Below are 142,251 nucleotides of genomic sequence, written 5' to 3'. Positions count from 1 at the left end.
TGTTGGCAATTTGATCTCTGGTTCCTCTACCTTTTCTAAAACCAGCTTGAACATTTGGAAGTTCACGGTTCATGTATTGCTGAAGCCTGGCTTGGAGAATTTTGAGCATGACTTTACTAGCGTGTGAGATGAGTGCAATTGTGTGGTAGTTTGAGCATTCTTTGGCATTGCCTTTGTTTTCCCACTGGAGTCAGCCTATTTTTGCTATTTGCATTTTAATACATAATATAGAGGACAACCTTAGTATTCTTTAAAAAAAAATTCACCAAATCATAACTGCACCCTCCAGGTCTAAAAAGGTAGAGTGCAGATTCCAAAAATGAGCTGGTTTTAAGTCACTGGAGACAAGATGTCATTTTCTGTTAACAGGGTAAATCGAGCCTGGCTAAACTGGGTGTTTTTATGTACCACTCCAGAACAGGCCAACACTTGTCTGTATACTTTTCCAGAGAACACAGAGCTTTCTGAATAGTCTCATCAACCCTCATACCCTCAAAAGAGAAAATGAGTCCCAATTTTTTCAGGTAAAATTATCAATAGATAATGATATGGGTAGAAGTCACAGGGGTAAAGGGATCTTTACATAGTCTCAGAGTGTTTCCCCACTAGATATTTATTAATTTCACAAGGAAATACAGCCACTGGATGGTGGAAAAACCAGGCAGACAGCACCCCGACCAAGTGATGGGCCTGAACACCACCAGCAGCCGCAGAGACCAATGTCTAGTGCCTTCCGATCAGATGCATAGAAAAGGGATATCACCACTTCCGATGCCCTAATCTGAATCTAGTCCTAAGGAAACAGCAGAAGAAACAAACTGAGAGGCATGTTTAGAAATAATTTACTCGGGACTTCCCTGATGGTCCAGTGGTTAAGAATCAATCTGCCTGCAGGGGACGCGTGTTCGATCCCTGGTCCAGGAAGATTCTACTCGCTGCCGGACAACGAAGCCCATGCATCACAACTACTGAGCCCACACACACAACAGGAGAAGCCCCTGCAATGGGAAGGCTGTGCACCACAACTGGAGTGTAGCCCCCACTCGCTGCAACTAGAGAAAGCCAGGGCACAGCAGCAAGAAGACCCCATGCATCACTACGAAGACCCGGGGCAGCCAAAAATAATGATAATAATCATAACCCTTTCCAGAGTTTGCACGTACAGCAGGCCAGACATGCAAGGGAGTTAACACTCAACCAATGGCTGATGGGAGCCGGTGGATAAACACCCTCAGCTCCCTTCTGCCTCAGGCTCTTCTTCTAGGAGAGCCAAACGAAGATGGAGTGAATCTGGGAGTATGCTGTGAAGCAAAGGACTCCGAGCTGAGTGAAGGCTGGAGCTGAAGCAGATGTCGCCAGTGGATGCCCTGCACACAGGGTGGGCAGTGACGGGGAGCAAGGGCACAAGGGCTCTTTTCTAAGAGCCTTTCAAGGGTCAGCCTGGGCTGAGGGGGAGACCGGGGTCAAAGAATCAGAGGGAAGGGCAAAGAAGCGTGAGGGTTCCGGACAGGCAAAGCCTTGTGTCCTGGGGTCTCCAGCCCAAGGTGAGCGTGGCCACTAACACACAGCACAGTTATTAAACCTTGGTGTGTGGGTTCTAAGTCGCATCGGTGTTCAGTTTCTGATTGTGATGCATGCACTTTGGCTACCCAGGAGAGCATCTTAGCAGAAGCCTGGGGGAGAAACTAATTATAGCTATTAAACTAAGCCATCAGAGTCTGCTCCACCACCTATTATGGATAGTTTTGTGGCCTGTTTGGCAGACAGAGGTTTGATCCTTGCAGGCTCTGGTATTTGTAACCCTCATAAGGTCTAAGATACTGGCACACAAATTTGTTTATCCAACAGATGCTGAACTAGACCTGGATTTTCCAGCCTCCGTGCCAAGCTGGGAATGCAGAGACAAGTCCAGGTTCAGGCTCTCAGAGTGTCTGTTCTGGAGGGAGACGCTGAAAGGTAGCCTCAAGGGACCAGCAAAGGGAAGGTGCTGATTGGTAAAATGAGAGGAACAAAATGAATTCTAAGGAAGGAGAAGAAGAAAGACAGAAATAGCAGGAAGAAGTAGCAAAATCGAAAGGCCCTGTTCAAATTACTTTTATGTGTTTTTTGTGAGATGAGCTTGGGCTCGTAAAAGTGCAAAGACAAAAAGTAATGTGTGCAAGGTCTATGAGGGGGACCGTCTTATCTAACCGCAAAGACCTGAGTCATATGGCTAAGCATATCACAACCGTGCGTCAGGACACCATGCAGCCACCAAAGAGACTGATCTCATCTCTGCAAGTCACCATTGTGGTTACTGGGGAGGGGAGCAAGGGGCCTCCTGGGAGCTGGGCCTGCTCTCATCATGAGGGACTGGTGATGCTACTGATGTGAACGTTGGCAAAAAATCAGGCCCACACTTAAGATTCGGGTTGTCCAGCAGCTGTAATACGCTATAGCTCAATTTTTTTTAAAACTTGAAAAATATTCTTTTGGGGAACTTCCTTGGAGGTCCTCTGGTTAAGACTGCCTCCTACTGCAGGGGGTGTGGGTTCAATCCCTGGTCGGTGAGCTAAGATCCCACATGCCTCAGGGGCCAAAAAACCAAAACATAATAAACAGAAGCAATAGTGTAATGAATTTAATAAAGAGGTTAAAAATGGCCCACATTAAAACAAAATCTTTTAAAACCGTAAAAAAAAATTCTCTTTTATTGATCAGTAATTATCTCCAGAGTGTATTGCTCAATGGAAAATGCATACAGAACAAGGAATATTGAATGCACTCTTTTGTTGGGGGAGAGGTCTCAATTTAGGAAATACATACTCACGTCAGGAGAAGGAAGGAGAAACTGGTAAGCTGTGGTATCCAGGAGAAGAGACAATCGGGTGGCCGTGGGCCTGCGGTGGGGGCTGAGGAAGAAGTTAATCCATCTTCTAAAGTGAAGGGAAACATGGAGAAGGAAGAGGGCTTCTGTTGACACTTCAACCCCACAGATAACATTTGTTTGTGGTTTAAGTCGCTGGAAGTTCATAGTATGAGGGAAGAGGCAAATATAGACGTGTGAAGGCTGGTCAAGGGGTCTGAACTGGGAGCAGCTTTAAAACTGTGTTTCAGGGAGCCCAGCCTGGTGCTCTGTGATGACTTAGAGGGGTGTAATGCAGGGAGGGGAGAGAAGCTCAAGAAGGAAGTGATATATATATATATATATATATTTCTGTCTTTCTTCTAAGCAGATTCCTCTCTTTCCTTCGAATTCATTTTGTTCCTCTCCTTCTACCAATCAGTACCCTCCCTTTGCTCATCCCTTTGCCCTTCAGCGTCTCCCTCCGGAACAGACACTCTGAGAGCCTGAACTTGGATTCATCTCTGCATTCCCAGCTTGGCATGGAGGCTGGAAAATCCAGCTCTAGTTCAGCATCTGTTGGATATATATATATAATTATGATTGATTTGCATTGTTGTTTGGTAGAAACCAACACCGATGTTGTAAATTGTAAAGCAATTTTCCACCAATTAAAAAATAAATTAAAAACACTTTTTCTCAATAAACTAAACATAACTGAGTCCCATGTCAGATCCTATAGCTCTGCTTTGCCACAGATTTTAAACTCAAGTAAGTCCCCTTTAATTTGTTAAAACTGGGTGGGCATTTACCTGCACATTTACACAGCACTCACTGCCGGAGGGCTGAAAAGGCCCATTTTGCAAAAGAAAACCACGTGAAATCACTATTTAATTTTTGGCACGACAAGCCCCTCCCCTTGGTCCTTGGCCTCCATCTCTCAGTAGAATACTGCCACCTGGCGCCCCCTCAACAAATGGACACCAAGCACATTCCCAGAAGTATGAATTCAGAAGTAATGGAACAAATAAGGTTGAGGACGAGCCACTTTATTACAATTGAAAAATATATTAGAAACCAGCCCATGCAGATGCAGAAATGCGTATGCATGTACTAAATTCCTCTGGAGATACAAGTGAGTGTCAACTGTGGTTGCCTCCAGGAACGGAAACAGCATGTCTCAAAACACTATCACTGTATGTTTTATTTTGTATGTTTTCAATGTTGCGACATCACAATGTATTGCTAATTGAAAACATTAAGTAAAAAGATCAAAAAGAAAAAATATGTTTATTAAATTTTGGTATGTTGGGACTTGCATGGTGGTCCAGTAGCTAAGACTGTGGGACCCCAAAGCAGGGGCCTGGCTTCCTTCCCTGGCTGGGGAACATGCCACGACTAAGAGTGCACATGCCCGAACTAAAGATCCCATGACCGCAACGAGAGCCTGTTCAGTCAAATCAGTTTTTTTTAAAAGACTGAAAATTGAGATAATTAATCAGAAAGACAAAAAACAGAATACACCACAAAAAGTAGACAGAAAGAAATAAGCTGAAATTTAAAAATATAAAACAAAGAGTCATGATCTGATGAGGGCTGGCTTCTCTCTGAAATCTCACTTGGCAGAAGGGGTGATAGATCGCCTCCAAAGTCTCTTTTAGGAGGGCACTCATGCCATCCACCTTCCAGAGGCCTCCCCTCCTGACACCATCATTTCGAGGCTAGGATTTGAATGTATGAACTTGGGGAGATGCACACATTCAGACCATTCAGTTCAGTTCAGACACTCAGTTGTGTCCCTGTCCATCACCAACTGCCAGAGTTTACTCAGACTCATTTCCACCGAGTTGGTGATGCCATCCAACCATCTCATCCTTTGTCATCCCCTTCTCCTCCTGCCTTCAATCTTTCCCAGCAGCAGGGTCTTTTCAAATGAGTCAGTTCTTCACATCGGGTGGCCAAAGTATTGGAGTTTCAGTTTCAGCATCAGTCCTTCCGATGAATATTCAGGACTGATTTCCTTTAGGATGGACTAGTTGGATCTCCTTGCTGTCCAAGGGACTCTCAAGAGTCTTCTCCAACACCACAGTTCAAAAGCATCAATTCTTTGGTGCTCAGCATTCACACCATAGCCTTTTACTAAGGAAAGACCTGGGAGAAGAGCTTTCCAAGAAGTAAACAACATATGCAAAGCCCATGTCAGTAAAACAGATTAATGCTAGAAATCCTATGAAACATGGTGAAAAGTTTGTGAGTTCGACAGAAGCAGGGCCATCACAGTTCCACGATCAACAATTTCAAAATATTAAAATAAATGTAAATTAAAACTGTATGGATGGACTGCCCTGGTGGTGCAGTGGATAAGAATCTGCCCTCCAATGCAGGGGACACCAGTTGGATCCCTGGTCTGAGAAGATTTTACACACCCTGGGGCAACTAGGCCTGAGAGCCACAACTACTGAAGCCCGAGCGCCTAGAGCCCGTGCTCTGGAACAAGAGAAACCATTGCTATGGGAAACCCGAGACCCACAGCAAAGAGCAGCCCCCGCTGACCGCAACTAGAGAAAGCCCACGCACAGCAAAGACCCAGCACAGCCAAAAACACATAAATAATATATATACCTTTAATGCTTTTTAAAAAACTGCATGGCTGTGAAAGTGAAGGTCACTCAGTTGTCCCCGACTCTTTGCAACCCCATGGACTATACAGTCCATGGAATTCTCCAGGCCAGAATACTGGAATGGGCAGCCTTTCCCTTCTCTAGGGGATCTTCCCAACCCAGGGATTGAACCCAGGTCTCCCTCATTGCAGGCAGATTTGTATGGTTGTATGTGAGAAAGAATGGTGTACAACTGGACTGCAAAGATCCAAAGGTTTGAAAGAACTCCAGTAGTGAAAAGACAGGGAAACCCATGCTCCCATATACTACTGTGGGCAGGCCAATTAGTACAATGTGTAATGAGTAATTCAGACATGTGTCAGTGCTAAGTCCCTTCAGTCGTGTCCGACTCTCTGAGACCCTATGGACCATAGCCCGCCAGGCTCCTCTGTTTATGAGATTCTCCAGGCAAGAATACTGGAGTGGGTTGCCGTGCCGTCCTCCAGGGGATCTTCCCGACCCAGGGAGTGAACCCATATCTCTTAGTCTCCTACATTGGCAAGCAGGTTCTTTACCACTAGCACCACCTGGGAAGTTCAATTTAGCCATATGGATCCAATATTTAAAAGAAAAAAAGGCAAAAGACACATCCTCTACCATTGTAATTTCTCTTCTGGGCATTTCCCCCACAGATATACCCACACATATGCACAGAAATAGTCGTTGGGATCCTGTAGCATTAATCACGACAGCAAACGCGTGGAACAAGGGACAGTGCTGGTTAAGTGTTGCCTGAACGACCAGATCTCCTGGCTTGGCCTGTGTTGGGTGGCTGAAACAGTGAATATTATTTTCTGACCTGAGAAGGAACCATGAGACTGAAAGAGAAAGCAGCATGTTTATAGAGCAATGACGAAGTTTATTGTGGGTGACATACACAGGCATTCGAAGCTGCACTCTTTGCTGTCAAATGGGTACAGAGGAACTGAAAGGGACCAAAGCTAAAAACAGAATCTGACTGTGGGGAGAAGCAGTGTTACTGATTGCAACCAGAGGTTCCTTCTCCCCTGGGGAAGAGGGTCTCAGTGACCTTTAACCATCTACACAAAAGGCGCTCTTCTAGTGTTCACAGCAGTTGAAGACCTGGCAAAACGTTGATGGGAACTTATCTGGCTGGCGTTCATTCCTTGTGAGTGGGCTAAAGTTCAGTCACCCAGAACAGGGAAGCGGTAGCACTGTGAGCCCAAGGTGGAGCTGATCAAACAGAGGCGGTGTTCAGCCACACAACCTGGTAAATGAGGCCAGTGTCCCACCAGGGGCTGGCAGTGAGGAAACGCGGCCCCTTGCCCAGGCCTGGCCTTAGAACTTCTGTCCCTACATCCCACCTGTCAGTACCCACTCACTCTCAACTGCCCATGTCTCAACAACAAACTCAGGAAGATTCCGGGATTCAGGAACCACCAAGGTTCTCCCAGGGCCAGGTCTGCAAGGGGCGCACTGACACCCATTGGCCCGGTGCCGTCTCTCTCCAGTAAGAGATGCTGGAAGGCCAGCCGAACTGTGGCCAGGAGAGGAGGCTGGCCGAGGGGACATGTTCGCAGCCCTGCCAGCAGGACCCTGAGGAAACAGGGCAGCATGAACGACTGCCCTGCCCAGGAGCAGGGAACCCGGGCCGCTTCCAGGAAGAGACAAGAACATGGGGTTCAGGAATAGGAGAGCCTTGGTGGCACTGCTTGGTCTGTCGTGGTGACATTTTCTACTGTGAATTACCTTAAGGGAAAAGAGGGGCTTTAGACGTCGGGGGGGGGGGAATCCCGAGAAAAATCAAAACTTCCACAGCTAGTCAAGGTTGTGAGACTGCAGAGCAGACTCCAGCCAAGCACGACACAGGCCTGCTCCGCCATACCGCGGAGGAAAGCCAGCAGCTGGAGTCATACAACCGAGACCCCACAATCCAGGACTATATCGGCCCTGACCATGGCGCCTGCGCACTGAGGCGCCCCGCCCCCCGCCGCCCCGCTGCGCCTGCGCACTGGGCCGCCCCGCCCCCCGTCGCCACCCTGCGCCTGCGCACTGGGCTGACACGGGGCACACGTGGGCGGGGCCGAGGCTCCCGGGTCCACTACCCGCGGACCCGGGGGGTGGAGGCCACGCTGACACCGAAGGGGCAGGACCGCGGGGAAGCGGCTTCGGAAGCCTGCGAGCTCCCCGGGGACCGGCACTCCGCTCCGCGGGTGGGGCGCAGGGCGCTGAAGGGTAAGCGGCGGGTCCCGCTGCCCCCGGGGTGCGGATGCACGTGCGCCGCCCACCCCGGGCACTGTGCGCTTCGCCCCGGGGGACGGGGCCGATCTGGGGGCCCCGGGGCGCAGACCCGGCCCCCGGCAACTCCCATAGCCTGGAGGTGGCCCCAGGGTCGCTGGCACCCCGGGCTTCGCTGATGTCTGGGGGGCGCAGTCTGTGTTCTGGCACGGAGGTGGACAAGACCGCCCGGGTGTCTACCCCGGGGAGCCCGGAGCCTGCCGCCTCATTCATTAAGCCGGCGTCGCAGACGCGCTCCCAGCCCGGGCGCAGAAGACCCGACAGGGGCCTGATCAGCAAGGGAGGAAAGCCCGTTGACACCTACTAGGAGGATTCGTGTTTGGTTATGCGCTTTAATTTTTGGATAGGTTTTCAGTGTCTGCGGCAGTCGTTTGCGCGCACGATCCTTTGGGGGACTTTACCCTTGAAGAAACTGGCCTACAGATCTAAATCGGATAGAGCTCGTATTTTGCGAGCCGACCTGCCCGTCCCCAGCTCCTAGAAAGCTTGCCTGGGGGATGGTGTGAGACATCACTGTTGCTGCTCCACACCGAAACTCTCCTCTCTGACCCAGGACAGGGGAACGCAGCCCCACCCCACTCCCGTAGCCAACTGGGAACCAGGTTAACTCAGCCAAACCTCTGTTTGCCTTTGTGCAACTAGATCCTGCCGCACCACCAGCCGAGTCCTCATTCCCCACTGCCTTGCCTTAACAGCGTTGTTCTAGACTCTCCTTTAAAGAGCAAAACTGAACGAAAATTGTTTTCTTTGGTGATCCTCTGAGGTGTTGGTAGTGTCACCGAAATGTGACCCGCCCCTTCTGCAGCTGTCCTAGCTCTGGACAAGCCCCTTACCCCAAGGAATGAAACTAGCTTTTAGGCTTGGGCCTCAGGGACATGGATGTTTCTGGCTCGGGCCCCCACAGAGTTATGTTCTGTTTGACCTCTGTTTATGCCACCCTGAACTTGGTATGTAACTTGAATGATTGTGCTCAGTCATGTCTGACCCTTTGCGACCCCATGGCCTGCAGCCCACCAGGCACCTCTGTCCATGTGTTTTTTCCAGGCAAAAACACTGGAGTAGGTTGCCATTTCCTCCTCCAGAGGATCTTCCCCCCCAGAGATCATCAAACCCCCATCTCCTGCATTGGTGGGTGGATTCTTTACCACTGAGCCACTTGGGAGGCCCCCTGTAATTTTAATGATTATGTGTATGTAATTTCACATGTTTTCTGGTCATCTGAAGTAGTCTTGTATTCACAGGGACAGGGAAGTGATGAATGAAGCACATTTGATTTGGATTCAGAAGCCTGAAACTCCTCGGCCTTGCCGTGTGCCAACTGTGTGATCCCAGGCAAGTCCGTTTACAGACATTCCTGGACATTGGTCCTGTTGTATGGAAGTCAGTCATCGTGTGGTATATAGGTGCCCACACTGTGGGCTCTGGTGACAGGATATATTTATAGAGTGTTTAAAGTGGTGTTTTTTTAATGGGTAGACAAATTTAATTAAGAGCAGCCTTTGCCTCAAAATGTAATATTCTACCTGTTAACCTGATTATGTGTATTATGGCTCTCAGACTAACATAGGACATGATGAAATTTGCTCGTAAACATAAAACAGTAAAATTTGCTCATAAACAATAAAACAGTGAGCTCAGTAAGTTAATTATCCCTAGGACATGCTCTCTGCACACAGAGAAAAGCAATTTCTGGACCTAGCCTGACCGCGTAGGGACAAGAAAGCTCCCCTGCCCAACCTGAAGGAGGAACTGGTGATGGAAGCATCATATCTACTCAAGAAAGACCAGGAAGTTCTCCACCTTCCCACTTTTCCTTTGATTAGAAAACTGTAGCCCAGTAAGTTCTCAGGGCATGGCATTTCTCGCCCACCCGCTTATAAGCTTCACAAGTTGCATTCTAATAAATCCCTTCTTATCTTTAAAAAAAAAACTGATTAAGGATTCTATAAAACACTTTCAGAGTTGTAAGATGTTAGTTTTGCTTTTGTGTCCTTGCTAACTGTCCTTGGAAATAGCTGCTTTAGAGCTTTCTCTATAAGTACTTTTTTTCAGAGATCACTTAGCCATAGGAAACTTTGGGTTACTGTAACCTAAAAACAGGAAGCCTCTGGAAGGGCCTGTTCCTGGGTGGAGCTGGCTGCCCGGGGATGGCTGCTCAAGCACTAACCCCAAACCTGGCATCTCTCACAAGGCTCAGTTCTGTGTCCAACTGAAGCCCTGCCATCATTTCAAACTCCACATGTGGAAAACCTGGTAACTGCCATCTCCTGCCCAAACATTCCCATCCTAGATGGCCATCACCTGGGTCCTGAAGCATCCTCCATGCTTCCCGGTGAATTGCTGCATCATCAGCTAGCCTTCTTCACCTGCAGGTGTTGGCTGAGCTGCTGCTGGTTTCTGGCCTTGTGTCGTGGTCGGGAAATCAGGATGAGTGGGCTGGTCCCTGCTTGCAGAGAGGCCCCTTAAGTCACCAGAGGGCAGGGAGGCACAAAGGAACCGCAACTTGCTTGAGAGGGAGGGGAGAGTACCAAGGAGCCTGGAACCCAGCTGCAGAAGCTCAGGGAGGGGCTGTGCTGTTTCTCCATCACCAGGCCTCCAGGCAGCCCCTGCCCCCTGCAGGGGCACAGGGGCCCCTAAGGTTTGGGCCGTGCTCCAGGGGCTGCGGGCATCCAGGTGTGGCTGAAGGACGAGATCCCCTACTGTTCTGTCTGTCCTCCCCCAGACAGCCTGGGGGTGTCATGAGTCCACCCAAAACTGCCCCCTGCTGTCAAGGCCTGGCCTCCACTCCCCTTCCCTGGCAAGTGCAGTCACGCTGTTCTCCAGCCCTCCTCCCCCACAGTCTTTTGTGTCCCGAGCACCGAGCCCCACTACTTACAGGTGAGACCAGCTTCCCCACCAGGGGCTTGCCAACAGGCACACATCCTGCTTCCCACCCAGCCAGCACTGCTGTCTTCCCTCCCCTGGGGTGTCCACTCCACCTCCCACAACTGACAGTGAAGGTGGACAAATGGTGGACGTCCCTGAGGACAGGGGGAGCCCAGACAACCAGGCGCCTCCCTTCTCTGAGGCTCTGGTTCCCGCCTGGTGCCTCCAGTGAGCAAAGGCCTCCATTTTGAGGTGCGCTGAACCAAAAATAGTGGGGCCAAATCAATTTATTTTGTCAGGGGCTTTGAAAGTACATGGGCGTGATTTCCTTCTCGGCAGGAACGTGCAGGTGAATGAAAGGGGGTATCTGCTATGAAATTCCCAGAACGAGCTGTTTATCTGATCTTGTATGGCTCTGCAGTCCCCAAGGGACCAGAGTTTAAACCTTTGGAAAGTAAATTACCAACGTGGGAGGAAAAGTGAAACTGGGGGGCATAAACTGGGTACATGTCTGTTCCCTATATGAAAGGTCCAGGGACACCATGTACACTTGGCTTTTAAAATAGAACCAAGTCTAGAGCCGTCTGCCTGGACCAGCCCCTGGAGGGCACCATGGGGCTGGAGGCTGTGGCCCTGGTCAGCACCAGCAGGAGCAACGGTCTTGGACAGGTTGTCTAGTCTCTACAAATCTCAGTTCCTCTTCTGTTCCATGGGGATTCCACCTTCCAGAATCATTCTGAGAAGCAAATGAAGCTTCTGATTCCACAGGAAAAATGCAGATCTGTGGGGCGGGGGGGGGGGGGGTTGGGGGGATTAATATTTATTATAATTTATTTGGCTGCACCAGGTCTTGGTTGTGGCATGTGGGATCTAGTCCCCTGACCAGGGATCGAACCTGGGCCCCCCACATTGGGAGGGCAGTCTTAGCCACTGGACCATGAGGGAAGTCCCTGTGGAAGGAATTGTGGTTGAACAGATTTTGTCCCTGAACACAGGAATTTCTCACTGGCCCTGGAACTTCACAGCCTAATGTGTTTTTCCTGCCCCTCTTCCTCCCACCAGCTGCTCTAGTACCATCTTCCGCACACGAGGAAATGAGAAAAATACCAAACAATGGGAACCTGAGGATGACGAAGGTGGTGTACCCGCTGGGGCTGTTTGTGTGCCTGTTCATCTACATCGCCTACATCAAGTGGCACTGGGCCTCCGCCACCCAAGCCTTTCTTGGCATCCCGGAGGCGGCCACGGGGGCCCGGAGGGGCCAGCAGGCCCACAGTCCCCCAGGGCCGGCCGCCCATGAACCTGAGGTCTCCTACGGCATCATGTTTGACGCGGGCAGCACCGGCACCCGTGTGCACGTCTTCCAGTTCAGCCGGCATCCTGGAGGTACTGAACAGAAAGCCCTGACCACACCCCCTGCACTCCATCTCACAGCAGAGCATGGGCCCTTGGGGTGGACAGGACCTCCTGCCTGGGACTCCCTGGGAAGCTTGTCGACGGGGCTGGTTCTCAGGAGTCCCCGATGTCCTTGCTCACGCTGGTGTCTGGTGACCAGCTAAGGGCAGCTGAGATCTCAGAGGGTGTGGGGTGTCCTGTCCCCTCCCAGCATCTCCGGTGGGTTGGGTGGCTGGGACCATGACTTAGGCCAGAAGTCACATGGGATGAGTTCAAGGCAGCTGTTAGCTCCAGGTTCAGGCCAGTGGGAGCCACGAGTTCAGGAAAGTCAGGTACATGAGCAAAGACACGGAGCTGCCCACTGGGGCTAGGCAGCGACAGGGTGCCCGATGGCCATAGCCTCAGTGAAAGCGGAACTGTGGCCATCGCCCATGGGCCTGCTTCCCAGGTGGGGCTGGGGAGGGATGAGAGTGGAGCTGGGCGTCTTCACCCCTTGGCTTCTCCCATGGGGAGACCCCCAGTGTTGCCCAGTTCCGCCCCCCACCCCTTGGGGAGTCAGTTCCCATATCTGGGGTCCATCTTCTCTGCTTCGGTGCTGACCCTTCTGCGTGTTTAGCTGAGCTGGAGGTACTGGGCGCCTTCAGGAGGCCCCTCCAAGGCTCTTGTGGCACATTTTCCCACTTTTCGTCTGCTTTATTTTTAAACTTGTTAACAGTAGTTAAATGTTTATATGCTGGACTTTGCCTACCTCCAGAACTGACTTGAAGCTAAGTTTAAGGCAACACGTGTCAGCGGATAACCCTTTAGTAGCCATGTGCCGGTGTGGTTTCTTTGGAGAGATGTCCTTACAAAAAGTTTGTCCCTGACCTTCCTTGTGTCTGTATTTTGACAACATTGCTCTGCCTCGGCATGCCTGGGAATACTCTCCCCTGGTGTAAGCACGTGAGCCCAGGCCCCGAATAATTTAAGACACTGAATTTTTAAAAAAGAAGAATGAAATATTCTTTAGAACCTGTAATGTGTCCATGCTAGAATCAAGAAAATTATTTTACATTTCTAGTTTAAAATCCTTTGCCCTGCTCCTCTGCTTGTTGAATCAACAAGAATATACTGTGTTAAACTTTAACCACTTTAAATGGATAGGTTTTTTGTATGTAAATTATACCTCGGAAAAGTTGACTTGGGGGGTTCCGTGGCAGTCCAGTGGTTGAGCATGCATTGGACTCCATGCTTTCAATTCAGGGGACAGGGGTTCAATCCCTGGTTGGGAACTCAGATCCCACATGCCTCATAGTGTGGCCTAAGTGAGTAAATAAGGTTCATTTTTTTTTAAGAGGAAAAGTTCTAGCTGAAACATTAAGTATAATATTCCTCATTTAGCCAGACTAAAGAGGCAATGTTTAGACAAGAAACAGTCAAGGTCTGTTTTCAGATGTCTGCCTTAAAAGTGTGGCTCATCATAGTTGTAGAGATTCCTGTATTTGTGTTTATAGTCACACTTGTACCTTGTATAAAATATGATTTTCCCTTAGAAACTCCCACCTTGACCCATGAAACCTTCAAAGCACTGAAGCCAGGTCTTTCTGCTTATGCTGATGACGTTGAAAAGGTAACAGTTTTCTCTCATGTCTCTTTGCTCATCGAGTTTGTCTTCTGTGGCCTTATTCAAGTGACTCCCTTCCTCTTGGGTGCAGTGTGGTCCTCCCAGGGCAGCATCTCTGCTGTGCTGACCTGGGATGCCCCACAGCATAGGGGGTCTATGGAGGACACTGGTACCCACGGGAGGCCCTCCCATATATACGCCACACCATATACACTGCACATGTGTATACAACCACATACATATCACACACACACACACCATATACACACACCACACATGTGTACATACATGCACACAGCGACACCACACATACATCACACCATATATACAGCCACACCCACCATACATATATACACATACACACAACCACACACCACCCCACACGTGTATATACACAGACATATACACACATACACACACATACACAACCACACACTACCCCACACGCGTATATACACAGACACACACACAACCACACACCACCCCACATGTGTATATACACAGACATATACACACATACACACACATATACACAACCACACTACTCCACACATGTATGCACACACCACACATTTTTACATACACGCACACAGCACCATACATACATCACACCATGTATACAGCCACACATATCATACATATACACACAACCACACACCACCCCACACGTGTATACATATAGTATATACACACACCACACATGTATACATACATGCATACAACACCATACATATACCACATCATATATACAGCCACACACACCATACATATACACACATACACACCACCACACACCACCACACACGTGTATGTACACAGACACACACACACACACAACGGTTCCTGGTCCAGTCACATACACACACACACACACACGGGCCCTGGTCCAGTCACGCATGCACACGCACACACACACACGGGCCCTGGTCCAGTGTGTGGCACTCAGCAGGTGCAGGCGAATCTTTGGTGTCGTTCTGTGGGTTTTAGGGCCTTAAGGGACCCTAGAATTCTCTCATGGTGTGCCGAGGCCCTGCAGCTCACCTGACATTGCCCGAGGTGCCTGGGCTGGGCATGTAGAACCCCAGTCCACTCCACTGCCACAGGTCCACCCCATGCCCCTGCCAGCACCAGTTGAGTCACTGTTCCTGCCAATTTGTAAAATCAGGAAAAAAATACATTTACAGATGTATAAAACCTAAAGGGTGGGGAGCAACGGTGACCACACTGTGGGTGGACCAACCCTGCTTTACCTACCACGTCCACAGAGCACCCTGGGGATCCAGGAGCTACTGGACGTGGCCAAACAGGACATCCCCTTTGACTTCTGGAAGGCCACCCCCTTGGTCCTCAAGGCCACAGCTGGTCTGCGCCTCTTGCCAGGAGAAAAGGCTCAGAAGTTGCTGCGGAAGGTGAGTGCCTCCATTTCCCCTAAGGGTTGGCTGATGATAACTGAGACCGTGGTGTATCCGTCCACGTCCGGGGAGGCCCCTGGAGAAGGTCTCACAGGAAGGAAACATGTCAACATGTTCGCTGTGTCACCTTAGGTGGAGGGCTTGTGGATGAATGATGCTTTCTTCCTCAAGATGTTTAAAGCCATTCATGTTTTCTAGAATGAACCTGTTTTATAAAAAGAACAAATTTGTGTGAAAAATAATATGTTTGAAGGGCTCCCTTCCATCCAAAGACTTGCTGTGTGTCTGAGGCAGTGGGACCTGAATTCTTAACATTTCGGCTCAAGCTGGTCACCCTCACAGGAAGCACAGGTCCCTCTCTTGGTCTGACACTCAGACGGGACAGCTCAGGAGGCCGTTGGCCTGTGCTCAGGCGCTACACCTCCTGAAGGTGGCCCTGGAGCCTGTCTTTGACAGGTGCTTGTAGGAGTCTTAACCATCAGGAATCAGGGAAAGTGTTCTCAGCAAAATGGTCCTGCTTCGAGCTGTTTCTGCACCTGTCAGCTGCTAAATGACGTTGTTGCAGGCCTGTCAAGGTCCCTTTATAGAAACTAGCTTCATGCGCTCAGGTCAGATTGTGGGACACAGGTGCAGACATACTGATGTTTCTGTGTATCTTATTATGGCTAAAACATGAAGAAGGAGCCACAGCCAAATGCAGCTGCTCCTGGCCTCTGCCTCCCCTGTGCTAGGCCATCCCCTGGGCACGTGCCCACCAGTCTGCATGGGGGCCCAGGGCTGGGATCTGCCCCATGGGGCTTCCCGCCCCTCCTGTCCTGTCCTAACGCGGGGCAGTGACTGGGGACTAGGAGCTTATATTCTTAAGGTTAAAGATGCATCTCTCTTTACATTTAGGTGAAAGATGTGTTTGAGGCGTCGCCGTTCCTCGTGGGGGACGACTGTGTTTCCATCATGAACGGGACTGACGAAGGTAATTACCGAAAGTGCCGCGAGGCCATCCCTCAAAGCAGGCTGCATGCAGCACTGCCGTCAGCATCTCACTGGAGCCTTCCCTGGCCAGAGGCACAGACACCGAAGTGACAGCCCTGCCCCACCCACCGTCCACAGTCTGACCGTCTCAGAGCCTCCTTCTTGGGGCCAGTGTTAGATTCTCCTCGTGACTGGCTGCCAGCCTGGCACAGATCACAGTCCTGAAAACAAATCCTCTCTTCTAAGAAATTTAGAGAGAATCCCTAGTTGCTGTGTGAGTATATTGCTGTTGCCTTAATTCCAAAAGCATCGCTTAATAAGGTTCCTTACCAGACCCGACTCTAAATGTGACCTTAAGAGTTTGTGTGGGTGGAAGGAAAGAGAACATTTGGTTCTCATCCCTCCTCTTCTGAAAAGAGGCAGTCGATAAAGAGTGGGAGCGCAGAATGGGACATTTGGCCAAGCATTCCGGCTTTTAGTGTGGTGTCTTCTAGAGCAGTCTGCCAGAAGTTGCTGTTGGCTCTGAGTGACACTCGTTCTCGTAGCCGATCCAGAGGCTGAGAGTAGTGGGGAAGTGGTCCCCTCATGCCCCTGAAATCCGAAAGTCGCCATGAGCCCCCGGTGATTCAGATGCCCTTTGTGACCCTGTCCTGCAGGTGTTTCCGCGTGGATCACTGTGAACTTCTTAACAGGTGGGTTCCCTTCATCACAGAGCCCACTGTTCACAGACCCTGGTCTTGAGAGCAGGAACCTCATTTCTGCTCTTTAAAATAACCCCCCAGGGTTTTGTAGTGTTACTGACCCCAGCATGGGGCGGGCCCCGAGTTTGTGGATGCAGGTACTGGGGGTGGTTGTGGGCCTGCGGCAGCACCATCCCCATTCCTGAGAGAAGCCCTGAGTCACCCCAGTCAATGTCGAACGTGAGGCAAGTGCCGATCGCCTTATAATTGAAGTCCTGCTGGAGGAAGACCAGGGACCAAGAACATAGGTCCTTGGAAACAGGAGTCATTTTTCTCAGATGACTCTCCGGATGTGGGTTTTTGTCCCTCTGTTGTAATTATGGACAAGCCCAGCATGTCTGACACTGGACGAGACAGAAGTTGCCTGTAGGCTCTGCCACCCAGGAGTGGAGAGCTGTGCCGTGGGGAGGTCCAGAGCCCAGGTGAAAGCTCAGATGAAGGCCCCGCCAGGCAGCTGCCCTTCGTGCTCTCCCCCAAACATATGGAGATTTTTAAGTGGCTGCAGCCTCTGTTGTCTTGTTCTTCTTTCCATGGAAGGGCCTAGCTTCTGACCCCCCCCCCGCCTTTTTTTTCTGTTCTGTTTATTAACTGTCATTGCCATATGGATTTTACTTCCGGTGCTACAGGCAGCCTGAAGACCCCCGGGAGGGGCAGCGTGGGCATGCTGGACCTAGGCGGGGGGTCGACCCAGATCACCTTCCTCCCAAGACTCGAGGTAACCAGCCCCCACCCCCAAGGCCGCCTGTCCTGTAGGGGAGCCGCAGCCCCCGGAGGCCCATGAGCTCAGCTTCCCTCCTGAGGATCATCACACACAGTGAATCCTGCTTAGTTTGATTTTAACTCTGCCTAGAAAAAAAACCTAGGGATTTGCTCTTTGCTGGGGTGATAAACTATCAGCAGATGCTACCTGGAACGCTTTGGGCAGAGAGCATGGGGTGGGTTCCTCCCTGCCCCCCAAGGGCTTCCAGGGAGGGGCCATCAGTCTGACTCACATGGGACAGGGTCACAGTCCTTTTAAGGATGGACACTTCTCCAGTTAAGATTGCATGGTGTTTTTAAAAAGTACTTTCCTCATCCACCACTTTTTAATTTTTTTTTTTTTTTAGTTTTAATGGAAGAGCCTTAAGTATACTCAAAACTGTTCTGGTTGGACCATACTTCTCAGAATGGATAAATATTACTCAAAAAGAGGGGAGACATGGGACTTCCCTAGCAGTCCAGTGGTTAAGACTCCACGCTTCCACTGCAGGGGATTAGGGTTCCATCCCTGGTCAGGGAGCTGAGATCCCACGTACCATGCAGCGCACCCCTGCCCCCCAACCCCCCCCCAAAAAAAGGAAAAATCCAAGTGCTTCATTGCTTGGTCTAAGCTATTTCTTGGCTTGTGATTTGATGAAAAGCTAATTGAATACATCTGTGCGTATCCCTGCTCTTTCAAATGAATCGAGGGAGGTGGGGGACGGTTTTCTAGAAAGGCCAGCAAGAAAGGAGCATTCATCCTGTGTTCTTCCCAGGGCACCCTTCAAACCTCGCCACCCAGCTTCCTCACATCCCTCCAGGTGTTTAACAGGACCTACAGGCTCTACTCCTACAGGTGCGTCCTCAGGACTGAGGGTGGACAGGGGCTCAGCTCACTACTGCAGGTCTCCCCTGGGGAGCAGCCAGAGTGCTGTCCACGGACTCAGTCCCCAGACCCTGCCGTGGACCCCCCTGCGGCCTCCCCCACCCCCTGCCCTCCCCTCCCCCTGTGGCCTCCCCCTCCCCCTGCCCTCCCCCTCCTCCTGCGCTCCCCTCCCCCTGCCCTGCCCTCCCCGCCCCCTGTGCTCCCCCTCCCCCTGCGCTCCCCTCCCCCTGCACTCCCCTCCCCGTGCCCTCCCCTCCCCCTGCTGCCTCCCCTTCCCCCCCTCCTCCCTGTTCCTCCTTTTAAAATTCACCTGCACTATTTCTTCTTTTGTATGTATTCTGTTCTGCTTCGGAAGAGGCTTTTGGGGAAGTGGGGAAGAGCCTGTGGATTGTTCAGGGGTTTTCTGGGTCATCTTCTTGCCACTGGCACCTTGAGTAGCTTCTTTCCATGAGGCCTGTCGGCACCATGAAGGTGGAGGCCTTCCTGTCACTCTCCACAGTGTCCACAGCTCCTGGTTGAGCTCCGCCAAGGAAGGGTCTTGGCTTGTTGAGCCGAGGAGCTCCTGGGAGAAGCAGGAGGCTGCTGCCCCGCCCAGCCCCGGCCCCCCCGCCCCCTTGGGTCCAGTGGACACGCCCACTGGAGGTGTACAAGGTGGCACCTGGGCCTCCGGGCGGCCTCTCCTCACCAGGGCATTCTCTCCACAGCTACCTGGGGCTTGGCTTGATGTCAGCAAGACTGGCGGTCCTGGGAGGTGAGGAGGGGAAGCCTGGTGAGTGGGGTGCAGTGTCCAGAGCCCTTCTGGCCAGCAGGATTTGAGAGCCTCGGAGAGTGTGCCCGTAGACCTTGTTGGGGGCCCATGAGGACCTCCCCAGTTACTTTTTAAAGAAAGATGGCTAGTGAAGTGGTTTCTGAATCACTAAGGGAGAGCGTCTTAGGATCCTAAGAAACAGGCTCCATCAGCACCAGCTTGTTTATAAGGATTTACCGTGGGGCGGCTCCCGAGAACATGCCCTGCGTTCTCCCGCACTGGAGGGAACTTGGAATGGACTTGACCTTCCTCAAGGTGTGGCGTTTGGGGACAAAGCCTTTGTCTGCTCCCAGGCCCTCTCCATGTCGTCCCATCCTGATGCCCTTGGCTCAGACAAGCCAGCAGGCGCTTGAGCTCCTGGGATATTCAGGGAACCGTGTACCCAAGGTGGACCAGGGCCCTGCCCTGAGGCCACCTCATCCTGTTCCCCCAGAGGCTTTGGTCAGACGTGCACAAGCCCACGCGTGTTCCCTTGGAATCCTCTTCCACACACGTCCCGCTTCAGCTCCTTTATTTCAGATCCTGCCGTTTAAACTTCTGTGTCCCCTTTGCTGCAAACCAAAACCGTGTCCATGTCTCATAAACACCTGCAGCCTCATTCTGGTCTAGAAAACATCCGTTAGTCAGCGGAGGACGGCAGGCACCCGCTCTCCCGTCTGCACGAGCCTCAGGGTCCTGTCCCTCCTGCACCACCCACCTTCAGAGCAGCAGGGGAGCCATGTTTCTCCCCAGAGTGTGATGGCAGCTCCTGCCTCGTGAGCTGTCGTCACTCAGCAGACCACACACCAGACTGAGCAGTTGCAGACAACAGTCTTTTTTATCTCCTGCCTTCACAGGCAGTGGCACCCCTGCTGGGGTCCCTGGGGTCCCATGGGAGCTGTTCCGCTGGTTCGGGAGGACCCAAACCAGAATCAGCCAAGGACGGGGGCGTGCTCAGTGGGAGGCCAGCAGGTGTGTCCCTGAGGGCTGGGGCCCTGGAGGCCAGCCACCACCCTTCCTCTGCCGGTTGTGGGCCCAGTGGCACAGGTTCCTGGTGAGCAGGCACCCGCCATGGGTCCTGGCCCCACCCCCCACTCCATCACCTGGAACCTCGAAGCCTCTCCTTGGTGGTGAGCTGGGAGTGGCTCTGCTGGGGTTTCTGCCCCACTGCCACTGACCTGGGGCGCTCCCAGAGGTCCAGCCTCACAGCAGGAAGGAAGCGTGTTCCCTTGACCCTCTGAGGCCCTCAGTGCCGTGGGCCACCCTCCGTGGGACTTGTCTTGGCTCCGCCACGGCCAGTGCTCTTCACCTCCTCTCTTCTTTCAGCTGAGGATGGACAGGAGCTGGTCAGCCCTTGTCTGTCTGCTGGTTTCAGAGGAGAGTGGGCGCATGCTGAAGTGACGTACAGGATTGCAGGACAGGAGGCAGGTATGGCATGGAGGCGGGCAGCTCGGGAGGATTGACGGCAGCCCCTTAGCCCCGAGCACCTGAGAGAAGCAGGGGGCCTGTCCAGCCTCCTTCACAGACTGGCCTGTACTTGCCCGTGAGATAAGACTCAGCTCTGGAGCTCCTGCCTCCTGCAGGCTCCCTGCATGGGCCTCCCTGCCTGCCGCCAGATGCTCCTCCAGAGGCCAGGTTTCCTAGCAGGCCTCCAGTGAGAAAGGGCCTGGACGTGCCCCGGCCTCAGGCTGACAGCCAGGCCCAGCTGTGGACCATGCCACCCCGGCCCGTGCTCCAGCAAGGATGGGAGAGGTCAAGGAGTCCCCGACCTGTCTCACCCACAGCGCCCCATTGCTCTGTGCTCTGAGTTTCTTCTGAAAGGGTTACTGAGATACCGTGTCCAACCTGGACATGCCACTGATGGAACTGTTTCCACAGACAGCACTTCTGACCTCAAATGTGGGATATTCCCCTCACCATCCAGCTTTCTGCCACCAGTGCGTATCCTGCAATTCAGCTCAGTTCTGACACTGACTTACAGAGTCAGGGCAGACCCCTCAGGTTGAGCCCCCCTCCTCAGACACCCCTTGCAAGTGCTGGGCCCCCGTTCCTCTGACCGACCTGTTACAAATCAGGGGTTCCCACAACCTGTCCTCAAATCCAGTAATTTGCTGGGAGGGATCACAGAACTCTGGGAAACACGTTCCTGTCGCTGCTGCTACTGCTAAGTCACATCAGTCATGTCCGACTCTGTGCGACCCCATAGATGGCAGCCCAGCAGGCTCCCCCGTCCCTGGGATTCTCCAGGCAAGAACACTGGAGTGGGTTGCCATTTCCTTCTCCATTCCTGTCGCTGGTTCCTTCTAAAGGACACAAATGGGAGAGAGGCACAAGGCAGGCATGTGGGGAGGGTGCCTGGAGCCCCCCGCCTAAGGGTACTCCCACACACACACACACACGTCTCCAACCCAGAAGTTCTCTGAGCCCCTTCATGAAGGCATGTTATGAGGATTCTTGCAGAGGGACTGATCAACTCAGTGGTGGGTGGTGACTGACTCAGTCCCCAGCCCTCTGCCTATGCCCTCCAGAGGGCGCTGAACATCCCAGTCCTCTAACCACCAGCCCCCATCCTGAAGCCCTCAAGTGGTCCCACTGGGAGTCACCTCATTCGCACAAAATTAGGGCTTATTGAGAATAACAGGACACCCCTCTCACCCTCACCACTCAGGGCCTTACAAGTCTTTACAAGCTCTGTGTCAGGGACCAAGGACAGAGAGCAAATTCCTATTTTTTCTTATCCGGCAATAAACAGGAGACTGGGAAGCGGGGTCATGGTTTAAGGGCAAGCAGGGAAGGCCTCATGGCACGAAGAGACAAGATGTGACAAGCTGGGCAATGAGCTCCAAGCTGAGGGGGCAGCTCACCAAAGGTCCTGAGCTGGCTGCTGCATTAAGGATCAAGGAGGAGGCAGTGCGAGGGTCAGAGCAGGGAGAAGGCAGGGGGATAAGAGGAGGAGGAGATGTGAGGGTCAGAGCAGGGAGAGGGCAGGGAAATAAGATCCAAAGGGTGAGGGGAAGGCTTCAGGGGCCATGGGGAAGCCGGACGCAGCTGCCGTCAGACGTGGAGCAGGGCTGGGACAAGATCAGAAATGGGTCTGGGCATGGGCTGTGGGCCATCCACGTCCACTAACTCAGTATGTGTTTGTCACACTTCTGAGAGAGTGTCACGACCAGTCTCCTGAGCTTGGCAAGCTGCCTCTGAGCCTCAGCCCCCTCCTCTGTGACAGGAGGGGGTGCAGGCCCCACCCAGGTGGCTGGTGAGATGGGTGCGACGCTGCACACTCGAGCTGGGCCCCAGGCAGGCGGGGCGAGCATTGGGACCCACTGGGCTGCGTCAGGGCAGCACCAGGAGCCCAGCCTGAGGCTGCTGGCCTTCAGGACCAGGGCCACCCTCCGGCCACCTTTGTGCTCGCGGTTTCTCCCCTTGACCTGGCCGCAGCGCATGGCCCCTGAAAGGTTGCTGGTGAGCACCCCCAGGTCGTGGCCACCTCGGGCCGCGTGGTCAGGCGCCCAGAGCCCCCTGACTGCTGAGTCTGCTTTCCCTTCGCCCCAGCGGGGAGCCTCTACCAGCTGTGCGCCCGCCGAGTGTCCGAGATCCTCCGAAACAAAGTGCACAGGACGGCGGAAGTGAAGGATGTGGAGTTCTATGCCTTTTCCTACTATTACGACCTTGCCGCAAACGTGGGCCTCATAGGTGAGGGTGGGGCCGGGTTGCTATGTGGGGGCCTGGGCTGCGGGACCTCGGGCAGGGGGCCCGCCAGTCATATCAGGGTGGTGGGAGGGCAGAGACTTGTCGTGAGTGGAGAGTACCAGGCCCCTCTTTTATAAATAATCCAGTTCTCTGAGCCGCTTCGCGCAGGAAGGCTTCCTGGCTATTGGTTCATTCTCCTCTCACCTGTTGTAATTCTCAAACCCTCAGCTGCTGGCACCCACTCCTCAGACCACCCTCAGGAGCTTATGTGTGTCACCCTGACCCCTTCCTGACCCACGAGTGCCATCAGGGCAGAAGACGGCATTTGGAGTCTGGGACCGGTGCTTGTCAGACCCGCTAGAAAGTCTCGAGAGGGTCATGAGGTCACTTCACTGGGTCAGGACTGGAAATGTCTTTTGATGAGATAGATTAAGGGTGTCAGAACATTGTCCATGGCGAGGATGAAGCATTAGTGTGCATAGAAAATCTCCCTGGAGAGACAGAGGCCATCAGGTTGTCTATGCTGTCGGGTCTTACGTGGACAATAGCCAGCAGGACGAGGCTGGGATAGGGGAAGGTAAACCCTCACCTGGGCCCAGGTCCCTCTGGGGCATCCTAGCAGCTGCCCTGCCTGCAGGCTCCCCTCAGCTGGAGCCAGGGCACTTCGTCCTTATTCTCTGATGCCTAGACATGCAGCCGTCCACCTCTGGACCTCTCCCCCAGGATGTGTGGGCCCCAGAGCCTCAGTGCCATCTCTGCTCTGCAGCTCTGGTGCCATTGGGGTGCTTGGTGTCATCCACAGATGCAGAGAAGGGAGGCAGCCTTGTCGTTGAGGACTTTGAGATAGCGGCCAAGTATGGTGAGTGGCCTGGAGGCAGGATGCCATCCCAGGCTTGAGGCAGGCCCTGTTCCCGGAATCTCTCTTCAGCTCCTGCCTGTCGCCCAGACAAGCCTTCAGGGGTGTAAGCGTGTGAGGGGCCACCAAGCTGGACCCCAGCCCGCCACACCCTGTGTGGCCTGAGCGGTGGGGGTGAGGGTTTTAGTCCTGGGGTGAGGTGTGGACTCCTCTGATTTCACTTATTCTGACTCTTGTTTGGCTAGGGTAACCTCAAGCCCCCAAAGTGTCCCACCAGATTCACAGTTGCCAGGACCCCTGCACAGCAGAGCCCAGAGAGGGGGACCAAGACCTGTTCCCCTGGGGTGTGGCCGGGGCAGGTTGCCCACCCTTTCCTCCTCACTCCTCTCCAGCAGGCATGCAAGCCGCTTGTAGCAGTTCCACCCTGAGCTCCTTTGCCAGTTGCAGGTCCAAGGAGTTAAACTCTGTATTTCTCCATTGAAAGACCTCCTTCCCCTCCTCCTGCCCCCAGAAAGGCTTCTATTCCATCGTTCTCACTTCTGGGTTTGTCTCCTGGACACCAGCGGGAGAAGGCTCTGAGCAGAGGCTGTGGGTAGTTTGTCTGTCCTCCTCGTGAAGAGGGGTGGGTTCCTCTCTCTCACCAGCTTTGAGGGCATTTCCAGTCCTCAGGAGGCTGGGTTCCCCACACAGGAGAGGTGGCTGGGGTCACCGGGAGGAGACACAGCCAGAGTGGGTGGTGGACCCTGGGTTGACCTCAAGTCCCTGCCAGTGCTGGGCTCTGACCAGCAGGGAGGCCCTGGGCAGCACAGGGCCTTGGGGGTGGTGCCCTGCGTGGGTGGAGCTGGGTGCCCTGGGCCTGTGCCCCCAACCAGGAGCCGTGTCCCCCACAGTGTGCCGGACAGCGGAAACCCGGCCGCCCCCCAGCCCCTTCCTGTGCCTGGACCTCACCTACGTCAGCTTGCTGCTCCAGGAGCTCGGCTTCCCGGGGGACAAAGTGCTGAAGGTAGGGACCCTGTGGTGCCCTCTCCCTGCCCCTCAGGAGCACGTGCCCACCTTCCCCACACACGTGCTCCTCTCCCCACTTGTCTCTTCAAGCTGACCCGGAAGATCGACAACGTGGAGACCAGCTGGGCTCTGGGTGCCACTTTTCATTACATCGACTCCCTGAGCAGACACAAGAGCCCCGCCTTGTAGCCACTGAGTTGCCGGCCATCCCCGCGGAAGTGCAGGCTCTGCAAGAGCAGGCCCCTTTGGGACCCCCAACTTGTGGGATGGGGGCCACGGCGCTAGCCGGGACCCTCCTCCCCACGGCCGCACACACCAGCCCCTGGGTGCGCTGGAACGCAGCCCAGGTTTTGGCTCCAGGTGGACAGTGTCCAGACAGAGCAGGGGGTGCAGGCTGAGGCCAGGGCAGCCCTGCTGCCATCCACACTGTCCCATCTCAGGCCTGGGTTGACTGTGATATGCATCCTATGACAGGAGTCTTGTTCTGTGCTGCTCTCCAGCGGGTGCCCCCCAGGCCAGTGGGCCTGGCATCCCCGAGGGTGTGGACTGTGACGTCATCCAGAAGCCACGGCCTCAGGGGACTCAGGCTCAGCTGCCAGGTTGGCACTGAGCATGGGGAGGGGGCTGGAGGGGATGCCTCTCCATGGCCCACATGCCCGGGCTCCTCGAGGGGTCTGAATGTGAATGTGCGCTGCTGTGAAGAGTGTGTGTGTGTCTCTTTGTGATGTCTGTGTGGTGCCAAGTGCTCACACAGAAGCTGTGTCCTGAGCCGTGTGTGTGTATGTGTGTGTGTGAATGTGAGTGTGCGCTGCTGTGAAGAGTCCGTGTGCGTCTGTGTGGTGCCAAGTGCTCACACAGAAGCTGTGTCCTGAGCCCACTGGATGTATCGCTGCCTGAGCCGTTGGCCACCAAGCAGTGTCCACCCGGCCACAGCCCCAGATCCACCCTCTGGTGGCCCAGCCCCCACGGACTCACGGGGTGCTGGCCGAGCTGGGTGCAGGGCTCTGTGGGCCCCAGGCCCACAGCTGCTCCTGTGGTGAATGTACAGTTCTCAAAATAAGCTGAACCTCATGTGTTCCAGTTAAAATAAATTGTTTTCCAGGGTTTCTGCTCCTCTGATTCCTCTTGGTGAGCATCAGCACTGTTCCTCCACCCCAGCACCCACAATGGGCACCTGATGTTCCCGTTGCCTGAAGTTGAAACAAAAATCTGCCCCCGTGGGTGATGCATGATGGTAGGATTAAAGTCCTGTCAGTGCCTCTTGGGGAGACAGCAGCAGCAGGACACACAGAGGGCCCGCTGGGCACTCCTGGTGTCCCCTGTCCGGGGTGGGCCTGTGGAGGTCCAGGCTTTTCTGGGGTCCAGCAGAGCAGAGCCCCCTCTGGACTGTGACATCTGTGGGCTCATCATCTTCAGGGCCGAGTGGTCTGGAGCAGGCACTGACCTCCAGCTGCAATGTGTCTTGTGAGGATCTGGTTTTAATCAAGGACCAGCAGAAAGGGGGTCACAGCCCAGACAAAGACCAGTCAGACCCCTCCGAGGGCTGCAGGGATCCAGAGTGGCGTGACTGCTGCATCAGCCACGTGTCAGGCCTGCAGGGAAGGGTCCCTGACCTCTGAGTGGGCGGGAGCAGGAGAGACAGGTGTGAAACCTGAGAAGACCTGAGCCTGCAGGACAGACACGGGGAGTCTGCACCCTCCCCCGGGGGCCTGACTAGGCGGGGGGGTCACCACATCCCCAACTCCAGAGGGCTGGGGGCAGGCCATCAGGACACAGACGCTGAAGGCCGGAGCCAACTGCCCTCTGCCCAGTGGGTTCCCTGAAGTGTCAACCTTGAGGTGGGGGACAGAGGTCTGCATATGGACACGGCAGGAAAAGACATCGGGGAGATGCTCTCCCCAGACAAAAGCCACCTCAGGACTGAAGCCTGAGGATCTGCTTGACAAGGAAATGAAAACCGGCTCCCCTGATCCTGCATCCCCACCTTGGCGGGCCTCCCAGCCCCTTCCTTCCACGATAGCTAGCAGCTTAACTACTGTGCAGACTCCGGAGGCCAGGGATCAAAAATGCATGAAGGCCAAAGTGAAAATTGATTTGGTCCATTTATAGGTTGGTGATCTCACGTCTGAAAAAGTAAACAACTGGACATCTCCCAAGAGAGTCCCAAATAAGTCATGGAACATTTTTGAGCTGAGCAGACTATGCAAGTCATTCACCGTCTTTGTGATAAAAAAGCAGGCTCTTGTTTTTTCAAAAATAGCCACACAATGCACATACCAGCACGTCGTGGGTGATGCACACAGGTAAGAGGTTCCCACCCACATGTCCTGCCCCATGGGTCCCATACCCACCTTCCCGCGCTCACTCAGAGTACCACCCCGTCTGCATGACAGGACCCCGTGGCATCCGACTTGCACTCCCACACACGTGCGTGAACCAGCCTGACATTGCAGACCCAATGGCAGCAACATGCAAATGTGCTTTGTTTTAGGGTGCTTCTCAGAAGCGTATTTTAATAAGGAGTTTAAAATCTTAAGTTGCTCCTTAAATTGAATGGTGGTGGAGAAGCTTGGATTGACAGAAATTAGAAAAAAATGGAATTAAGCTGAATCTTTCTCCCTAACATGAAATGTACCCTCTAAATACTCAGAATCATTCAACTTACTTCCCCTTCATCCTCACAGGGTTAAACATCAAGAAAATAGGAAATATGCCTTGAGCTCTGTGGTCTTAGGTGGCTCACTGAGGGGTTGACCTCTGGGGTCGGGTTCTGAGAGGCTGTTGTGTGGAGTTAGGAATCTATCTTCCTCACCCTCCTGAAGAGCCAGGATGAGTCTTGAGAGAGAGAAACAGAGTGGTTGAAGGGCAGCCTTGCCAATCCAGAGAACTCAAGTGACAAGCACCTGTGAAGATCAGGGCCCTGTTGGGAGCCAAGCCTTTTGAGAAGCTACACTTTCTCCAGAAGACAGTTCTGAGAACCCCTAGAAGGGCTCTGGGAAGGACTTCACTCAAAATGCTCCCAAGGGCTTCCCTACTGCTCTTTCCCCACCTCACGTAGGAACGGGTTCCCCAGCCAAGACAGTTTTGAACTGTTCTTTTCCTAATTGATGTTCAGTTGACGTATAACTGGATTAGCTTCCCTCTGCGACATAATGTATATGTCATGGGATGATCATAGTAAGTCTAGTTAACATACATAACATACATAAGTCTAGTTAACATAACAGTCACCATACACAGTTACAGAATACTTTTTCTTGTGATACCTACCCCCTTCAGTTCAGTCGCTCAGTCGTGTCCAACTCTGCGACCCCATGAATGGCAGCACATCAGGCCTCCCTGTCCATCACCAACTCCCAGAAGTTCACCCAAACTCACGTCCATCGAGTCGGTGATGCCATCCAGCCATCTCATTCTCTGTCATCCCCTTCTCCTCCTGCCCCCAATTCCTCCCATTATCAGGGTCTTTTCCAGTGAGTCAACTCTTCGTATGAGGTTGCCAAAGTATTGGAATTTCAGCCTCAGCATCAGTCCTTCCAATGAACACCCAGGACTAGTCTCCTTTAGGATAGATTGGTTGGATCTCCTTGTAGTCCAAGGGACTCTCAAGAGTCTTCTCCAGCACCACAGTTCAAAAGCATCAATTCTTCGGCACTCAGCTTTCTTAGCAGCTTTCAAACAAGCAATGCAGAATTGTTAACTATGGTCACCATTCTGTATACTACATCCCCAGGACTTTTATAACTGGAAATCTACCTTCTGATCTGTTTCATGCCCCCCACCACTCCCCACCTCTGGAAACCAGCAGTCTGATGTCTGTTTTGATGACTTCTGTTTTTTAGATTCCACGTGTGTGGATACCTCAGTTGGTAAAGAATCTGCCTGTAATGCAAGAGACCCCGGTTCGATTCCTGGGTCAGGAATATCCCTGGAGAAGGGATAGGCTACGCACTCCAGTATTCTTGGGCTTCCTTTGGGGCTCAGCTGGTAAACAATTGGCCTGTAATGCGGGAGACCTGGATTTGATCCCTGTGTTGGGAAGATCCCCTGGAGAAGGGAAAGGCTACCCACTCCAGTATTCTGGCCTGAAGAATTCTATGGACTGTATAGTCCATGGGGTCGCAAAGAGTCAGACACAGCTGAGCGACCTTCATTTTGTGTGATCATACAGTACTTGTCTTTCTCTGTCTGACTTATTTCACTTATCATAATGTCCTTTAGGTTCATCCATGTTGAAAATGGCAAGATTTAATTCTTTCTTATGGCTGAGTCATATTCCATTACATACATAAACCACATCTTTATCCATTCATCTGTTGATGGACATCGGGTTGCTTTCATATCTTGAATATTGTAAATAATGCTGCTGTGAATGTCAGGGTGCATGTATCTTTTCTAATTAATGATTTCATTTCCTTTGGATATAGTCCCCGAAGTGGAATTGCTGCATCATATGGTAGTTCTATTTTTCTTAAAAGGAAACTCCATGTTATTTTCCATGGTGAATGCACCAATTTATATTCCCACCCACAGGGCCCAGAAGTTTCCCTTGTCCACATCCTCGCCAATACTTAACTCTTGGCTTTTGATGATAGCCTTTCTGACAAGTGTGAGATGATATCTCATTGTAGTTTTTATTTGCATTTTCCTGATGGTGAGTGATATTGAGCATCTTTTTCTATGTCTTTTAGCTGTCTGTATCTCTTCTTTGGCAAAATGTCTATTCAGATCCTCTGCCCATTTTAATCAGATTGCTTGGGTTTTTGCTATTGAGCTATATGAATTCTTTATATAATTTGGATATTAGCCCTTTATCAGATATATGATTTGTAAATACTTCCTTCCCTTCAGTAGGCTGCCATTTTGTTTTGTGGATGGTTTGCTTTGCTCTGTAGGGCAAGAACATTTTAAACTGTGACTATTTTGCCAAATTTCCCAACACTGGCAGTCAGGTGCCAGCTTCCTGAGCCCTCACCAACACAGCTCTGGCCAGGCTGTTTGCTCTGCCGTTGTGGCAGGTAAAAATGATAACTGATGATTTTCCGTTCCGTTCAGTCGCTCAGTCGTGTCTGACTCTTTGCGACCCCGTGGACTATAGCCTACCAGGCTTCTCCGTGCATGGGATTCTCCAGGCAAGAATACTGAAGTGGGTTACCATTTCTTTCTCCAGGGGATCTTCCCGACCCAGGGATCGAACCCGGGTCTCCCACATTGGAGGCAGACGCTTTAACCTCTGAGCCACCAGGGAAGCCTGATTTTACTAGGCACCAATCTAATTCATCTTGTATTGAAAGAATGGGTTAGCATAAGAACGGCCATCTTAGAGGCCGGAAAAACCATTTTTACTGAGTACGTGACTTGAGGGAAGAAGAACTAGATAAAACCTGGGAGACAAGTTAATCTTAAGTACCAGGAAGACAAGTTAATCTTAAGTACCAAGAATGTGGGCGGCTGCAACACTGAAAATTAGGTAAACGGGTCTGATAAGTTTATCTCGTTAAGATACCAGGATAGAGATATGCACAGCTCTGTGTGTGTGTGTGTGTGTGAAAAATTACTGTGAGTTAGGTAATTTAGAAATATCATGATTTGAAAATGCTATATAACCCCTTGGCTCTGAGTGCTCGGGGTCCTTGTTGAAACCCGCTGCATTGGGCAGACACTTGGACCCCAGCTAGCTGGAAATAAACCTCGCTGTGTGTCTTGCATTATCATGAGTGTCCTCTGTTCCTTTGAGGGAAGGGCGACTCCGGACCCTAACAGTATGTGTATGTCTAGGAGTATTTCCTTTTCTGTGAAACATTTCTTCATGTCCCTTGGCAATTTTTCTCTAAGATTATGGTCATTTTCTTGCTGATTGTTAGGAAACTTTTATATATCAAGGAAATTAGCTATTGTGACAGAATATATTGCAGATTCCCCCCATTTTATCGGTATTACTACATCTTTACAGTATTTTGCAATACACAATTTTACTAGCTTAGTGTATTCAGATGAATCCTTTCTCTCTCTTTGTGGCCATACTGCACAGCTTGTAGGGCCTTGGTTCCTTGACCAGGGATTGAACCCAGGCCCTGGCAGTGAAAGCACCAAGTCAACCACTGGACCGCCAGGGAATTCCCTCAATTTGTCTAATTTATGACAGTTTTTGTACAATTTATCTTACTTGTTGAATTCTGGGTTTTGTGTCATCATTAGAAAGGGTCCCCCACTGAGAGAGTTTTAAAAGTTAACAGAACAGTTTTTTTAAGATATAGTTTTCATTTTTACATTACTTTTGTAAAAAGTAATGCACATGCGTTTGAATCAAGGAAAACAAATCACTGTTTTGGGGTGGATTTGATTTTTAGAACAATTTCATAATCATTGGAAAGCAAATGGATAATACCATTTTGGGGATAAAATCAAGGGTGGCAATAAAGTCATGAGGAGATTCCCTAAAGGAATTTTCAAAAAGTGTCCAGAATCATCACAGGTCAGTAACATAAACACCGCATCTCCCAAGGTAAGCACTGTGAGAAGCCACACTTGGGTGTGCAATTTCTGCTAAAGCTGTTTTTAAATGCCTTGTTTGGAGACCATGAACTGTGAAGAGGGTTCATCCTCATAGAGGAAACTGTTTTCTACCACTCCACTCGCCCCTCGATCTGTTGTCAGCGCCTCACACTGAAACCAGACGTGTGGGATTTTTTCCACCAGGCAGTTCTCTGAGCCCAGCTGGGTGTCCTGCAATTCAACTCCATCTGACACCATCCACCCGGAGACGGCACCAGACCCCACAGGTAAGGGCTCAGTCCTACATGACCGCCCACCCTTCAGAGGCCCTTCTCGAGTCCAGGTACTTGGGATCGGACCTGTGCTTCCAATCGACCAGCTCTAAGTCAGAGGTCCCGGCAATGCCCTGCCTCAGATTCTGTAACTCGCTAGATAGGCTTACAGAATTCAGGAGAACAGTTTACTTCTTATTGCCAGTTCATCACATAGGATACAAACTAACAGGCAGATGGAAGGGACAGGAGGGGAGGGCGTGGGGCAGGGTGTGGAGCACCCACACTCCCCGGGCACACCACCCTCCTGGCACCTCATCACCCTGGGAGCTCTCCGAACCCTGTACTCTGCAGACTTTTATGGAGGCCTCATTATATAGGTTTGGTTGACTAAGTCACTGATTTCCAGCCCTCATCCCCACCCCAGAGGTTGGGCCTAAAAGAGGCAGACTCCTTGAGCACTCTAATCACTTGGTTGGTTGCCCCAGCAACCAGCCACCACCCCAGTGGTTACCTGGAGGCTTGCCAAAAATCACCTCATTAACCCAAGTTGAAGTATGATTGAAGGGGCTAACAGGACTGAGGATAAGAGACCAAATACAACAGAAGATGCTCCCGCTGCTCTTAGGCTTATGAATTCCCCAGAGTTTGGGTACCTGTAAGCCAGGAACAGGACGAAGACCAAACATATATTTTGTTGTATAAATCATGACATCACAGTCCTGGAAAGAGGGACTTAGATGGGAGGGGTCCAACAGCCCTGTCTTCAATACTGTAAGGGTTGGGACTTCCCTGGTGGTTCAGTGGTTAGGACTCCATGCTTTCATTGCCCAGGGCGCAAGTTCAATACCTGGGCAGGGAACTAGCAGCTGGCAAGCCAAATGGCACAGTCTAAAAAAAGTAAATAAAACAACCTGAAAGGTTTATCAGAGCTTGGCCCCGCCTGCATGGCTCCATAGGCCAGAATTCAGACTTGCAGAGAAGCTTGTAATGGGGAAAGATGTCCTGAAAGAAGATAGCTCTTGATTCAAGGGTCAGCATTCAAGGGTACCCGAACAGGGCTCCCTGCTGGGGGGTGAGGGTCAGCATCGGTTGCCTCCCTGGCTGCTTCATACTTCCCACTTCCTTGGATTCACCTTGAAAATTATGTTGGCCAGATAAGCAAACCACATGCTGCATCCCTCAGTTCTGAGTTACAATAACAACCATGGCCTGTGTTGATAAAGGGCTTACTGGGTGTCAGGCATGGAGCCAACAGTCCATCATGCAGCTCAGAGGCTGGGATGTCAGTGACAGGAGATGAAGGGGGTCCCTTGCACCCAAGTCTGCAGGCTTCCAAACCCCCAACTGGTGTGCCTCCCAAGTTAAGAGTGTCTCCAGGTGAATTTTTCATCACATCAGGCCTTGCATGTAGCTATTTATCAAAAGTGGGTTTCCCTGCTGGAGAATCAATCATTATGATACTCATGGGCATGGAATATTTAGAAAAAGAAAGAAGAGAAATTTTTAAAAATTAGCTCCAGGACTTCCTTGGTGGCCCAGTGGTTAAGAATCCACCTGCCAATGCAAGGGACTCAGGTTCAATCCCTGGCCTGGGAAGATTCCACATGCAGTGGAGCAACTAAGCATGTGAGCCACAACTGCTGAGCCCTCGCTCTGCAACTACCAGGTCTGCGTCACAACGAGAGGAGCCACGGCAGTAAGAGGCCCATACGCCACAGGTGGAGATTGGCCCCCCGCTCCACAGTTAGAGAAAGCCCGCACACAGCAGTGACGACCCAGGTCTGCCAAATAAAAAAAATTTTTAAAGAATCACATTAAAAAAAAAAAAAAAAGAATAAAACCAGCTCCAGGCTTGACTGCCTCTGTCACTTTGATAGTCCAGACGTCTTGCTTTGCCTCATTATTGACTAGTGGATACAAGCTTCTCTTGAAGAGCCTGAGTGCAGCCTGTAAACCTTAGTGTCTGCCTCAGGTGGATGTGGCTAAGAAGCAGACATCTCCAGTACGGCGCCCTCTCCGGAAGCCTCTCTGAAGGTCAGGAGGGCGCCAGAGTGGTGCAATTGTGGCACAGAACACAGGCAGTGTAATAGCTCCAAACATACCTTCCAGGGCATGAGGCGATCAACATATGCAGCTAGCTGATGGTTCTCCAGACCCACTGGAAAGCAGCTCCAGATTGAACGGGTTTGCACAGGAAAATGCTGGAGTTCAGGGCCTGCATATCCTTGTTCTAAAGCAACAAGGGGAGAGGGGAATATAAACCAGGGTTTTCAGCTTTCTCTTCCCTTTAGAGAAGAGATTTCAAAGAATTTTTTAAAATGACTCTCCATGCATTTGGAATATTATTTGGCAGTAAAAATGGCATAATCTATAATATGGATGAACCTTGAAAACATGAGGCCAAGTGAAAGAAACTAGACACAAGAGATCACATATTGCATGATTCTGTTTACACAAAACGTCCAGAATAAGAAAATCCACAGAGAGAGCAAGCAGACTGGGGGCTGCCTAGGGCTCTGGGTGGAGGTGGGGGGAGAACTGGGAGTAGCTCCTAACTGGGGGGATACAGGGTTCTGTGGGGTTGATGAGAAGGTTCTAAATTTAGATTATGGTGATGGTTGCATGACTCTAAAATATTAAATGCTGTTAAACACTACTGAATCAGGCTCTTTAAGGGGGTAACTTATAGAATATAATTATAAAATGGTATTTAATATAACATATATAAAATCTCAATAGTTCAGCGTGCTGAGTGCCCAGTTGCTCAGTCATGTACAACTCTTTGTGACCCCATGGACTATAGCCCACCAGGCTCCTCTGTCCATGGAATTTTCCAGGCAAGAATACTGGAGTGAGTTGCCATTTCCTTCTCCAGGGGATCTTCCTGACCCAGGGATAGAATTTTAGTCTCTCACGTCTCTTGCATTGGCAGGAGGGTTCTTTACCACTGCGCCAAAATAAAGCAGTTTGAAAAATGAAGACTGGAACTCTGGGAAGGCAGCTATCTAGAACAGCACATTTCCCCTAGAAAGTTCCCTTTGTGCTTAACCACATCTTATCATTTTGTTCCAGTCTGAAAGCACAAGGTCCTTTCTTCCTTTTTCAGCTCCTAGGCATTTTAAAAAAATTGATTTTTTTAAGTTTACTTACTTTTAATTTAATAGACATATAACACCGTATTAGTTCAGTGTGTACAATGTGGGTTTCCCTAGTGGCTCAGATGGTAAAGAATCTGCCTACAGTGCAGAGGGCTGGGTTTGATCCCTGAGTCAGGAAGACCCACTGGAAAAGGAAATGGCAACCCACTCCAGTATTCTTGCCCAGAGAATCCCATGGACAGAGAAGTCTGACAGACTACAGACCACATAGAGTCGGACACAACTAAGTGACTAAACAGCAGTAGAACAGCAGTACAAAGTAATGACTCAATACCTGAATATATTGCAAAATGATCACCACATCTCTAGTTACCATCCACCACCTCACATAGTTACAAGATTTTACCCTGGGGTTTCCCTGGTAGCCCAGTGGTTAAGAACCTGCCTTGTAATTCAGGGGACATGGGTTCAGTCCCTGGGCCAGGAAGATCCCACATGCCCCAGAGCAACTAAGCTGGTGAGCTGCAACTACTGAAGCCTGCAAGCCTGTGTTCAGCAACAAGAGAAGCCACCACAAGAAGCCCCCACATGACAACCAAGAGTAGCCGTGGTCTCTGCAGCTAGAGAAAGCCCTCCACAAAGACAAAGACCCACACAGTCAAAAGATAAATAAATCTTTTAAAAAATTCATCCTTTATTTTTTCTCTTGTGATGACAACTTTAAGATCTACTCTCTTGCGTGGGTGCATGCTCAGTTACTCAGCAACTCTTTGCAACCCTATGGATGGTAGCCCACCAGGCTCCTCTGTCCGTGGGATTCCCCAGGCGAAAATACTGGAGTGGGTTGCCATGCCCTCCTCCAGGGGATCTTTCCGACAGGGATGGAACCTGAATCTCTGCATCTCCTATACTGGCAGGCAGATTCTTTACCACTGAGCTACTTGAGGGAGAAGGGAATGGCAACCCACTCCAGTATTCTTGCCTGGAGAATCCTAAGGACAGAGGAACCTGGCGGCCCACAGTCCATGGGGTCACAGAGAGTTGGATGCAACTATAGTGACTTTGCACACATGCACGCACCTGGGAAGAGCCAAGATGTACTGTCTTAGCCACTTTCAAATATGCAATGCAACATTAGTAGCTATAGTCCTACTGTATGTTACATTCTCAGGACTTTTTTTTAAAATTTCTTTATTTATGGCTGTATCGGGTCTTCATTGCAGCCTGCGGGCTTCTCTCTAGTTGAGACTTGTGGGTTTGGTTGCCTTGCAGCCTGTGGGAGCTTGTGCAGCCCCGCAGAATTGAAAGGTAGACTCTTAACCACCAGGGAAGTCCAGAAGGTTGCACCTCTTCACCCATCTCACCCACCCTCAATCCCCTACCTCTGGCAGCCACCAAATCTGTGTCTATAAGATTGGTTTTTTTTGTTAGTTTGCTTTGTTGTTTAGATTTCACATGTGAGTGAATTCATGCAGTACTTACCGTACTCTGAGTTTTTCATTTAGCATAACATCCTCTAGGTCCATCCATGTGGTCGCAAGTGGTAAGAAGATCCTTCTTTTCTCTGGCTGAGTAGTATTCCATCGTATACATATACCACATCTTTATCCATTCATCCATCAGTGGACACTTAGGCCGTTTCCATATCTTGGTTATTGTGAATAATGCTGCAATAAACATAGAGTTGCATATATCTTTGAATTAGTGTTTTTGTTTTTCTGGATAAATACTCAGGAGTGGAATTGCTGGCTCAAACAGTAGTTCTATTTTTATTTTTTTAAGGAAACTCCATACTGTTTCCCATAGTGACTGCACATTCCCAGCAACAGTACTCAGGTTTTCCCTTTCTCCACATCCTCACCAACACTTTTCTTTTCCTGTGCTTGGCCATCTTCATGTCTTCCTTCGGAATCGTCTATTCAGATTCTCTGCCCATTTTTTAATCAAGTTGTTTGCTTCATTTTTGTTTCTGTTTTTGCTTTGCTATTGAGTCATATGAGTTCTTTATATATTTCTAATATTATCATATTAAATATATATTATTATATATATATTAAATATATATTAATATATTATCATATATTATTATATGAGTTGCAAGTATTTTCTTCCATTCAGTAGGTTGCATTTTGTTGTTGATGGTTTCCTTTGCTGTGCGGAAGCTTTTCAAAATCTTGTACACTGGAAATTGTAAGACATTGATGAAAAAAATTGAAGAAGACACAAGTAAATGGAAAGGTATTTCATGTTTATGGATTGAAAGAGTTAATATTGTTAAAATGTTCATACTACCCAAAGCAATCTAAAGATTCACTGCAATCCCTATCAAAATTCCAATGGTATTTTTCACAGAAATATGCTGGAGAAGACTCTTGAGAGTCCCTTGTACCGCAAGGAGATCCAACCAGTCCATTCTAAAGGAGATCAATCCTGGGTGTTCATTGGAAGGACTGATGCTAAAGCTGAAACTCCAATACTTTGGCCACCTCATGCGACGAGTTGACTCACTGGAAAAGAGTCTGATGCTGGGAGGGATTGGGGGTGGGAGGAGACGGGGATGACAATGAGATGGCTGGATAGCATCACCGACTCTGTGGACATGAGTTTGAGTGAACTCCGGGAGTTGGTGATGGACAGGGAGGCCTGGCGTGCTGTGATTCATGGGGTTGCAAAGAGTCGGACACGACTGAGCGACTGAACTGAACTGAAACTTTGTATGGAGACACAAAAGACTCTGAATAGCCAAAGCAATCTTGAGAAAAAAGAACAAAGCTGGAGGTATCGTGAGCTATAATAACAATAATATAATAATCAAAATGTGTGGGATGGGCATAAAAACAGATACATAGATCAATGGACCAGAATAACAAGTCCAAAAATAAACACATGCATATGTGGCCAATTAATTTACAACTAAGGAGTCAAGAATATACAATGGAAAATGGACAGTCCTTTCAATAAATGATACTGGAAAAACTGGAGAGCCAAAAAATAAAGAATGAAACTGAACCACAATCTTACACTACACACAAAAATTAACTCAAACTGGATTAAAGACTTGAACTTGAGACCTGAAACCGTAAAACTCCTAGAAGAAAACATAGGTAGAAACTCACTGATGTCAGTCTTGGCAATGATTTTTTTTTTAATCTGACTCCAAAAGCAAAGGTCGTAATAGCAAAAATAAACACTAAACAGGAAAAAGCTTCTGCACAGCAAAGGGAACTGGCAATTATCTGAAAAGGTGACCCCTAGACTTTTTTCAGTCTCCTCATGGTCTCCCCTTAGGCTTGAGAAGATCGCCTCCCATTTGGGGTGAGAGGTCAGGTCAGCTCCTTCCTGGTGAAGCCCTGGGTCCTGCAGGGGCTGGACTCATGGGGAGGGGCACTCAGCTGCCCTTCTAAGTCATAAAAGATTGCCTAAAAGAAAGCAAGAGAATTGAAAATCCAGAGAAGAGAGACACTGACCTTACCTCCACTCCCCTCAAATTTCCTTGTGGAACCAAGGATTCTCTTGTTTTCCCAGTGAGAGTGCCTGGTAGGGCTCCACCCAAAGCAAACAGCAGGGCAAAAGGGTTAGCAAAGCAAATAAAGTTTCAGCAAGAAACCTTCCTTTGCTTCCCTGTTGGGTGGACTCTTCCCACTCAGAACCTCAGCTGGAATTTCTCTGCACTGAATGAATCTCAGAAGAAACTCAGTGTCACTTCCTAGAGGCCTGGATTTTCAAAAGCTTCCTGTGTGACAGTGCCTGTTTTAGGGACTTAAGCTCTTTCTAGCTTTTACTGCTGACCTAGGGAATTTGTTTTTTTTTTTAAAGAATATCTTTATTGAGGTATTTTCCTGTAGTAAAATGTAACGGTCTTAAGTATAGAGTTGAAACAATTTTTACAAGTACAACCTGTAGCCTACCTTAATCTGTCACCCCAGAAAGTCCCCAGACAATCCCCCCTACCCTTGGCCCCTGGGGGACTGTTCTGAATTCCATCCCAACATATTCCTTTTGCCAATTCTGGAACTTCATGTAAATGAAATGGTACAGTTTGTGCTCTTTTGTGTCTGGCCTTCTGTTTGGCATCATGTTTGTAAGATTCACTGGTGTCGATTCATTCCTTTTTACGGCTGAGTTAATATTTCGCTATGTCAATATCCTACACATTATTTCTTCACTTTCCTGTTGATAGTGACACAGGCTATTTCCACTTTGGGGTAGTAGTGATAAGGCTCCTGTGAACTTCCCTTCATTTTTTGTAGACATACATTTTTTATTTCTCTTGGATGAATACCTAAAAGTGGAATGGTCGGGTCACATGCTAAGTGTCTATGTGACGATTTTATAAGAACCTGCCACACCGTTTCCAGTGTGGCTCTAAAGGTCACTCTCCCTTGAGCCGCATGCTTGTCTCTCCATGCTGTTGGTAACTTTCATGTTGAGCATTGTAACAGGTGAGTCTGGGGCCTGCTGGGGTTTTTATGTGTGTCTCCCTGACGTCACCTAGTGAATTTTAAAGAGGCTTCAAGAATCCTGCCCAGGCCAGCCACCTCTCCCGCTCAGTGCACCCTTGCCTTGCATGCAGCAGGTAGAACCACAGGGATTTGCTCTATTTGGAGTATAATCATGGAGCCTAGTGTGGGAGGCCATGCTGGGGACATGAGGCCCTCTAAGAGGAGCACACATTCTAGGCTAGGGGCAGCACCCTCTGTAAAGGGCAGATTCAAGGCCCACAGCTGACATCAGTCACGATGCTCAGCTCTGTCGTGGACATGTGAAAGCAGCCTAGACAAAATGCAGAGGAATGAGTGTCACTTTGTTTGTAGACAGTGAAGTTTGGATTTCATGTAATTGTCATATGTCATGAAAATTATCCTTCTTTTGATTCATTTCAATCATTTAAAAATGTAGAAAATACACAATGGAGTATTACTCAGCCATTAAAAAGAATGCATTTGAATCAGTTCTAATGAGGTGGATGAAACTGGAGCCTATTATACAGAGTGAAGTAAGCCAGAAAGAAAAACACCAATACAGTATACTAATGCATATCTATGGAATTTAGAAAGATGGAAATGATAACCCTGTATACGAGACAGCAAAAGAGACACAGATGTATAGAACAGTCTTCGGAACTCTGTGGGAGAGGGTGAGGGTGGGACGATTTGGGAGAATGGCATTGAAACGTATATTATCATATGTGAAACGAATCGCCAGCTCAGGGTCAATGCATGCTACAGGATACTCGGTGCTGGTGTGCGGGGATGACCCAGAGGGAGGATAAGGAGAGGAGGGAGGTGGGTTCAGAAAGGGGAACTCATACACCCGGGGCGGATTCATGTCAATGTATGGCAAAACCAACCGATACAATGTTATAAAATAATTAGCCGCCAATAAAAAAAATTTTTTTTAATGTAGAAAGTGTTCCTAACTTGAGGGCCATACCAAAACATGTGGTGGGCCAGCCCAGGCTGAGGGTAGGCAGAGGCAGCGCCCTGAGATGCAGCTTGAGGCCAGGCCGGCAGCGTTCACAGCAAATCTGCCCAGCCAGGAAGAGGCTCCCCAAGGGCGAGGGCTGTGGAGGGCGAGAACCTGATCACAGAGGCCTGTGGATGTCAGCTGTGTGTCCTACACCGCCTCTCACAGCCCCACAGGCAGCCCCCAAGCTCCACCATTCGGGCACTGCTTCTCTCTCTCCAGCCCCAGCTCTCTCACTGACCCTGGGTCTGACCACTTCCCCTTTGGCCTGGTCACCTCAGAATGCCTGCCCATTAGCTACAGGGGGGCCTGCCCTCCCCTGCCATCTCGACTCCCCCAGGTCAGCCTGGACCTGCTAGGGAGGGACTAAGACTGGTTTAGCAAGCTCACCTGGCCAGGGCCATGGTTTGCAGAAGCTGTGCGGAGCTCAACCTTCTGCTGAGGGACTGGCCAGTCTGCCTTGTGGGGGGAATAGTTCTGGGGAGTGTCTGGGAGGCAGGGGAGCCCATGAGGAAACTACCATGGGGATCCTGGCAAGAGGACCCAAAGGAGTAGCTGAGGATGGATAAAGAGACTAGAAACACTGGGAACAAATGGTTAGAGGCACCAGACTTCCTTTTGGAGGACCAGCTCTAGAGAGAGAGAGTCCTCGAGAGCTTGGGAGAGAAGGTGAGTCCACCAGGCCTGATGTTATCAGCACCTGATTTGGGAACAGGCAGAAAGGAAGGCACTGGCCTACAGAAGGATCTGGAGCCCTGTTGGGTGTGCAGGGAGGGCAAGGAAATAGGATGAGGTGTAGAGAAAGATGGTGGAAGGCCCTGAGCTGCATACGTGACCACCCCGGCCCTGCCCCAGGACTACATCACTATACCCACATCGGGTGACTCCTATGTGTGCCATAATGAGATCGCACACCACGTGTGATCAAGAGCTTTCCAGAGGCCATGAAGACACCGCGCCCCCCGCCCCCGCCCCCCCCACTCCCGCCAAGGCTCAGCACCAGCCTTAGGTCTGCAGGCCCAGAGACTGGCCAGTCCTATACCCTCATGTGAGTGGAATCCTGAAGTGCTGCCTTCTCTCACGCAGCATTGTTCCTCTGTGCTGCTGGATGTGGGCCATCGTTCTCACGGCTCTGGGCTATGCAACCATGGGAATATGCCACAATTTATTTAGCAGCCCAGCACTGGTGGACATTTGCGTGGTTTCCAGTTTGGGACTGTTTCAAATATTTGAATGTTACGGGCATTTCTGTACATGCCTTTTGGTCGCCCTAAGCATTCATTTCTGTTGGGTATTTTCTTTGGAGTAGTATTGCTGGGTCAGAGGTAAGTGTTTGTTTTGCTTCAGTGAATGCTACCAGCTTTTCCACGTTCCACCTACCTGTCAGTCTCTCGTTGATGCAGAAATCACAGAGGCTAAGATAGGATCAAAGAGGAGCTGCGGGAGCAAGACTGAAGCCAGGGACCGGAAGATGGCCCTGGGGGATAGCAGTGGTTAGTGCTCGTGAGAGTGAGTGAGGGGGTCCCAGCCCAGGATCTGCAGGTAAGAAATAGCTGAAAGGCTTTCGAGAGGGTGCGGAGCAGAAGGAGACGCCGTCTCGGGGGCGTGGACAGGAGAGAGATGCTGGCAGGAAATGGGCCACAAGCCCAGGACCTCACGCTCAGCATTGCGCGTGGAGAAACTCAACAGTACTCCTTCACTCAGGCGTAAGTACTCCGCCCCTTCTGCGGCCCCGCCCACCACCAGGCCCCGCCCCTGCGGCCCGGCCCCTCCACCAGGCCCCGCCCCCTGCGGCCCGGCCCCTCCAGCAGGCCCCGCCCCGCCCGCGGCCCCGGCGCTGCGCGCAGTCGCGCCCGCGGCCCCTCCCCTCCTCGCCGCCGCGGCGCACTGCGCAGGCGCAGCCTGACAGCTGGTGAAACCGCAGCATCCCTGAGGCAGGCGTGTCCCAGCTGCTCGCCTCGTCCTCCTCCTCCTCGTCGTCCTCCTCCTCCTCGTCCTCGTCCTCCCGGGCTGCCGGCGCGATGGCAAAGCCGCTGACGGACGGCGAGAGGCGGAAGCAGATCAGCGTGCGCGGGCTGGCGGGGCTGGGCGACGTGGCAGAGGTGCGGAAGAGCTTCAACCGGCACCTGCACTTCACGCTCGTCAAGGACCGCAATGTCGCCACGCGCCGCGACTACTACCTGGCGCTGGCGCACACCGTGCGGGACCACCTGGTGGGCCGCTGGATCCGCACGCAGCAGCGCTACTACGAGCGCGACCCCAAGGTGAGGCGCGCCGGGGAAGAGGGCGCCCGGGGGGAGACGGCTGCCCGGTGGCTCAGCCGGGGAAGCGTCCGCCTGCAATGCGGGAGACGCGGGCTCGGTCCCAGGGTGGGGAGGACCCTCTGGAGGAGGGCTCGGCAACCCAGTCCAATGTTCCTGCCTGGAGAATCCCATGGACACACGAGCCTGGCGGGCTGCGGTCCGCGGGGTCGCAGAGTCGGGCATGACTGAGCGAATCTCTGTCTTTGTGTCTGTCCCGGGTGGAGAGAGACCTCGGTGAGGAGGGACCTCCGGGGTAGGGAGAGACCCCCAGGTGAGGAGAGACCCTTGGGTAAGGAGAGATCCCTGGGGTGGTGAGAGACTCACAGGGTGGAGAAGGACCTCTGGTGAGAAGAGACCCCCCCGGGTGAGGAGAGACCCCAGTGAGGAGGAATCAACCACCCTTGAGATGGGGGGAGACCACCCCCAACCCTTGCCCCGGGTAAGAGGGGACCCCTGGGTGAGCAGAGATCCCTGGTGAGAAGAGACTCTGGGTAAGGAGGGACCGCTGGGGTGAAGACACACACACACACACTGGTGAGGCAGCCCTGCACACACACACACCCGGGTGAGGGGGCCCTGCACACACACACACACACACACGGGTGAGGCGGTCCTGCACACGCACACACACACACACCCCGGGTGAGGTGGCCCTGCACACACACACACCCCTGGGTGAGGCGGCCCTGCACACACACACACACACACACACACACACCCTGGCTGAGGTGGTCCTGCACACATACACACACGCACGAGTGAGGTGGCCTTGCATACACACACACACACACACACACACCCCTGGGTGAGGTGGCCCTGCACACACACGGGCATGGGTGAGGCGGCCCTGCACACACACACACACAAACACCTGGGTGAGGTGGCCCTGCGCACACACACGGGCATGGGTGAGGCGGCCCTGCACTCATATACACACAAACACCTAGGTTAGGTAGCCCTGCACTGAGTGCGCGCGCACACACACACACACACACCCAGGTGAGGTGGCCCTGCAAATGCACACACACACACACACACACAGGTGAGACGGCCCTGCACACAGCTTCGTCTACACCTGCACACAACACGCTGAGCGCCTGAAGCCGAGCAGGGTCCTGCTGTCCTGTGGTGGAGCTGGAGTCACCAGGAAGCCTCTGAGACTGAGGCCCTCAGGGATGGGCCCTGCCTTCTGGGAGCGCACACCTGCTCTGGAGAACTTCGCTTAGCTGAAGGTTGGCAGACAGTAAGGAACTGTTGATTCTTCTTACATTTTATACAAGCATAGGTTTAGACGAGTGCAAGGTGCGCAAGAGAGAACTTGGTCATCACATCCATTACTGTGTTAAGAATCCAGGTGTATGTCTTTCTGTATCCTCTCCTGTTCTTGAATATATATGCACACCTTTCAAAAGCATATTGAGTGTACAGTTTTGTGGCTCCTCTGTTTCATTCATCAGCATTTGTAACACTTGTAGCTTTTTCAACAGCTTTCCAAGTAAATATGATTCTTCAGTATCATTGATAGTTTTCAGTGTGATGCATATGTCATAGGCTTGGCCAGGCCCCTGCTGCCCCTTTTGTTTGATTGGTTTTTTGTTTTTGTTTCTTGCCTCTTGACCATGGAGCGTTTTACCCTTTCTTTTATACTAATGTAGAGTGAAAACTGATGAGGGAAGGACACACCTGTAGACCTAACACCAGTTTGCAAAGTTTGATTTGCAGTGGACATATGGGCACTGGGCCGTTGCTTTGTTGGTAGTATTTTTGTAGGGTGTTAAGAAACGTTTAATAATTGCTAAGTCTGAGATCGCTTTTCCAAGCTTTTTCTGGGGCACTCCTTTTTCTAAAAGAGTAGTGGTAAAAAAAGACAGATTTGTTAGAATACTAACCAGCCTCTTGGTGTTTAGTATGCAAGACAGTGAAGTCACACCAAATGGCTAAAACAGGTTATTTCAACAAGGGCTTGGGTCGACTTTGCCAGGGAATCTGGCCAAGAGGCAGGGCTCCCCCAGAATTCCCTACTGGTGGCAGAACTCCACTTTGCAGTATCATTGTTATTCATACAGCAGGTGACAAGCTACATCTCTGCCTGCACACTCAAGGGCATTTCCCTGCAGCTGAACCAGAATGTACCACAGCACCCAAGGGACCCATTGGAGTCTTTATTCTGTTTAGATCCGAAAAAGACTGGTGATGGGCTCAGGAATTGTGGAAATAACCTTTCCTGAACAGGATTAAATTCCTCTAGCAAAACAGGTTTGCTGATCCTCACTGATGGCTAGGGTGGCCATAGGCATAAACATTCCTCTTTTAAGGAAATCACACAGCCTGTAAATGGAAGGTTGTTTGCCTCTCCTGGATAGGAAGGTCCTTTGAAAGTGGAAATTTTGAATTTAACTGCTTCAGTCTGTCTGATCCATGTTGAAAATAGACTCATCATCTCCTTTTCCTGCAAAAGTTACATGTTTGCTTATAAAGAAGGGGTCCCCAACCTTTTAGGGACCAGGACCCGGTTTCATGGAAGACAGTTTTTCCACGGCCTCTGGTGGGGTGGGAGGGGATGGTTTCTGGATGATTCAAGCACGTTACATTTATTGTGCACTTTGTTTCTATTATTATTACATTAGCTCCACCTCAGACCGTCAGGCATTAGATCTCGGAGGTTAGGGAACCCTGTTGGAAAGGACAAGAAACCCTGTTTTGTTAGAGGAATTTAATCCTGTTCAGGAAAGGTTATTTCCGCAATCCCTGAGCCCATCACCAGTCTTTTATGGATCTAAACATAGAATAAAGACTCTAACGGGTCCCTTGGGTGCTGTGGTACATTCTGGTTCAGCTGCAGGGAAATGCCCTTGAGTGTGCAGGCAGAGATTTTAGCTTGTCACTGCTACACCTCTGATCCCGGGAGGATCAGAGCATGAGGGAAGGTGGGAGGGCTCCCAGTAATAATCCTGCAGAGCCACACCCCCACCCTAAGGTTGGCCTCAAGGATCTGTACCATTACTTCAGACTTTAGCAGCCTGATGATCTAAACAATAATCAGACTGCTTTTATTTAATATTTTTATTTACTTAAAAACAGTTATGCAGGTCCTTGTGATTATTGGAGACAAAAATTCGAAAACACAGATAAGCCAAAAGGATACATTTAACTGTAATCTCACCACCAAGTGATAACAATGTAAATGCTACAGACATCTTGTGTTCCACATCTCTTTTTCTGGGCAGGTAGAGACACTTGTTTTTATTACACAAAATAGTGCAGTGCCATGCTGCACCTATTGTTTCGTAACTCTTTCAAGCATTCTATTTTTGGTAATAGTAGAAACAATTGAAGCTCAGTGCTCAGAGGAAGAGTTTTCAAGTAAGCTGCCTGGCAAAGCAGCAAGTCAAAATATCTGGCTAAAATTAAGAGGCCTGCATTTGGCAGGACTCAGCGCTTAATTCTAAAGAGGCTCCAGGAGACTGAGGAGATAGGGAGGTCAGGACTCCACTCCAGACTCGGGGACGGAAAGGAGCTGGGTGGTAAGGGATGGCTCACACAGATCCAAGCTCCTCAAGGCCTGGCTTTACCACTCAGATTGTTCCACCTTGGGCTGGGGTAGGTTTCATTCTTGGTCTCAGTTTTTTCATCTTTAAAATGAGGAAGGTCAAGCTAGGTAATCCATTTCTGAGTCCCTTTCCTTTCTAAAACATCATAGTTTTGTGTTTGCTGGTAAAATGTTTCCATTTTACATTGACATTCCATCCAAAAAGAATTTGAGAATGCTTGAGCAAGACATGACACAGGGGCTTCCCTGGCAGTACAGTGATTAAAAATTTGCCTGCCAGTGCAAGGGACACAGATTTGATCCCTGGTCTAGGAAGATCCCACATGCCTCTGAGCAGCTAAGCCTGTGTACCACAACTACTGAGCTCGTGTGCAGCAACTGCGGAAGCCCAAGGCCCTTTCTAAAGCCTGTGCTCTACAAGAGAAGCCACTGCAATGAGAAGCCTGAGCACTGCAACAAAAAAGACCCAGCACAGCCAAAAATAACAAATAATTTTTTTCAAAAAGATACAATACAAAAGGCTCAACTTCATAGACCTCAAAGAGAAAGTTGGGGCAAAAGACAGTAAGGGTAGGAAAGTGGATTAAGTTCAGGTGTAAAGTCAGGACACAAAATGCCAACCTAAGTTCTGGCAACCAGAGCACATGTCAGGTCATGTCCAGTTATGGGAGCCCTCAGTCTCCACTAGAGATTCTAGAATGGGCAGCTGGGAGGTTTCTTCCATGGATCTCTAGAGCACATGTTGTCAAACAAGGTGGACAGCTGGCCCGATGGCACCCCTGCAGTGGATGGACTGGTCAGTTTATCATGGCTCTTCCCCATGAGCTCTTGGCATAACCATCATGGTAGACTAAGAAAAGAAGCTCTACCACTGGGCCCAAGCTCCTATCTTAAATATTTCTAGTAAGATAATCATAAATAATACAGTTAATCTTATGGTTTTATTGGATTTGGGAATTGAAGGAAGATAATCTGGAGCAGTGTTTTATACCTTTGGCTGCCCACAACCGCCACTTCTGAACTTCTGTTCTAATACGGCAGGAGTGGGACCAGCCCTGGGATCTTTTTGACCCAGGCGGCGGTTCTGATGTGTTTGCTGTGTTTTCACTTTGTGGTTCTGGTTGTGGCTGTGGTGTTCTGATGTGTTTCCACTCATCTGTGTGAACTTGATCTTGTATCCCGTGGACAAGCCTCCCTGATAGCAGAGCTCAGAGTTACTTTCTGTGGCCAGAAGCTGGGGAGGGGCAGACGGTTCGTGTTGCTGATTACCCTGACAGCTTGCAGAGTAGAAGGTCAGGTGAAGCCATTATCTATGAGATGGGGAAACTCTGCATGTGTGCCACGATTTCTCGTAGAAGACAGCCTAACCTCTGCTCCTTCAGGCTGTGATGGTTCATTTTCTGTGTCAGTTTGGCTGGGCTATGGAGCCCAGATATTTGGTCCGATATTAATGTGGATGTTTGTTTGAAGGTGTTTTCTGACTAAATGTGAGAGTAACGTTTAGTCAGTGGATTTTGAGGAAAGTAGTATCTTCTTTAATGTAGATGGGTCTCTATTCAGTTGAAGGCCTGAACAGAGCGAAGACTGACAGCCCATTTGGAGTCCAAATGCCACTTCTCCATGCCTCACCTCACCAGATTTCGGTCTTGGACCTCTGTGATTATGTGACCCAGCTCCTTAAACAAATCTCTGTGTGTGTGTCCTATAGATTCTGTTTTTCTGGGGAACCCTGACTTATCCAAGCTGCTGTGGATGGCAGGCCTTTTATATCTTTATGAAATGTTGTAACCCATCTCATTTCTGCATCCCAGCCCTTTTTAGATGATTTTTTTTAATTTATTTTTTTTTACTGCATCACATGACATATGGGATGTTAGACCCCCCACCAGGGATCGAACATTTGTGCCCTACATTGGGAAGGTAGAGTCTTCATCACTGGACAGCCAGAGAAATCCTTGATGATTTTTAAATGTTTATTTTACATGATTTCAGACTTTGAAAAGTTGCAAGAGTGATGTAAGAATTCCCATATGCTCTTTATCCGAATTCCCCAGTTTTAACTTGTTTGTTATATCCTTCTCTCTTTATAAATACATTTTTTTTTCTGTGAACCATTTGAAAGTAAGTTTTAGGCTTGATAACCAACAGTTTACCTCTAAAAACTCAAATATGTGATTGGAAAAAAATCAGGGAAACTGGCTTATAACAGAGCACTTAAAAAAAGCTTGGGGTGTTCACACCATCACAGTGTTGTCACCTGCAGACCTCACTCGGCTTTGTTGGTTGTCCCACTGATAAGAAATACAAGTAAGAAGACTGAGAGGACTTTATACATCTTTTCAGATATACCTCCTTCCCCACCCTGCCCCCACCCCCTCAGTAAGCAGAGCAGGCTCTAACCCATATGGGATCCCATACATTTTAAGACACGAAGCAGGTGAACACAGGCAATAGATGGTTAGCTCTTTCTACCTTGTAGAGAAGGGGGTTCTTAGAATATGGCGAAAGGGCAGGAGAAATGAATACAGAAATTTCGAAAGGTGATTGGATGACAGAAAGATTTCGCTAGATCTTCTGGAGTGGGATTACATATAATTTCAGTTTTAGTTTAGTATCTTTTCTCAGCCTTGAAATGTCACTTCAAGGTGAAAGTAGCTCTGTTTACCGGGCTTCCCAGGTGTCGCTAGTGGTAAAGAACCTGCCTGCCAATGCGGGAGACATAAGAGACATGGGTTTGATTCCTGGGTTAGGAAGATTCCCTGGAGGAGGGCATTTCAACCCACTCCAGTATTCATGCCTGGAGAATCCTATGGACAGAGAAGCCATAGGGTCGCACGACTGAAGCGACTTAGCAGGCACGCACAGCTCTGTTCACAACACTGAGTTATAATGCTGAGTCACAGGTGGAGCTTGACGTGGTCCAGATCACTTAATATAAATTGATCAGGCTCTGGCTATCAGTCAGTGACAAGGAGGCCTCCGCGACTGTCTGGCTCTGGGATGGGCCGGGTGGACTTCGTAGGTAGGGCTTAGCAGCATGTGAGGTAGACGGCCCAGGACTAAACTGACGTCATGGAGCGCAAAGTGAATCTGTTCCCTGCAGAACTAAATGATCTCTAAGATCCCTGCAGGTTCTCAAATCCTGTAATTTTATCCCATTTTACATTTCCCAGATTTACTTTGAGCAAACAGACCTATGTTCTAATCGTAGGTAACAGTACCTAAAGTTTAAAAAAAAAAAGTTTGTGGTCTCAATTGAGACACAGCCTGCCAGTTAGGGGAAACCAAGATTCCTTGGGATTTCACTCCAAGGGTGCGTGCTGAGTGTGACTTTGTAGGTTGGGCCCTAAGATGTGTGGTAGATACCACCCTTCCTCTTCATACGAGCAGAGTTGTGATTTTATATAGAAAGCCGTTTCCTCCAGAAAGCTCCTCGGATGCAATGGCGTGGATGTGGAGACGTGTTCAGGACAGGAGTAAGCCTCAGCTCTCTGGCCAGTGAGGGGGCCACCCGCCCCCCTCCACAGCAGCTCTCCTCTTGCAGTGGGATAACAGACACAAGGGGGCCTCTGAGGCTTTGGAGAGGCTGGTAGGGGCGGTCCCACTGGAGCTGACCTCTGTGTTGGGTCAGTGATCAGTGTCCCTGTGTCATGTCAGGGCCAGTTTTGTCTGGCAGGAGCCTCTCTGTGCTGAGAGAGGGCAACTGGTGAGTTAAGATGACAGGAGGCTGTGCGGCTGCATGTCCCTGGCACAGATAGAATTGGGTTCTTGGTGGCGGGGGGTGGATTGCCCCAGTCTGCACCCGGCTTCATTGCCATAAGTGTTGAGAAAATTCTTTGTTTCCTCTTCCTGCAGAGCATTCAGACCCTGCCGTTAAACAAGGGCTCTAAACACACTTTTAGGAGAGGGGGAGGAAATTGGAGATCTCAGAAAGCCCAGTTCTGTTATTATTAATCTCAGTTCTATAGAGAGCAAAATGAGGCTATACCTATTTATATCAAACTCCATGTTCGTAGAGTTCACTAACTCCTAAGACTCTTGGTGAAGTCACTCCATCGTGTCTGACTCTTTGCGACCCCATGGACTGTAGCCTACCAGGCTACTCCATCCATGGAATTTTCCAGACAAGAGTACTGAAATGGGTTGCCATTTCCTTCTCCAAGGGATCTTCCCAACCTGGGGATCGAACCTGGATCTCCCGCATTACAGGCAGATGCTTTACTATCTGAGCCACCAGGGAAGCCCCTTAAGACCCTTTAGGAGATTAATATGCTGTATAATATTTGCATTGATTATGTTTTCATCTGTTTTTGTCGAAGGGTGGGCTGCATGCAATAAATAAACCCAATTGATAAAAATCAAGGCTGCCTCTAAGCCATATAACACTTGTTACAACCGTATTGCAAAGAAGGAACCCAGCCAAAAGGTTCAGTGACCTAGTTCAGCCCTGGACATGGCTCCCCAGAGGTGTGTTTCAAGGTTAAGGGGTCCCTGCTGTTCTCAGGCTCCAGGAGATGAGTGTCCGGTTTTCAGTCAGAACCCCTGAGCCAGGAGGCTCTGTCCAGGGTTGCAAAGATAGTGCCGGGACACTGGGCTGGGCCTAGAGGGCTGTGGGCCCACAGCAGCAGAATTTGAGGCCAGCAAGTATTGGCTCTTTGCAGGTGAGCCCCTGGCTTTTTCTTGGACCAAGCCTGTGCCCTCAGCTATTTTTGTTTGTTTTTTCCAGAATTACCACCCTGTTCTACAGGTTCCACACCCCTCCCTGAAAATCTGGCCTGGTGAGGGGCCCAGCATTGCTGAGTCCAGGGTGGACATGGTGCTTTCAGGGACATAAAGGGACCATGTCACCCCATCTGCCGGGGAAGGAACCAGGACGGGACCCAGTCTGTATGGTTCAAATGTCATTGGCCAGCTTCTCAAGAACCTTCGGTTCTGATGGTTTCACACCAAACTGTCTTAAGGAAACTGGGGAAAGCAAAATCAACATGTGTGGTGAAGTTATAAAAGTACTCCTCACACCGGCAAAAACAGCAGCAGGAAACAAGGCACAGACCTTGAGACCAGAGCTCCGGCCAGGCGGGGCCTACAGAGGTGCCTAGCCCAGGGCTGACCCTGGTCGGTCCCTTTTGAGTGGGGACAGTGCTTGAGGGACCCCAGTGCCATGGTTGTCCCTGCTGTCCTCTTGTGCAGGGAGCCATAGGAGACTCTCCAGGGCCTGTTTGCAGAACTAAGTACACTGCTGAACCCTGGACACCTGTGTTCAACTTGGGAGGAAAGTGAAACAGATTCAAAGATTTTAAGGCTGATTGCAACATTTTATGCCTCAGCACCCATCTCTTAGGAAAAGAGATAATCACGCTATTTTCCTAGTGCTAGTGTGCTAGTTAAAAGTTGGAAAGATCAAACTACAACTTTTATAATACATATTTGTATGAATAGTTACAGGCAAAATGAAAACATCTCAACCATATCCCTGACCTGCCAACTTCTTATAAAATCTCTCAGGAGAACCCTGGAAGGAGGCCGGTGGGGGAAAATGCCCCTTGTTTGTGCCTGGGAGAAAGGAATGTTCACAAGATGTTCACTCGCTCAGACAGCTAGGCACTGTCATCTCGGTGTGTTTGCTCGTTGGTTACCAAGCCCTGTGGGAACCCCATATACTAATAAATCAGCTCAAGTGTAGGGTAAATACCGTCCAGGACGATGAAAGGTCAGGAAGAAGCAATGGGCCGTGAGCAGCAGTGACAGCCATGGTGGGTAGAGAGAAGCATGTTACACTGTGATGAGTCTGTGACTTAAAGGACACTGGAACGTGGATGGGAATTTTGAAGCCAGGCATTCATATGATCAAAAAACGTGGAAGAAAGGCTGTCTGAGACTGAAATCTGTATTTTTTTTGTATGCATGCATGTTCTTTCGATTTGTAGATTTGATACGTATGGAAAGTTTTCTTAAATTATATTTTTAAAAAATACATATCTTTATTTAGCTCCACTGGGTCTTAATTGTGGCATTCAGGATCTTTCTAGTTGTGACCTGTGGGATCTGGTTCCCTAACCAGGGATCAAACCTGCTTTGGGAGCATGGAGCCTTAACTGCTGGACCAACAGGGAAGTCCCCCCAAGGCCTTACTCTGGATGACTGGAAGCAGCATGGAGGTCCCGTGTAGGAGCAGGACTCTGTGGGCTGGATCTCAACTCTGCCACTGCCTTTTGTGCCCGTGGCCCATCGGGTGGTCACAGGGGCAGACAGCCCCAGGCGAGGGAAGCATTGGAATCCTGCATGATCCCCAGCAAGTGTCAGTGCTTGTCTCTTCTTTTATACAGAAGTTTATCTCTCAGTCCCCCAAAGTCAGCAAATAGGCAGCAGATGGAAATAGGCAGACATGTCCATCCGTCTCTCCCATTGTGTTGACCGTGCTGTTGGCACTGAGTGCCCAGTGCAGGTGTCAGGAGCTGTTCACCCTGCAGGGCTGGCTCACCCCTGCCAAGCACAGACAGGGCTCCGCCTGCCCTGGGGGTCAGTTCCCCACCACCTCCCTGCCCCGCCTCCCTGTCCTCAGGGGAGGTTCCTTTTTGTCCACTTAGTGACTCCAGAAGGGCAGTGCACAGAATCTGCTTTTGAAGGACCTTCCCTTGGGGGAAGCCCCTGGAAAGGTGACATTGGCCAAAGCTGAAGGGAGGGAGCCCATTTTAGGGGTGCGGGTAAGTGCAGTGTTGGCTGGGTGCAGCCTCTCAGAAGGTCCGCTCTGCACTGGGATCTTCTACATGGGGTGGAACCAGCTGTCTCAGATGCCTTCTCTTGCTCCCTCAGCGCATCTACTATCTGTCCCTGGAATTCTACATGGGCCGCACCCTGCAGAACACGATGGTGAACCTGGGCCTCCAGAATGCCTGCGATGAAGCCATCTATCAGGTGTGGTCCTTGGGGCCGGGCTGCTGGGGTGGCCTCCTGTGGGCACCGAGCCTTAATCCAGGCCCTGCGGAGGCGGGTACTGCCATCTGGGACCAGACGCAGGGGTGTTGAGGGGATGGGTGGTGAACGATGCACCTTCTCAAGGAGAGAAAGTGAGGACTGGATGGGAGCTAATGCCCAGAGGGCAGGGACGGGGGCAGGTTTTGATGTCGAAGCTCGAAGCTTCTCAACCATTGTGCGTCACATGCCCAGCCCACATGGCAGAAATGCCTGATATCTTTCCATTTCTCTTTACTGAGCTGGTGGCCCACCTCCAGCTCCCCTCTTCCACCGTAAAGACACTTGTCCTGCACCTGCTTGTAAAATTGCCCTTCTCTCCTACTCGGAATTGTTGTCGTTCAGTTGCTAAGTCATTAATGACTCTTTGAGACCCCGTGGGCTGTAGCACGCCAGGCTTCCCTGTCCATCACCAACTCCTGGAGCTCACTCAAACTCATGTCCCTCAAATTGGTGATGGCATCCAATCATCTCATCCTCTGTCGTCCCCTTTCCTTCTGCGCTCAATCTTTCCCAGCATCAGGGTCTTTTCCAGTGAGTTGACTCTCTGCATCAGTATTAGAGCTTCTATGGACAGAGGGGCCTGGTGGGCTATAGTCTATGGAGTTGGAAAGAATGGGACACGACTGAGTGACTAATACAAGCAGTGGAAAGTACAGGGAGGCATGCATCTTTTCAGACATTGTACATTTTTTTCCCCTAAAATGCTGTTTCACTTGCTGTTTAGCTTTTAGTTAAGCTTGCGTTGGGAAGTTTCCGTGTGATGGAACTTGAGAATCTCAGACACATGTTGGCAGTGCCTGCCTTTCAGGCAGGACATGGGTACTAGAGGCTGTGAACTGGACTGTCGATGGTGCAGCGCTGGACGGCCTCCTCCCCAGGTCCCCAAGTTACAATGCAGTGTGAAAATAAAACACGGGAGACTTCCCTGGTGGTCCACAGGTTAAGACTTGACCTTCCAAAACAGGAGGTACCGGGAGCTAAGATCCCACATGCCTCACAGCCAAAAAAGCATAAAACAGAAGCAATATTGTAACACATTCAATAAAGACTTTTAAAAAAATGTTTTAAAAAAGAAAAAAACATCCCACCGCTGCATCACCCCAGGCTCCAGTTTCAGAGCAGGTTCCGCTAAAAACTAGAAATTCAGAAGAAGCCACTCTCTCCTGAGTGTGCCATCAAGGACACACAAAATTATAGGAAGGTTTAAATATACATGGAAATTGACTGTGTGATGAACGTCTTCACACACCATCATCACCTGGTTTCCCCAGTCTTCAAGCCCAAGTCATGGCCGGTCTGATTTCCCGTATACCCCCACCACTCCCAAGTTATTTAAGAGCCAATATCAAATGATGTAATAGTTCACATGTAAATATGTCATTAAATATTTCTTTTCTTTTTCTTTGGCCAAGCTGCACAGCTTGCCAGACTCCTCTGTCCTTCACTGTCTCCTAGAGTTTGCACAAACTCATGTCCATTAAATTGGTGATGCCATCCAACCATCTCATCCTCTGTCGTCCCCTTTCTCCTCCTGCCTTCAGGTTTTCCCAGCATCAGGGTCTTTTCCAGTGAGTCAGCTCTTTGCATCAAGTGGCCAAAGTTCCTATTTTATAAATAAGTTTATTTGTACTATATTTTGGTTCCCACATATAAGCATTATCACATAGTAGCTGTCTTTGTCTGGCTTATTTTGTTTGGTATGATAATCTCTAGTTACATCCATGTTGCTGCAAATGGCACTATTTCGTTCTTTTTTATGGGTGAGTGATATTCCACAGATATATACCACATCTTCTTTATCCATTCATCTTTCCATGGACATTTGGGTTGTTGTTTCTATGTCTTGGCTGTTGTGAAAAGTGCTGCAACAAACATCGGTGCACATGTCTTTTCCAGTTAGGTTTTCTTTTCACTGATACATGCCTAGGAGTAGGATTGCAGCATCATATGGTAGTTCTTTTTTTAATTTTTTGAGAAACCTCCATACTACTCTCCCAGTGGCTGTACCAATTTACATTCCCACCAGCAGTGTAGGAGCATTCCCTTCTCCCCACATCCTAACACCAAATTTTAATGTTGGATTCTCAAGTCTATAAGCAGACTCTAACCTCTGAGAAGGCAATGGCAACCCACTCCACTATTCTTGCCTGGAGAATCCCAGGGACGGAGGAGCCTAATGGGCTGCCGTCTATGGGGTCGCACAGAGTCAGACACGACTGAAGCGACTTAGCAGCAACCTCTGATTACTACAATCTCACAGAGTTTAAATATCTTTCCACCTATTACTTGAGGGAAAATATGAAGTACTATTAAAATGTTAACCTCTGTTTCTGTTCACAGTTGGGGCTGGACTTGGAAGAACTGGAGGAGATAGAAGAGGACGCTGGCCTGGGGAACGGAGGCTTGGGGAGGTTGGCAGGTAACCTTGGCCCCCGTGCAGGACAGGCCTTTCCTGACATGGCGCTTGGTCAGTGTGCTCACTCGCACACAGCAAGGCCAAGGTCAGCCGTGCTCCCAGCGCTGGCCTGTCGGGGCACATTTGTCCCTCAGAGTGGATGGGACAGTGTGTCCTCCAGGTCAGAATCTTTGCCACCGGTAGGAAGAAAAAATCAACTTATACTGTTCTCTTTCATACATGGGGCACTTCATAATTATGGAGAGCAGACTTGCCAGTCCTGGGGACCTGGTGCAGAGAGAGGTTTCCAACACACCTACCACCCTCGTGATTGGGAGGGAGACAGGGATAGAATCACACACACATATACAAACATAGCCCAACTTAAAGCACCTGCTCCTGCCTTACAGCAGTGAGCTGACTGTCCCGAAGAGGCAGAGCTGTTCCTCTCGGAACTGTCGCTCCCCTCTTACCCAGTTTGAGAGTAGCCTCAGTTTGGTGTTTTTTTAGTTTGGGGTATTTTTCCCTCTCCTGTTTTAATTATTTTTGCCGGCCTTTATGGGGCAAAGGAACTGGGTTAAGAACTCGGAAGTGGAAGCAGCAGTCCCAGTGAGACGGATTGCACTGTGTCCTGCTGGGCTCTTGGGCCTGGAGCTTCTGGAGCAGAGAGGATCGATTCTGTGCCACCCTGGAGTGTGCAGGGCCCCAGAGTTTACAGTACCATGCAGCGGCCCCACCTGCCCCTTCTGAGAGGCATCCTCCTGTGAAAGGAGCAAATACCCTAACGTTGTGTGTGTGTGTTTATGTTTTCAGAATTCAAGTTAAATTCTGCAGACATTATAAGTGCAGCATATGTTTCTGGCAGATGAAACATCCCACAGATCTTCACCCCTGGCTGGGTCTGCCCCACATCGGGGGAAAGGCCCTGTGCACCCCGCTTGATGGGGGGACGGTGTGTGGAGATGGGCCGAGTTTGGCCATGTCCTTTGTGTTCATCCTCCTTCCCACGCCTCCAAGTAGTCCCCACGTTGGTGCTGTCTTGGCCCTAGGCTCTCAGGCCAAAGGGCCTCAGAGGTGGGGTCCATTTTCCTTTTCATGAGACCTGAGGCCAACAGGTCCCCACGGTGGCCACTGCCTGCCACCCTGGGGGCTGCCCCCCCAACACGGGTTGTCTGCTTGCCTCGGTGTCCGGGCCTGGGCTCAGAGGCCTCGGATCTGCTGACTGTCCCTGTGTTTGGACTTCCAGCCTGCTTCCTTGACTCGATGGCCACCCTGGGCCTGGCGGCGTACGGCTACGGGATCCGCTATGAGTTTGGGATTTTCAACCAGAAGATTGTCAATGGCTGGCAGGTGGGTGTGGTTTTCTTCCTTCTCTCACTTGCGGCCCTTGGGCGCACAAGAAAGTCTCCAGGCACTGTCGGATCTGCTTCTGGACTTTCTGCTCCTCCAGGGAGACTGCGTTCCGGCCCTGGGCAGAGCGGAGCGGGCAGGGGGGCTGGTGCTGAGGGCCCCGGGTGCTCCGTGCTCTGCGTGCCATCCCCTCGGCCAGCAGGGCCTGTTGCCCGTGCGTTCTCATTGCACGTGGCTTCTGTGTGGCTACAGGACGTCTGGCGGGCTCAGGCCACAGCCCAGCTGGGTCTCTTGTATTTGGAAAGATGCTGCTTCTGCAGACAGCTCATGATCCTGCTCTGCACAGGGGACCAGGCTCTGACGTTGGAACCTCACTGATGTACAGGGAAGGAACACCTTCCTGCCACCAGGAAGTCAAAGGCAGGACCAGTTCTGTGATGAGTGTCTGCCTGCTCCAGGCAGAAGGGTCTTGCCTTCTGTGGAGTCCTGAGGGAGGGACTCGGGAAGCAGTAACCTCAGCCACGTTACTGTCCCCAAACCACGACCCAAATGCTCCTTCTTGGGACTTGCCTCCTTTCTGTCTCTGTGACTTGGTTGTCCTGGACATGTGGTGTAGACAGAGCCGTCTTTCTTTTTCCTGACCTGACTGTCCTGGGCACGTTATGTAGATGGAGTCACGCAGTGCGTGGACTCCGAGTAACATCTCGAGGTTTGTCAGTGTGCCTCAGGACTTCTCCCTTTTACTGCTAAATTCAAACCATTCTTAATGGCTTTTTATTTTGATCTATTCTTCTGCATTTTATGTGAATTTTTTTAATAGTCCAAAAGTGAAAGTGAATGTTACTTAGTTGTGTCCGACTCTTTGCAACCCCATGGACTATACAGTCCATAGAATTCTCCAGACCAGAATACTGGAGTGGGTAGCCTTTCCCTTCTCCAGGGGATCTTCCCAACTCAGGGATCAAACCCCGGTCTCCCGCATTTCGGGAAGATTCTTTACCAGCTGAGCCACAAGGGAAGCCCAAGAATACTGGAGTGGGTAGCCTATCTCTTCTCCAGTGGATCTTCCCGACCCAGGGATCAAACTGGAGTCTCCTGCATTGCAGGCTGATTCTTTACCAGCTGAGCTACCAGGGAAGCCCTAATAGTCCAAAGCGTTCACTTTTAAATCGAGAGCCTTGACCAGAATTGGGAATCTTTACCTTGTAAATCAACTACAGTTGTGTTTCCATGCTGGGGCTCATCATCTGGCTGGCATGGTGGTGCGGGTGGAGGGTGGGGCCCACCGATGCCCAGGACTGCCTCCCCCCGTCACCTGCTGCCCCCTGCCCTCACCTGCCGCCTTCCCTCACCTGCTGCCCCTCATCCTCACCTGCCGCCCCCCCACCTGCTGCCCCTCCTGATCTGCTGCCCCTTCAGGTGGAGGAGGCTGATGACTGGCTGCGCTATGGGAACCCCTGGGAGAAGGCGCGGCCGGAGTACATGCTGCCCGTGCACTTCTACGGGCGTGTGGAGCACAGCCCCGAAGGCGTGCGCTGGCTGGACACGCAGGTACCACGGGCGCTTGCCAGGGCGGGGAGCTGAGCACAGGGACCCTCAATTTGCCTCGTGTCAGGGGCTTCCCTTGGGGCTTCCCTGTGGGAGCTGCCTCCCCAAACACTTGGTCAGGATGGTTCAGACCCCAACCGTGAAGCTACCACTGTAGTTTAACAGGAGCTGTGTCTCAGGGTGTTTTGTGGCAAGCAGGTTGGTGCCGGGAGGGGCAGGGCACTGGGGGCAGCTGGTGAGAACAGCTCTGCATCCCGGGGGCCGGTGCTCACTCAACGTGTAGCCCTGGCTCTCAGTAGGGCCTCCCGGTGTGGCTCACCAATCATTTGGAGCCATCAGTGCCCTGGGCAGGGAGCCCTGGGCGGATGTCGCAGAGCGGAGCATTCCCACCCAGCTGGGCCCTGGTAAGGGGACCGGGGCAGAAACATCAGGTACTGGAAAAGCATGGTGCTTGCCCCGGCGGGCACACACACAGAGTCCCCCCAGCTCAGAGATGGCAGGAGGGTCAGAGGAGGGCTTTGTAGGGGGCGGGGCGGGGGGTATAGTTTGCAGTGAGTAAGAAAGAGTCTTCTGTCCAGTGATCTGGGCAGATGAGCAAAAACAGGGCAAGCCCATGAGCCACAGGTATTTTTGTGGGCCGTCCAGATTCAAGTCTGAACTGGGACTCAGGCCAGGCAGGCTGGCAGCCCAAGATGCAAGAATAAGTTGTATTTAATTTTAAAAAGTGGGGAAGGGGTCTGGTCTTCTAGGTGTGTGTGCCTGTAGAAGACAAGTGAACGAAGGCCTGGAGACCCCAGCGGGATGCGATGAGGGCGTTCCTGTGGGGCCGGGCCATGGAGAGGGTCGGAGCGGTTTGGAGATGCTACACAGGGCCGGTCAGGGACAGGGTTGCAGGGAGATGGAAGGGAAGGATGAGGCTGGGGTATAGCCCCCTACCCAGTCCTTTGTGGCTCTGGGAGCTGCCTTCACACCCTAAAGCCTCCTTTGGAAATGGACCTGAGTGTGAGCAGCCCCACAGGAGGGCCCGAGGGTGGCAGGCACCCGAGGCAGGGGCGCCTCTGTCAGCTAGAGCGCACTGGTGCTTCCAGGACACAGGGACGGGGAGTGGGGATCACGCAGGCCGCTTTGGTTTGCTGCAGTTCAAGGTCAAGGCCACAGGAGGAGCCTCCACAGACATGGGACATGGTCAGAAATAGCAGCTGTGTGTGGGGCCAGGCCCAGCGAGTCCCGGAATGGAAGTTGCCCACGCAGAGTTGAGGGAGGAGAGGGCAGGCATGGAGGGTGGGGGCTGAGGACACAGGAGGAGGGGCTGCCCAAGGCCAGGTGACCGTGGACACTGGCATGGAAGGTAGGAGCTGGAGGAGGCCGGAGAGAGGTCGGTGTTATTCAGGACAGGAGGAGAGAAGCCAGAGGAGGGTGGGTGGCAGCCACTAGCGGGAGGCTGCTTCTATGAGGGAGCCACCCCAGCCTCGGGGGGCACAGCCCAGGTTGGGGACCACGCTTTCCCTTGGCAGGTGGTGCTGGCCATGCCGTACGACACCCCAGTGCCGGGCTACAAGAACGACACTGTCAACACCATGAGGCTGTGGTCCGCCAAGGCACCCAACGACTTCAAGCTCCACGACTGTGCGTCCCCTCCTGTCCCCACTGGGGCCTGATCCCAGACCGACCCCAGCTGCACTCACAGCCCACGAGGCTCCCCAGCACGGGAGGGCTGAGGGTGGGTTCCCCGTGAGCCTTAGGCTTCCCAGGGACCCCACCTCCTCCAGAAAGAGCCAGGGCCTGGGGCTGGGAGGGGCCGGGCAGCAGAGCAACTGTGGGGCGCCTTCTGCTCGGGAGTGCTTACCCTCAGACCCATCAGGGTGCTTGGGAGCCTGATAGGCTCACGGGTCCTGACCCCGCTCTCTGCCCTCAGTCAACGTGGGTGGCTACATCGAGGCGGTCCTGGACCGGAACCTGGCCGAGAACATCTCCAGAGTCCTGTATCCCAACGACAATGTGAGCAGCTGCTGCAGTACCAGGGGGAAAGGGGGCTCCCATCTGTGCTGCCTCTCAATACAGGAAGCTGGGCTCCATCAGGGCCCCATGCACCTCACACTGGTCTCAGCTGACCTCCTGATAGTGAGGGCAGACACGGCATCCCTGAGGGGGCCCAGGAGCCCACAGCCTCACACCTCCAGTCCTCCCCGTAAAGACAGGGCCGCAGAGCCCTCAGACTTCACCTGCCGCTGAAGTCTGCTCTTCAGTACCTGGTGGGGCTCCCTAAGAATCGGGGGATGCACTTATCGGGCGGGGCCGGCAGTGCCTGTCCTGCAGTGACGCCTTGAGACCCACACGGTCGTGGTTTGAAAATCTCTTTGTAGGCATTTCCTCACATGCCAGATGGGGGTCTCAGCCACATGCTCCACGGCCCCCAGATTCTTAGCGGACGAGCCCTTAGGGTTTGTCCAGCTCTGTGGGTGTGGTTTCTGTTTTACCAGTGAAATATGTGTACACAGCAGCACAAGGCCCTGGGCTGAAGGGCTCACAGGAAAATGCCCCCCCACTCCCCATCCCACCCCCCAAGATTGCAAGTAGAGGCTCCTGCTTCAGGCATGAGGCCTCTAGACACCTGCACCCCGGAGGTTGTGTTCCTGGCCTTGGCCCCTCACAGGGCGCTGTGACCCACTTCTGGCTGCCCGTTTACTCCTTCCCTGTGTGAGGGTCACCTGACCTTGGCCCCAGATCTGGGCTGAGCCCCAGCCTGGCCCCGCCCTGGGTTGGGGGCCCCAGGGCCCGAGGCCGAGGCTGAGCCCAGACATGTCCTCTGGGCATGTCCGCAGTTCTTCGAGGGGAAGGAGCTGCGGCTGAAGCAGGAGTACTTTGTGGTGGCTGCCACCCTGCAGGACATCATACGGCGCTTCAAGTCATCCAAGTTCGGCTGCCGCGACCCTGTGAGGACCTCCTTTGAGACATTTCCAGACAAGGTGTGCTTGCAGAGGGGCTGAGCGGGGAGCCAAAGCCGGGCCGTTTCTGGGCAGGGCCTCCTCCTTCTGACCATGGTGGGCTGGGTGGGCCAGGCCAGGCCAGGCGGGCAGTGGCTCCATAGCCTGGGTCTCCATGTCCCCAGGGACTGGGCCTGGGATGCTGTGAAGGGCCCCGTTGGGCAGAGCAGCTAGGTTGCAGGCTCAGTGGAGAGGTCAGCCACCTGTGTCCACCAGGCGGGAGCATCGTTCCGAGGTGACCTGCTCCCTGCTCCTCGGCTGGGTTCCACGCTGGGACCCGGAGCCTGTGCCATGCCATCCACTGTCTGCAGCCGGCCCCGTGACCAGGCTCCACGGGTGGGCAGCTGGGGACCCCAGTTCTGCACGAGTGGTCGAGAGGACTGAAGTGGTCGCCCCATGTCAACGCAGGTGGCCATCCAGCTGAACGACACCCACCCAGCCCTCGCCATCCCCGAGCTCGTGCGGATCCTGGTGGATGTGGAGAAGGTGGACTGGGACAAGGTGAGCACCGAGCCTGAGGCCTGGCGCGGGGTGAGCTCCACACCCCGCCCCGACGGCGGGGCTGAGGGCTGGGCTGGTCCTGGGACATGGAGTGGGGCCTCCCTGGGGGCCTCAGGAGAAGAGAGGGACGCTGTCCCTGGGAAGACAGGGCCGGGGGTAGGAGGACGTACAGGAGCGGGTCTGGGGTTTCTCCCGAGGGCAGAATGCTGAATACAGGCAGCAGGGCAAAGGCCAGAGAAGAGCGGTTTTCTGGACAAGAAAATGATTCTGACACTTCTCGGAGCTTCTCACGTATGCTTCGTCATCTTAGAACTGTGGCCAAAGACCCAGAGGTGTTCAGCTTACAGAAGTACATCGTTTATTTATGGGCTTGTTCTCCTTACCTCACTTATTTTGGTCCTATACTCTTCAGTGGGATTTTCTTGATGTCACTAAATTTAATCAACACATATAGCCATTGTACCCCCTTTTAGTGCCAGAGCCCCTTTCTGGTTCGGGCTGCACCTGGGGTGGGGCTGAACCATGCAGTTCACCTCTGGCCAGCAGAGGGCGCGGCCGCACACTTCACCCCCTGTCCCTGGACCACGGGTATGAAGTCAGTTTGGTGGAAATAAAGCTGCCTGGAGCTCTGTCGGGTTTGCAGAGGAAACTGGGGCCATTCCCAGGTAGCGAAGAGGTGCTTGGTTCCGTGTATGTCCTGGGTCATGTCAGGAGAGTGAATCGATTCGGTGTGTGTGCTGGGTCACATCAGGAGAGCGACGGGCAAAGCACTCACCACAGGTCTGGGAAGCTCCAGGCCCTAGAGCAGAGACGTGCGGCTGGCAGGGCCCTTCCTGGTGGCATCTGAGCACCTGCCTCTGACCCTACACATGCCCCTTGGCTTGGCATCCGGCCGCCTGTCTTCTCTCTTCACTGTGGGGTTTCCGGAATTTTGGGAGCTGGTCTGCTCTGTTCATTGTGGGGTTTCTGGAGTGTTGTGAGCTGGTCTTCTCTGAACACTGTGGGTTTTCTGGAGTGTTAGGAACTGGTCTTCTCTGAACGTTGTGGGGTTTCTGGACTGTCACAGGCCTGGGAAATCACCAAGAAGACGTGTGCGTACACCAACCACACGGTGCTGCCTGAGGCCTTGGAGCGCTGGCCGGTGTCCATGTTTGAGAAGCTGCTGCCGCGGCACCTGGACATCATCTACGCCATCAATCAGAGGCATCTGGACGTGAGCACAGCAGGGCGGCGGGGGTACACCTGCAGGGCCCGCCTGTCCTGCCGTGATGTGGGGAGGAGGGCCACGCCTGCTCCCCTGGGCCTTCCTTTTCACTCCATATCAGACTGTCAGGTCTGGAACAGGTGCTTCTTGAACAGAATAGCCTCTGCTCACAGAGGGCCTGGGGCCTGGGGGCTGGCCTTTGGCAGAGATGTTGGCTGGTCCCCACACTGGGAGCCCTGCTTTCGGGGTTGGGGGGAGCCCTTTTTCCCATATCGGAGGAGGTTCAGATGTAAGTGTCTGTTCCTGGCATGCCAGAGGCCTTTGTCCTGAGACATCACTGCAGCGTTTGGGTGATGGGGAAAGTCACCCCTGAGACATCACAGCAGTGTTTGGGTGATGGGGGAAGGTCACCTGTGTCTTTTCTCTGTCACGCATAGAGAGGATGCTATGTGGTTATATCCTGCCTGGGCCACTGGGCGCAGCATCTTCATCTCTTCCTGTGGGTCACACAGCACCTGCTCAGCTCTGAAGCCTGGGCTGCGGCCGGCCTGGGGGCACAGCCCCTCCCCCCACTCAACACTTTGTCCTTGCAGCACGTGGCCGCCCTGTTCCCTGGGGACGTGGACCGCCTGCGGAGGATGTCGGTGATCGAGGAAGGGGACTGCAAGCGGATCAACATGGCGCACCTGTGTGTCATCGGGTCCCACGCCGTGAACGGCGTGGCAAGGATCCACTCGGAGATCGTGAGGCAGTCAGTGTGAGTGGGGAGCACCCTTCGGCTCCCACCCCATCCCTGCCACCTGCAGTACAGTGGCTGAGGCCGATAACCGCCCAGAACTCGGTGGTGGGAGGGTGAGCCTCTGGCTTGATGGGCGATGCTGGGGGTGAGCCCTCTTGTCACCAGGAGCCCCTCCGGCTGTCGGTGTTCTCCATCTCTCCAGGTGGAAGATCTGCTCCTGGAGCCCCTGCTTAGGGATGAGGGGCCCGGGCCAGATGGGGGGAGGTCAGGGCTGAGGTCAGGGCAGAGGTCAGGGCTGGGGCTCATCCCCGAGAGGAAGGAGGGATTCCGAGGGCAGGTTCCCTGCTCCAGCCTCTCCATGGGACAGGATCTGAGAATTCTGTCTTTCAGTCCTCCTCCCAGTCCTCGAGTGGGACACCTGCCATGAGCGCCCTGTGGCCTGTGTCCTCAGGGCTGGCCTGAGGCTTTGTGTGATGCACCGGTTCATCCCCACTGTCTGTCCGTGGCCTGCTGTCAGGACCACTGGGAGGAGGCCAGGCTCCAGCCACCTGCCGAGGTGGTCGGGCTCCTGGGGAGACAGAACAACTAGGCTGGGTCCGGGGCTCCTCCAGAGGGCCCTGTGCTCTTTGCCTGCCTTGTTCCAACCAGCGTTTGCCGAATCACCTGTGGTCTGTGTTTAGCTTTAAGGACTTTTATGAGCTGGAGCCGGAGAAGTTCCAGAATAAGACGAACGGCATCACGCCCCGCCGCTGGCTGCTCCTGTGTAACCCAGGGCTAGCAGAGACCATCGTGGAGGTGAGGCCGGTGCCCCCGGGCCCGCCTGGGGCTGTGTGGGTACGACCCACCCCCTTGCGTGTGGAGGGTGGGGGCTCCTGGACGAGGGGCTGGGCACTGCCACCCACAGGTGTGACCAGCCTGGCGGTTGGTCAGCAGCCCTGGTGGTCCATGCAGGAGTTCAGAGGGGGTCCTGGGCTTCAGGTCCAGCTTGAGTCCTGACGAGATGTGTGAACTGGGAATGCAGTCGTTGTTGAGCTGTTCCCGTGTTCTCGAGCGGCCCCCGGTGTACAGGATCTCCTGGGAGGGGGTGTGGTGGAGAGGAGCGGCCAAAGGGGACGCAGAGCACGGAAGCCCTGTCTCCCTCACGGCTCTGCAGAGAATCGGGGAGGGTTTCCTGACAGACCTGAGCCAACTGAAGAAGCTGCTGCCACTGGTCGGGGACGAGGCGCTCATCAGGGATGTGGCCCAGGTCAAGCAGGTAGGCCTGATATGGGGCCAGGAGCCCAGCCCCCACTCAGCCCTGCGGAGGAGCCCTGGGTCCTCTGGGAGAGCTTATCTGGGGGGGAAGCGCGTGGGAATCGACGCAGGCCCCGCATCTCCACTCGAGGTGCTGTCTGCGCCCCCAGGCCCCCCACAGCCGCCTCACGGCCAGGCAGGCCGGCTCTCTGGACAGCCTCTGAAAACTGAGACTGACCCTCTGCTACGCCACTTGCCTGGCCCTGGGGGCCCAGAAAGAAGCGTTTTCTTCCGGGTCTCCGTCCTGCCTTCTCGTCTCCTTTTTCTGCTTTTCTCACCCTCGCTTCTCCCCCAGGGTGTGCTTGTTGGCCTGGTTTCTCGCTCAGCTCTGATCAGTGTGGATCCACTCTCAGGGTCGCGCTTCCCCGCTTCTGCCCACGTGGCCCCCGTCCCTGGGGCGCCCCTCCCTGCCACGTCTCTGACGGGCTCACAGGCTCAGCCCTGTGGACAGCCCACCGTCCTTACCTCTGTTCTCCCAGGAAAACAAGGTCAAGTTCTCCGCCTTCCTGGAGAAGCAGTACGGGGTGAAGGTCAACCCCTTGTCCATGTTCGACGTGCACGTGAAGAGGATCCATGAGTACAAGCGGCAGCTGCTCAACTGCCTGCACGTGGTCACCTTGTACAACCGTGAGTGCCCTGCCCACACCCACCGTGGGCCAGGCCTGTTTCTCACGCGCTCGCTCTGACGTGACACGCTCGTGCTAAGCAGCGGTTTCTGGTTTTCTGTGTTCAGGGCAGAGCAGCTGCAAGGAGTGAGATGTGAACTCAGAGGTTGGGGAGCTTGGGGCCCAGGGGACACCCTGCCTCTGGGGTGGGGCCCTGGGGGCCCTGAAGGCTAGGTTGTAGGCTCGGTGTAGCCTTTCTTTCCCATTTAGTTATTATTGTTATTGGACTTGTTTAAAGTTACCTGGAGACACTACTCAGCAAGGGAGGCCTTTGAAGTGCACTTTTGGAAGATGAGATAGTATGTTACATCTGTACACCTGAAACTAGCAGGTTTAAATGGCGTTTAATTTTGAAGCACAGGTGAATTGAAGACCCCCCCAAACCACAAAGTTGCTATCAACGTTTTCTAGTTCTATAAATGAGGTAATAAAGACTGAAGGAAACCCACATGGTTTTTAAAATTTTGTAAGTAGTAATAGTAACATAGTAGCAGCAGAAGTAACATAGTAATATTAATAGTAAAATAGTAAAGTGAATCCTAATTTTGAAAACAAAAGAACCACAAATACAGCTCTTCTGGAGAATGTCAGCGCCCCAGTTCGCAGGAGGGAGACTTGGTCCCAGGGGCCCCACCCAGTCACTCATGAGACAGTTCAGATGCCGGTTTCCGTTCAGCGACTCTGACCCAACGCTCAGAAAAGACCCAGGGGAGCGCCCTGCCTTGCGTGTGACCCAGGCGTCTCCTGGGTCAGAGACGGCAGTTCCTAGAGACCTTGTTTTGTGCTGTGGTTTGCTTTCACAGTTGTGATTTTCTGCATTTCCTTTGTCGTTGCCCCAGTGGTGCCCCCGAGTCCCCTGCTCCTGAGCAGCGGGGCAGGTTTCCTGGAGGCCTGCCCTCCCTCCCCGCCCCCTCTGGTGGCCAGGGCTGCCTACTGCCCCTGCGCAGCCTCTGCTTGGGGCCGTGGCAGCATTCAGATGGGGCTGGCAGGGTGTGCGCCTCCCACCCACTCTTCCGCTGGTGTGTGTGTGTGTGCACAGGGGTTGTGTGTGGTCTCCCATGGGCAGCTCCCCTCGCTGTGCCCTGACTTGGGTCCCAGTCTGCTGTGAGGGCCGTCCAGTCGCCCTCCTGCTTGGTTCCTGTGACCCGAGGTCTTCCGTGTCCGCGGCGTCAGTGGCCTTTCCCAGGAAGGGTGGCTGGGCTGAGGCGATGTCCTCGGCCTCCCTCTCTCCTCGGGCAGCGCGATCAGGAGGGTGGCCTTGCGGGGCAACTCTCTCGGCCGGCGCTCGGCCGGCTCAGCTGTGTCAGCCACTGGCCATCCGGTCAGTTCTCTCCATGCTCGAGGCCCTCTGAGCGTGTTGGTTGGTGTCTTCTATCCCGTCTAAGAAGTTCCCTGAAATCCATGGAAACCTGGATTCGGCTTTCTCCTCCCGGGGCTCCAGTGAGGTGTGTGGTTGGTGTTTTCTCCCACCTCCTTTTGCCGGCGATGGCTCGCTGTCTCCTTTTCTGCTCCGTGCTGTGTCTGCTCTGAGTCTCTGCCTGTTTCTTCTCCCTGTGGTTTCTGTGATCGGGTTGCACCTCATGGGGCTGTTCTGCCTTGTGTCCCGTGCTTCCCCCACCTTGGTGCTGCACTTTGGGCCATGGTCTCCTGTCTGCGTTGACCATCCTCATAGGCTGGAGACTTACGGGGGGCGGCTTCCACTTCCCTCATTTGTGGTGAAGCTGTGTGTTGGGGTCAGAGGAGCTGCATCAAGATCCTGGCCAGAGCCTTGTGAGCTCAGGGCAGCTGCACGCCTCCCAGCTCTAGACGCCTCTCCGAGGCCGTGTCCCTCTCCGAGGCCACGTCCCTCTCTGAGGCTGTGTCCCTGCTCAGTGATTCCAAGTCCAGGCTGGCTCAGGAGGCGCCATGGCCTGTGGGCCTCTGCCCACCAGGATGTCCAGGCCCCTCTCCGAGGTCTCCCTGTGGGAGAGGGGCTGACATAGTCCACCCACCCAGCCCTCAGGGGCTCTTCGCCTGCCTCCTCCTCTCCCTCCCCAGGAGGCTGGGATTCCTGAAACCCTGCACTCACAGCCCTGTCTCCTACCCATCTCGTGACCCGGTAGGACTTGCTCAGTGATCTGGAGTTCGCATATTTTTCTTCTTTACAATGTAGCTTGTGGATTTGGGGCTTTTTTTTTTTCTTCTTGTTCTCTAGGTCACTCTGTCCGCTATCTGGAAGTGGGAAGGTTCAAAACTCAGGGACTACAGGAACCTGAGGTCAGAGGTTAAAGATCAGGCACACCCCTTAGCGGTTCCTGTAGATCTCCTGGCCAATTTCCGACCCTGGTGAATACTGCTCAGGACAGCCCCGCACCTCTGTAGACACCACCACCCCGCTGAAATCTGAAAACCCAGTGGCCTGGCGAGGACACCTCATTCTGCTGGGGCTGGAGGTGAACTGTCTGCTCCTGTGCAGGAAAACTCCGGGGGGCTTCTCACCCTCTGTCCCAGCAGGGAGGGGGCTTGGGGTCTCACTGACACCCCACGAAGGCTGAAGGTTGATCACTACCATCCCAAGGTCAACGCATTTTCAAGTGCCCATCACATGCAAGGGCCTTCAGTCCTGGTCACCAGACCCAAGGATCTCCTGTCTTGGGCTGTTCTGGACACAAAGGTGCAGCTTTTCCACTGAAGCTTCTGGAAGAATCTGCTTCTGGTTAGCCTTTGGCACCAACCTGGATGCAGTGCAGAGTTCTGTAATTGGAAGCTCCTGCAGTGCACTGCTTGCATCGGGCTGGTCTCTGAGGACGCTGGTCACTGAGGCAAGTGCAAGGCTCAGGCATGTCTGGCTCCAGTTGCCTCACTTGACTGTCTTCTGTTTGTCTTGCAGGAATAAAGAAGGACCCAACCCAGGCCTTTGTGCCCAGGACTGTCATGATCGGGGGCAAGGTGAGGTGACGGCCTCTTTGCTCTTGCTTGGCGTTGGCCGGGAACATACAAACCATGATGCTTTTCTGCAGTGTCCCTGTATCTGGGGTGGACACTGTGTATGGCTGGGCACAGATCTGCACACAAAGCCTGGAGGTCCCAGCTGTGCCTCTGGGCCAGGACGTTCATGAATCTCATCAGCTTGGCCACAGGAAGGGAGCTGGATGGGGCCCCTGCCTGCCCAGGGCAGTGGGGTCCCCAGGGCCAGCCTCCAATGGGGGAGCACCGTTCCTCAGTGTGACTGCCAGCATTCCACACGTCCCCTGCACTTTTGTGCTGAGTGGACATCAGTCACTGGATGCTTCATCAGCTAGACGTGGGCCTGCTCTCAGCCTGGCCTCACGCGTTTTATTTACCGTGGCATGTGCTTCAGGACACATGATCGCGGAGTCCCACTGTGTCGCCAGGGGGTATTGGCGGGTCTCACCACAGGTCTCTGGACTCTAGGCCCCGTGTCCCTACCCTCTGCCACTTTTCCAAGGAGCCTGGGCACGGCTGCCTCATGGGGGCTGCAAGCAGGCCCAGGTTTGTTCTCTGCTCTGACTTGAGCAGCTCCACAGGTGGAGGCACCCTGTGGGCTCCCCCAGCTCAGACAGCAGTTCACACCCACCTTGTTCTGTCTCAGCCACCCCCCGACCCCCGACTCCTGCTGTTCCTGAAACAGATTCTGGACAGTACTTTGTTTCATTTGTCAGTATTTCCGTACGCATTTCTCAGAGATGGGGACTGTCAAAAAGTTTTAAAATGTTTTTTAGAAATGAAAATCTAGAGAAAAAAAGAATCATAGAACATCCACAAACCTGTTGCCTGACTAGTAGAACACAAACACTGTAACATTTCACCCCTAAGAACTTCTTCAGTTGTCTTCCCAATGCCGTTTTCCTGCAAAACCACACAACGCCACCATCACACTTAGAACACTTGACAAGAATTCCTCCATGTCATTAAATATCCAGCCAGGGCCACATGCCTGGCTGGCTGTCTTATTAGAAATCTTGAGTTTGTTTGAGTCAGGATCCAGTGAGGTTCTCACGCGGCGCTGGGCAGCTGTGTCTCATCCCATAGGTTTTCGTCCACTTTCCCCCTTTTTTTCCTCTGCGGTTTCTTACAGAAATCGGGTTGTGTCTCCCCCAGACCGTGTCCCTCTGGCATCTCCTAGAACCTTCGTGGGTTCCCCGTGTTTCCTGTAGGTTGGTAGTCAGTTCTCAGGGGTCCTTTTTCCCTGTCTCCATTTCTGAAAAACAAACTAGAATCAGGAAACCAAGCTTGAGGCTGACAGATCTGTGCGTGTGGGTAAGGGGCTGTCACAAGAGGCACTTGGTCGTCACCAAGGGAGCGGCTGGGGTGCTGCGCCCTGTGGGCCCGTCTGTCAGGTTGAAGGACACACAAGGATGCTGTGGCCTCAGCCCCCGTGGGGCCCCCTCCCACAAGCTGAGCCACTCAGCTGGACACATCGAAGCTGGGCTCCAGCAACCCTGCCCAGAGTACAGGGTGTGTGCTCTGTGCCCCTTTCCCCGTTGCAGGCAGCGCCCGGCTACCACATGGCTAAGAAGATCATCAAGCTGGTCACGTCCATTGGCGACATCGTCAACCATGATCCAGTTGTGGGCGACAGGCTTAAAGTGATCTTTCTGGAAAACTACCGGGTGTCCTTGGCCGAGAAAGGTGAGCCTGTCCTGCCTGGATGCAGCAGGTGATCCTTGCTGGTCAGGGCCTGTCTTGCCTTCAGAGAGATTAATGGCCCTGACACCACATTCCCCAGCCAGAGGGGCCCCGGTCTGGTAGCCAAGGCCCTGGTTTCTGTACTTCCTGCCCTCCCCTCCTCGTGCCTCTGCCCCTTAGCTTGGCCTTCCTGCCCCTGGGCTTGCTGTTGGTGGCCCATGCCCCCCGCCCTCCCCCCGCCCCAAGGATGCTTCTGCTTGTCCTCACCTGTTCACTCTGGCCTGCATCTGCTCTGGGGGCATCTAGCTAGGACCTCTCCACTGTGGGAGTCCTGGGTATGTGTTGCCACCCAGAGAAGGGCCTGTGGCAACATGTGCCTCAGAGCAGGGTTCTCCTGAGCTGGACCAGCCTTTCTAAGGCAGCCACTTCCAGAGACCTGGCAGGAAGTGCTAGGAAACCTGAGCCTGTGGCCCGAGTCACAGCCCCTCTGGTCCAGGGGACTGTATGCTGCCCTCCAGGCATCCAGTGGAGGGCAGGCTCCCACACTCCCTCCCCCTCCAGTGCGGCCAGGTCATCAGCACCATCCCTGTGGTCCCGCTACTGCCCTGGAGCATCTGTGGCTCCGGGGTTGGGTTGTGGTTCGTGCTTCACTGAGCTTCTCACACTTCTCAGGCCCTTTGCCTCCTGGAACGCCCAGGCCAGCTCCTGCACTTCCTAGAACTGACCTCGGGGACAGCCTGGGGTCAGGCCTCAAGGTCCCCAGCTCTTGGACTTGCTGTGGTCACATATCCACCATCCCGTCTGCCCATGTCCCTCTGCCTGAGGGACCAGGGGTGCCTGTGTCTCCATCCTGGCACCCGGGCCTGACCATGAAGACGGGGCCGGATTCTGGACTTGGCTGACCCCAAGTGCCCACTGGCCGGGTCGGGGAAGCAGCATCCATCAGCCCTGAGGACCGGCTGAGGATGCGGGAGCAGGGACACCGAGGGGAGCAGGGACACCGAGGCAAGCAGGACGGAAGCCGCGCTCCTGCTGCCATGGCGAGACAGTCACAGGAACCCATGTGTGGGAGAAGCCGCCCGGCTGCTGGGGGGTTGTGACTCAGCTGCTATGCCCGGTCTGTGCAGAGGGACTCCCGGGCATGAGGCCACGGGAGACTGTCCCCGATCCTCTGCTTCTGTGAGAGTCAATTCCTTTCAAAGTCGTTTAAGGAGCCTACGGGCTGATGGACTAAGACAGCAGTGATGTCAGGATACAAGGGAAATACCCCACCTGGTTTTGGTACAGCCCTGGTTCGCAGGTTCTAGAACAGAGGTCCTCTGCCACTGCAGGGCTTCTCGGTGACTCCACGTGGACCCGCTGCCTCGGGCTGCGCTTGGTCGGGAAGGGGAGCTGTGTGGGGTAGTGGGCAGCGCATGGTGTCCCCTTGCCGTTCCTGTTGCTCTTGTGCCTCCTGACTGACGGGTCTTGCCCATGCCCCACTTCCCGCAGTCATCCCCGCCGCCGACCTGTCGCAGCAGATCTCCACCGCGGGCACCGAGGCCTCAGGCACGGGCAACATGAAGTTCATGCTCAACGGGGCCCTCACCATCGGCACCATGGATGGGGCCAATGTGGAGATGGCCGAGGAGGCTGGGGCCGAGAACCTCTTCATCTTTGGCCTGCGGGTGGAGGACGTGGAGGCCCTGGACCGGAAAGGGTGGGTCCCTCTCGAGGCTTCCATCTCCTCTAAGTGTCCCCACACCTGTGGATACCTTGAGGGGGTCCTGGCTCGGCCTAGTTGACTGAAATCCCTTAGGGGACCTGGGGAGGCCTCAGGCACCAGGGGCTGAACCCAAATGGTGGGAACCTTGTCAGCCTGCAAGCACTGCCCCCTTTCGGCCCTGCTCCGTGTCTGCCACACACCTCCCTCTCCCCGGATTCCCTGATGGCTCTCAAGTTCGACTTAACGTTATTTTCTTCTGCAAGGTCCTGGCGTGGACTGGGGGGTGGGGGCTCTGCGGGAACCTTTGAGCAGCCCCTCCTGGAGGACCATCTCAGCCACCATGTGTCTGTACCAGGAGGAGGAGGTGGGGGTGATGTGCCCTCAGCGGCCAGCCCGGCCTGGTTACCTGCTCACGAGTCCACCGTCTCCTGCAGGTACAACGCCCACGAGTACTACAACCACCTGCCCGAGCTGCGGCAGGCCGTGGACCAGATCAGAAGCGGCTTCTTCTCCCCCAGGGAGCCCGACTGTTTTAAGGACGTTGTTGACATGCTGCTGAACCATGACAGGTGGGATAGGACCCTCGTCCCTCCCCACCGCTGGCTCAGGCAGCGGGTGCCCAAGATTGCACATCATTTGGGGCAAAGCCTGGGCTGCAGTGAAGCTCACTGCCACCTCAGCCCACGGCCAGAGGCTCGGCCACATCCAGGCACTCGGGCTTGTGGGGCCTCTGACTGTACTTGGCGAGTCTTGGAGCCTGGTAATGGGATTGCATGACAAGCAGGAGGTGATGTCACCTCTGTGGGTGGATGGAGGTGATGTGCCTGGGGTACAGGGAACCTGGGTGTTAACCACTCCAGGAGTGGTTCAGGTGGGATGAACTTGTGAGGCTACAAGTCTCCACGTGGTTGGTGTTTTATGACAAGGCCACTGACCAGGTGACGCTCCTCTGGGCACAGCCTTGCTCACTCGTCATAGGCTGACAGTGCCATCTGCCTTGACCAGAAGCCTCTGCTCCACCCTGGTACAAGGCGGGTCTGCTGAAGGCCGAGAATCGACCTTTATTCATTCCACTTTCGGTCCCTGTGGGTTAGTCTGTCGTGTTCCAATGAACGTCGTCTGCTGGCTTCTGTCAGACCCGATCGTCATTCCACGCGTGTCTGGGGCTGGTGTTCAGCCCTGCTGATTCTGGGATCTAGGAGGGACTTTACAGGGTTCTATGAATTGTGATCCCGATTCAGTTGTAAACAAAACACATTTATGTGTCATAAATCCTGCACCACCAGTTGTCAACTCGTGAGACCTGAGAACAGGTGGTGGTGGAGCCCGTGTCCCCAGGGCCCCCTGGAGGTGGAGGGGGACCTTAATCTGTTCTTCTAGTCCACGGGCACAGTTTCTTTCAACAGCATGGGGCTATAATAAGGTTTTTCTAGAGTAGTGTCTCCAGGACAGCAGTGTTGCTCAGAGGGCAGCCACTGTGGCCACCCCTGTCACATGGAGCACGAGGACACAGTCAGCCAAATCTGGGGGCCCTTTTCCTGACCTCCTATTTGCCACCCACCCAGCCCAGCTTCCTGTCTCCCATTTCAGGTTCAAGGTGTTTGCAGATTATGAAGCATACGTGGCGTGCCAGGCCCGGGTGGACCAGCTGTACCGGGTGAGGTTCTTGGGCCCTGGCAGGAAGTCACAGGGTGGGACCGTGTCCTGTTGTCTCAGGCCACTCCTGGGAGCTTACAGCTGACCGAGTGGCCCAGAGCAGGTTGGGCTTCTTCCTCTTGCTCAGGGACTGCCTCAGCTGGGCAAGTCTTCCCGGGCTACCGCCTGGGACCCTTGGGGCCAGGCTGCTGTCCACACCAGCACGCGTGCCCCTGCAGCCTGGGCACTGCCACAGAACTGGCGGACGGGGCAGGACTTCCCTCCCAGAGGCGCTGCCACGCCATGCCCCGGCCCACGGTCTGATTGCCTGTGCGCGGGGCATGAGGCCCAAGGCAGGAGACGGGGCTCGTGGCAGCGAAGACCTTTGTGTTTAAAGGGGAAGTGAACGGTTTCTTGGGCAGTGGACGCATCGCCAGTGAGCAGAGTGAGGACCTGCAGCTCTAGGGTGGGCATGCTGGAGCTGGCTTTCCACTCCCGGCCCCGGGTCCCACCTCTGCGTGACCCGCAGGGAGTGGGCACAGCCAGAGGGGCCTCCCAGGAAGACTTGGCTGTTGAGCCTGGGGAGGTGATGGGGTGTCGTAGCTCATGCATCTGGCCAGGGATGGCCGCAGGAGGGGACACAAGCGACGGGGGCGTGGCAGTGTAGTCACTGCCCAGATCGTTGAAGCAGGTTCTTGGACACGGCCCAAGGGGTTTGTATCTCACTGTCCCCCTCAACTCAAGAAACAACTCCTGAAGTCCCTTCCTGAGACAAGACAGGAGGGGGCCTGGGAGGCCAGGTGACCCCAGGCTCAAGGAGGTACCCTGGCTTCCCTTCCAGGAGTGCCCTCCTGGCGCTGGCTGCAGTCTGGGGGTGAATCCCCTCCTGGCAGGGTGTCTGCATCGTGTGCACTCTACCCTGGCGGGACCCCTCAGGCTCCAAACCCCGTCTGCTCACCTGGAAGCTTTCCTGGTGGGGGAGGCCCCCTTCCCAGTGAGCTCTGAGCTTTGAGGGCCTGCCCTCCGTCAGGCTGCCCAGGGCTGAGCGCATCTGGGAAGAGGCCGAGGTCACTGAGTGCCCGCCTCCCTCTTCAGAACCCCAAGGAGTGGACCAAGAAGGTCATCAGGAACATCGCCTGCTCGGGCAAGTTCTCCAGTGACCGGACCATCACGGAGTACGCCCGCGACATCTGGGGCGCGGAGCCCCCTGCCCTGCAGACCCCACCGCCCAGCCTCCCCAGGGACTAGGCCCAAGACTCAGGACCAGCTTTCGTCCCCTTGCTGACTCTGCCTGTTGTTCCCAAGCATTTTACTGGCGCCCTGCTTCTTTCAGTGCTGCTTCCAGGAGGGCTGGGAGGAATCGTGGTGGTGGCTTTGAGGGGCTGGGGTGTGGAGATGCCCCCTCATTGCCTGCCAGAGAGCAGGTCCCGAGCACTGACAGGGCTTGCTCCCCACACACCCCCACCCCCCAAGATGCCCACTCAGCTTCCCCACGGTCTCGTACAAATCTTTGTGAGCTCATATTCAGTTTTGAGCCTCTGCATTCTGGGGTCCAATCAGGTAGCCGTGACAAAGCTTGGGCAAGTGTGTGTTTCTGCAGCACGCGGGCTGGCCATCCAGTCTCTCCCGGCCCAGCTCTGCCTCCTGGCCATGCTGGGAGGGTCCAGTGTGCCAGGCCGTGTCCTTGTAGCTGCCGTGTGGGCACCCGACCCGGAGTTTCCAGGTTGAGCAGAGAGCAGGGCCCCAGGGCAACCGAGGGCGACACTGGGGAGGACACCTGTGTGCAGCACCAGGGACTTCGGGTAGGATAAGGCTGGCCGGTGCAGAATTGATTTTGCTTTTTCGAAAGATTTTTCACAAGAAGTGAAACTAGCTGAGGTCGTTCCTTGTTTTAGCAACAAAAAATAGCACTTTTGAAGTTTATGCCTGGGAAGGCGATGCTGGGGTGTTTTCACTTGAGGTCTCCACCGAGCTGGGTGAGGCTGAACGCCCAGCCCTGTGTCAGGCCTGCACCCTCCCTGTGCCTGTCAGGAAAGAGGCAACAGGACAACCTGATCTGGAAAAGGACTGGTGGGTCCAGAGGGGAGCCCACCTTCCATTCTACTCAGATGGCAGGCTGACACCGGGGATGACGGCTGAGCGGTGGGAAGGATGAAACCAGGGAGCAGGTGGGAGCTGGGGGTGGAAGCTTCTGGAGGCTCTGTACCCTCACATGCTGGACCTGGGTGGCTCGGGGCTCTGCCCTCACCCCACCAGAGCTGGGGGGTCTGCGGTCGCACCCCCAGCAGCCATTGTTGCCCGCCCTTTAGGCCAAGTGTGGCCGTCACTGTGCCCCTCGCTGTCACTGCCTTATGTGAGAAAGCGATTAAACCTGCTTGTGCTCAGATGCTCTAGCCTCTGCGTGTCTCTGCACCCAGGGAGTGTCCCAGCTGGGGTACACCGTGGCCCACCACTCCGGGACTGGGGACAGGACGTTCTCTCACCCAGCTGCTGTGGGACTCGGAGCCCCGTGAGCCTGAGTCATCAAACCCAGCACTGGGAAAACGTCAGCTGGGTGTTGGCGTTTTGGGTGTGAATTGTACTGTTCCTTTGCACCTGTCTTTTGCCACCCACTCCTGGTCCTGGGAAGTGGAAACTCCCGGGGACCAAATCATTCCCCTCCCCAAACTGTATGGCTGCAGGTTAACTAAAAAACCCAGCAGGATGTGAGCTCAGGGCTCAGTGTTACCCAGAGAACCCAAGTGTTGGGGGAGGGGCACCTGGTCTCGGGTCTGGGGCGGCTCCCAGGACACTCGCTTCCACAGGCTGTGACCACAGATCAACAGTGGGCATCTCGAGTCGTTCCTGATCACAGACTGACTTTGTGACTCAACAAAGGGTCAGTCCTACTCCACAGTTCAAGCTGAGCTGCTTGGATTGAGGTAAGAAGCGGAGACACCCCCAAGCAGAGACATGTAGACCTAATAACCTGAAAGGTGCTGAGGGCGGGAGCTACCTGCTCAGCAACTTTGTTATGCTTTATCTTCAGGCTGTCAGACACCTGTAAAAACACTAACAGCTTGTATTTTTACTTTATTTCCTACTTTATCCTCCCCACCCCCCACTGTAAAATCTGAAGCAACTTACACAGACAAAATTTAAAGAAAAACAGGATGAAGACTTGAGCCCAGGCAGAGCGGGCGAAGTGTAGACGATCTCAGATGGCCTTGCTGGTCAGGACGAGCCGGGGACGTGGCTCTGGGCTGTGGGGCTGCCAGGAGCCCCAGTGACAAAACCTGAGAAGCCCCAGGGGGCCTCCCTGGCCACACGGGCTTTGTGCTTTAGTTACATGAAGGCAGTGTCAGGTCAGGATGGGCGTCCCAGAAATCCAAGGGGACGTGAAGCTGAGGGCCAGGTGGCTGAGAATTGACATGGGCAGCTCTAAGGTGTTTCGAAGAGGGTGTAATCTGTTTCTGGGCCTCCAGCCAGTTCACAGCTGCTCACAGGCCAAGGGCAGTCGGGGAGAGAAGGCAAACAGGCTCCTCCCCACACCAGGGAATTTCTGCAGTGACTGGAAAGTGTCAGAGCCTAAAGATCTAGGGGAGGAGGGCCTGCCTTTAGGAGAAGGTGAAAGTTAACTCAGTCGTATCCGACTCTTTGCGACCCCATGGAATTCTCCAGGCCAGAATACTGGAATGGGTAGCCTTTCCCTTCTCCAGGGGATCTTCCCAACAAACCAACAAGGTCTCCTGCATTGCAGGCAGATTCTCTACCAGCTGAGCCACAAGGGAAGCCCAAGAATACTGGAGTGGGTAGCCTATCCCTTCTCCAGTGAATCTTCCTGACCCAAGAATCAAACTAGGGTCTCCTGTATTGCAGGCAGATTCTTTACTGACTGAGCTACCAGGGAAGCCCAAGGAGAGAGTTGGGTAAACTGAAGTCCTTCACCCTGAGACCAGCCTGTACTGTACGGCGTGCAGCCCCCTTGGAAAGCCTTACACCATCCCCCTCTGGGGGTGAGAGGGGGGCGGTGAGTGGGCACTGGTGTTGTGTGTGGAAGGCGGGCTTGGCCAAACGCCACAACCAGAGAGTGAACGAGCCGACACTCCCAGGGCAGAACGGGAGTCCCTGGACTCCAGCAGCCTGAGTTCTTTCACGACTGACCAGGGGCTCCTCCCGGGTCTCTGAGTGAAACCCCACCACCCATCCATCAACACAGCAACATTCAATGAGCTTGTTAACTGCAAGGTTGAAAGGCTCACCCACAAAGACCTGGTTTTAAGAAAATGCCATCTGCCCCAGCGGAGAAGACAAACTCTCCGTGAACACGCCTCCTCCGACACAACACCCCTCCCCGCCTGACCCTGGTGTCTGTAGGAGTAGGAAGAAAGCCCACAATCCTTGGCCTTACAGAGCCACCCCCTCCTCATTTACGGCCGGGTTCTGAGAGTGGCCTGGGAGCCTGGACACCGCTGGAGGCGGCACTAAGAAAACAGACAAACCACCACCACGATTTTATTCTTAAATAAATGCTCAGTCTACGGCCTGGTTAGGCAGACAAGTGGGTGGACACTGGAGGAAGGCAGATCGCTGGCCCCTCCCCGGTGGGGAGCAGCAGGGCGGCCCAGGGAGGCAGGGACACCGAGGAAGGCAAGCAGGGCGGGCAGGGCAGGAAGGGCTGGGGGAGCCACGAGCGTCCATTCTGGGGGGAACAGAAAGAACCCACGTTCGCCCACATTCTCAAGGGTGGTGCCAGAAAGCTCAGCATGGTCCCAAGACCCCTCACCTCCTGCCCCAGGCTCCCCGTGCCTGGCTCAGGAGGTATGGGATCGACTAGCCGATGGCCAGAAAGTCCTGTCACCGTCTTCCCAACAAGGCCTCGGGCTGAGGGGCAGCACGAGGTGGAGAAGGCCACATGCCGCCTCCGTGTGGTCCACAGAGACCCCTGCTCCCCACCACCCAGGGTGGTGCCAGAGGTCTGCCAGGGCCTCCCCGGCATCCGTGTTCCCTCTCCAGGCGCATCTCCGGGGGGCCGGGCTGGCAGGAGGAAAGGGGGATGAGGGCAGAGGCCTTCATGCTCCCGGGCGGCGAACAGCTCAGTGTTGGCGTCCCGGTTCCAACTTCCCCAGGAACTCCCTGGAGCAGAGGAGGACAGCTGTCAGCCAAACCCCTCCAGGCCAGATCAGAGACCCAGCCTCCCACAGTCCTCCCACAGCCCACCCAGGAGGCTGCAAAGGAGCCCTGAGGACCACACTCTGCCTTGAACACCCTGCGAGGCAAACGGACAGGGCACCAAGGGCAGCGCCAAGTCAAGTCCTGATAGGGAGTGCGGATAGGTCACTGCACCCTAATACTGGAGGGGTTCTCTGGTCTACATTTTCTGTGATGTGTGCCTTTTACAGGGAAAAACCACAGTCCCAGAGCTCTTACCATCCCCTCTCAGCAACATACCTTCCGTGCGCCAAGAAACGTCAAAAACACAGAGCTCTGCCCCTGGGACTTCGAGGGCCTCACATACCAAGTGGAGTTCCCCAGCATACATTTCTGTGAGGGCTAATTCCAGCAGCCCAGGCTCAACAGAGGCCCCGCAGTCGGGACGTGGGCTGGCCTGCACCCCCAAGTGGGAGGCAGGGAGTATCTGGTCCATCCAAACCCTTCCCTCTGCAACCCTGGCATCCTCATTCCCAGGCTTGGGACAGGTGGCCAGGTTGCAGCCCAAGTGCCGGCCCAGGAGTCTGGCCAGCACAGTGCAGCCAGGGGCACGGCCTCCCTCCTTGAGGCAGCTGGGGACCAACAGGCATTGGGGGAGCTGGCCCAGACCTGCATCACCCCTATCACACACACCCTGTGCAAGGGCAGTGACCTGACGGGCCTGTGGGAGGGGACAGGGGGGCCTGAGCACAGCAACTATGGTGTCCTCACTGCCCGACTGCACACAGGGGACCGCAGCCCGGCAGGCCACACGTGCTGACACGGGATCCCCATGACCAGCCCAGCACGGCTGTCCCAGCTGCGGCCGCAGGGGCTCACCCAGCTCCCGCACACCATCCTGCGTGGCGGGTGAGGGTAGCGCCTCACCTCAGGATCCGCGGGAGCTCAGGGCTTTTGTAGATGTACTTGTGCCTGTAGCCGAGGTCTGAGTGGAAGGGGATGAACTGAACCTTGAAGTCCCGGAAGCTGCGTGACGGTGCGGCAATGTTGTAGAGCTAGGGGAGGGAGAAGGAGGGTTGGCCCCCGGGGCCTGGGGTGACCCGCCTCAGCCACAGGACCCTCGGGCCACCCCTCAAGACCCTCTCTGTCCTCACCCCGTCTCAAGACCAGCCTTCCTCAGGGGCCCTTAGCACCCTCAGGCCACCTGCCCCGGGATGCAGCGGTAGCCTGAGTGCCCAGGGCAGCCTGACAGCTCTGTCCCCAGGCTGGGTGGGCTGTATGCCTAGATCAAGCCCCATCTACAAGCTGGCTCAGGGTCTGTGGCACCTCAGCCCCTCCTTCCAGCCCAGGATGGCCAGGTCCTAGGCCCAGACCTGTTCGGAGGCGGCCTGGGCCCCCTGCCCTCTAGCCTGCCCCTGCCCCTCACCACCGCCACAGTCAGAGTCAACTCCCACCCTGCTCCCACCCTACTCCCACCTACAGATCTAATCCTGCTGCCTGGCAGCAAAGGCAGATGCAGCAAAAGAAGATGCAGAGGCCCCACAATGAGAGGACGTCCTCAGACATCAGCCCCACCCCAGGGGCAAGAGAATACGTGAGAGTGTGAACCGCCAGCCTCCCCTGCCTTCTCCCTCACAAGGGGCCCAGCCAGCAGCGGGACTCTCTTCCACACCTGCCTGGCCTGAACACAAGTCTGCCCGACGCCCACCTTTCTGCCGAGCTGGAAGGGCACAACCGGGTCGTCCTCGGCGTGCAGGATGAGCAGGGAGCAGGAGATGTGCTTCACACTGCGGGAGTGGGGAGGGAGAAAGGCACTGGATGGCCAGGACGGGCTGGGCCTCCCAGGCTCCCGGACTGCCGGCAGCAGGGGCCAGTGAGGGAGCACTTCACCACAGCGTGGAATGGCTCAAACTGCCAGGTGCTTTTAATACAGAGCTAGCAGCTGATTTCTTAGATGTTTCCATCAGTATCTGTTCTAGGTGACAAGTGTCAATCAAATCTAGAGATCAATTCATTCACCAAATCGGGCCCCTGAATATTTCCTGGAAATTTAAAAACAAAACAAAAAAACTTTGCCAGTACACTATTCTTAAAAAGTTACAAAACGATATTTACAAACTGAGTAACAGGTGGGCCAGGAAACTTACTGCAAATGAACATTACCGGACATCGGCTGGCAAAAGAGCCACCCTCTAATTTCTCTTTTGTGTATATGACATTCAATTCCTGAATGTTTCAAATAAATGAACATTCTCAAGATGGTCACTGAATCCAAACCCCTCAGCAAACCACCTACCGAAGGACAGCCTGTAGGACTGGTGGGCCCTGGACGCTCCTAGCTGCCCCTCACTGAGGCCTCACAGGGAGCTGGTGGACACAGCAGACACCTGCTAGTGGCAATCTCATGCTGATCTGGGGCTTCGCGTGGGCAGCCCCAGGGCAAGCCTGGCACCGGGCAGGACCAGGCCACGGTGTGCACCCAGCCATCTGGCAGGCTGCGCTGCTGCTAGTGGCACACAGATCACCTGCTCACCACATTTTACTCCCAGGGCGAAGTGCCTGCTGGTGTGCAAGACACACTTTGACATTCGACATCTTTTCATCACTTCCACCCACCAAGCTGGTCCTTCTCTTCTCCAACTCTTGAGGCCTAGCTCACATGCTGTCACCTTGGCAAGTATTTGGGAACAGACCTGCCCACCAAGCAGGGGCTCCTGACTTCCAGGGGGTGAGGGACGACCAGCCCCTCAACACTCACACTGGCTCAGCTGGGCGGCAGCCACAGGGTGACTTTCTCACTGTCATCATTTTTAGAGGAAATCCAGCTTATTCAGGTAATTCTTCTTTTAAAAATGTAGATTTTTAAATGCTAACTGAATATTCAGATAAAATTTTTCTTTTTAGAATAAATTAAAGTCCATGAAATAAAGATATCACAGACAATGTTAATTGAACTTGAACGTTGTTCAAAGAGAGTCCTTAAATAGAATATTTAACTTCTGATTTACCTAATAGAAATATTTTTAATATTAACCTTCAGAACATCTTTCTATAACCAAACACAAATCAAATGGCTAAGGCAAAGTCATTTTCTGAACAACGGTTACTCTTGCTGCTTTAACACCTGTTCAGGAGTTCTGGTTTTGACAAATAATTTTCAAGTAAAACAGCTCTATGGACCAAAAGATAAGCTGTTTTCTTATTTCTTTAACTCTACAGTCTTCCCGCCTTCCTTCTTCCCTTTCTCTACCTGATGTTCCCTTTATAGAGATGTGTTGCTTAGAAAAGACCCCTACACGCCCAGAATCCCACTCTCCTTGGTTAACATGACTCAAGATGCTTATTCTGAGGGTTCCTGGGGTTCTTCTAAATTCTCTCCCACAGTACTCACTTTTCATCATTTGCAAACTGAATTCCACTGCTTGTGATGGGATCAAGGAAGAACCAGTCAAACCCAGGGAAGTATCGATAGATCTGGAGGTAACATGTACAACAAGGAGAGAATCAATTACTACACCCTCGTGGGGGCCGGGGTCACCCCTGCTTCCAATCAGGCTGACTGGTGGGCCCAGAGCTGGAGGGGATGGGTGGTAGCCAGGGTCACCCCTTCTTCCAATCAGGTGGCCCCAGAGCTGGGGGGGATGGGCAGTAACATACCTCCACAGGGGCCAGGGTCACCCCTGCTTCCAATCAGGCTGACTGGTGGCCCCAGAGCTGGGGGGATGGGCAGAACTATACCGCTGTAGGGCCAGGGTCACCCCTGCTTCCAATCAGGCTGACTGGTGAGCCCACAGCTGGTGGGGGGTGGGGAGCGGCGGTGGGCCTGCTATCCCTCCCCCACCCTCAGACTCCCAGCTCAAGAGGCCCCAGACTGGCTGCAGGGGATGGCCCACAAACAGGACTCCCACACCCAAGATTCAGAGAACACGCTTCCCACACAGAACAGGCCATAACCCCCAAGAAATTGGAGGACCGTGTGATTCGGGAGAAGAGCAATATCAAAGAACACCCAACGAAGGACTCTTCTGTCTGTAGCAGGCAGCATGAGGTCAGGCGGGCCGACACGGCACCCCTGGACACATAGAAGCAGTGGGAGGAGGAGGAGGAGGAAGCAACAGGACAGAGGGGCCCCCTCTGGGCCCAGACTGGAAACTGAGGGTCTCAGGCCTTGAGGCCAGCCAGTGAGGACCCAACAGCACGGGATTCCCACCAAGGGTTCCCTGGGGTGCCCACCAGCTCCACTCCCAGCCCGCTCTGGGCCCCAGGAGCAGCAATGCCAGGTGGGCAACCTGTGCCATGGGGCAAGGTCTCCTGTGGGTCTAGCTGCCCTCAGACAACCTGACTGTGACCACACCCTTCTACCTGGCACGAAGCTATAAATATCCTGAGTGGCTCTGCAGTCAGGCCAGTGCCCAGAATTAAATGAGAATTAACTTTCAAAAACGTCTGTATTTATTAGAATACTTAAATAATTTTTATGACATTTTAATTTACTTATATGCGTATTTACTCATAGTCATTTTCATATGTTATAGCTATTATTTCCATTATATAAATAAGTCTATCTTTAATAAGCTCTGTACTTGCCACTGAGAACGGATGGCTCTTGGCTTCTTCACGGATATTAGTGAATGGAGATTCCAAGATGAGGGCATCTGGAGGAGTCTCTAGATAAATAAGACCAACAGGGAACTGGGAGGTGAGCATGACACTCCTCACACCATCACCCCCTCGATAGGACCATGGACCCCAGATGCCCACCTGGCTGGCCCTGCCCCTCAGGTCCTCCCCTGGGGTCACGTGAGGGAAGTGGTTTCAAGGGGACCCTGAAAACCATGTCTGCTGAGGCTGCCTGTTTGGAGCCCAGCCCCTGTCAAGGCGCCACCAGTTGCCAGAGAATCTGGGGAATAGGGTTGGGCCCTCGGGGGTCTGCTCAGGCCCCCATTTCAATGCCTGGCTCTCGTCTCACCACCCCACTCATCCACCACCACCCACTTTACAAAAAGCTGGCAAGGCCTGGAGCATAGCTGGCGCCCGAAGAACCCTCCTGCGTGGGAGCCGGGCCACACCCGTGGCGTAGGACCCCACACAAGCGCCTACCTCGCTCACAGAGGCGCCGCACCAGGTTTGTGGCCACTCTGGAAAGAGGGAAAAGTTCAGGTGGATCATGACAAAAACTGTTGCAGACGAGATTGTTCCTGGGGAAGCTAGGACCCGCGCGGTGACGAGTGGGGTTTTGGATGGGGCAGGGGCCTGGCAGCCAGCCCCTTCTACAGGGACTCTGTGATGGCACCTCCATGGCCCCGAGGCACATGCTGTGCCTCCCCTGGAACTGCGCCTGTGGGCTGCACAGCAAAGCCTCAGCTCACATCCAGTCCTACAGACGCAGATGGGAAGGGCCCAGAGTACCGCAGGGCCCAGGGCGGTGGGGAGGCAGCCCCTGAAGGGGGCAGCACCTGGACTCTTCCCAGCCTAGGCCTCCTGCCTTGCCAGGATCAAGCTGGGCAGGTCCAGGCAGACACCCAGAGCGAGAAGGCCTGCTCCCCTCTGGCCAGGGCTCACTCCCAACCAGGAGGGCCAGTCCCAGACACCACCCAGCTTGCAGCCAAAGTGTCCAAAAGGAAGGCAGCAGGAAAATGGAGATGCTGAAGGTCTGGGGCACCTTTACACTGGCCCACATGGAACATCAGAGCGCTTCCTCTTTCAGCAGATGGAACAAGGGAACCCCAACTGCTGCCTCAAGTTTTTAAGTAATGACACCACGTGTGGGCCAAAAGGCCCGTGCTCCTGGACGCACTGCATAGCACAGCCACACTCAGCCAGGCCTGGGGAGCCCAAGTGCCCTGCACTGTGGGGCTTCATCCCTGGCCCCTACCAGGGCAGAAATGGAGGCTTCAGGACACTGGGGGCCTCTCAGGCAGCCTGGGCTGGAGAGTCACCCGTGAAGATCTGCTTCCTCAAACGCCGTGCTGGAAACTCTCACCCGGTGCCGAGAGAATGGCCCCAAATATACACGGGGTTGTCTCCACTTCGCACTTTGATCCAGTCAAAAACATGGAGTGCATCATACGTCATGCCCCGCTCCGACGGCGTTCCTACTGAGTCACCCCAACCTGGGAAAGCAGCATCAAAGAGGACATCATGGTACTGCAAGGGGCAAGCCCCCCTCCACCCGCTTCTCAGCAGAAGGTCCAGGCCATCTGGGGCCTCAAGTCTCGGCCAGGCCAGTTCGTTTCTCCCATCTCCTCAGCCGTCACAATCTCTGAACCCAACCACCACCCTCACCTGAGTCTCAGTGAGCAGAAACAGAGAGGGTGGTTGGACCCGCAGACCCCTGGCACCAACACTTGGGGCTTGGCCAGGCTCAGCCATTGATAGTCCAGCCCGCCCCGGCCTTGAGCCCAGCCCCGGCTCCGTGGCCCAGCTGTGACGAGGCTTCAGGATGGGCAGATTCCAGACTCAAGGCAATGCTGACCCACAAAGGAAGGAGCTCCTAGCATCCTGTTTGCATTACAGAGGAAAGCCAACTAAACTCTGACCTCCCACAGGTCCTTCCCTCCAGATTCTGGAAAAGTCAAATGTGACTGTCATTTCCAGCAGCTCAGCAGTGAGTCATCATCAAATGACCTGAAAGTACCACAAGGCTCATAGCGAGCAAGTCCTGCAACACAAGCAGAACCTAGAGGCAGGAGCACTGCAGGCCACTTCCCTGGGGCGTCCCAGACCCAGATTAGTGAAGAAGCCGGTGCCAGGAACAAGGCCAGAGCGAGGGCTCAGGGCACCAGCGGGGGCAGGGCCAGAGACAGGGAGAAACAGCAGAGACAGAGATGGGAGAGACGGGACAAGGGGCCACAGGCAGAACTCTGGCCTCTTGCACAGCTTAGAAAGGAAGAGACTCAACAGGAGCCGAAAAGAGGAAGCGTTAGATAGGATCTTATTTCAGTTAGAAGTGCAGGAAGGGGAACGAGGAAGAGGGCTGCCCCCTCACTGCCCTGAGGTTCCAGCAGCAGGGGCAGAAGGGAAGGATGAGTCTCCTTTTGGAGTTTCTTCAATCCAGCACCTTTCCCCCAACAGAACACTCTTTCACAAAAGAACCACAACGCACCCTAGGCCGGTGGAATAATGGCCCTCAAAGACGTGCACGTCCACACCTGGAAACCCGTGCCTCTGGAACCTCACACAGCAAGGGCAGTGAAGGGTGCAGAAGGAAAGAGGCTTCCAAGCAGGGGACCCCGAGACAAGACAGTGTCCTGGTCAGCATGAGCCCCAAGCAATCCCGGGTCTTTACGAGCAGAAGGGACAGAGTCAGGGCCAGAGTAATGCACACTCAAGGGGCCACAAGCAAGGAATCAGTGTGGCCTGGAGAAGCTGCAAGAGGCCAGGAACGTGACTCTCCTGGAGCCTCCATCATGTCCACACCTTGACTCATCCCAGTGACTAGAGACTTGGAACCCTGACCTCCAGTACTTCAAGATAGTGCATCCGTGCTGTTTTGGGACATTACATTTGTGGCAGCCGTGGCAGCAGCTAGAGGAGACTCTCCCAATGTGCACACCCTGGCAATGCCAACAGCTGCTGGGTCTGCGGGTGCGAAGTCCTGCCTCCCCCCAGTCAGGGTGAGCCGGACGAGAGGCCTCAGCCCTATGTCCTCTCCAGGCTAGGACTGTCTGAAGCACACATCGCCACCACTGCTGCTCCCCGCTGACACAAAGCATCTTCCTCACGCAGCAAACTGCGGGAGGCACAGAGAAACACCAAGAGACAAGAAGAAGAGTCCCTCTTTCCTGTCTTCGTAACTTCAACAAGACAAGCCCTGCTGAGCATGAAACAGGCCCAATACCCAGCTGTGGGGAAAGTCTGAGTCCCACGAAGAGGAGACAGCGCCTTTGACACGTGAAAGGGGCCGGCAGAGGGTGCGTGCCGGGGTTCCAGGCGCCCGTGCCTCCCCTCTGGGGGAGGATGCACGCAGGACACACTGCCAAGGACCCGGGCCTTCCACTACCTCCACACGCTGACAATCTGATAAGGACCACACGTCATGGCAGAGCCACCAGCCTTCCAGAGTGATACCTGGCCACCCCACACCAACCTCGAAGAGATGGGGTGAGCAAGGAACCCTCACCTCTGTAGTCAAAGGTGACCACGTGGTAGCCGAGGGAACTCAGGACCTGGAAGTGAAAAACAAAAACTGAACAACGCGGCTCCAACAAACCCACCCGACCTCGCTCGGAGAACTTAGTAAAGCCCATCACCTCACCGCCCCATCCTGACGGGACCATCCAAACCCAGATGGCAGCCACTGTGGACACTCAGGAAGGCGGAGGCCGGCCTGAGCAGCAACCCTGCTCTCCGAGGGGCTTGCAGGCTGATGGCCGTCCAGGGGTTGCTAGGGGTTCTGACCACCCAGAGACCCAGGAGGAAGGACCCTGCAGTGTGGAGTCCACACCTGGTGACCCTGAATGCAACCCAGCATTGTTCAGATTTAAGCTTCTGTTGAATTTCTGTTGAATTTCTTTTCTCATTTAAAAGAAAAAAATCTCTCAGGATTAGGTGACTGCTTGCATGAAGTCACTATTCACAGTCCCACCCAAGCCCTGGCTGGGTGTGCTCAGAGCCACGAGGAAGCTGCCACAGACACCAGTGTCACCACCTTGAGGTCCACTCCCACCCCTGAGAAGAGAGCTCACCCGGGGACTCCTGCCCCCACAGGACCTGCACCCTCTGGAGCCACAGCTGTTCAGTCACCCACCCCACCCCTGCCTGGATCCAAGTCGCTCCAGGGAACCAGCCCTCCAACAGCCCAGAGCCATCCACGGGGTGCTGGACGGACAGCAGTGCCCACATGTCTGCCTTGTCCCTCCAGCCTTGTTCCCAAACACAGATCCACCTGAGAAGAGGGCGAGAGGCGTGGTGGCCCCAGACACTGCATCAGCAGCACGTGTCAGCTCGAAGACCCACACACCTTCTGACGACAGCCACATGGCAGGGAGGGTTTGCGTGCCCACTGGGGCCCCGCACCCAGACACCTGCCTCCACCACGTTGGCTGGGAACCTGCGTCAATGGTGCCCTGCCCCTGGTGGACACAAGAAACCCTGGTGCTGGCAGAATTCCTGAGCCACAGCCCAGAGGACAGTGTAGCTCTCGGGTCCCTCAGTGTTCTCCCATCATTCCCTATGTGAGTAAGTAACTTTACAAACAATTGCAAATCACTTTATGCTAACTTGTTAATTTCTGGCATACAAGCCACAAAGTCCATTCATCCTGATCTTGGAAACTATCCCTAGAGGCGGCAAAACTCCATGAGGAGATGTCCATAAAAGGCAAGATGAAAAAGACCGACGATGATTAACTCAGATTATTAGGGGGAACCCCGTTCTGTTCATGACTCCTGGAAAGGACAGCCAGAGGCAGCAGGTGAGCAATGCTCTCTCTGTCCACACAGAGATGGATGGGTGCTCCGTCCATCTGTCCACTGCATGGCCTCTTCGGGGTGCCATAAGCTAAGGCCACTGCTCGCCATCGGATGCCATGAGCCAACCTCACCTACCTTGTAAAGTTCCACCCGGTGGTCGCCGCCTCTAGATCGTCAGAGAAAGGAAATAAGAACAGCTGTTAGTGCATCTTCTAAGAAAGGAGGCCCAGGATGAACACTGCAGCATCTGGTCACTTAGAGCCTGGTTCCCAAATCCATGTGGGAGGGTGATGGACAGGTCACCTCCTCCTCAGGGCACCTACATGGATCCCAGCTGGCCTCCACAGTATGGTGCCAGGCAAGGGACCATCTGAGCACTGTGGGGATGTTTCTTAATTATTACCTCACCTCTGGTTTGACTAGGTGGCAGAACCTAGGAAACACAAAGGCCTCATGGCTCCCCAGTGTCAAGGACCACAGGTGAACAGAAGGGAGGCACGTCCTCACTAGCACGTACACCACAGGAATGGGCCACAGGCACCTCCTGCCTCAACCTCCTCATCCACAGAGCCACCGCCGACCCTCAGGGTGCTCCTCCGGCTATTCACACCCCCACCACCTGGTCATCTGGCTCTTCCCCACCTGCTCCTGACGGTCTGCTGCTGTGCCTCCCACCCTGCCGTCCTTCCACACACGTGTGCCCATGGGCAGATGCTGGGTCAGAGGTGCCATCGTGATCTGACAGCTGCAGAGAGCCTCCCAGGCCCTCACCGGCCGCCTCATGCCCACCCCTCTCCAGGTGAGGCCTGTCTGCCTCTGCCTCCCACTTCCTGCCCAGATGCTGTCCGGCTGTTCCCTGCAGACACCCCGAGGGGGCCAGGGCTGCCTGATGAGTGGAAAGCGCATCAGTGGGCAGGCTCTCCCTCAACAGACTTCTCCACTCTCTCCCTTCCTCATAACGAGCATTTGGGCCATTTCGGGTGTGTGTGTCGAAAGAGAAAGTGTCCTCAGAGGAGGCGAGAAAAAGATGGAGGAAGAAAGCCAAAATAACCCAGAAACAAATATCAAAGGGCTGAGTTTCAAGACTGGAGAGAAATAATGCAAAATGCATAAACTTTGTCATGGTTCTTGAGCATAATGGGGTCTCGGGGCATCCTTGGGGTCCAGGCCTCAGGAAGACATGGCTGCTGCCATCCTGCCTGGACAGGGTGGCCACCAAGAACTGCACGCTGTGCTGTTCTTGGGGGCGTGGGGGGAGGCGGGCAGCAAACCTTCAGAGTCACAAGATGCCTTCTATCCTGAAGCTACAGACAGACTCTGTCCTCTTTACCACGTGCCTGGCACTCCTCACAAAGAACGCCCAACTTCCCTCATTTATAGAAACAGGCTACAGGAACTGTTTGTAGTCATTTGCTCTTTGTAAAGTGGAAGAGAAACCCGCCGCCGCTTGTCCCAGACAACAGTGAAGCGGGCTGCCAAGTGCGTGCTGAGTCAGCAGCTCAGCACTCCGCTCTCTGGGCTCAGGGTGTCCTGGGGGCCACGTCCTGGACATCCTGCTGACCCTCTGTGCAGCCCCTCTGCCCAGACCGCCCCTGTGGCCTGCTCTGTCCCCTTGCCAGCTCTGCCTGTGAACGGACAGGCCTCAGCCCGGCCCCACAGAGCCCGCCGGCTCTCGTGCAGATTCCTCTCAACAAGGCCGCTGTGAAGGCTGGAAGGAACCCTCTTTAAACAGTGGGATCCAAACCTGCAAGTCTGAAAGACGTCCACTGAACCTGCCCTTGAAAAGCTCCCGGGATGACCGTGGGTAAGGACGGCTACACGGGGACCCACTTCCTTGATGCCCCAGTGGGATATGCTGGCATTGCCGCCTCAGGGCTGGAGGTACCTGGCCTAGCAGCACGGCAGGGAAGCACCCAGGACAAGTTTGTCCCTGACTGCTCGGCTGGGGTCTCTTCGTGTGACCCCCAGGAAGTGTGCCTCCCCTTCCAGCAGGGCACACCTGCCGGTGAGAAAGTGTCCTCGCCCCAGGATGGCAGATGCCGGATGCGCAGGGGTGACTTTCCGGGCACACCATGGCCTTGGAGGATCTCAAAGCCTCTGCTCAGGGGCCGGGTTTCCTGTCCGCTGAGAAGCCTGGGTCCCTAACCCAGGAAGAGCGACACCCCCTGGCTGAGGCTCTGGGTTGCTCAGGCAGACACAGCCACCTCCATTCTCACCCCAGGCACGAGCTTCTGACCAGGGCTTTCTGGACACAGCTGCCAACCTCCACTCAGCCGGCGGTTCCCAAGCAAACAGGCCCGGCCCACCTGGCATGCAGCCCTGCCCTGCAGCCCTGCCCTGCTCTGGGCCTGTGGGAACAAGGGTTCACAACTGCCTCTCCCAAAGCCCAGACGAGCCCTGGCTTTCCTCGAGCTCTCAGGTTGCCCGTGCCCAGGTGTGCCCTCTCTCCCTGCGGCAGGCCCCTGTTTACCTGGTGCCCGCGTTCCCATGCAGGTACAGGATGATCGGGTGGCTGGAAGACAGGGCATCCTCGTACCACATCTGGTCCTTCCCCTGGGCATTCTTCCACCAGACAGCGGGGACCGTGTGCCTGGAAGCAGCAGCAGAGGGGAACAGCAGGTGACATGCCCGCAGGCAGGATGCCTGTGGCTCGGGACAACTGAACAGAGAGCAGGAGGCTGGGGGGGCAGATCCCATGCTGTGAGGGCAGCGTCTGGCAGCTGAGGACATTTTCTGACTCGCAGAAGGGCCCTCTCTTGGCCCCAGTAGCTTGCCCCGGCAGCAGTGATTCCGTCCATAGAAAGGGGAAGCCATGAGAGGTAAGACCCCTTCTAGCTGGGTCAGAGCACGGAATGGGCACTGAGGCTGTCCCACATCCCCTCACACTCGCCCATGTGTATAAGCTACATGAAACTGCACCCATGAGTACACAGGACAGTACCGTCTGTCATACGTGCGAATTCAGTTAACACTGGTCTTTACAGGCTGACTGGAAGCCTGGCTGTCCTTAAAGCACCATTTCTAACCCAGAGCCTGTCCACAGCCATCTTGGCATTAGACTCACCTCTGCAGGAAGTGTCACAGGCCCCTGTGGGCAGCCCAGATTCTTGCACACCTGGCCAGGCACGCAGACACTCGGTCTATGTGGCCAAACTCTCCTTCAGAGAGGTGCTCTGATTACCGTTAACTCAGGACACATCAAAGTTCATCACTGGGGAGGGTCTGATTTAACACATTTTTTTTTTCCTGTAAATGTATTTGTTTGTGGGAAGCCTTAAAAACACTGTATGGCTGATTTCTTCTTCTCCAGGTCTAAGTGCCAGCATCTCGTTTCTGATGTGTGTCTCTGATCTGACCATTTCACAGGATCGCATTTTGGGTGGTTCTGACCACTGCAATTACCACTCTTACAAACCTGTGAGACAGAAAGGTGCACTTGGCAGATGCTGGGAGCTGATATGCCTCCCCGAAACTGGGAGCTCTGAAAAAGGCCCTGCAGCTCTCTGTCCCTGGGCTCTGCTCCTGCCAGGCAGAGAAGGAGCTGCTCCCCCGGCTCCTTGGCCGTGGGAAGACCAGGAGAGGCGCCAGGGAGGGCAGTTGGTGAGTGGAGCGGCTGCCACCCAGGGCCCACGCTGCCGTCAGCATGGCACTGGGTATAGATGTGGGTGGGCACAGGCGCCCACCTGCCCACAGTGGTTGTCGTTCCCGGAGACCCACATGGTCATCACCAACACGACCTTCATGGGTAACTGCCCAGATACCCATCCTGTCAAATGACTGTTCTGCTTGAGGAAGAAGCCTGGCTCAACTCACGTCTTCAAAGCACAGATCCTAGTAACCATAAGGAGAGCCGCCAAGTCCCCCAGACAGCTCTGAATGAGACGCGCAAGCTTCTGACTGAAGACGGACATGTAGAGCAGCCCACATGCACACACTAGCCCTGAATGCGCCACTGAATCACACCAGAAACGACCACAGACAATCCCTGCCTCAGCCACTTGGAACCAGAGCCTCCCTCTTATTTCTAGGTCTTCACCCAGGACGCCCTGCCTCACACAGGGGAGCGGTTCAGAGCACTTCCCTCAGAAGCTCCTCCTGGGCACAACGGTTCTCCTGAGTCCAAGGAGCAACTCGGAGCTGCTCCTGAGACAAAGAGATGTCGCCATGGGAAAGTCGGTCCATTCTGGTCCCACTGATTGGAAACACCCATTCGTCCATGGGTGTACTAAATCGTACTCTGAAGAAAAGCCAAGAAGTCACAGAGCTTAGATCCAAACCTAAATTTATGGCTAAAAAAAGTAAATAACTAAGAAAAGAGCAAACGCCACCACCACTGTCAGGGCCTGAAAGGGCTGTGCGTGAAAGAGATGTAACCGTTTTCAGCACCTGGATGGGCCCTTCTGAAAGGTTGTTGCTGAACCACGAAAAGACGCCAGGATGCTTGGCCTCTGGAGGAGAAGAATTCAATCTGGGGCCAGAGACGAGGCTTGATCACTCAGAGCTTTTGTGCAATAGAGTTTTATTAAAGTATAAAAGGGGTAGAGAAAGCTTCTGACATAGACATCAGAAGAGGGCAGAAAGAGTACCCCCTTGCTAGTGTTAGCAATGGAGTTCTATACTCTCCAATTAGTTATTACAAAGAATCAAAAGAATGTCTGGAGGTTGTAAAGACCTCACTAGACCTACTCCCATAATTTACATTTTAAGATAACAGGATTAGCCAGAAGGTTTTTTCCAGAGACTGTCCTCAAGCAGGATACATTATTGTTATATAATCCTAAGGAATGTAGAGGAAAAAAAGTTTGTCCTTTCTTCCTCCTTGAGAATTCCAGACCCCTCTCTCCTTGGGGACCCCTGGAATTCTTATCACCTAGCCTAGGAAATGACTCTCTCACTTCTCTGAAAGACAGGTGTGGCTCAAGCCTGTTCTCATGATTCCATGATACAGTCTCTTTTCTGGCTTTCTTTTCCCCTGGAAATATGGCTTTCTGTAAAAACTGCTAGGGGAAGCATGCTGACTGAAACCACCCACCCTGGCCAGGTACCATAGAAACCATTTGCGTGAGTTATTTTACAACAGGAGGTCCTGGTAAGAAACACGGAACTAATAAGCCACCACTAACCAGAAGAGTTCGGGAAAGGTCTAAACCACGTGTCCAACCACTGCCCAGAACCCTTCATGCTGGCATCCATCTTGGCAAAGCAATGAGTGCGACCCCAGGAAGGACTCTCAGTGACAGTGATTAGTCAGAGACAACCCAGAAACTAACCCCATCACCATAAAACCCGAGACTGCGAGCCACGTGGCAAAGCAGTCCTCCCGCGTTCCCTTTCAATCAAGTCTCTTGCTTTGTCAGCTCATGAGTCTCCTCAGACAATTCATTTCCAAGTGTTAGACAAAAGCCCACTCTTGGGCCCTGGAAGCGGTCCCCCTTCCTGCAACAAAAGCAATCTGGTTTACAAATCCTTTGCTGTTTGAAAACCTGAGAACAAGAGTTGGTGCTGCCGTCTAGTGCTCCATTATCATGGAATCTAGGGGAGATTTTTCCTTTGAAAACAGATAAAGATAAAAATGGACAAGCAACAACAGTTTCAGAGCCTGCAGTCAGGACAATACTGGCCACGCCTCACAGGCCCTGCTACCTCAAGGCCACACTGCCAGCATCTGGCCCTATAGTCTGGGGCCAACACTCACCAGACTCCAATGGTTACGTCTTCCTCTGGCTGGAGGTAGTAATTACAGGTGTGATTCAAACCTTGATCCTGCGGTCTTTTCAAATCAATGAAATAGGGAACCCGCACTGTGGGGGACAAAGAGATGGAAACAAGGATTAGGGGGAGTGTTACTTTGCCAACAAAAGTCTGTACAGTCAAAGCTATGGCTTTTCCAGTAGTCATGTATGAATGTGAGAGTTGGACTATAAAGAAAGCTGAGCGCAGAAGAATTGATGCTTTTGAACTGTGGTGCTGGAGAAGACTCTTGAGAGTCCCTTGGACTGCAAGGAGATCCAACCAGTCCATCCTAAAGGAAATCAGTCCTGAATATTCACTGGAAGGACAGATGCTGAAGTTGAAATTCCAATACTTTGGCCAGCTGATGCGAAGAACCGACTCACTGGAAAAGACCCTGATGCGGGGAGAGATTGAAGGTGGGAGGAGAAGTGGACAACAGAGGATGAGATGGTTGGATGGCATCACTGACTCAGTGGACATGAGTTTGAGTAAACTCTGGGAGTTGGTGATGGACAGGGAGGCCTGGCGTGCTGCAGTCTATGGGGTCACAAAGAGTCCGACATGCCTGAGCGACTGAACCGAACTGAACAGACCTCCCTGTACACAGCAGAGCTGAAGCTCTCAAATACTTTCTTGAACCCTAATGCCTGGGGCACTGGGTCCTGCAGTCTCAGGAGCAGGTGTGGGCAGGTATATCTACAGATGCTTCAGTAAGGGTGAGGTCCAAGCGGAGACCCACTGAAGGTTGTTCAAGGTGTGACAGGATACAAAGGAGGGAAGAACAGATCCTTGGGAGACCTGAGGATTGGCCTGGCCATGAGAGAGGCTGGAGAAAAGAAGGCTGAGAACCGAAGGCTGGGGCCAGGGTGCTGGGGGAGGGACTATGGGAAAGGTGATAGAGGGATGTGTTGTTTGGACCTGTGGCCACAGAATGTGGGTGTGGCCAGGCGAGGGGGACACTGAGGTTTCTAGTGCTGCCACTGACACAGTGAGGCCCAAGATGAAGCATGGGTGCAGGACGTGGAGGAATCCACAGGACCCAGAGCCCAGGGAGAGTGGAGGGAAGTTATGGGGACGAGACAGCAGCTACTCACAGAGCCCTGAATTTACAGGGGACCTGACAATAGGGCAATGGCTGACGGACTGTGGTGTACCCACCGATGGGAAGCCCCGGGCCTTCACACAGAGGCAACCAATACCCACAGATCTGGAGGAACCTCTGTGAATTACAAGTAGGTGAGAAGAGCAGGGAAGGAGGGTAAGATCACTGTGATGCTGCTACATGATCCCAGGTCGTCAGTGAACAAACAGGCCACACCAGCGTCAACACCCAGTGCAGCCTGGAAAACACAGAGACACACGCCAGGCTGTGAATGGGAGTTTAAAGGTGTATGTGAGGTGAAGCATATCCTTCTTGTATGAAAAAGTGAAAGTCACTCAGTCCTGTCCGACTCTTTGTGATCCCATGGACTATACAATCCATGGAATTCTCCAGGCCAGTATATTGGAGTGGGTAGCCTTTCCTTTCTCCAGGGCATCTTCCCTACCCAGGGATCGAACAAAAGTCTCCCACATTGCAGGCAGATTCTTTACCAGCTGGGCCACCAGGGAAGCCCAAGAATCCCTTGTATACCACTGCACTTTTAGTCCTTGAGGTGAACACCATCTTTCAAGTTCTATTTAGTTGAAAAACAAAAACAAAACAACTCAAACCTTGAGATGGGATTTACTCACATTATAAAATGGCAATTCTCAGAAGGGGTAGGCACAATTGACAGTGTGGCCATGACTTCCAGCCAGTCTCACCTTCAATAATGAAGTCACGCAACTCTGGTTTTCTCTGGTGAAGGGAGTAGTGTCCTTGTGTAACCTACACGGCCACGTGGCACCACAGCCCAGCATGTCCGCCTGCCACACTCTTGCCTCCTGAGCCCAACTCCCACCCCAGGGCCTCTGCATTGGCTGCCCTGAATGCTCTGTCCCCACAAACCTGCATTCCAACTCTCAGTTCCTCACATGTCCCCATGGCTCAGAAAACGTTCACTGAAGAAATGAAACAGCCAACTGGTGAGGCCATGGGAACACCTACGCACTCCTTCCCCTGGGGCTGCTTTTGAAACTTCAGCTTCTTTACCTATCTCTTTCCCAAGAAGCAGGCTACATTTTAAAAACTTGAAAACTGACACTCAAAGAAGGTGGCATCTTACTTGCTGGCGCATGTTCCCTGTACTCCGAACACTGTCGCCGAAACAGGAGGGTACGACCATGACCACAACGCTTGCTCAAGCATGTATCACATGGGGCGATCCTGGGATCCGCACCCAGGCGACCAGACTCCACATTCTTGACTACTTGATAGGAAGTTGGGACAGTAAACTGGTTCTGGTCCTGGTGGACCCTGAATGCTCTCCAATTGGGTCCCCTCAAAGGACAGTAAAGTCCTAACCCCAGCACATCAGAAGGGGACCTCAGCTGGAAATAGGGTCTTCACAGAGATAATCAAGCTTAAGTAAGGTCATTTGGTGGACCCAATCTAACACGACTGGTGTCCTTATCAAAAGGGGGAATCTGGATACAGGGACAGACAGAGGGAAGACCACGTGAAGTCCCGGGGAGAAGGTGGTCCTGCAATGGAGGCGGGGCGGCAGTGATGCAGCTACAAGCCAAGGAATACCAGCCACCACCAGAGGCTGGCAAGAGGGAGCCCAGAATTTCAAAGCTCCAGAACTGGGAGAGAATACATTTCTGTGGTTTTAAGCTCCCCCATCTGTGGTGTTCGTTATGCTGTGAAGGGACCAGCAGGCCTGGAAAGGTCTCCCTGGATGCATCTCTTTCAGATGCAGGCGCTGGCTCCTGCCACACCCTGACTGCTCCCGCTGGGCAAGCCAAGGCTGCAGCACCATGTATGACTGGGGGGAAATGACTGATCAATAAAACTCTGAATATGCCCAACGAGCCCAGATTCAATCAACTCTACCCCCGAGGCTGGAGATTCCATATCACAGAGGAGACGGTGCTGCCAAGGGCACTGCTGTCAGGTCTGGCGAATTTTGTCCCAAAAAAGGTGGCCACATGGTTTAGTGTCACCCCAAAGCTCCAAGGGCTCCCCACCAGTGAAGAGTGTCTTCCCGGGATCAGCAGTTAATCCTGAAAGCTTCCACGGCCGAGAAATCTAGAACCAAGATACTAGACTCTGCTCTGAAGTGAAGTCACTCAGTTGTGACTGACTCTTTGCGACCCCGTGGACTGTAGCCTACCAGGCTCCTCTGTCAGTGGGATTCTCCAGGGAAGAGTACTGGAGTGGGTTGCCATTTCCTGCTCCAGGGATCTTCCCAACCCAGGGATCAAACCTGGGTCTCCTGCATTGGAGGCAGACGCTTTAACCTCTGAGCCACCAGGGAAGCCGACTCTGCTCTAGGACAGGCTTATTCCATCCTCCAGTTCACTTCCCTTTCTATTTTAGAAATAACCATGGAGGGGCTTCCCTGGGAGCTCAGTGATGAAGACTCTGCCTGTCAATGGAGGAGAGGCGGGTTCCATCCCTGATCTGGGAAGATCCCACATGCCATGGAACAACTAAGCCCGTGCACTACAACTACTGAGCCTGTGCTCTTTAGACTGTGAGCCACAGCTACTCAAGTCCACGTACCTAGAGCCTGTGCTCTGCAACAAGAGAAGCCAGCACAGTGAGAAGCCCGCACACCACAACTAGAGAGTAGACCCCACTCGCCACAGCTAGAGAAAAAGCCTGAGCAGCAACAAAGACCCAGCACGGCCAAAAAAAAAAAAAAAAAACAGGGCAAAGGGTATAAATTAGTGCAGAGGTGCCCCTGTATGCCTCCCAGCTGGCTAACAGGAGGGATCTGGTCAATGCTGGGGAGAGACAGCCCAGACAGTGGTGGCCAGGCCCGAGGAACCACCTGGCCACTACTGGTAAAAGCCAGTAGGACTGCTGCAAGGGAAGGAAATGGGGTCAAGGGGTGCAGGGCCCCAGGCTGGCCTGAGGAGGGTCTGGGACCTGCCTGGGCTGGAACTTGGCTCAATCCTGCAAGCCTCCGTGTGGCCTCAGTCCTCAGCCTGTGACTCTAGGATGACCCATGCTCCCAGCCCCTGCGTCCGCCAAGGACACAGCACTGAGCACGCCAGCAGCCCGAGGTGGTGGGGCAGGAGCTGGCAGGATGACCCAGCTCCACATCGCTGTCAGTTACAAGCTCCGCTGCACACGGAGGTCAGTGCACAGCCAGCTACCCAGCACATAGGCCCGGGCAGCTTCCAGAGCCAGGCCCTCTGGGGTCCCCTGCTTTCCTAGTTGTGTTATCCACTGAGCATACTGTCATTTATCAGCAACCACAAAGGTCACGGGGATGATTAAGAAAGGCATCTGCACAGACATGCTCAGTAAACAGTGAGTAAATACATGAACGAACAGAAAACAACTAAGTCGGCCATCCTTTAGATGCTGGTAGGGTGGTAGGCCAGAACTCCTGGGCTTCAGGGGACATATCAACCAGCTGAAAACTATAAACACTGAGGCTACGCCCTGTCCCAGGCACTGAGTAAAGAGCAAAAGTGAAGAGGGGGGGTGCCAACAAGGGAAGGGCCCTCCCAGCTGGGTTTTATCAAACTCCAGCAGCCTTGATGGACTCTGGGCTTCCAAAGAAGGAAGAGATAAGGAAAGGGATCAGGGGTCACCAGAATGGCCAAGGCGAAGGAAAGAGAGGAGGCTGAAGGATGGCCAGTCCTTGAAAGCTGTAGCGGACAGGCTGTTGCATTAACAACAAAGTAATTCAGATATTAACTCTAATCTCCAAAAAAAGGCCCAGAGCGGTGTGCAGAGAAGAGCATTTCTACACCAGCCTCTGAATTGAAACACTCCTTCCCGCAGGGAGACAGTTCTGGATTCCAGGGCAAAGACTTCAAGAACCCTGACATTGCTGGGGGCAGGGAAGCTGACTTTTGAGTGTGGGTATTGCAAAGCATGCATGTTTATGTTTACATGTACAGATACACACACAAAAGACCAACAGGAAACAGACAGCAATGTGAAAGCAATTTTCTCTCAGCAAGTTTCATTTTCTTCTTCGTGCCATTCAGAGCTTTTCAGTTAATTTTTTGTTTTTAAGAAAAGTCATCTATTTTTTTGTTTATGAAAAAAATATATTTAAAGGAGAATAATGCCTTAAATCTTAGATGCTATCCCTTTGTCTAATGCTTATTTATCTGATTTATAGTTTTAGTTTCAGATAGATTTGTTACAAACTTAATACTTTAATCATGTTTTGGGCTCAAAAGATGGTTCTACTTCCTTCAACGTCCAGATAGAAACCCACAGCTCACGATTCACACCGAGAAGAAGGAAGGTGCCCCAGAACACACAGGCCCTCCAGCAGCATGAGGTGAAACTACCACATTACTGCCCAGATGAACCCACCTCTACAGGGGAGGGGAGGGGCCCTGACAGCTACGCCCCCCGACAGCAGGCACAGGGAAGCAAGGAGTTGGGGACAGTCGTCTCGCTGCAGGGGTGCAGGGTGGCCCTGCCAAACCCTTCTCTTCTGTGCCCGGAGCCCGAACAGGAGAATCCAGGAACATCCTGCCATTTCATTAGGAAATCAACAGTGCAAAATTCACAAGCTGCATCCAGAGTGACCCCAATGATAGAGCTAAAGAAAATCAACTCAATTCAGAGAGCAGCTGGGACCACAGTGAAGCAGCCCAGAGGGCAGCAGGCCACTGGCTGCCAAGACGCCTACCCAAGGTGCCTGGAGGTGCCCGGAGGCCTGTCCTGTGGGAGGGCTGGGCAGGGCTGACTCTAAGATCTGTTATCAGGAAACCTGCAGCCTGTGGCCTCATGTTTGCATATAACCCAGACTCTCTTCCATGCTAGGTTGACTGGACACTTAAGGGACATTACAGTCAGAAAAAGAGAGCTTTCTTGATTTTAGTATGTTGTGAGCCACATCCAAGGTAAGGTACAGCGGCTGCGCTTTGCTGGAGCAGCTGTGAAGAGATATTCCACGACCAAGGTAAGGGAAACCCAAATAAGATGGTAGGTATTGCGAGGGGGCATTTGAGGGCAGACACACTGAAATCATAATCACAGGAAACTAGTTATCTGATCATATGGACCACAGCCCTGTCTAACTCAATGAAACTAAGCCATGCCGTGTGGGGCCATCCAAGACGGACAGGTCATGGTGGAGAGGTCTGAAAGAATGTGGTCCACTGGAGAAGGGAATGGCAAACCACTTCAGTATACTTGCCTTGAGAACCCCATGAATAGTATGAAAAGGCAAAATGATAGGATACTGAATGAGGAATTCCCCAGGTCGGTAGGTGCCCAGGATGCTACTGGAGATCAGTGGAGAAATAACTCCAGAAAGAATGAAGGGATGGAGCCAAAGCGAAGCCAATACCCAGTTCTGGATGTAACTGGTGATAGAAGCAAGGTCCAATGCTGTAAAGAGCAATATTGCCTAGGAACCTGGAATGTTAGGTCCACGAATCAAGGCAAATTGGAGGTGGTCAAACAGGAGATGACAAGAGTGAACGTCGACATTCTAGGAGTCAGTGAATTAAAATGGACTGGAATGGGTGAATTTAACTCAGATGACCATTATATCTACTACTGTGGGCAGAAATCCCTTAGAAGAAATGGAGTAGCCATCCTGGTCAACAAAAGAGTCCGAAATGCAGTACTTGGATGCAATCTCAAAAATGACAGAATGATTTCTGTTTGTTTCCAAGGCAAACCATTCAATATTACAGTAATCCAAGTCTATGCCCCAACCAGTAATGCTGAAGAAGCCAAAGTTGAACGGTTCTATGAAGACCTACAAGACCTTTTAGAACTAACACCCAAAAAAGATGTCCTTTTCATTATAGGGGACTGGAATGCAAAAGTAGGAAGTCAAGAAACACCTGGAGTAACAGGCAAATTTGGCCTTGGAGCATGAAATGAAGCAGGGCAAAGGCTAATAGAGTTTTGCCAAGAGAACGCACTGGTCATAGCAAACACCCTCTTCCAACAACACAAGAGAAGACTCTACACATGGACATCACCAGATGGTCATCACCGAAATCAGATTGATTATATTCTTTGCAGCCAAAGATGGAGAAGCTGTATACAGTTAGCAAAAACAAGACCAGGAGCTGACTGTGGCTCAGATCATGAACTCCTTATTGCCAAATTCAGACTGAAATTGAAGAAAGTAGGGAAAACCACTAGGCCATTCAGATATGACCTAAATCAAATCCCTTATGATTATACAGTAGAAGTGAGAAATAGATTTAAGGGACTAGATCTGACAGATAGAGTGCCTGATGAACTCTGGACGGAGGTTCGTGACATTGTACAGGAGGCAGGGACCAAGACCATCCCCATGGAAAAGAAATGCAAAAAAGCATAATGGCTGTCTGAGGAGGCCTTACAAATAGCTGTGAAAAGAAGAGAAGCAAAAAGCAAAGGAGAAAAGGAAAGATAGAAGCATCTGAATGCAGAGTTCCAAAGAATAGCAAGGAGAGATAAGAAAGCCTTCCTCAGTGATCAATGCAAAGAAATAGAGGAAAACAACAGAATAGGAAAAACAAGAGATCTCTTCAAGAAAATTAGAGATATCAGGGGAACATTTCATGCAAAGATGGGCTTGATAAAGGACAGAAATGGTACGGATCTAATAAAAGCAGAAGATATTAAGAAGAGGTGGCAAGAATACACAGAAGAACTGTACAAAAAAGATCTTCATGATGAAGATAATCATGATGGCGAGGTCACTCACCTGGAGCCAGACATCTTGGAATGTGAAATCAAGTGGGCCTTAGAGAGCATCACTATGAACAAAGCTAGTGGAAGTGATGGAATTCCAGTTGAGCTATTTCAAATCTTGAAAGATGATGCTGTGAAAGTGCTGCACTCAATATGCCAGCAAATTTGGAAAACTCAGCAGTGGCCACAGGACTGGAAAAGGTCAGTCTTCATTCCAATCCCAAAGAAAGGCAATGCCAAAGAATGCTCGAACTACCGCACAATTGCACTCATCTCACACGCTAGTAAAGTCATGCCCAAAATTCCCCAAGCCAGGCTTCAGCAATATGTGAACCGTGAACTTCCAGATGTTCAAGCAGGTTTTAGAAAAGGCAGAGGCACCAGAGAGCAAGTTGCCAACATCCGCTGGATCATGGAGAAAGCAACAGAGTTCCAGGAAAACATCTATTTCTGCTTCATTGACTATGCCAAAGCCTTTGACTATGTGGATCACAATAAACTGTGGAACATTCAGAAAGAGATGGGAATCCCAGACCACCTGACCTGCCTCTTGAGAAACCTGTATGCAGGTCAGGAAGCAACAGTTAGAACTGGATATGGAACAACAGACTGGTTCCAAATAGGAAAAGGAGTACGTCAAGGTGGTATATTGCCACCCTGCTTATTTAACTTCTATGCAGAGTACATCATGAGGAACACTGGGCTGGAAGAAGCACAAGCTGGAATCAAGATTGCCGGGAGAAATATCAATAACCTCAGATATGCAGATGACACCAAAGTGAAGAGGAACTACAAAGGCTCTTGATGAAAGTGAAAGAGGAGAGTGAAAAGGTTGGCTTGAAGCTCAACATTCAGAAAACGAAGATCATGGCTTCTGGTCCCATCACTTCATGGCAAATAGATTGGCAAACAGTGGAAACAGTGTCAGACTTTATTTTTGGGGGCTCCAAAATCACTGCGGATGCTGATTGTAGCTATGAAATTAAAAGACGCTTACTCCTTGGAAGGAAAGTTATGACCAGCCTAGATAGCATATTAAAAAGCAGAGACATTACTTTGCCAACAAAGGTCTGTCTAGTCAAGGCTATGGTTTTTCCTGTGGTCATGTATGAATGTGAGAGTTGGACTGTGAAGAAAGCTGATCGCCGAAGAATTGATGCTTTTGAACTGTGGTGTTGGAGAAGACTCTTGAGAGTCCCTTGGACTGCAAGGAGATCCAACCAGTCCATTCTAAAGGAGATCAATCCTGGGTGTTCATTGGAAGGACTGATGCTAAAGCTGAAGCTCCAATACTTTGGCCACCTCACGCAACGAGTTGACTCACTGGAAAAGACTCTGATGCTGGGAAGGATTGGGGGCAGGAGGAGGAGGGGACGATAGAGAATGAGATGGCTGGATGGCATCACCGACTCGATGGACATGAGTTTGAGTGAACTCCGGGAGTTGGTGATGGATAGGGAGGCCTGGCGTGCTGTGATTCATGGGGTCGCAAAGAGTCGGTCACAACTGAGCGACTGAACTGAACTGAACTGAACTGAGCTCCTTCCAAGTTCGGGCTTCTCACAAGCGATGAAAACTCAGAGATGATAAATTCCTAGAAGTTTAGCAATGTTTCTGTTAGAAAAATCAAATCTTTCTTAGTGTACTGACATGTGTTTTACACTTACTTTCAGACACCCAAATAAAAACCTCTTTTATAGTTTTTATATTTTATCATCCACCTTACTATCTCTGTTCTTCTTCCTCCTCTAGCTCCTCTTGATTTCTTGGCTGTCCCAGGCAGCACGTGGGATCTTAGTTCCTGGACAAGGAATGGAACTCAGGCCCCTACATTGGAAGCACAGAGTCTTAACCACTAGGCAGCCAGGGAAGTCCCATCCTGCTCCTCTTTAGAGCACAAATTCCTTTTCAGCAGTGACATCTGCTTTTCTGTGATCAAGTCTACTGCAGACTTAACACCCCAAACTCATATATCCCAGTGCCCTGCAGAGCCTGCAACACTGGTGTTACTTAAGGGGAGGGGCCCCCACCCCCGCCCTGCTGCCCCAGGCCAGTCATCACACAGCACACACCTCAATACCTCCAGTCTGTCCTCTCCTCTCCCTCCCGTTCACCAGCTCCCCTGCTGCCTCAGATCACCAGCCTGGTTTCCCAAGCCTGTGGTTCCCACACACACAAGTCCAAACCCACTCTTTACAAACTGGCACAGCTGCAAGAACACAGAGACCGCTTCACCTGCCCCAAATACTCCCTACACCCAACGGCAAGGCCATCACTCACAGGGCAGTTGTGTGCCAAGCACCAGGTTCTATCCGCCGACCCCCAACACTGCAGGTGTGGTCCCTTCCCTCCTGGCCTCATCTTGTGGGTGTAAAAAGATGTTCCTTATAATGATTACTCCTGGAAACTATACACTTTCCACTTCATAAACCAGATACTTCTACCCTTTTTCCTCCCACTTGTCCAAAAGTAAGCATACAGCATGAAAAATAAAGATGAAAACAAAAAAACAACTTTGGAACACACCAGGTCCAAGTTAACTGAAGGGGATTATAATCTAAGCTCTAACCCTCACCTCTAAAGCCAGAAACCAATTCCATAGAAACGAAAGCAGCATGCTAGGGTTTTTTAAGGGGAGAAAAAAAGGTGTAGGGTGTGTGTGTGTCTGTCTGTATGTGTTAAAGAAAAAAGACCAGATTATTGTTTCAGTCACTACAGTTTCAGTGATCACCTTTTCCAAGGACAGCTAACCTCCTAGACTACACTGCAGAAAGAGCACCCCCAATATGACAGCTTCAGAAGACTACATGTCATCAACACTTCTACCCACCTCGGTGAAGAAAGACGCCCAGCCATGCAGCCGTCATTGACGTACACGAAAGCCAACACTGAGAGAAATGCCCTTGTTACAAACATCCCTGAACTGGGAAGGGGCACAGGGAACCTTTTGGACAGTAGAAAGGCTCTACTTCCTGAAAGTGAAAGTTGCTCAGTCGTGTCCAACTCTTTGTGACCCCATGGACTATACAGTCCATGGAATTCCCCAGGCCAGAATACTGGAGTGGGTAGCCTTTCCCTTCTCCAGGGGATCTTCCCAATCCAGGGATCGAACCCAAGTCTCTCGCATTGCAGGCGGATTCTTTACCATCTGAGCCACCAGGGAAGCCCAAGAATGCTGGAGTGGGTAGCCTATCCCTTCTCCAGTGGATCTTCCCGACCCAGGAATTGAACTGGGTTTCCTGCATTGCAGGTGGATTCTTTACCAACTGAGCCACCAGGGAAGCCCTACTTCCTGAGCTGAGTGGTAAAGATATAAATACATGAATCACTATGAACATGAATTCTTACTAAAATTAAAATGAAAATGGACACACAGCACTTACCGAAATTCAAGAAAATCAGTTTGGCCTGTATCCCAGGACATAGTTTGATGAGAAATGGAATGGCCACATACAATCCCAGGATAAAGAAGAGTATCTTCCTCAGTCGGAAGCACAGGCCCTTTCGCCTGCAAGAGAAAAGCAGTGCACAGGAGTGAGCCCACTACAGTTTAGTAACAGTATCATCAAAAATCACTCACCGAGACCCACACCTACTGTGCCCAACAAGAATATCACCGAGGACGAGAGCAGCCTCCCACCTGCGTGTGCCTTGTCATTTGCTCAGAACTCTACCAGAAGGGTAAAATTTGTTTCCTGAAAGCCAAAGAAACAGTCCTGCTGATTTCCTATGGGAGCCCTGGGATCCTTCAGATCTTCAGAAAGTGCCCAACCTCATGTCAGACTGTGGCTGCAACTTTCCCTCAGGAGAGAGGCTGCCTCTGGGCCTCTGATTCCCCTCCTGCAAGCGGGCGTGGGCTCCCCAGCAGAGGAAGCACCTACGCACAGAACCTGCCAAACCAGATCCCAGGAGGGGGCAGGGGGCCGAGGACAGGACAGTGGCCACGACTCTATGTTCTCATATTTCTGCTTGCATACCTTCTGGAGGCCCCTGCTCTGGAAGCCTCAGGCCAGATCATCAGCCCAGGTCTCAAAACCCTCTCGAATTCACAACCAGCTCCAAGCCTTTCCTCACTCTGGTCCTGATCCCCTGTTAAAGCGGGTTCCTAGCCCAGAGATCCTCAAACTTGGACTATGGGCCTCTCGACAACTGAAAAACTGAGGGCCCAAAAGACCTTCATATGACTTATCACTATTTGTTTTATCAGACATTAAAGAAAAATTTTAAATATTATACTAAGTCATTCAATAATACAACCCATGACAAGTTAATATAATTAACATCTGTTATTTTAAAAAGATAAAATTTTCCAAAAGGAAAAATTTTAGTGAGGAGATTTTTACAAATTTCTTCAAGACAAACAGCTTAGCAGAAGACAGATGGGTTCCGGTACGTGCTTCTGCATTCAATCTGCTGCAGTATGACACATCATGTAGCACCTGAAAAGCTCCTGGAACCCCACGAGAGATCGAAAGTGAAAAAGGCAAACAGTGCTACCACGAAATCTCTCTGACATCAAGGCTCAACCTCAATGGGGCTACTTATATCTGCACTATTTCAAAAAAGTATTTAAGGTGGTTTAAAAAATATACCTAGAACTCATCAGTTCTAGGTATGTGAACTCATCACATGCAACAATACAGAAAGCTATAAAAGCATCAGGCTAAGCTAAATAAAACGGACACAAAGGACTACACACTATATAATCCCATTTGTCAAAAATTCCAGAAAAGGCAAAATTACAGAGGACAGGGACGCCTGGCATGCTGAGGTTTAAGCGGTCACAGAAAGTTGGATGTGACTAAGTGACTGAACAATAGCAACAGTCAAAACAGCAGAACAGTGATCTAGTGGTCTCCAGGGCTGAGAGTCGAGGGAAGAAATTACAAGGGGTGCGAGGCAACTCTTGCAGTGATGGAAACGTTCATTATCTGGACTGTGGTTGTGGACACATGAACGCATACGCTGGTAGATTTTATCACATGTAAATCAACACTCAATAAAGCAGACTGATATAAGTAATACTTCAGTACAGCTGATGACAAATACACATATTTGACAATGTAATCCTTTCACTCAATCACCTGGCTCATCCTCCAGTTGTTACTGAGCACCAGGTACTCCTTGGGCAATGGACAATAAGGGCAGAAAAGGATGCATCTGCCTCTGTACTGTGCTCTCAGCTCAGCAGGGCAGACAAAGACCGTGACAGCATACCTGCACAGGGTGACCTGACCTAGTCTGGGCTGCCAGGGAAGGGCCACTGGTGGAAACACTAAGTCAGGAATATAGGAGTTAGCCAGATGACGCAGGAGAAGTTTAAAAGGGCATCTTGGGACCTCCCCAGTGGTCCAGTGGTTAAGAATCCACCTTGCAAGAGGGGACGTGGGTTCCATCCCTGGTTGGGGAACTAAGATGCTGCGGAGCAACTAAACCCACGCGCGCCAAAACTAGAATGCCCACGTCGGCTGCAGCAACTGAGCCCGTGAGCTCTGGAGGGCCCACACCACAGCTACTGAGCCTGCACGCCACAAGAAAAGATCCTGCATGATTCCACTAAGACCTGACACAGCCAAAGAAATAAATGCATATTAAAAGGGCACTTAAAGTCCATGCGCAATCTACGCTTTCACTGACAAAAGGCATACAATGTGGTGGTTAAATGGAAGGTTTTGGAGTTGAGGTGATCTGGGCCAATGTCCAGTCTGCCACTCACTAGCTGTCATACCCCTCTTGAACAAGAAATACATATATATTTAGAAATTTCAAAAAACTGTGTATCTGCAGCAGTAAGGCTCTTCTACATTAAAGTCATTTTCTTCTGGATTGAGTTATGATTATTACCATACACATGAATCAAAATGACAAACGTTTCATTTTTGGTAAATCATTATTAAGCATGGAAAGTAAACTTTTACTGAAAACACATCTCTAAATGAAATGGATTCCACTACTTCCCCAAATGCATCATGTCTCTCTCTATATATATTACTTATTGATGTAGAAAAAGGGAAGGGTTAACATTAATTAAGGCAGGAGGAAAAGGGGATGACAGAGGATAAGATGGTTAGATGGCATTACCGACTCAATGGGCAGGAGTCTGAGTAAACTCCAGGAGTTGGTGATGGACAGGGAGGCCTGGTGTGCTGCAGTCCGTGGGGTTGCAAAGAGTTGGACATGACTGAGCGACTGAACTGAACATTAATTCTAGTTCTGTTTTTTTGGTTTTTGAAAAATATAAATATTGAGAACCTATTCACATCAGTAAAGGGGAATGGAAGTTTACTAGTATTATCATCAGGGTTATATGCCAAAAATCACACAGTGAAAAATACTCAAACCCTTTTTCATTTTTGTTGACAGCTAAGAATTTGACACCACCGGACTTGTACCATTTTATGCAGTCATTAGATATTCACTTAGCTTCTCAGCTTTTACCAAGAACTGAGCCCTCTCTTCCTCTGTGCCTTGACCTTGACCTGCTTTAGTAAGAATTCTGTTAATTTATCCCCCATCTTGATATCTCATCCACTGACCTGCCTTTGCAAGAGCCCCCCTACCCTTGATATCTCAACTGTTTCCATCCGACCCCCTAACTCTACTTTCTGTCTGGAAATCCCAAGCTGTCTCCTCAGAAGGCACTCCAGACAGGACTGCATGCAAGACTGACCTTTCTACTGACTCCTCTGTCCATCCTGCCAGGTCTTTCCCCACCTTCCTACAGTCACTAGAGTTTTAGGCCTCTGCCTCCCTGGGGGGCTGTTAAGGGACTCAGGGACTTCACACAACCTCTGTCTGAGGATGAAAAGGAAAAAATGACACACGGGAAATAAGCTGGGTATTTTACCCACTCAGCTGAGCTATGGAAACACCCAGACTGCTGCCTGGTATTTTTAAGAAGTCCCTCACCTGAAATTTAGTCCATTGCCTCCACAGATTACACATTATGGGAAATGAAAATCTTAAAAGTTAAATATTGTACAAAAGCATTAGTCCTCATCTTGGGCAGGTAATCTTAAATTGTTCCATTTGGCCCAAACTAAATTCAGATAAAAAGACAATTAAAGCAGGGCAAAGACGAGAACCAACTCTTATGTTACCTAAGCTGGTGAGCTTGGTTTGACTATGGTTATGCTGACTGGTGGCTCAGCTGTTAGGACAAGTGCAGTAACATGTCTCTGTGTATGTGCGTGTGTAACCTACAGTTGACCCTTGAAAAGTGAAGGCCGTAGGGGTGCCAACCCTCCATACAATTGAAAATGTGAGTGTAACTTAGAGCTGGTCCTCCATTTTTGCTATTCCACATCTACAGATTCAAATAACTATGGATCACGTGGCATGTGGCACATCTTTGGTGAAAAAAACCAATCCGTGTATGAGGGGACCCACACTATTCAGACCCATGTTGTTCAAGGGGCCACAGTATTTGTGATGTTTTCCTAGCCCTGGGTGGTATTACCAAGTTAATTTACAAAATCCTTAAAGAAGCTCTGCTCCAAATGACTTAGAGAAAAATAAGTGCTAAATTAAATATTCCTAAAGCTCCCAGACACATAAGAACCCAAATATTTCTCAAGTTTATGTATAAATAAAACCAGTTTAGTAGTGTCACTTTAATGAAAGCAGTTGCCCTCTTGAAATGGAGGGAAGGGGGCAGGGCACAACCTTTAAAAGAATGACAAGGCCATAGGACATGACAAAACTGGTTAGAACCAAGTAGATCCAAGAGAGCAGGAGATTCAACTTTCAGTAGACCTTGAGCCTCATTATATGCCCATTGCAATGCATTAGCTAAATGACACACCTGCCAGCAACAGGACACTTCTGAGGCTGACCAAGAAGGCCAAAAGTGGGTGGTGGCCCAATTCAAGGAAATCCCCACCCCTTCCCTGAAATAACTGGAATAATCCTCCCCTTCATTGTAGCTATTCAGTTGCTCAGTCCTGTGACTCTCTGCAACCCCATGGACTGCAGCACGCCAGGCTTCCCTGTCCTACACCATCTCCCAGAGTTTGCTCAAAATCGTGTCCACTGAGCCAGTGATGCCATCCAACCATCTCATCCTCTGTCACTCCCTTCTCCTCCTGCCTTCAATCTTTCCCAGTACCAGGGTCTTTTCCAATGAGTCAGCTCTTCGCAACAGGTGGCCAAAGTACTGGAGCTTCAGTTTCATAAGCTTTCCCCCCATTAGCCTATGAGTTTACCCAGCCCACAAAAACCAAATTATATTTTGGGGCCTCTTGATGGCCCACACTCTGAGGAATGTGCTTCTCTCTAAGTTAATTCACTTCCTACCTATCACTTTGTCTCTCACTGAATTCTTTCTGCAAAGACATAAAGAACCTGGGCTTCATTAAGTCCTGACACCAAGTGTGTGATCTCAGTGAAAAGAAAGTGATTCTTGACCGGGTCTGCCTCCTTCACTTGAGTTCAAGTCCCATCTGCAGTGCACATCTCACCCTGAGTTAAAAGACATAAAGAACCCGGGCTTCATTAAGTCCTGACACCAAGTGTGTGATCTCAGTGAAAAGAAAGTGATTCTTGACCGGGTCTGCCTCCTTCACTTGAGTTCAAGTCCCATCTGCAGTGCACATCTCACCCTGAGTTATTAGCATTAAGTATAATATGAGCACACATTATCTGACAAATAAACCCAGGCAGAATAACAACCTAATATAATCTACTATTAACAGATTTTAAAAATTATAAATTCAACCTAAAAGTACAAGTAGATCTGTAGTGAAATTGCTTGAAATCCATTATTTCATGTATATCAAGCACAGCAATAAAACAATAAAAAAAAAACCCTGAATTTAACTTTCTATGGTTTTTTACTAATTTTTTTGATATCTGCCTAACACATGTGTTATAGTACTCTTGCCTGGAAAATTCCATGGACAGAGGAGCCTGGTAGGCTACAGTCCATGGGATTGCAAAGAGTCAGACATGATTGAGCAACTTCACTTTGACAATGGTTCAGTTCAGTTCAGTCACTCAGTCGTGACCGACTCTTTGCGACCCCATGAATCACAGCACGCCAGGCCTCCCTGTCTATCACCAACTCCCGGAGTTCACTCAAACTCATGTCCATTGAGTCGGTGATGCCATCCATCCATCTCATTCTCTGTCGTCCCCTTCTCCTCCCGCCCCCAATCCTTCCCAGCATCAAAGTCTTTTGCAGTGAGTCAACCCATCGCATGAGGTGGCCAAAGTATTTGAGTTTCAGCTTTAGCATCAGTCCTTCCAATGAACACCCAGGATTGATCTCCTTTAGAATATGGCAATTTCATGAACAATCCAAGTATAACTGTTAAGAACCAGTGTGTTAGGTTGATATAAGTGAAACAGAAATTGTATGAATGGATTTTTCAACAACAGTTGAAACTCACAGGACCCTGGGGGGCCCTCTGGGACACAAAAGCCTTTCTGCAACTTCTGTTCCTAGGATACAGGCTTCACTCAGCATCTTTGACTTCCTCTGATTTCCAAAGGGCAGATTCAGACAGTTCCTAATCAGGGAATGGAGCCAAAGCAGAAACAATGGAGGGGCAGTAAGAATAGTGCAGCCTTGGGGCAGGGTCCTGGTTCCACCTCAAGGGATATCTTTTAGTTCAGAATCTGTGTGTACTATGACTTCCCTGGTGGCTCAGCCGGTAAAGCATCCACCCACAATGTGGGAGACCCCGGTTTAATCCCTGGGTTGGGAAGATCCTCTGGAGAAGGAAATGGCAACCCAATCCAGTACTCTTGCCTGAAAAATCCCATGGAGGAGAAGCCTGGTAAGCTACAGTCCATGGGGTCACAAAGAGTCAGACACGACTGAGTGACTTCACTTTCACTTTTCTGTATGTACTGCAGAGACAAAGGTCTGTATAGTCAAAACTATGGCTTTTCCAGTAGTCCTGTACGATGTGAAATCTGGACCATAAAGAAGGCCGAGCGTTGAAGAAATGATGCTTTTGAACTGCGGTGTTGAACAAGGCTCTTGAGAGTCCCTCGGACTGCAAGGAGATTCAACCAGTCAATCCCAAAGGAAATCAATCCTGAATGTTCATTGGAAGGACTGATGCTGAAGTTGAAGATCCAATACTTTGCCCACCTGATATGGAGAACTGACTCACTAGAAAAGACCTGATGCTGAGAAAGATTGAAGGCGGGAGGAGAAGGGGATGACAGAGGATGAGATGGTTGGATGGCATCACTGACTTGATGGACATGAGTTTGAGCAAGCTCTGGGAGTTGGTTATGGACAGGAAAGCCTGGCGTGCTGCAGTCCATGGGGTCGCAGAGTTGGACATGACTGAGTGACTGAACTGATACTGATCTTGGCTTGGCTTTCTAGCCTCAAAAGACTTAAAAATCTAATCTGAGATTCCTTATGAAATGTTCTAGCAAAGGAAACTTATAAGAGGCTTATGTGGTTAACTGGCATTCTTGATGTACCTGTGTAAATGATTAGGCCAATTAAAAAAAAATCTGAATTTGAGTATCTTTGCTCAAAGAAGGACATGACTGTACAAAGAAATTTAATGTTTCAACAGAAAACTAACACACCCTAGTGGGTTATTCGGATTCTAGTCCTGTTCATTATCTTTGACCTTTTATGATCTGTCTGTAAACTGGCCTAGATCCTGCCCTCTTGCACATTTTAAAAGTCTTTACCAAACTCTCAATTATTTGGTTTTCCTTCAAAGTCTGGTTACAACCCTCCTAACTAACATTTCTAATTTTCTACCTGATGCAGGAAAGAGTCAATTCTGACTCCATGATGGATTTGTTTCTTTGACTTTAATCTTTGCTTTCTGTTGTTTTTGGTATTATAACCATACATAATGGCTTGCCTCAGGGGACTCTGCCTCTCCGCTTTACAGTTCAGTTCAGTTCAGTCGCTCAGTAGTGTCCGACTTTCCGCGATCCCATGAATCACAGCATGCCAGACCTCCTTGTCCATCACCAACTCCCAGAATTCACTCAAATTCATGTCCACAGAGTCGGTGATGCCATACAGCCATCTCATTCTCTGTCGTCCTCTTCTCCTCCCGCCCCCAACCTTTCCCAGCATCAGAGTCTTTTCCAGTGAGTCAACTCGTCGCATAAGGTGGCCAAAGTATTCGAGGTTCAGCTTTAGCATCAGTCCTTTCCAATAAACACCCAGGATTCATCTCCTTTAAAATGGACTGGTTGGATCTCGGTGCAGTCCAAGGGACTCTCAAGAGTCTTCTCCAACACCACAGTTCAAAAGCATCAATTCTTCGGCGATCAGCCTTCTTCACAGTCCAACTCTCATATCCATACATGACCATAGAAAAAACCATAGCCTTGACTAGACAGACCTTGGTTGGCAAAGTAATGTCTCTGCTTTTTAATATACTATCAAGGTTGGTCATAACTTTCCTTCCAAGGAGTAAATGTCTTTTAATTTCATGGCTGCAATCAGCATCTGCAGTGATTTTGGAGCCCAAAAAATAAAGTCTGATACTGTTTCCACTGTTTCCCCATCTATTTCCCATGAAGTGATGGGACCAGATGCCATGATCTTAGTTTTCTGAATGTTGAGCTTCAAGCCAACCTTTTCACTCTCCTCTTTCACTTTCATCAAGAGGCTTTTGAGTTCCTCTTCACTTTCTGCCATAAGGGTGGTGTCATCTGCATATCTAAGGTTGTTGATATTTCTCCTGGCAATCTTGATTCCAGCTTGTGCTTCTTCCAGCCCAGCGTTCCTCATGATGTACTCTGCATATAAGTTAAATAAGCAAGGTGACAATATACAGCCTTGACGTACTCCTTTTCCTATTTGGAACCAGTCTGTTGTTCCATGTACAGTTCTGACTGTTGCTTCCTGACCTGCATACAGGTTTCGCAAGAGGCAGGTCAGGTGGTCTGGGATTCCCATCTCTTTCCGAATGTTCCACAGTTTATTGTGATCCACATAGTCAAAGGCTTTGGCATAGTCAATGAAGCAGAAATAGATGCTCCTCTGGAACTCTCTTGCTTTCTCCATGATCCAGCGGATGTTGGCAATTTGATTTCTGGTGCCTCTGCCTTTTCTAAAACCAGCTTGAACATCTGGAAGTTCACGGTTCACATATTGCTGAAGCCTGGCTTGGAGAATTTTGAGCATGACTTTACTAGCGTGTGAGATGAGTGCAATTGTGCGGTAGCTTGAGCATTCTTTGGCATTGCCTTTCTTTGGGATTGGAATGAAGACTGACCTTTTCCAGTCCTGTGGCCACTGCTGAGTTTTCCAAATTTGCTGGCATATTGAGTGCAGCACTTTCACAGCATCATCTTTCAGGATTTGAAATAGCTCCACTGGAATTCCATCACCTCCACTAGCTTTGTTTGTAGTGATGCTTTCTAAGGCCCACTTGACTTCACATTCCAAGGTGTCTGGCTCTAGGTCAGTGATCACGTTATCGTGACTAACTTGGTCGTGAAGATCTTTTTTGTACAATTCTTCTGTGTATTCTGGCCACCTCTTCTTAATATCTTCTGCTTCTGTTAGGTCCATACCATTTCTGTCCTTTATCGAGCCCATCTTTGCATGAAATGTTCCCTTGATATCTCTAATTTTCTTGAAGAGATCTCTTGTTTTTCCTATTCTGTTGTTTTCCTCTATTTCTTTGCATTGATCACTGAGGAAGGCGTTCTTGTCTCTCCTTGCTATTCTTTGGAACTCTGCATTCAGATGCTTATATCTTTCCTTTTCTCCTTTGCTTTTCGCTTCTCTTCTTTTCACAGCTGTTTGTAAGGCCTCCTCAGACAGCCATTTTGCTTTTTTGCATTTCTTTTCCATGGGGATGGTCTTGGTCCCTCCCTCCTGTACAGTGTCACGAACCTCCGTCCAGAGTTCATCAGGCACTCTATCTATCAGATCAGGACCCTTAAATCTATTTCTCTCTTCTACTGTATAATCATAAGGGATTTGATTTAGGTCATATCTGAATGGTCTAGTGGTTTTCCCTACTTTCTTCAATTTAAGTCTGAATTTGGCAATAAGGAGTTCATGATCTGAGCCACAGTCAGCTCCTGGTCTTGTTTTTGCTAACTGTATACAGCTTCTCCATCTTTGGCTGCAAAGAATATAATCAATCTGATTTCGGTGATGACCATCTGGTGATGTCCATGTGTAGAGTCTTCTCTTGTGTTGTTGGAAGAGGGTGTTTGCTATGACCAGTGCGTTCTCTTGGCAAAACTCTATTAGCCTTTGCCCTGCTTCATTTCATGCTCCAAGGCCAAATTTGCCTGTTACTCCAGGTGTTTCTTGACTTCCTACTTTTGCATTCCAGTCCCCTATAATGAAAAGGACATCTTTTTTGGGTGTTAGTTCTAAAAGGTCTTGTAGGTCTTCATAGAACCGTTCAACTTTGGCTTCTTCAGCATTACTGGTTGGGGCATAGACTTGGATTACTGTAATATTGAATGGTTTGCCTTGGAAACAAACAGAAATCATTCTGTCGTTTTTGAGATTGCATCCAAGTACTGCATTTCGGACTCGCTTGTTGACCACGATGGCTACTCCATTTCTTCTAAGGGATTCCTGCCCACAGTAGTAGATATAATGGTCATCTGAGTTAAATTCACCCATTCCAGTCCATTTTAATTCACTGACTCCTAGAATGTCGACGTTCACTCTTGTCATCTCCTGTTTGACCACCTCCAATTTGCCTTGATTCGTGGACCTAACATTCCAGGTTCCTAAGCAATATTGCTCTTTACAGCATCGGACCTTGCTTCTATCACCAGTCACATCCACAGCTGGGTATTTGTTTCGCTTTGGCTCCATCCCTTCATTCTTTCTGGAGTTATTTCTCCACTGATCTCCAGTAGCATACTGGGCACCTACCGACCTGGGGAATTCCTCATTCAGTATCCTATCATTTTGCCCTTTGATACTGTTCATGGGGTTCTCAAGGCAAGTATACTGAAGTGGTTTGCCATTCCCTTCTCCAGTGGACCACATTCGGCTGTGGTCCATGTGATCAGATCGACTAGTTTCCTGTGATTATGATTTCAGTGTGTCTGCCCTCTGATGACCCCTTGCAATACCTACCGTCAGCTCACAGGGAGATAATCTGACCCTGCCCACCTGTAAATGGCTGTAAAAATGAGAGATTAACACATCCTCACCTAAGGCTGCAATGTGTTCTCCTAGAAGTTAAGACCAAGACCTTCCCTCCGACATCTTGGGGTTGACCAATCTTTGAAAGTGAAAGTGTTAGCTTCTCAGTCCTGTCTGACTCTTTGCGAACCCACAGACTGTAGACTGACAGGCTCCTCTGTCCATGGAATTCTCCAGGCAAGAATACTGGGGTGGATAACCATTCCCTTCTGCAGGGGATCTTCCAGACCCAGGGATCAAAGCCTGGTCTCCTGCATTGGCAGCCAGGTTCTTCACTGTCTGAGCCACCAGGGAAGCCCAGGGAAGACTTGACCAATCTTTCAGTTCAGTTCAGTCACTCAGTCGTGTCCGACTCTTTGCAACCCCATGGACTGCAGCATGCCAGGTTTCCCTGTCCATCACCAACTCCAGGAGTTTACTCAAACTCAGATCCATCGAGTCAGTCACGCCATCCAGCTGTCTCATCCTCTGTTGTACCCTTCTCCGCCTGCCCTCAATCTTTCCCAGCATCAGAGTCTTTTCAAATGAGTCAGTTCTTCGCATGAGGTGGTCAAAGTATTGGAGTTTCAGCTTCAACATCAGTCCTTCCAATGAACACCCACGACTGATATCCTTTAGGATGGACTGGTGGGACTTCCTTGCAGTCCAAGGGACTCTCAAGAGTCTTCTCCAACACCACAGTTCGAAAGCATCCATTCTTTGGCACTCAGCTCTCTTTACAGTCCAACTCTCACATCCATACATGACCACTGGTAAAACCATAGCTTTGACTAGACAGACCTTTGTTGGCAAAGTAACGTCTCTGCTTTTTAATATGCTGTCTAGGTTGGTCACAGCTTTTCTTCCAAGGAGCAAGCATTCATGGCTGCAGTCACCATCTGCAGTGATTTTGGAGCCCCAAAAAATAAAGTCTCTCACTGTTTGCATTGTTTCCGCATCCATTTGATCAATCTATAGTCAAAGGTAAATAAATCTTGCGATTAGAGCTTCTGGAGAGGGTGGGTCAATACTCTCATCTTCTCCTGAGAGAAAAACAAAATTGCAACTAGATGCCAAACAACTATCAACAGGAAGGCGCTGGAACCCACCAAGAAAAAAAAAGATACTCTGTGTCCAAGAACAAAGGAGAAGCCACAAAGAGATGGTAGGAGGGGTGCAATCACATTAAAATCAAATCCCATACCTGCCGGCTGGGAGACCCACAAACTGAAGAACAAATAATACCAAAGAAGTTCTCACACTGTTTTGAAGGGTTCTACGCCCCACATCAGACTTCCCAACCTGGGAATCCAGCAAAGGGACTGGGAATCCCCAGGGAATCTGACTTGGAAGGACAACAGGATTTGATTACAGAACTTCCACAGGACTTGGGGAAACAGAGACTCGTGGCGGTCACAAACAAAACCTTGTGTGCACCAGGACCCAGGGGAAAGGAGCAGTGACATCACAAGAAACTGAGCCAGACCTGCCTGTGAGTGTTTGAGGGCCTTCTGCAGAGAGGTGGGCCAGCAGTGGCCTACCACAGGGACAGGGGCACCGGCAGCAGCAATCCTGGGAGGCACATGGTGGCATGTGCCTCTTGGGGAACTCTTGGGGAGTTCGCGTTTACCCCTACTTACCATAGAGCCTGTAAACTCCAGGACTGGGTCGCCTCAGGTCAAACAACAGGGAGGCAGCACAGCCCCACTCATCAGAAGAAAATTCGATTAAAGATTCCTTGAGCATGGCCCTGCCTGCCAGAGTAAGACCCAGTTTTCCCCATAGTCAGTTCCTCCTGTTAGAAAGCTTGCACTAGCCTCTTATCTTCATCCATCAGAGGGCAGACAGAAGAAGCAGGACCTACAATCCCATAGCCTCAAGAATGAAAACCACAATCACAGCAAACTAACCAAAATGATCACAGCCTTATGTAACTCAGTGAGGCTATGAGCCATACTACGCAGGGCCACATAAGATGGACGGGTCATGGTGGAGAGTTCTGACAACACGTGGTCCACTGGAAAAAGGAATGGCAAACCACCCCAATATTCTTGCCTCAAGAACCCCACTACACTATGAAGAGGCAAAAAGATATAACACCAGAAGATGGGCCCCCCAGGTCAGAAGATGTCCAATACGGTACTGAGGAACAGCAGAGAAATAGCTCCATCAGAGGAAAGCCATGAAAAGGCTGGGCAAAAGGGGAAACGACGCTCCGTTGTGGATATGTCTGGTAGTGAAAGTCCAATACTGTAAAGAACAATACTGCATATGAACCTGGAATGTTAGGTACAGGAATCAAGTAAAATTGGAACGTGGCCAAGCAGGAGATGGCAAGAGTGAACATTGACATTTTAGAAATCAGCAAACTAAAATGGATGGAAATGGGCAAATTTAATTTAGATGACCATTATATCTACTACTGTGGGCAAGAATCCCTAGGAAGAAATGAGTACCCCTCACAGACAACAAAAGGGTCTGAAATGCAGTACGTGGCTGCAATCTCACAAACAACAGAATGATCTCTGTTCATTTCCAAGGCAGACCATTCAACATCACAGTAATCCAAGTCTACGCCCCAACCACTAATGCTGAAGGAGCTTAAGTTGACTGGTTCTATTGAAGACCTGTAAGACCATCTAGAACTAACACCAAAAAAAGATGTCCTTTTCACCATAGGGGATTCAAATGCAAAAGTAGGAAGTCAAGAGAAACCTGGAGTAATAGGTAAGTTTGGTCTTGCAGTACAGAACGAAGCAGGGCAAAGGCTAACAGAGTTTTGCCAAGAGAACACACTAGTTATAGCAAACACCCTCTTCCAACAAGACAAGAGACAACCCTGCACATGGTTCACCTGCTCCCAGCATCTGACACAGTGGACGCTTCACTTCCCACAGGCCCTCTGCAGGGCTACTGGCACAAGTCCTCAGACTTCCCTGGGCAAGAAAGGCTTGGCACCTCCAACGTTCCCTGCGCAACCCAGCCTGGCTGCCTCCAGACAGACACTTCCCATGCACTGCTCTGATGCCCAGTGGCTGACAGCTGTTGGGAGCTGGCCACCGTCTCTTTCCTGGCAGTGTAATCCCAGTCAGTGTAGCTACTGCTGAGATGAATGCACCCACCTCCTCAGCCCCAGGACTGGAGGCCTCCAGGCACCAACCCAGGGGCCGACTCTTACCTCCATGGGCCGGGTAAGCCGCTCTCAGATGCACCCAAACAGGCAGACGGGCTGCAGTTCTCGGAAAACATTTGAAGACCAGGAGACAGGTGCCAGAGCAGCACCTGCTCCCCTCCAGTTTCCCAACTGGATTGTGACTTGCTTTCCCGACTTACTGCTTCCCAGGTAGATGCTCCAACCACCTGCCCGATCCCTCTGCCAGCAGAGGGAACAGAGTTCTGGGTGAAGACTCAGAGCAAGGCCCCCTCCCGTAAAACACTCCCTCAGGCCGTGAGGGCCCTGGCATGCTTCCCTCCACCGGGAGCCCCCAGAAGTTTGAGGTACCATGCTCCCAAACCTGGGCTCCGAGTGGCAGTGGGGACAGAGCTGGCCTGTCCCTCCTCACATTCCAGATGCCAGGGCCGATCCACTCCCTGCGTCTCAGTCTCTTCAACTCTTAACGGAATCCACCTGAGAGGCCTGCTGTGCAGAGCAGCCCCACAAGAAATGAGATGCTTGGCGCGATCAGAGTCTCCATCTTAAATGTGGGAAACACTGAGCTGAACCGAAAGGGTCTCTCTCTGTCTGGGGCTGATGGGAAGTGAATGCATCCTGGCTTTGTCCAGCCCAGCTTGGCCAAACTTCCCAGGTGAGTGCTAATTCCCTGCTCCAGCATCCTAAATTACAATCACTCTTTAACCACATTAGTGCTTAAAAGCAGTAGTTTGACACTTCAGAAATGACCCTGAACTGTGTGTGCAGTGTCAGAAGGGAAGCGAAGCAGAACTCAGGCACTGGGCAGTGGTGGGGTGGCCAGCCTGCCCAGGATGGACCCCCACCTGGGCCTGGCAGCTCAGAGTCAGACCCACCTCACCCTAAGGCCCTCGGGCCCCAGGCCACGCGCACTCTCCTAGCAGAGTCACAAGACCTATCTGTTAAGCTTAAGTGGCATTCCGCTCCAGGCCCCCAAGGACATGTCCCAAGGAAGCGAGGCAGGTCACGGTGTTCTGAGCTCAGTGTTACCCAGGCCCGGTGCTCCTTGACTGTCACCTGCTCAGAAAGGCCGGCCGCTGCTGTCAGCTTGTGCCCAGAACTATGTGGCGGTCGTCAGATGTGAGCACCGTTATCTCCAGCTCTGGGCCTTCCTAGGCCATGACTTACCTCTGTAGTTAGGGGAGGCCGAGTGCCTTGCTTTGGCTCAGGAAACATGAGTGGAGAGACTACATCTCTTCTGGGTGGATGCTTCAGGAGCAGCAATGGCCCACAAAGTGGAGCGAGAGTGTGTGGAGCTGAAGGCCTGCCGGGCCAGCTCCTCGACAACCCTGGTGAGCGGAGTCCACACCAGACACCCAGCAGGTAAGAACCACCAGTGAGCTGAGTGCCCTGCTCCATGACCTGGTCTGCCCTGACAACACTTGGGTCAGATCAACAACATGTAAGCCTGAAAGGACTGAGCTCCCAATCTGTGTGTCTTATGTTTCTCCAGGTAGAATCTCCCAGGCAAACCAAACTACCACGTCCAGAGCTTCTGCCCTCACCTCCGGCTCTGCTTCCCCTCCAGTTTTCCATCTCAGCAGATACCTGTGACCATGGCAAACTCTTAGCAGTCATTCCTGACCTCTTTTCTTGCCCTACCTCCACTTCCAATGCCACCAAGTCTCCAAAACATTTCAAATCTATCCACCTCTAGTTCCCTTGCCTGCTGCCTCTCTGCTCCAGGCCAGCCACATATCTTGCCTAGACCAGCAGCCCTAAACTTTTCTGATTACACATTAAATCAGTAACATTTCTGAAGCATGCCCTCAATATATATGTACATATTAAATTATGCACACGTATAACTGGGTGGTTAATATCTGAATATGAGCATAATTAGAAGTCCCAATATTTCCTTCCTATATCTTAATGACTGTCTCACCCACCTCCTGGGTGAACCCACCCCATTCTGGAGATCAATACCTTGGCCTTTGGAAGAGACTTCTTAAATGGAACCACCCTCAGCCTCCACCTGCCTGCTACATAGCCAGAGAGAGCCTCTGAGTCTCCTCAAAAGGAGACTTGGTCATAGCACTGCCCCCTTTAAACAATCAGATGCAAGAGCATCTGAAACAGGTCCCAGAAACACTGCACACCTCTGACCTTCCAGCCCTCAGTCTCCAGCACAGGCCTAGTGCTTCCCCACTTCCTCTGACCTTCCAGCTGTCTCAGGCATGGGTTTAGTTGCTTCCCCACTTCTGAGACCTGTCCACATCCCCAGCCCTGTGTTCTCTCCGGGTTTCAGCTTCAAGGCTGTTTGCGCCAAGTTCTCCTTGGCTGTTTATTCTAATTCCTCTTACAATCATTATATATTAAGGATATTACCCCTCTGTCTGACGTTATATATATTAAAATATTTTCCTCTACCATTTGCCTTTTTAACTGGGAATATTTATAATTATAAGAGAACTTCTCATGTTTTTTCTGTCCTTACTGAAATACATGCAAGTTTAGAAAAGGATGCTGAAAATCTCAGCCTTCTTCCTCAGCTCCCTGAAAGGTGGTGAGCTCAAGGGCAGCCTCCTCACTCTGACTACCCTCTACTTACCACCTAGTCCCTGGTCCCTGACTTGCTGTTTGCAACTGTGGACAATCTGTGTTCCCAGGACCTATTCATGACCGTGCACTCTGCCTTCCCTAAAGGGAAACTGAGGCAGACTGATCCCAAACAGAACTGCATTAAATCTATTTGGGAAAGAAACACCATCTTTGGACTTCCCTGGTGGTCCAGTTGTCAAGAATCTGCCTGGCAATGCAGGGGACATGGGTTGGATCCCTGCTCCAGGAAGATTCCACATGCTGCAAAGCAACTAAGCTCCTGTACCACAACTACTGAGCCCATGTTCTGCAACAGGAGAAGCCACAGCAGTGAGAAGCCTGTGAACTGCAACAGAGTAGCCCTTGCTTGCCACTAGACAAAGCCAGATCTGGGGTAGAGGTGGCTAACATATCACCAGAAGTTTGTATTCGCCCTTTCTTAGGGCAGAGCTATTTCCCTCTTACAGATTTTGTATATATCTTTCCAAGGCATTATTCCTTATAGGTATTTTTTGTTACTGGCATTTTTGGTCTTCTCTTCCACTACATCTCTGGAGGAGGAAATGGCAACCCACTCCAGTATTCTTGCATGGGAAATCCCATGGACAAAGGAGCCTGGTGGCCTACAGTCCACGGGGTCGCCAAGAGTCGGACACGACTGAGTGACTTCACTTCAATTCCACTACATCTCACAATTTTGTTGCTTTTATCAATGAAAGCTATGGTCCCAGCACCTTAAACCTCTGCCTCCCACACAGGGGACCATGCACCCACACATCAGGGGTGGCATGCAATGATGCGGGGAGAAACTGTTTAAGTCAGGGGAGACAGGGGTAGAGAATTTACCACTTACGCGTCAGTATTTTTAAAATTTTTAAATCTATTTCTTGTATATAATAAAAGATTTCAAAAATGGAGGGACTGTATTAGCATGAACAGGCTACATCTCACGGCAGTAACAACCACTCCCAAATCCAGCAGCATGAACGACAGCTCACAATTCTGGCTCTGGCTGCATGTATAGCACAGGTCAGCAGGGGCTTCTGCTAGTCCTCGTTGCTGAGGAAGCACTGTTGCTTCATGATATCATCAACTCCACAGACGGTGTTAGGAAAGATGGCACGGAGAACCAAGAACTGGACGTGAAACACTTCTACCTAGAATCACATGTCACTTTCTACAGACCACAGAACCACACCTCTGCTTCAAATGGGCAAAGCCTGGAACTGGAAACTCAGGGAGTGGCAGGGATGTGCCCACAGGATGGAAGAGCTATGAGTGCGAGCACAGCACTCACAAACGGATAAAGTGAGCTACTTCACAAATTCACATCGGAAAAACTCGCTCGTTAAAGGAGCCCTAAGTAAATTTTTTAACAAAGGGCTATTTTTAGATGCAAGTGAACCTGCTTTCTCACTTTTGTTTTCCTATCTGAGAAGCCTTGCGCTTCTGGGCTCTTTACTCTATTAGAAGAGTGCACACAGGCGTCGCAAAAATCCCTACTTAACCTCATTACAGCTGCCCGGGGCATGTTGGACTTCCAACAGCCAAGGTGCCCAGTATTGACGTGTGAGTCCCAGAGAACACTGGCTCATCAGAAAGCCACAGGAGCCAATGAGGCTGGCTCCGGGGACATCGCCCCCAGGCTCCTGGCTTCCCCTGGCACCGCCACGGATGTGCAGGCCTCACCAGCCACTCCAAAGCTTCCACAAGGAGGGGGTGCCAAACCAACCAGGATGTCCCAGAGCGTGACACCCACCGGAGAGAAGGCTCTTCACCAGGCCTGTGAGCTTAAAAGCCCACTCCTCAGCACCTCAGTGTGTCAAGAATGTGGTCAGAAAAGGAAAGGAACATCCTGGCTAACTCATTAGTTTCCCTCAACTGACATCTGCCCAATATTTTCAACCCATGCCATTTCCTTGTTCTAACAGTCAGGCTGTGTTGCAGCCCTAATAGAGGCAGGAGCACACCAGCTCTGCCTCCAGTGGCTGTGTCACCCTGGACAAGCTATAATGCGTAACTATCTGTGCCTTAATTTCCTCATCTGTGAAATGGGGATTACAGTAGCTTTCCAGATAACTGCAAGCATTTAAGTCAATACAAGGGATTCCCTGGCAGTCCAGTGGTTACGACTGAGTTCAATCCCTAGTTGGGGAACTAAGATTCTGCAAACCACATGGTACAATAAAAAAAATAATAATAATTATTATAACTTCCTTTTTACTCAAGAAGCAGTATTTGTCCAACATTAGAACTGTCAATAAGAGACAGTACAAGTCTCTAAACAAGGCAGTACCCACCCTATCAACTATTAATAGAAACTACCTGCTCTCCAGTGCCAGTTTCATAGCAAAAAAGTATCTGAGAAAGTTCTGAAACCTGTAGCAATATAAAGCAAAAAAAAATAAGGATTTAACAATACAGGTGGGACTTCCCTGATGGTCCTGTGGTTACGAATCTGCCTTCCAACACCGAGAGACCCACGTTCGATCACTGGTCAGGGAATTTAGATCCCGCATGACACAGGGCAATTAACCCCTTGCACCACAATGACATGGCCCATGTGCTGCAATGAAGACCCAGAGCAGCCAAAAATAAATAAAAACACAACCAACAATACAGGTAATTCAATTATCTCCCCAAAAAGCATAAAAACTAGGGAAACAGATTAACATGTAAAATAGGTGTCTCTTGTGAACTTGTTTTAAACACAAAAAGTAGATGGAGTGAGTGGACAGGAAAAAAGCACTATACCCCTCACTCTGTAATGATATATAATGCTGCTATAACCTTGCTGAAATCTTAGTACAACTCCATGAAGCAGGTAAAATAGGTAACACTCCTCTTTTAGAGATATGGAAACCAGGCTCACAGTATGAATTCATTTACTCAAGGTAAGGCCTCATCTGAGAATGAGTTCATGTCCAGGGACTCTCAGTCTGCCCCCGCCTCTTTCCATTCCACCAAATTTTCATTTGGAATGAATTAAATTGCATTGTCAGAAATCCAAAAAATATTGAGAATGAAACTTGATCCTCAGCTTCCCTGGGTTTCTCCCTGCCAGGTTCCTCTGTCCATGGGATTCTCTAGGCAAGAATACTGGAGTGGGTTGCCATGCCCTCCTGCCAAAGAGGTCTAAACCAAGACAACTTACAATTAAAATAGCAAAATTAAAGAATCTTAAAAGTAGCAAGAAAAAAAGCAATTAGTTATGTGCAAGAAAACTCCCTAAGCTGACTTTCCAGCAGAAATTTCACAGATCAGAATGAAGTGACATGATACACTCAGTGATGAAAGGGAAAAAAAATCTATACCTGTAACCAAAAACATTTTACTTTACATATAAGCAATAGCTAAAAGAATTCCCACCATGACACTGGCATTATGAGAAATGTTCAAGGGCCTTCTCTAAGCAGGATTTTAAAAAATGGGAAGTAAAAAACCCTTACAACTAGAAATATGAAAATTATGAAAGGAAAAATCTCATTGGTAAAGGCAAACACACAGTAAAAGTAGTGCATCAACCACTTATAAAGCTAGTAGGAACAGTAAAAGACAAAAGCAGCAAAATCATCTATATCCACAATAAGTAGTTAAGGCATATACAAAACAAAAAGTCATAAAATATGCTATCAAAAACACTAAATAATGTGGGGGAATAATGCACGGTTATTAGAATGCATTTCAACTTAAAAGATCATCAACTTAAAATAATAACACGTTATTACTAATACATATTATATATATTTATGGGTGTGTGTAATTGTTATATATGAACATCATGAAAAGTGAAAGTTGCTCAGTCATATCTGACTCTTTGCAACCCAATGGATTATACAGTCCATGGAATTCTCCAGGCCAGAATACTGAAGTGGGTAGTCTTTCCCTTCTCCAGGGGATCTTCCCAACCAAGGGATCAAACCCAGGTTTCCTGCATTGCAGGTGGATTCTTTACCAGCTGAGCCACAAGGGAAGCCCAAGAATAATACTGGAATGGGGAGCCTATCCTTCTCCAGCAGATCTTCCAGACCCAGGAATCGAACCAGGGTCTCCTGCATCGCAGGCAGATTCTTTACTAACTGAGCTATCAGGGAAGCCCATGAATATCTGGTTATGAACATCATGGTAACCACAAATCAAAAGAAACCCCTACAACACACACACACACACACACAAAGAGAAAGCAATCCAAATATATCATCAAACCAGTTGGGGGAAAGAGCAAAAGAAGGAACAAATATGAACTATAAAAACAATCAGACAAGAATTAACAAAATGGCAATAAGTATATACCTATCAATAATTACTTTAAAAATAAATTGATTAAATACTGTACTCAAAAGACACAGAACAGCTGAACAGATAAATAAAAAACACAACCTATCTATACGCTGACTACAAGAGACTCATTTCAGATCCAAAAACACAGAAACTGAGGTAATGGAAAATGGTATTCCATGCAAATGGAAACAAAAAGAGCTGGGGCAGCAATAAGTGTATCAGACAAAACAGATTTTCAAACAAACTATAGCAAGAGACAAAGAAGGACATTATATAATGACCAAGGAATCAATCCAATAAGATATAACGATTGTAAACAAATACACATCCAACACAGGAGCAACTAAATACATAAAGCAAATATTATCACATTTTTGACTGGAGGATTTTTGCATAAACTATTGCCGGTAGCCGGTGATTTGTTATGTAAGTAAATACTGAAATGTCTCTGGTCAATAAAGTTCATGTAACAGAAGGTATATTAATACATCTCTGGTCAATAATGTGTTAACAAACATAAAGGGAAAAACTAACAACAACACAATAAGAAGAAGGGACTTTAACACCCCACTTACATCAATGGACACATCATTCAGTGAAAAAATCAATAAAGAAACATTGGCCTTAAATGACCCACTAGACCAGAGGAACTTAACAGATATATCAAGCCTCAACAAAGTTAAGATGGAAAGCATACCAAGGATCTTTTCCAACTACAGTGGTATAGAGTAGAAATGGACTACATGGCAAAAAATGCAAAAAACACAAACACACATGGAGGCCTAACAATATTCCTTCTAAACAAACTCTGGGTCACTGAAGAAATCAAAGAGGAAACTTAAAAATACCTGAAGACAAATGAAAATGGAAATACAATGATCAAGTATGGGACAAGAACAAGTCTAAGAGTGAAGTTTATAGCAACACAAGCCTACCTCAGGAAATAAGAAAAATCTAACTATCTAACCTTAAATCTAGAGGATCAAGAAATAGAAGAACAAACAAAACTCAAAGTTAGTAGAAGGAAAGAAACAATAAAGATTTGAGCAGAAATAAATGGAGACTAAAAAAACCAACAGAAAAGATCAATGAAACTAAGAGCTAGTTCTTTGAAAAAACTGGCAAACCTTTACCCAGACTCCTCAAGAAAAAAAAGCAGGTCCAAACCAATAAAATCAGATATGAAAGAGAAGGTATAAATGACAAACACAAAGGATCATAATTGCTTACTACAATTATACACCAATAAAATGGACAACCCAGAGTAAATGGATAAATTCCTAGAAACATTCAATCTCCTAAGACTGAAATAGGGACTTGCCTGTAGCTCAAACAGTAAAGAATCTGCCTGCAATGCAGGAGACCAGGGTTTGATCCCTGGGTTGGGAAGTTCCTCTGGAGAAGGGAATGGCAATCTACTCCAGTATTCTTGCCTGGAGAATTCCATGAACAGAGAAGCCTGGCGGGCTACAGTCTATGGGTTTGCAGAGTCGGACATGACTGAGCAACACACACACACACAAGACTGAAGCAGGAAAAAACAGAAGATACAAACAGAATGATTATCACTCATGAAACTCAATAAGCAGTGAAAAAGAAACTCCCAGCAAACAAAAGTCCAGGATCAAATGAATTTGCAGGTGAAATCTACCAAAAATTTAAAGAAGAGTATCTCTCTATCTCCAACTACAGCAAAAAAGGAAGCGGAAAGTGTGCTTCCAAACTCACTGTACAAGGTCAGCATCATCTTGGTACTAAAATCAGATGAGAACACCACAAAACAAGGAAAATATAGGCCAACATCCCTGACGAACACTGATGTAAAAATCCTCAACACAATATTAGCAAAATGAATTTAAAATATTAAATTACATTCAATTACATTAAAAAGATCATATACCATGATCAAGTGAGATTTATCCCAGGGTTTCAAGGATGTTTCAATATCCAGAAACCAATGTGATACATCATACAATAAAAGGAAAAATAAAAATCATATGATCATCTTAACAGATGCAGAAAAAGCTTTTGACAAAATCCAACATCCATGTATGATAAAAACTTTCAACCAACTGCGTATAGGGGAAACATACCTCAACATAACAAAGACATGATACACACACACACAATAGGATATGACACGGCCATTAAACAAAAAATGAAATCTTGTCATATGTGACAACTTGGATGGACCTGAAGGTTTTATGCTAAGTAAGTCAGACAGAGAAAGACAAATATCATATGATTTGTCTTGTACATGGACTCTAAAAAAAAGAACAAACAAAACAGAAACAGATCGACAGAGAACAAACTGCTAGCTACCAGAGGGGAGACGGGTAGGGGGATGAGTATAATATGCGAGGAGGGTGAAGAAGTACTTCCAGTTATAAAGTAAGTCATAGGGATGAAAAATACAGCACAGGGAATACGGTCAATAATTCATAACTTTGTAGAGTGACAGATGTTAGCGACGTAGTATGGTGATCCTTTTGTAACGTATAAAAATATCGAATCATCATTATGTTGTACACCTAAAACTAATGTAGTAAGTCAAGTATACTTCATTTACAGGGAAAGCAGGAAGGAAAGGGAGAGGGAAGGAGACAAAAGGAAAAGTAAAAAGAGAATAAATTCTACTTGGTGGTTTTTTTGGGGTTTTATTGTTGCTGCTGTTGTTTCTTCAGTGTTTTAAAGACACTGCTCCATGGCCTTCTTTCTCACTTTTCTGACAAGAAACCTGCTGTCACTTGCACATTTGCTCTTCTGTATATGGTCACATGATGCAAAGAGCCAACTCAGTGGAAAAGACCCTGATGCTGGGAAAGACTGAAGGCAAAAGGAGAATAGGCAGCAGAAGATGATATAGTTAGATAGCATCCCCGATCAACGGACATGAATCTGAGCAAACTCTGGGAGAGAGTGAAGGATAGGGAAGCCTGGCGTGCTATGGTCCATGGAGTTGCCAAGAGTTGTACAAAACTCAGGGACTGAACAACAATCCAGTAGCTCACAATATGATTGTATTTGGAAACAGAGTCATAAGAGGTTAAAATTTTATCTGGTGTCCTTATAAGAAACCTGGACAGACATGCAGAGGAAAGACCACGTAAGACACAGCGAGAAGACGGCCTTAGGAGAGAGGCCCGAGAAGAAACTAATGCTGCCAACACAAGATCTCAGACTTCTAGTGTCCATGTATAAAGTACATAAATAAAATTTACTGTTTTAGCGACTCACTCTGTAATACTTTGTTATGGCTGCCCAAGCAAATGATTACATCTGGTAATCCTTGATTTTGAGCATTACTTTGCTAGCAGGTGAGATGAGTGCAACTGTATGGTAGTTTGAGCATTCTTTGGCATTGCCTTTCTTTGGGATTGGAATGAAAACTGATCTTTTCCAGTCCTGTGGCCACTGCTGAGTTTTCCAAATTTGCTGGCATATTGCATGCAGCACTTTCACAGCATCATCTTTAAGGGTTTGAAATAGTTCAACTGGAATTCTATCACCTCTAGTAGCTTTGTTTGTAGTGATGCTTCCTAAGGCCCACTTGACTTCACATTCCAGGCTGGCTGGCTCTAAGTGAGTGATCACACCATCCTGATTATCTGCACTGTGAAGATCTTTTTTGTATAGTTCTTCTGTGTATTCTTGCCACCTCTTCTTAATATTTTCTGCTTCTGTTAGGTCCCTACCATTTCTGTCCTTTACTGAGCCCATCTTTGCATAAAATGTTCCCTTGGTATCTCTAATTATCTTGAAGAGATCTCTAGTCTTTCCCATTCTATTGTTTTCCTCTATTTCTTTTCAATGATCTCTGAGGAAGGCTTTCTTATCTCTCCTTGCTATTCTTTGGAACTCTGCATTCAAATGGGTATATCTTTCCTTCTCTCCTTTGCTTTTTGCTTCTCTTCTTTTCACAGCTATTTGTAAGGCCTCCTCAGACAGCCATTTTGCTTTTTTGCACTTCTTTTTCTTGGGGTGGGCTTGATCCCTGTCTCCTGTACAATGTCACGAAACTTTATCCACAGTTCATCAGGCACTCTGTCTATCAGATCTAGTCCCTTAAATCTATTTCTCACTTCCACTGTATAATCATAAGGGATCTGATTTAAGTCACACATGAATGGTCTAGTGGTGTTCCCCACTTTCCTCACTATAAGTCTGAATTTGGCAATAAGGAGTTCATGATCTGAGCCACAGTCAGCTCCTGGTCTTGTTTTTGCTAACTGTATACAGCTTCTCCATCTTTGGCTGCAAAGAATATAATCAATCTGATTTCAGCGTTGGCCATCTGGTGATGTCCATGTGTAGAGTCTTCTCTTGTGTTGTTGGAAGAGGGTGTTTGCTATAACCAGTACGTTCTCTTGGCAAAACTCTATTAGCCTTTGCCCTGCTTCATTCTGTACTCCAAGGCCAAATTTGCCTGTTACTCCAGGTGTTTCTTGACTTCCTAATTTTGCATTCTACTCCCCTATAATGAAAAGGACATCTTCTAAAAGTTCTTGTAGGTCTTCACAGAATTGTTCAATTTCAGCTTCTTCAGCATTCCTGGTTGGGACATAGACTTGGATTACCATGATATTGAATGGTTTGCCTTGGAAATGAAAAGAGATCATTCTGTCATTTTTCAGATTGCATCCAAATACTGCATTTCAGACTCTTTTGTTGACTATGATGGCTACTCCATTTCCTCTAAGGGATTCCTGCCCACAGTAGTAGATATAATGGTCATCTGAGTTAAATTCACCCATTCCAGTCCATTTTAGTTCACCGAATCCTAGAATGTTGACATTCACTCTTGCCATCTCCTGTTTGACCACTTCCAATTTACCTTGATTCATGGACCTAACATCCAGGTTCCTATGCAATATTGCTCTTCACAGCATTGGACCTTGCTTCTATCACCAGTCACATCCACAACGGTGTGTTGTTTTGCATTGGCTCCATCCCTTCATTCTTGATGGAGTTATGTCTCCACTGAAATCCAGTAGCATATTGGGCAGCTACCAACCTGGAGATGAACACACAATTGTACTCATCTCACACACTAGTAAAGTAATGCTCAAAATTCTCCAAGCCAGGCTTCAGCAATATGTGAACTTCTAGATGTTCAAGCTAGTTTTAGAATAGGCAGAGGAACCAGAGATCAAATTGCCAACATCTGCTGGATCACTGAAAAAGCAAGAGAGTTCCAGAAAAACATCTATTTCTGCTTCATTGATTATGCCAAAGCCTTTGACTGTGTGGATCACAATAAACTGTGGAAAATTCTAAGAGATGGGAATACCAGACCACCTGACCTGCCTCTTGAGAAATCTGTATACAGGTCAGGAAGCAACAGTTAGAACTGGACATGGAACAACAGACTGGTTCCAAATTGGGAAAGGAGTACGTCAAGGCTGTATATTGCCACCCTGCTTATTTAACTTATATGCAGAGTACATCATGAAAAACGCTGGGCGGGAGGAAGCACAAGCTGGAATCAAGACTGCTGAGAGAAATATCAATAACCTCAGATAAGCAGATGATACCACTCTTATGGCAGAAAGTGAAGAACTAAAGGGCCCCTTGATGAAAGTGAAAGAGGAGAGTGAAAAAGTTGACTTAAAGCTCAAGATTCAGAAAACTAAGATCATGGCATCTGATCCCATCACTTCATGGGAAATAGATGGGGAAGCAATTGAAACAGTGGGTGACTTTATTTTGGGGGGTCCAAAATCAGTGCAGATGGTGACTGCAGCCATGAAATTAAGATGCTTGCTCCTTGGAAGAAAGGTTATGACCAATCTAGACAGCATATTAAAAAGCAGAGACATTACTTTGCCAACAAAGGTCAGTCTAGTCAAGGCTATAGTTTTTCCAGTAGTCAGGTATGGATGTGAGAGTTGGATTATAAAGAAAGCTGAGCCCTGAAGAATTGATGCTTTTGAACTGTGGTGTTGGAGAAGACTCTAATTTAGAGTCCCTTGGACTGCAAGGAGGTCCACCCAGTCCATCCTAAAGGAGATCAGTCCTGAGTGTTCATTGGAAGGACTGATATTGAAGCTGAAACTCCAATACTTTGGCCACCTGATGTAAAGAGCTGACTCATTTGAAAAGACCCTGATGCGGGGAAAGATTGAGGGCAGAAGAAGATGATGAGAGAGGATGAGATGGTTGGATGGCATCACCAACTCGATGGACATGATTTTGGGTAAATTTCAGGAGTTGGTGATGGACAGGGAGGCCTGGTGTGCTGTGGTCCATGGGGTCGCAAAGAGTTGGACATGAATGAGTGACTGAACTGAACTGAATCCTTGATTAGATATATCAGACATTGTGAATTTCACTTTGTTGCATACTGGCTATTTTTATATTCCTATAAATATTACTAAACCTTGTTTCAGGATGCAGTGAAGTTACCTGGAGACAGTTTGATTCTTCCAGGGTTTGTTTTCATGATTTGTGCTGAGTGCACACACGGGCTGAGCAGCACTTTGCTGAATACAGAATACAACTCTGGATGGCTCTCCAGAGTTCTCTCTGTACGGCTCTCCAGAGTTCTCTCTGTACCACTGTCTCTCCCTAGTCCTCTGTGCTGTAAACTGTAGGCATGCCGGTGTCCCCAGGCTCTCCATATCTCTTTCCCCTTCCCTGAGCTATAATGGAGAAACTCTCTCGTATACACGGGAAGCTGGAGCTGTCGTAGGACTCACTTTGTCACCTCTCACTGACCACTCTCTCTCACTGCCAGTGGCCAGTGTTTTGAAAGCTTGTTTCATGTATTTCGTCCGGGCTTTGCTGTTGTTGTAGTTATTTCAGGGTAAATTTAGCCCCTGTTACTCTATCTTGGCCAGATGTGGAAGAATCAAATTTCTATTAAAAAGTGTCTATATTTAGTTTTCATCAATTTCTCCATGACTGCAACAATCAAAATTATTAAGAAAGTTTTTGGCTTTATTCCACTATATTAATAGGTATATCCCGAAACACATTTTCTACTATAATAAATACTCTATCATATATAAGTATATACATACATATATTCCATTATATTTTCTCATATTCTCTCAGAAGGAACAAAAAAGTAAATCCAAAATTCACGTCTGAAAACTAATAGTTGGACTAAATTCTACCTAGTTTAAAGGTGGAAACCTGAAGAACAATCTTTAAACTCTTACTCAAACACAGTATTGGGAGTAATTTCACTGAACAGAACTGAAAGCTTTAAGACCTTAATACACAAGAGCAATCCATAGATGTTCCCAGAGAAGAAAACAAAAAGTCATGAGGAAACTGGCAGAGTTTAACAGCTGGTTGTCCTACTGTGAAAAGGCCTTATTCTCCTGACAGTAACAAGGATGTTTTATCACTATAACATAGCTTGTTTTCAAGCGCTTTATACATAATTGCATTACTTACTGTTGAAAAAAAAAAAGCACCTGAGCAAATCCTAAAATATCTTACTGGCTTTATTCAACAATTCATCAGTTGGGTAGCATCTCACACAGTAAGTACAAAGCAGTTCCAAAGAGCTGTACAAAATGAAGGACTTTCCTACGCAGAATGGAGCAGGAACAAGGAAGTTTTATGAGACAAAAAAATTGGGCTGTTTATTCCAAGGTCACTTTCCTTTAGGAGACGACAAGGTTCCAACAGGCAGATGACCTCATCAGTGCTGACTAGGTGATTCCCAATTGACTGGTTTAAGAATTTGAGCCGACACTGTAGTAAAATTTCTGTTTGGTGATGTGCAGCTTATTTGGCATAAGCAATTCCATTCTGGGCATGTTGTCTGCTTTTTAAAACTACCTTGCTCTATTTTTCTTCACAGCACTTTACCACCTCCTTGAAATTTACTATATATTTAACAGCTACCTTTTTTTCCCTATCTTTCTCCCTCAAGAGGAGAATGTGAGTTACGAGGACTGGGAACTGTCTGACTGTAACATTCTATTCACAGCCTCCAGCACACAGTAAGTCTTCAACAAATACTCACTGGATGAATCAAAGAAAAATCATGCTAGCAATCTTCTCTATAGCTGCCACACTGCTAACAGTAATTATCCACAGGACAACTTTCCTTTCTCAATTATATTCTGTTTTAAATCTGTATTAGGAAATCCTTTTCATTTCTGCAATCAGAAGAATAAAAAAAAATGAGAGGGGAACAGAGGGAAACAGACAGGACCCCTGTGGGGCTGGCTGCCTTTCATCATGGCGACTGCCATCTCTCACAGCGGCCTCACACCAGGATCCCTCCTCAGTCCCTGCAAAACCTCTTTGGTGCTTCCTCAGGAAGCCCTGGGCTATACCAGCAGGCTCCCAGCTGGCCGACACCGTCCCTGCCTTCTGGAGCCCAAAGCTGGCATCCAATGTCCTAGGATGGTATTTTCCTTCCTGTCGGTTCTGCCACGACGTACCTTGTCAAAGTGTGCTCTGTCCCTAAACTGTGAACATTTATTTTATCTATAGATAGCTTGATATGCCAGGGATGTGTTGAAAAATGAGTTACATCCTGTCAGAGAAGTGGAAGCCTAAAAGATGAGATATTCTGAAGATAAATCAGTACAAAAAAATGTCAACAGTAACAAAGAATGAATGTGAGATCAGACTAACCGTCTCCAGCCATCCTTGCATTGTCTCTACCACAGACATCATGAAAATGTCACACATAAAAACTGACAGAAAACAAACTCCCTGAGGATAGGCACTGCCTTCATTCATCTTTCTCAGTACCTATCATGATTTCAAACAAACAACAGAAGCAAGTTAACTGTTGGTTGAATAAAATGAACCTATGAGCATGCAACACTGGCAACGCCACTTTCAGGTAGGGACAAAATGATGTTCCAGGCCCAGGAATGGCACAAGTCAAGCATGAAACAGTAAACAGTCTATGCTATACATATTATTAGGAGAAAGAAACAGCTGAAAGTTACAAGCCATACATGTATTTTAGGACCCTGAACTATAGCATCCAAATGACCTGCTTCCGCTCTGAACATTTTTCCCTTCCCATTACAAATAATTCAGTCAATTCATCTAAATCTTGCATGGAGATCCAAGTTTGCTAAGACCTGAAAAGAGTTTCAACTTTGTTTTCTTTACCCTAAAGCTCAAACCAGTCAATCCTAAAGGAAATCAACCCTGGATATTCATTGGAAGGACTGATGCTGAAGCTCCAATACTCTGGCCATCTGATACAAAGAGCTGACTCACTGGAAAAGAACCTGATGCTGGGAAAGACTGAAGGCGGGAGGAGAAGGGGATGACGGAGGATGAGATGGTTGGATGGCAAAACCAACTCAATCAACAGGAGATGGTGAAGGACAGGGAAGCCTGGCGTGCTGCAGTCCATCAGGTAGCAGTCAGACACCACTGAGCGACTGAACAACAACAAAGCTCAGGACAACTTTCAATTCAAGAACAAACCCTAAATTCCAGCATTGCTGAGTTGTGCTTGTATTTCTTCATTGACACTCCTTCTCTGTCTGCATCTTTGCAAAATGACACTCCTCACACTGACACTCAACTACCCCCTCCTGTTTACCTTCTCAGGGCACTTCCTGGCAAACCAGGGCGTACCTGGAAAACAGAACACACATAATTAAAACAAAGCCCACAAGCACCATCTCAAGACAAACTCTGCTAGAAACCTCTATTTGTGTAATAGCAAAACCTGAGAGGTAAGAATTCTGCTTATGAACCATGTGATCACTGACGTTGCCCTCTGTTCATGTTGATCTTTTCTCCACCTCAAACCCAGCTTAACACCCTCCTCACTGGCCTGTGTGCAGAGTCCTCAGGTGGGGGATGCGAGGGGAGCTGCCCTCAAACCTCCCAGGACCAGGTCGCACTCAGCTGTACAGAACACACACAGCAAGTCACAGCTGCAACGACTTCCCATGAAAACCATTTCTGTCATCCATTGTTGCAACACCACATGTTAGAAAAGTTAGTCTCTGCCAAGGAGATTGACTGTCTTGTTAATGAGACTTTAGGAAACATCCGATCAGGCCAAAGATAGAGAGCTAAGACTGGGTCCAGGTGGAGAGCTGAAAGAGAAACACCTGTGGTGGTTCCTCTCCCTTGGGCGGAGGGCTCTGCTCTTATTTCAGAGAAAACAGAAGCACCCAGAGAACTTCCAATGCTGTCCCACACAGCCAACCACCTCCCTGCAACTTCACAGCACCCTTGCAGATCCCTAACCTGTCTCTGGATCCCAGAGACATCATGCCACCAGCGGCTCCTTCATACTGGAGCCCCACCCTGCTTCTATAAGGGAGATTTTTATCCCCACATCACGAGGAAGAAATAAGCTCAGAAAGTTAAGCAATTCTCCCCAAGACACGAACCTGAGAACACTCATTTGAGACTATGCAAACTTTCCTCCAAAATATCAAATGATACTAAGATGGGCACCAAGCCTAAATAACAGGTCTTTCTACTAACCGGACATCTCGGGCAGGTTTCTGGACATCACACTTCCTTGTGTCAGCAGCCTGACACTCCAGACACTGGCCCTCAGTTCAGGAGAAACAAATCACCTGTCCACTCTCCAGGTGGACACTCTAGTTCTATAGCATCACGTTAAGCATTTGACTTAATCTGTCAGTTCTCAAGATTGTATTACAGTTACATTTTCCTTATAAACTGCATTTTGGAAGGAAAAGTGCTCTAGTGGGAGGTGCAGAAGGAAGACCTTGAGTCTGGAAAGGTGTCCCATCTCCACTGCTGTCAGCAGAACCCTGAGGCGATGACCCATCTAAGCCACTCTTCAAGACCACCTCTATGATAAGTGTCTTCTGGAGCTCTTAATCTACCTAAAAAGTAACTCCTGCATTTGAGCAGTCCATGCCCCGGTGGCTCAGAGGTTAATGAGTCTGCCTCCAATGTGGGAGACCCGGGTTCAATCCCTGGGTCGGGAAGATCCCCTGGAGAAGGAAACGGTAACCCACTCCAATATTCTTGCCTGGAGAATCCCATGGACAGAGAAGCCTGGTAGGCTACAGTCCACGGGGTCGCAAAGAGTCGGACATGACTGAGCGACGGATCGGAACGGAATGGAACGCCCAACATTACCATAGAAGACAGGCACTCCCTTGAGAAGGGAGAGTACACACTGGCTGAAAGGAACTGGGAAGTAAGCAGAGATACTGGACTCAAGTTCCAGGGTCCTGAGTTCCAGGGCTGGAACGTAAGACAGGGATTCAGTTGGGAGCCCCACTTGAAGCACCATATCGTAGCCTCCCTGGCTGCTTGTCATGGTCCAGGAACAGATTCTACTCTGATGAGAGGGAGAAGAGGGTGAAGAAAAGTAGACTTTAAGTACAAAAGCTAGCTCTGAGAGCACTCTCTAATCTCCATATGTAAAGAAAGAGATACCAGGCAGACAGGCTTGTCTGGTGAGCTCCCTATTCACCCTAAGGAAGGTGAATCACCCGGCTTTCTGGGTTACAGTAAAGCCTTCTGCAACCCTGCATGAAGTTCCTTCTTTTGGGTCAAGGAGGAACCAAGGGTGATGCCTGCATTCTTCGGTATCTACACACAAAGGTCATCAGATATGAAACCTCCCAGGCAGTCCACTGATCTTGATTATCTGGCAGATTTGGCCTCTGAGTTGGCAGTGGGAGGACAGTTTAGTTCACTTAAACACAGACCTACACATCTCACTGGGCTTCCCAGATGGCAGTAGTGGTAAAGAACCCACCTGCCAATCCAGGAGACACAAGAGCCGCAGGTTTGATCCCTGGGTTGGGAAGATTCCCCTGGAGAAGGAAATGGCAACCCACTCCAGTACTCTTACCTGGAGAATCCCATGGACAAAGGAGCCTGGCAGGCTACAGACCATGGAATCACAAAGAGTCAGACACAACTGAGCACTTGATGATGATCTTGAGTCTTGATGCCTTTACTGAATAGTGCCAAGAACTCCAGGATTACAAAAGAGAAGATCAAAGGCCCACAGAATCCCTCATTTGCCTCCTCGTACCAGACATATGCAAAGCAAAAGCAGTATCCAGTCCCTCCTTTCATAGAGTGCAGGGCTAACCTGTAAGCCAAATGCCTTCCAAAATGACCCTTTAGTCCAACTTAGTCCAAAACAAACCCAAAGGGAGCTACACTCAATATTTTGTAATAACCTGGAAGGGAAAAGAATCTGAAAAAGAATATATATATATATATAACTAACACATTGCAAACCAACTATACTTCAATTAAAAAAAAAAACAACACATGGTTTTACCTCCGAGGTGGTTTTCTTTATCTAAATTAGTCTAAACAGTTTTTCTAAGAGGTCATGGACACACACCCAACTACTCTTCAGGAAAGACTGGAAGATCTGGATGCCCTGGAGCCACATTCCTGCTGGGCAGTCACAGGAAAGAAAGCAGCTCTTGCTGCCCTCTTCAGAGAGAGAAGGTTCTCTCCACTTCTCCGCAGCCTCAGCACCATCCTGGGCTCCCAGAAAAATACACATAAAATTTTTTATTCAGGAGAAAATCCAAAATTTTTCTGCGTGTGCACACATGTGCTAGAGCAAGAAAAAAGAGGGGAGGGTGTGTAAATACCTAAAATAGGAAACAAGACGAGGGAAGAGCCCCAAGTACAGAGGAAAAGCTAGATGTAACAGATGATTTTCTATAGACATATAAATCACCAAAACTGAACCCAGAAAGAGACTGCAAATCTAAGAAACTATGACGGTTATAAAAATGCTATCTTCTAAAAAAGCACCATGCTCAGGAAGGTTTACACGTGAATTCTACCAAAATTTAAAGAAAGAGATAATTTCAAAAGTACAATATTTAAACTGGCTAATGAAGAGAAAGAGATAACTTTTAATAAAGCTATAAAAAACACTAAAATCACTTGGTAAAGATGGCATTAAAAAAGAAAATTACAAACTAGTCATACAAATAACGGTGTAAAACTCCCTAGTAAAATATTAATAAATAGAATCTGTCTACACAATAGGAGTTATTATTGATGATTCAATAATATAAAATGATGACTCAATAATATTAAATCTATTACTACAATTCAGCATATTAACAGGTCAAGAGACAAAATTCATATGATCATTTCACAGATGCTAAAACAGCATTTAATATAATTCAACAACCATTTTGATCTTTAAAAAAAAGACAAAACAGCAGCAACACACCCCTTAGTAAAATAACTAACTTGGCATAAACACTAAAAGAATTCTCCTTAAAGTCAGGAACAAGATAAGGATACTCAGTATCACCCCTATTATTCAACCTTGTTCTGGAAATACAATGTAATCAAGAAAGAGAAACAAAAGACATAAAAAGTAGAAAACAAAATTATTATTAATATTTGCAGCTGATATGATAGCATACCTGGAAAATTGAGGAACTGCAAAAACTACTTGAAAGTAAGATTATGTAAGTTGCTAGATACAGAATTAATATATACAACTAGTAACAATGTATAAGAAAATAACAACAAGAGATTAACTAGGAATACACCTAAGAAATGTACAGGATTTTAAAACTGACTTAAAAAAACATTTCTAAGATAGGGAAATGTATATGTAGACTCATGCTCAGTTGCTTGGTCGTGTCTGACTCTTTGCAACCCCACGGACTGTAGCTTGCTAGGTTCCTTTTGTCCATGTAATTTTCTAGGCAGGAATACTGGAGTGGGTTGCCATTTCCTACTCCAGGGGATCTTCCCCACCCACATCTCTTTGTTTCCTTCACTGGCAGGCAGATTCTTTACCTCTGTACCACCTGGGAAGCCCAGACAGGATACTTTACAAATAATAAATTGCTAGCTGGAGAAGGAAATGGCAACTCACTCCAGTATTCTTGCCTGGAAAATCCCATGGACCAAGGAGCCTGGTAGGCTACAGTCCATGGGGTCACAAAGAGTCGGACACGACTAAGCGACTTCACTTAGTTTTCATACAATTCAATAATAGTATTGGGGTTATATATATTTCAAAATCCTTATTTGTTCAAGAATACACTATGAAAATATTTATGGACGAAATCAGTTGTTTTAGAACAGTCTAGTCTCCCCACCATATCAAAAATGGAGGAGAGGAGGAAGAAATGATTCAAGAGTGGCGAAACATGGAAAACTACTGCAGTGAAGGGATGGGCTCATGGAGGCTCACTATACTGACTCCTCTACTTTCGTCTATTGAAAATGTGCACAATAGAAAGTTAAAAGAAGTGTGCAGGGGGACCCAAACAAGGACGGTTCAAGTTGTAAATAATCCAAAGGTGTACAATAGGCTTACAAAAACATACAAAAACTGCCACCTAACCACCAAGAAAGGCAAATTAAAGTTACAAATCAGTTGTCGATTTTCAGCAACCAAGTAGAAAAAGATCAAAATATCTGGTAATATTCAATATTTGGGTGAGGAGACTGACACTAGTGGAGGGTGTACCAATGGTACAAGTTCTTGGGAGGGCACTTTCAGTCAACAGCATACACCCCTTGGCTCAGCAATTCCACTTCTAGGAATCTATTCTGGATATTCATTCAACAAAATATTTTCTCCCACCTAAGATGTGCCTCTGAAGACAGAGGCCCCAAGAACAATGTCCCTGCTCTCACAGGGCTTCTGTTCTCCTGTGGGAGACTATGCACAAAGCCATTCAAGTGTGCAGGCAATTACGGGGGATGAAGAAACAAGTAAAAGAAAGGGGCCAGTGGGGGCCCAACGGCTATTTTGGATGTGCTAGTCTGGAAAAGTCTCTCTGAAGAGGTGACAGCTGAGCAGAGACCAGGCTGGAGGAGAAAACTCAGGAGAAGGTTCAGGAGAGCATTTCAGGCAATAGGGAAGGAACCATGGGGTAACTCACAAATTTGCCCTTCCTGCCCTCTGCTTTTCTTTTTATTCCCATAACAGCCTTTTGTTTATTCAAAGGAAGTGGCACCACTAGAATGTCTCTCTTTGTCCTCAACTCAAAAATAAAAATAATCAGACTCTTTTAATACAGTAGACCTTTCAAGGGAGATTGCTTCCCCAAACATTACTGTGCATCACAATTTGTCTTCTTCAAAGAAAGAGTTTACAACCTAAGTGTTATGTCAAATCTGTTAATAACAATGCATTAAAGCCAACTGTGCATTTTTAATGCAGATAAACCTTTCCACAAAAGAGATTATCTTCACAAGAGATGCTGATCAGTTGATAGATAATTTTACACAAAAATTCTGTCGATTCCTGGACTTCCAGCAGGAAGGGGAACCACTGACTGAGATGTGTATATAGTTTAACCTCGTGATCTTTTAGGCAATGAAGTTAACATTTTTAGGGGCTCTGTGGATAAATATTTTACACTGCAGAGGACTGTGTCAATTAAGGTCATTCCAGGGGATGGCAAAAGCAGTGACTCTTGCTACAACACCTGAGAACATAACATACTAACTTTTTCAGTCACCAAGAAACATCAAGACTTCAAAACTGTCATGAGTGATAAGTTCCACGAACACCCAGATAATAAAGACACCAGCCTACGGGGAAAGTCCAGCCGGTGTGAAAAAAGCTCCTCTCTCAACTGTGAGATGAATTCAACGTCAACGCGTTCATCTCCCCAAAGGGAGGCCGAAATCATCTTCCGGACCTGACAGCGCTTCCCAAGGGGTCGACTCCGATAGACACATTCCACACACCAGAAGCCAGCGGCTGGCGATCGCTGGGCATCCACCTGCCCGCTGCATTCGAGGGCGCAGCGCCACGCGACCCCGCACCCGCCCAGCCCTCAGCCTTCCCGAGAAGGCGGCGCACCCCCGCGCCTGGACACTGCGGACCCTCCACCGTCCCCAGGGGCCCCGCGGGCGCCGGTGAGCTGCCCACCCCGCGGAAGGGACGCTGGGTCCGCGCCGCGCGCGCGCTCCCCGGCCCCGCCGGGCATCCGGGGGCCCCTCATCCTCGTCGGGAGGCGCTCTCCAGCCGGGCGCAGGGGGGGCCCCGCAGGCCCGCTAGGGGAGGCACCCAGGGATGGGCCGGCTCTGAGAGGCCGGCGGCGCGCGCAGGGCGCGGGGCGGGCAGCTCTGAAGGGGCGCGGGTCCCGGCCGCCCCTCACCTGCCCAGCGCCCGCTTCATGCCCGCGTCCGCGGCGCAGCGCGGCTCGGCCGGCCCGGGGCCCGCCAGGCACAGGTTCTGCTTCAGGCGGCAGTCGGCGTCCAGCGCCGCGGCGGCTGGGCCGGCGGAGGGCGAGCCCGAGGCGGCGCGGCGTTCATGCTCCAGGGCGACAGGCTCGGTCCGCTTCCTCATTCCGTGGCCAGCACGGCCAGTCTCCCCGCTCCGCCAGCCGCCGCCGCCGAGGGGAGCCACCGCCGAGGGGAGCCACCGCCGAGGGGAGCCGCCGCCGCCGCAGCCGCCGCCGCGAGCCCGCTGCCCTGACGTCCCTGCCGGCCGGCGGGCCCGCCCACAGCCGGTGAGAGTTGGCCAATGAGCGTCGGGAGGCTGCCAACCCGCCCTTCCCTCCCAGGCCCGCCCCCTCCCGGCGCCCGCAGCCATCTTAGAGACGGGCAGACGACGCCGTGGCGGGCGTCACTGTCCGGGCGTGACGCCGCGGCGGGTCGGTGGAGCTGCGCTGCGTAGGGGTCGCGCTAGGTCCGAG

The 142,251-nt window shown here is 50.6% G+C and overlaps 3 protein-coding genes across 5 annotated transcripts; 2 read left to right on the top strand and 1 right to left on the bottom strand.

Annotated features, from left to right (window-relative positions):
* The first annotated feature begins 7,500 nt into the window (after window positions 1–7,500).
* ENTPD6 (ectonucleoside triphosphate diphosphohydrolase 6) lies at window positions 7,501–30,406 on the top strand. Of its 3 annotated transcripts, none has more exons than XM_088844015.1 (15): window positions 7,501–7,680; window positions 8,985–9,075; window positions 11,671–11,994; window positions 13,536–13,612; window positions 14,872–15,015; window positions 15,913–15,988; window positions 16,644–16,679; window positions 17,354–17,442; window positions 18,242–18,321; window positions 19,056–19,120; window positions 20,465–20,566; window positions 22,691–22,831; window positions 23,631–23,687; window positions 24,575–24,687; window positions 25,792–30,406. In XM_088844015.1, exons 3-15 carry the CDS (start codon window positions 11,703–11,705, stop codon window positions 25,819–25,821), a joined length of 1,302 nt encoding a protein of 433 aa, XP_088700141.1. In that variant the 5' UTR covers window positions 7,501–7,680; window positions 8,985–9,075; window positions 11,671–11,702; the 3' UTR covers window positions 25,822–30,406. The 3 variants fall into 3 exon arrangements, with proteins under 3 accessions (XP_088700141.1, XP_088700142.1, XP_055287019.2); XM_055431044.2 differs by lacking the exon at window positions 25,792–30,406 and adding an exon at window positions 24,780–25,029 and having other exon boundaries at window positions 7,502–7,680; XM_088844016.1 differs by lacking the exons at window positions 20,465–20,566; window positions 25,792–30,406 and adding an exon at window positions 24,780–25,029.
* Window positions 30,407–41,913: 11,507 nt separating this feature from the next.
* Window positions 41,914–75,885, top strand: PYGB (glycogen phosphorylase B). The gene is made up of 20 exons (XM_055431032.2): window positions 41,914–42,287; window positions 52,690–52,791; window positions 55,192–55,270; window positions 56,493–56,596; window positions 58,016–58,147; window positions 59,659–59,770; window positions 60,060–60,142; window positions 60,967–61,110; window positions 61,537–61,629; window positions 62,696–62,842; window positions 63,427–63,590; window positions 64,253–64,367; window positions 64,726–64,827; window positions 65,345–65,492; window positions 68,400–68,458; window positions 70,021–70,162; window positions 71,651–71,858; window positions 72,299–72,433; window positions 73,455–73,521; window positions 74,595–75,885. The coding sequence occupies exons 1-20, from the start codon at window positions 42,045–42,047 to the stop codon at window positions 74,745–74,747; spliced, it is 2,532 nt and encodes an 843-aa protein (XP_055287007.1). The 5' UTR covers window positions 41,914–42,044; the 3' UTR covers window positions 74,748–75,885.
* A 2,092-nt stretch (window positions 75,886–77,977) lies between these two features.
* Window positions 77,978–142,006, bottom strand: ABHD12 (abhydrolase domain containing 12, lysophospholipase). Its single transcript, XM_055431060.2, has 13 exons — window positions 141,712–142,006; window positions 104,924–105,048; window positions 93,738–93,843; window positions 90,513–90,632; window positions 88,178–88,208; window positions 86,752–86,797; window positions 84,613–84,742; window positions 83,730–83,767; window positions 83,217–83,296; window positions 82,021–82,103; window positions 80,338–80,416; window positions 79,557–79,684; window positions 77,978–78,614 (listed from the first exon to the last, which is right to left on the bottom strand). The coding sequence occupies exons 1-13, from the start codon at window positions 141,900–141,902 to the stop codon at window positions 78,575–78,577; spliced, it is 1,197 nt and encodes a 398-aa protein (XP_055287035.1). The 5' UTR covers window positions 141,903–142,006; the 3' UTR covers window positions 77,978–78,574.
* Between the last annotated feature and the right edge of the window lie 245 nt (window positions 142,007–142,251).

The sequence above is a fragment of the Moschus berezovskii genome, chromosome 15 (assembly GCF_049115385.1).
Source record: "Moschus berezovskii isolate FMDL1 chromosome 15, NW_MosBer_1.0, whole genome shotgun sequence".
Lineage (NCBI taxonomy): Eukaryota > Metazoa > Chordata > Mammalia > Artiodactyla > Moschidae > Moschus > Moschus berezovskii.
Note: the sequence above shows the minus strand (reverse complement) of the source record. Positions and strands in the feature narration are given on the sequence as shown.

Bases quoted from the DNA above. Each gene is read 5' to 3' on its own strand.
- ABHD12 (XM_055431060.2), bottom strand. From the start codon at position 141,902: ATGAGGAAGCGGACCGAGCCTGTCGCCCTGGAGCATGAACGCCGCGCC. The intron at 88,209-90,512 runs GTAAACAGGGGC...CTGACGATCTAG, and splicing joins CATGGGAACGCGGGCACCAG to AGGCGGCGACCACCGGGTGG. The intron at 83,297-83,729 runs GTAGGCGCTTGT...TTATTTATCTAG, and splicing joins GCGGCGCCTCTGTGAGCGAG to AGACTCCTCCAGATGCCCTC.
- ENTPD6 (XM_055431044.2), top strand. From the start codon at position 11,703: ATGAGAAAAATACCAAACAATGGGAACCTGAGGATGACGAAGGTGGTG. The intron at 15,989-16,643 runs GTAATTACCGAA...CCTGTCCTGCAG, and splicing joins CATGAACGGGACTGACGAAG to GTGTTTCCGCGTGGATCACT. The intron at 23,688-24,574 runs GTGAGTGGCCTG...TGTCCCCCACAG, and splicing joins TGAGATAGCGGCCAAGTATG to TGTGCCGGACAGCGGAAACC.
- PYGB (XM_055431032.2), top strand. From the start codon at position 42,045: ATGGCAAAGCCGCTGACGGACGGCGAGAGGCGGAAGCAGATCAGCGTG. The intron at 59,771-60,059 runs GTGCGTCCCCTC...CTCTGCCCTCAG, and splicing joins CGACTTCAAGCTCCACGACT to TCAACGTGGGTGGCTACATC. The intron at 70,163-71,650 runs GTGAGCCTGTCC...CACTTCCCGCAG, and splicing joins GGTGTCCTTGGCCGAGAAAG to TCATCCCCGCCGCCGACCTG.